Raw genomic sequence first — 108,894 nt, 5'->3', positions numbered from 1 at the left:
TGTAAAAGGAATCAACAGTCTGCAATGTTACAGTTTGTAAAAGGGATCTACAATCTGTTATATGACAGTTTGTAAAAGTTTGTAAAAACCTTCTTATAGACTATTCGCACTCAAGTTCCAATAGTCTTCATTTAGACTATTCGCACCCAAGTGCCAATAGCCACTTCGAAAATTTTTCTTCTAAAATTTTTCTGGCCTAATTCTTGCTTTTACAGAATGCGTCACCTACAGCGATATCAACTGGTTTGGACTTTAAAAAAATGTTCGTGCAAATGCTTTGAGTAAAAAAGAAAAGAAAATTTTGTGACCAATTCACTTGAACTCATCTTCTAAATTCTACGTTCTGCTCGCTTCGCTCTGGCCGTAAACTTCACACTCGTTAATTTTTGTTCTATTTATTCGGTTTTGTTTACAAAGCAAAGTCACATAACAAGAAAAATACTATTGAAATAGATACACAAATTCTGTAAGCAACATAATCTATCTTAGAACCTAACCTAAGGACTTGTGAGCCGTAGCTCTTGTCAAGGCTGTAAACTTGGGGAGGTCACGTAGATCGCCATTTTATTAGATACGAGGGAGCGCACCACTTCTGATGATTTTACATGTAAAAAAATCACAACATCATCAAGGCGACGAGAATCATCACACAGTAGGTGAATTTTTGTATAAAATCGGCCATTTTATCATCAACTGTGGTGTGTCACCCGCGTATCTGCGTAACCTCCCAAAAGTTTATAGCCTTGGCTCTTATAACTAAAGCCTCCAAATGTGACACTTGTCAATGCAGTGTTCATGCTGGAGCAGTGCTGTGATCTAAGCGAATATGTCTTTTCATAACCAACCATATTCTTCCAAAGTTTCGAAACCTTTTAAACTTTCACGAAAGGCACACACGACAACATGACCCGTAAACACCCGTAAGTTGTTATTTTTTCTAAATATATAATTCCCAAAGAATTTAAATAAGTGATAGAAGGAGGAAATCGAACAACGATTGCGAGATCAAAAAGACAGATTTTTGGCAGCGGGCGAGATAAATCGGTATACGTAGCAGGACTTATTTTTTATAAATTGAACGTAAAAATTTTCCTGAATTTAAATTCTCCAAAAAATTCCGAACAAATTCAGAATTCAAAATTAAGTTTTAGAATTTTATAGAAATTAAATTCCCAAATTCCCTGTTTTGGCTACCTAGGCTACCTAAGTTTTCACATATTTCTGCACTCTTGCAAATGCAGGCAATCTAGATAGTCAAAACCAGGGCAGAGTAAAATTAACCAGACAGGAGCGGTTCATTTTCGAAGTGTCAAATAAGGAACCTAATACACTGTATGAAAATGAACTCAAATGAACACTGACATAAATTGAAAAAGTTTATTCGCAAAAAATATAGGGCTACCAGATTATTCAGGTCCCTAGTCAAATCAGCGCTCCTGCCTGGTTAACTTTACTCTGTCGTGTCAAAACAGACTGCTCACACCGATTTATCTCAGTTATTTAAGTTCTTTGATAATTCGGCATAATTGACGTAAAAACAAATGATTAAGTATTCCCGTCGCCCTCACTAATTAAATTTTAATTTGCTGAATAAGACGAAAATATATTTACGTCTATTTGCAGGCAGTCTGTACTTATTTCCTTGTTGTTTGATATGCCTAATACAATTTTCCGTTTAAATATAGTACATTTATAATATAATATGTTGTCCCGAATGTTGTTTATGAAAACTCATAAAATGAATATTATATGAAGTTATGAGTATGACAAAAATGAAGTGAAACACTTAAAGCTTTCAAGAGAGAAAAGATTTTTATATTTCAATTGACGTGAGGAGATGGGTCAGTGAACGAATGAACCGAAAGACGCACGTGTGGGCACTCATGTAGTAGATTGTGAATTTCAGCGGCGCACACCTCTAGACAAGTGGGTTGGCCTGTAGAGGCGCCACGTATTTTCGTAGTACTTCATTCTCTGCGGCTTATTTTCATGTGAACCAACTTCACATTTGTCATAACAGAACAAATTTCACCATATATGAAGTTGGTTCACATGAAAATTAGCGCAGTGACAGCAGTAATTTTCTGACAGAATGTACTAAAATATGGGAAAACTTTATTACATTTCTTCTGAGTTTCTAAACATGTCATGCACGAGTGGCAGGAGGTGTCTGTTATTTAGGGCATTTTGAATCGAGGTCGCATTTGGCAAAGTATATAAACACTGAAGGTAATGCAAATCCACAGTTACACACGGATCCAAACTTTCAGGTGAATATTAGCTCTGTCATGTTGCACACGTATAAATTAAGATTGGCTCACCTAGTTTGTGTATATTACGTAGGTGGAAGCACGGGGTTTCAGGGGGTTTCGAACATTTAGTTTTTTCATGTTGCAGATATTGCAGTGTCAAATTCTGTCCAAGATGTGACATATTTGCAAGGTATTGGCCTTTTTCACAAAGTATAATCAGCGTAACCTTCGTAAAAAGAATCTTGAATCTGACAAGAGCACGTGTGCCAACGTGTAAAAAACAAATGTTCAAAACCCCCTGCTGAACCGTGGCGATCCTCTTGTCAAACGAACAGTACATAAACAAATTCCATCATTTATTGAATTCGTTTGCGTCAAGTTGCATCTAGTGGTAAATTTGGAACTATTTAGCGGCGTTATGTTGCACACATATAAAATTTGTTTGCGTCAAGTTGTATTTAGTGGTGAATTGGAAGGATTTTGACCCGTCATGTTGCACAAGTCTAAGTTAGACAACATACGAAAATGAATTCACCTGAAAGTTTGGATCCGCAATTTCTCTGATCCGCTGAGGGTCTGCATTACCTTCAGTGTTTATATACTTTGGCATTTGGTGACGTTGAAAATTTATATTTTTTTAAGACCGATCAGATCGCATCGTCTTGCTGTTATCATCCTTTGAAAATTGTGATTTTTAGACCCGTACGAAGTACTGGGGTCTTATAGGTTTACGCATACGTTTGTAACACGTCGAATTGGACTCCCTGAGTAAGGGGAAACCTATTGTGGTTGTCCAGAGATGCCAAATCAGCAAGAAAAAAAATGTCCGTCTGTCTGTCCGTCCGTCCGTCCGTCTGTCTGCACGATAACTTGAGTAAAACGCATCCGATTTTGAAAATTCTTTTTTTCCCCGTTTGGTAATGTCAAAAGACAGGCTAAGTTCGAAGATGAGTGATTTTGGATCGACCCCTCCTGAGCTGGGGCCCAATAAGTGCTTTACGGTTTTTCGAAGATATCTCCGGACATTTAAACGCTATACTCGTAAATGATACATCGAATGAAAGATATTTACAATACCGATCGACAAAAAAAAAGTTTATGGAAATCGGATGACCGACTTGTGAGTTAGACCCCTTGGTGTGAAACAGGCACAGGGCAGCAAGCAGTTTTTGCTTGTAGGTCGGCCAAATTTGAACATATTTCGTTCGTTTTAGCTTTATTAGATAGGTATTGACCGTACCAATCAGGGAAAAAATTGAAATTATGTTCTCCGGAGCGTGAGCTAGGTCTCTTGGAGTGAGCTCTTATCTGGCTACTCGGCCGTACAGTGAACGTGGAGTATTTTGTCAATATCTCGAGTAAATTTTGACCGAATTTCATGATTTTTTTTTTGTTTGAAAGGTATTAACGAATGTAAAGCGTCGGTACTATTTTCGGTTTCCTAACAAAATGGCTGCTGGCGGCCATATTGGATTTTAGTAAAATTGAAGTATCTTGGGGAAAATGGTACTAAGAGAGTTTCTGTTAACATGGAAATAATGTGTTAAGTGTGAGGGGTTTCAGGGATTCCATATATGGACATCTATATATACAGCTATATTGAGCTATATACAGGCATATAGAGCTATATAATAGCATATTCCTCTGTGAAATGTTTATTTACAGTGAAATATAGGTAAATATAGCGGTATATAGCTGTTTAAATAGGAATTTATGAAATTTGACTTCGTACGGGGCTGTCTATATTGCCTCCGGCAATTTAATTGTATATGATAACAAGGCAAAGAGTGGATAATGTAAGTGATTTAAAAGGAAGAATAGTTTTTCAGAAGAGAAGAAAATGAAGTAAGAGAAATGAAGAGTTTCACATTAAAGGCTTTTGATACGAATAGGTGTTTCGTACGGGTCGGCGTTAGCTATGTTTTAACTTTTGAACGATCTTGCAATTAGTCACTCTACTAATCACAATATAAAGGGACGCTCTAGGCGACTCGACGGACCATGAGTGGACATGAGGAGTCATTGCATCCCAGGGCCTATTTTAGGGAATTTAATTTCCAAAAATTTCACAAAAATTCTTAAAATTTCTAAATTTTGTTTTCAAATAATGCTCAAAGACATGAAAAACAACTGAAAAGGCAGTAAAAACAACAAAAACAAAATCTGTTGTGTTTTTAGATAAAATGACGAGAAGTTATGCAAAAATGTAAGAATTTTTGGAAATTTAATTTCCTTAAAATAGACCCTGTTGCATCCCGACCTCAAAAGTCTCCCAGCGGTTCGAGCTAATTTATAAATAAATGAATTACTTACTCACCGTGAGTGGAAAGAATTTCAGCGTTATAGTTCAATTTGCCAATATATCTTATGCAAAGTGAATATGTGAGTCTCGATGATCGAACTTCTTAAAGCGGTTAGAGCATCACACCGACTCCGACTGCACAATACCCAGCGAGCGATGTATTTCAATCACTATACTTCCTAGATTACGCTAGGCCAACCAGGTAAGTGGTAAAGGACAATCCCCTGAGAGATTCACCAATGCATTATAAGTTATCCGATCTCCGGAGAGATTCACCAACATCATAACAGTATTTTCGATTGCTGAATTTTAAATTGTTGGAATATGTTGGATTTCATGAGTTTTTACTCCCCGGGAGTACTCGACCTCAGCTTTCCAACGAACCCATACACGCTCGTGTCCTCGCAACCTTACGGAAATGAAATCCGGACCCCATTTTTCGACTTTTGGCCACTTACAACCAGCCACGTATGGAAGATCAAAAATATCTGAGACTGGTTTTTGGGCCTAGACACCAAGGCCTAACTAGGCATATATAAAAAAGTCTTGGAAAAAATAGCGCCGATTTCGGTCAGTCGAAATGCAAAAGGATCCTCACATCGACTTTAAAAATATTCCGAGAAATCAAAATTCTTTCGATCAATATTGAGAAACGCGTTCCTCTTAAATGATAAAAGGTTCAAAATATATGTGAGAACCCGATGTTGTGGGAATGTTAAATTAATCTTAAGGCCACAAATAAAGTTTTTTCTGCTTATTTTCTACTCTTGCGATAAATTCGCTTTCAATTCAAAGTTTTTAGTAGCCATTAAATATGGCAAGGCTTTCGACATTGAAAACATTTCTTATTTGTGGCCTTAAGATTAATTTAACATTCCCACAACATCGGGTTCTCAAATTTTAAATTTAGGTCAATTTAACATCGAACTATTCCATCTTAGTTCAATTTAAAGATTTTTTGCCAAAATCGGCATTGGTTTGCGATCAAAAATATTGAAAATAATTTCGAAACGTCTAGAATGAGTTTGCCTACACGGACGCGCTTTGTTCTGTTTCTACGGTACTTTTTTGCGAAGAGTGGTCGTACATGTTTGGATCTGTGTTCAGTCTTAAACAGTACGGCAGCTGATATGCACATGATTATCGATGATAAAGGTGCACTGATGAGTTGTATAACAACGAAATCAGCTGTATTGTTATTATTTAAAATGTTGAAGTGCGTGAAATAGAGCAAAGTGTAAATTGTGGGGCAAATTTATTCAATTTTTCGTGTTTTTTGATAAAGTTTTTTCTGCTTATTTTCTACTCTTGCGATAAATTCGCTTTCAGTTCAAAGTTTTTAGTAGCCATTAAATATGGCAAGGCTTTCGACATTGAAAACATTTCTTATTTGTGGCCTTAAGATTAATTTAACATTCCCACAACATCGGGTTCTCAAATTTTAAATTTAGGTCAATTTAACATCGAACTATTCCATCTTAGTTCAATTTAAAAAAAGTTCAAAATATAAATATGTTTTACTCACAGGGCTTATTATTGGGAATTTTTTAAGAATTTTTATGAACTTTTGAGAATTTTAGGAATTTTTAAGAATTTTTAGGAATTTTTCAGAATTTTTAGGAATTTTTCAGAATTTTTGAAGAATTTTTTGAGAATTTTTTTGTTTTTGCTGTAAACAAAATTCATGCAATTCGTTTGCTAATTACGGTTATAAAATCGAACAATTCAAAATTTAATTTTATCGGATGAAGTTGTGTCTGATACGACCATTAATTTATGTGAAGACTCTTAGGTGGGTAAGGTCGCTTAACACAAAATTAAAGACAGATGAAAAAGCGATACAAGAATGGTCTATTTGCTACATCATTAATTGTGTATCTCTTTTATTTCCACTGGCCGTTTAGAAAACTCAAAATTAATTTAATTTTCTGAAGAAACAAAGAGAGCTGTGAGTTGAAGGTTCAGAATGATATCAGAATGTATCACCTTACATGTGAACTTTATTAAATGAGTCCATAACCACCTTATTTGATATTGGATATTGGACTAGATAAACTTTATTTCCGTTAAAATTGGAAACAAAAAAACTGCCTCAAAAATCTTTCGACTTACTCACATATTTGACATCGTAAAGAATACAAGCCAGATAGCGAATAGGGCAAGTATGGTATTTTTGGAAAGGTGCGGTCTCAGACTACGAGATGTAGTAGCAACTGAAGCTTTTCCCATCAGTGGATGAGCTAGACATGACCAGAAAGCTTCCCGATGGTGAAAAAATTAGTGAAAGTTGTCCACATTCACAACTTTCCATACATTTCCATTAAAAAATCAGAGAAATGTGGGCACCCAGAAGAAAGTTTATAAGATTTTTTGAAAAAAATTGAAAAACCCACTCTCAGTTTTTTGATATGTTAAATGGGATGTGCTAGCCTTCATTTTAAGCCAATAAAATGAAAAATCGGTTGGGGTGCTCATTGACAAAACCATAAAATTGGACTTTGATGCCTCACACTTACTCACAGCTACAACCTTTCGACCCGACGATACTTTTATTAGATTCGTCTGTCAATTCTCTACAAACTACCAGATAAACCATCGGGGTAAAATTTTCTGAAATAGTCATGATTTTGAAATTTTGAAATTTCGAGCCGGAGAGGTTGTTTAAAAAAAACATCTTCAACGAAATGATCACTTTGAAATTCCCTATCGATAGCACCATAAACGTCCGGAAACAAAGATGGTGTGTCCGATTCCAAAAAATTTTCACCATATACGAACCTAACCTCATGATTTCATTCTCCATCGATTAAAACCAAAATTTTGAAAATCAGTAGGTAAAGAATTACTTGAGTTATCGCGGTAACAAGTGTACGGATGTTTTCTGTATTTAACGTTTTAAGCCAATGTAGAACATTTTCAAAATATCATATTGAACTTGTCGTTACGGACATTTAAGGTTATTTTGCATAAACCCTGACTTTCAGTCGAAACGAAACGAAAAATTTAATCATATTACAGTCGAAGAAATATAAGAAACTGGCAATACAATCCAATCAATGCTATTTATCCCACATTCATTACCAATGTTACGATATTTATGTATGTATATGTATTATAACTTGTAAATCGCATGTGGATTAAATAACATCGTTGAAAAAACCGAAATCTATTTTTCTTCGACTGTAAATGCAAAATATTTTTTAAGAATTTGTAAGAATTTTTTAAGAATTTTTTAAGAATTTTTAAGAATTTTAAGAATTTTGAGAAGTTTTAGAATTTTTAGAATTTTGAGAACTGAAATTCCCAATAATAAGCCCTGTTACTCACATTACACGGGAAGGCACAGAATTCGAAATTCATTTTTTTTTGTCAATAAAATTATTCATTTATCAATTTCCCTAACGTGGCGTCGCACCCAAGGCCGTATACTTTGGGGAGGTCACGCAGACAGCCATTTTATTAGATACGCGGGAACACACCACTTCGGAAGACTTTACATATACAAAAAATTCACCACATCATCAAGACGACGAGAATCATCAGAGTAGGTGAATTTTTGTATGAAATCGGCCATTTTATCATCAAATGTGGTGTGTAACCCGCGTATCTGTATCTGCGTGGCAATTTTAAGGAGAGTTTGCTTATAACTGATACACAATGATCGTACAAACGGTTTCTCATTGCCTTGAAAGGAGTTAGATCGGTATCGGGAAATCTGGCACACGGTGTCAAAAGATTTGCACTTTTAAACTACTTAAAAGGTGAACTCGCACACACAAGTCTATTGCTGCAAATGCTTTTTAGCCATGTCATCGACTTAATATGACTACTTTTACAAAATTTTGGTATCGAAAAATAGTGTGCGAGTTCACCTTTTACGTAGTTGTAAAATGCATTGTTTTAGCACAGTGTGCCAAATTACCCTACGCCCTCCGGTTTCAGCAGTTTCCAACAAAATCTCAGACTGACCTAAAGTTTGAACTTACGATTCTTGTGGGCGGGTGTGTAGGCTATTTTAAGAAGATTAAAATTGCAGCAAAAACAAATACATGAAAACAATATGTTTGCAGAATGAATAAATCATAGCAAGAAGGCAAAGAAACCATATCCATGCAAATCGAACAGTAAAATATAGACCTAAGGTTAAGGCAGGAAAAATAATGCCTTCAGCTAAATCTGAAACGAGATGAAACTGAATTGTTGTTGTGTAGACCAAAAAGTAAATAAAAAAAATCTGAAAAACTTTTATTTCTTATTTTGCTCATCATAAAAGGCCAAGTTAAATAACAAAAAGATATCTAACTAATGAGAACCATATAAATTCACTTTAATTTTATTTATTACGCGACCACTGGTAGAAAGAGGATATCTATCAGTTATTTAAGGTCTTTGCCTTAATGGTAATTTTGCAATGACATTGAGAAGAGAAAGGTATGGAAATATGCGCATACTTCGATTAAAGTACTACTTTATTTGTTTCTATTACCCTGCTAGGTGCTTTGTTAAGAGGCATCGATGCCTTGCCTACATTTGCCTGTCTTCTATTTCATTTTTGATGATATCTTTTCATCAGATTCTTTATTGAAAAAGTTACGACCGCAATAACGACCACGAATGTGTTATAAATTTGGTTGTAGCATGTAGCCACTTGACCAGCTGTGAGCAGTAGTTTAACGAAATATTCATAGACTGCTCAGAGCTAGTCAAACTGCACGGAAAATCCCAATATACGTGTGAGAGCTATAAGTGGACTTAGCACCCTCATTTTTTGGCATATAGCTGTGAAATGCATATTGCGAAGACTGTAGTTAAAATAGCTGTGTAATTTATATTATAGCTGTGAGACGCATTTCAAATCTATCGCGAGAAATAATTTTTTTTTTCATAAACTTTCATGAATTTTGCGGTCACCCATCCAAGTACTAACCGCGCCGAATGATGCTTAACCTGAGAATCCGACCGTCACCTATGCTGCCGATGTGCTAACTTTGCTTGTGCTTCAACACGTTTTTATTTCGAAGCATAAATTCTACAGCTATATAATGTGGCACACCAGCCTTATTCAAGTCTGTAGTTTTTATATTTTACTTTTGTGAGTTGTCACTACAAGGATTGTTTTAGGTTCTGAAAGAAAGTGAATTGTAACCACGCGAATCGCTAATTCGTTTTATTTTCTGTGAAATGACGAGTTTGATTTTTACGACTTTGCGAATTAATTAATTCGTTTCTAACGCAGTAAAATTTCTGATATTTTCATTCGTCTGTGTTTGTACGGATTACTATAACCTGATGATCAAGCTTCATTACAATCAGCCAAGATATTTTAGAACAGTTTTTGTTTATATATTAACATTGAGTCCGACCAAGAGTCAGTACGAATCATAACTTGAATTCATGGTCCCATACACAGAGAAAAAAGTCAGATTAAATGTTTAATCTTTGGAAAGATTACGAACATTTTAAATTTTTCTAAAGATTTCATTTCAATCTTTTTTCAAAGATTACAAAAATTAAATCTTTCGATAGATTACGTTTCGGATTAAAATGGCTAAAATTGATAGTAGCAGTGAGAAGTGAAGTTAAATATAGAAAATTTTGCAACGAATTTTTTTTTTTCAAAGAACGTTGTTACCTAGAGTTTATGATTAGAATCTAGTAGATGGTAGATGTGTAATCTTTTGTCCTATGTTAGTGATTCAAAGTAAAACTAAAAACCACAGCACAGAAATATTTTAGACTTTTTTGTTTGCTTTTCTTTAGGAATATTAATTTTTGAGTTGAAAATCGTTGCAAAATTAAATAAATTCTTCCATGCAAATTGGTCCGTTATATTTCTTAATCAATTGTACAATTAAATATGGGGCGCAAAATATCGTTTTATTATAATATTTTCCTACTTTTCAATACTTTTGCCAGGCTCAACTTCCTTATCGTTGATTATCCAGATTTCTGAAATATAATAATAGTTTATTGAATAATTTAAAAAAATGAAGAAAAAAAATGTTGCCTTCGATTAGGATTTGAACTCGTTGACTATGATGGTTACCTCAGTCGGTACAAAGGTTTCGTTCAGAAGATTATTTTTTAATCTTTGAAAGATTAAAATCTCCGTAACAACGGTTCGAAATTAAATCTTGCCAAGATTAAGAACCCAATAGCTCAGTGGTAAAGTACAGGACTGGAGATACGGAGGTACCGAGGTGAAAGAGTTCAAATCCTGATCAAAGTAAGTAAAAAACGAGCCATCAGAACAGTCGGAGCGTTTGCTGCGACTGAGCCCCGTACAAACCCGTATATCTATTGCGTACGTGACCCTAGTGCGTCTGTCACCCTACTTTGACCGCAAGCCTATGCGCCGGTTAAAGTAGTTAAAGTAAAATTATTATGTAATGTGTACATCTTAGAAATTGCGCATAGCGCAATTACGAAGCCCCGTACGACGTTCCTCTCAAATAAAACAAAAATTTCAAATAGCCCTAAAATTTTAATTTATTGAGTATAAATACACATAGGGCCTAGTATCGGTCTCAGTCCGAGGATCCAAATTTAATTTTTTTTTTCAACTACATTCTATTCGGCCTTTGATTACCTTCCAAATGAAACAAAAAATCCGGAAAACGGATGAAATTTGCTCGAGTTATATGTAAAATACACATAGGGCCCTAGTAGCGGCCTTAGTCCGAGGACCCAAATTTAATTATTTTTTTCAACAACATTCTATTCGGTGTTCGATTATCTTTCAAATGAAACAAAAATTACGAAAAACGGATGAAATTTACTCGAGTTATATGTAAAATACACATAGGGACCTAGTAGCGGCCTTAGTCCAAGGACCCAAATTTAATTATTTTTTTCAACAACATTCTATTCGGTGTTCGATTATCTTTCAAATGAAGCAAAAATTACGAAAAACGGATGAAATTTACTCGAGTTGTATGTAAAATACGCATAGGGCCCTAGTAGCGGCCTTAGTCCGAGGACCCAATTTTTTTTTTTTTTCAACATCATTCTATTCGGCTTTCGATTACCTTCCAAATGACACAAAAATTACGAAAAACGAATGAAATTTACTCGAGTTCTATGTAAAATACACATAGGGCCCTAGTAGCTTTTCACTTCTAAGGCCCTAACTCACGGTCCACTCACCCAATTTTAAAAAACTTTTTTTTCCTGGATTGGTATTGACAATACCTATCATTTGCCGTGTCATTTACATTTCCATCGTTTATTTTGCCATAAATATCACCAAAAGACCTTAAATCACTTAGGTGGCCCTAACTCACGAAGGGCCGACCGAATATGCCCATCTTCGAACTTAGCCTCACTATTTTGACTATCTTTCAGGGAAAAAAAAATTTTTGAAATCGGATTTGATTTACTCAAGATATCGACGTGACGGACAGACGGACAGACGGCCCAAATTTTTATTGCGGATTCGTCATCTATGAACATAGGCAAACACTTTGCCCTCACCGTCTGCTTCGAATTCCATCAATTACACACGGCATCGTAATCCTATAAGCCCCTTCGTACTTCGTACGGGGCTAAAAACATTTAATTTCAACTAAACAAATAAAATTCTCAATTTCAGAATAAATAAAACGAGTAAATCTGACTCAATATTCAAATATATGTTGGAAAAAAAAATTAATTTCAAAATAAAAAAAATTTAAATCTCTTGCAAGATTTCGATCTAATCCATCGAAAGATTATTTTCGAAAGATTAAATGCAAGTAATCTTTCGAAAAATTAGATTTCAATCCAAAAATAAATTTGGTCCTATATGTAATCCGAAAAAGATTCTAATCCAGGATTTCTCTCTGTGTACATTTTCTGATATGCAGCACACAGCTATATTTTTCATACGTCAAATGAACGTTACACATCTATGATATAGAGTACACAGCCACAATATGTAGATCCTAGCTATAAAATGTGTCCACGGTGCACAATGTAGCTCTGTAATCCATAATATAGTTGTGTAACTTATATTGCACGTAAATAACCAACATTAACAGAATATGCGTTTAGTAACTATAATTTTATAAGTCATGCAGCTATATTATAAAAACTACAGCTATATTATAAGTTACACAGCCTTTATCGAAATTCCCGGATTTTCCGTGTGTTACAACCAAATATAATTTTGGGTTGAAAGCTAACAAATTCCTAAGTATATTCTGAAGGTAATGCAGATGCTCAGCGGATCACAAATTTTACGGAACCACAACACTGCTACTAGCACGAACATAGAAAATATTCGAAGGCTAATGAAGGCACTGCGTTTCTGTTATACAGATAGATGACTTGTTTTCGTTGTCCGTATGAGTTAAAACATACAATACAATCCTCCAAAGCCTCCACATTTGACACTTATCAATTCAGTGTTCATGCTAGTAGCAGTGCTGTGACGGAACCCAAGTTTCGGGTGAATATGAGACTTGTTATATTGCTTCCGTGACGTTTGGCGTTGGTAGAAATGTGCTGTTCTGCATGCAATTTTTTGTGTTGAATGCATAGATGCAACCTAACAAACGCCAAAATATTTGCTTTTCAGAAAAGCATCGATGTCTTTTATGTACAGATTTTCGGGTCGATTTCTATCGTTGTGGCAAATTCATTTTGAACACACAGTCGGTATGTGTTCACGTCGTGCTGTGTGTCAGTTTCCAGAGCTTTATTACTCGAAATACACACTTGTTCGTTAAGCTCATATCACAAATGGAACCGTCATGTAATGAGTTACTTCCGCTTCATAAAATGTAATCTACTTTTATCTCCTGCAAGCTGATATTTCATACATTACGCGTTTCTGCAAATAAACACAAACACACACATAACCACAGCCTATACTATTGGATAATTCACACATAACCCACCTAGGGTAAATTTACTTTCCATCTACATATTTGAAAAAAAAAAATCGCCGAACGGCGGAAGCGAACGCGGGACCAGCAGCATATCAACCAAACATGCTGACCACTACGCCAACAAATCACATAACGAGACGCAATTGGTGTCGGTAGTGGTTCGTTAGTCACTTCTACATCGATCAAATAATCAGAGTAGTCGGAATGATGTGATTTGAACGAAATGTTGAGGTGGATAGTATATGTGTGTGAGTAAGTAAATAAAGGATTCTCTGTATGATGTTTTTTTTTGTTGTGAATGCGTTTTAAAACAACATGCTTAATTAATTAATTTTAAATCCAAATTTTTGTGGTTATTTCGCTAATGTATGAAATATCACCTTGCAGGAGATAAAACATTGTTCTACCTTGGTGTATATTTCTCGAATCACTTCTCATGTACAATTGTATATCCCGGCAAAAACTCTTTCAGAGCAAAGTTGGACGCAGTCTACAGTCTATATGTGTGATAACTTCTAAAACAAGTGATATCGCTAGAGGTGACGCTGTCAGCGTCGTTACGCAAAATTGAATTTCACAGCCAATTAATTGAAATTAGCTGATCTAGTTTTCCAAACCATTCGCCAATTTTTTTTTTCAGAAAAAATTTTAACCAACAGAATTTTGACTGAAAAATTTTCAAAAAAAAATTCTGCGTCGCATGTGGCAGATTAAATGTTCTCGTAGGTTTGTCCGTGAGCATCTGCCACTTTGCGACGCAGAATTTTTTGTTGAAAATTTTTCAGTCAAAATTCTGTTGGTTAAAATTTTTTCTGAAAAAAAAAATTGGCGAATGGTTTGGAAAACTAGATCAGCTAATTTCAATTAATTGGCTGTGAAATTCAATTTTGCGTAACGACGCTGACAGCGTCACCTCTAGCGATATCACTTGTTTTAGAAGTTATCACACATATAGACTGTAGACTGCGTCCAACTTTGCTCTGAAAGAGTTTTTGCCGGGATATCAGTCGTTTTAGAAGTTAAGTCGGAAGTTGACGAAAGTTAGAGGTGTTTGCCGGTTTTAAAATAGTCGGCGGCGGTGCGCCGACTGGTAAGGGATGAGTTGCATAAAGTTGTTTTAGTAACACGCTAATACGTACCAATGATGAAATGGTCCATAATTGTGAACAAAAATAGTGTTGATAATCAAGGCTCCACATTTTGTCTCTTTTTATACACTTTAGGATATGCAAAAATTTCAAAAGTCTTTTTGTTACGCTAATTTTGCACATCTTTGATTTGAAATGTTTCAAGTATGTGCATGTTGTCAAAATTCGCAATAGTAAAGTCTACCTCTACACAGTAATCTTTGCATAAAATGCGTAATGTGCAGTGCCGCATCTAGTATACTCATACTCAGTGCTCCGGACCATTCTAACCTAGCGCACTTACGATCTATATCCATAGGATACCAATATTAGTTGTAAGACGCCGCTCAATGAAACCATATTTTACTTTGAAGTAAAAAAGTTGGTGCAATATTACGTCTTCTTGTGAAGATGTGACACTGTTAATTTTTTAAGTTATGGACTATGTATGCAAATGATTTTATTCTGCCGCTATTTTGAGCATAAAAATGTTTATACTAATTATGCAAAAATAAAAGATATCAATAAATATCGTTTCATCTATAAATTTATTCATTATGAAACCTTGAAATATGTTTATGAACATTGTAAGAGTAACATTTGAAGTCGTATTCCAAATTTTTATTAAAATCGTTGTAAATGTTGCACACATTACAAATGCAAATAATATGAAAACCTAAATTCTATATAACTTAACGTGTAGAAACGCTTTCATAGAAGAGAACATATACATTTTTAGCCAAACGTGGCCAACGTTTTGTCGTTAAGTTTGTATCATTGAGAAGGTGCCATTGATTCCGAATTGTAATGTAAGCTGTGTAGTGACCGCTATGTTGACTATTCCCTGAAAATTTGACGAAATTCGAAAATTTGACGAAATTTGAAAATTTGACGAAATTTGACGAAATTCGAAAATTTGACGAAATTTGAAAATTTGACGAAATTTGAAAATGTGACGAAATTTGACGAAATTCGAAAATTTGACGAAATTCGAAAATTTGACGAAATTCGAAAATTTGACGAAATTTGACGAAATTCGAAAATTTGACAAAATTTGACGAAATTCGAAAATTTGACGAAAATCGAAAATTTGACGAAATTCGAAAATTTGACGAAATTTGAAAATTTGACGAAATTTGAAAATTTGACGAAATTTGAAAATTTGACGAAATTCGAAAATTTGACGAAATTCGAAAATTTGACGAAATTCGAAAATTTGACGAAAATCGAAAATTTGACGAAATTCGAAAATTTGACGAAATTTGACGAAATTCGAAAATTTGACGAAATTCGAAAATTTGACGAAATTCGAAAATTTGACGAAATTCGAAAATTTGACGAAATTTAAAAATTTAACGAAATTTGAAAATTTGACGAAATTCGAAAATTTGACGAAATTCGAAAATTTGACGAAATTTGAAAATTTGACGAAATTTGAAAATTTGACGAAATTTGAAAATTTGACGAAATTTGAAAATTTGACGAAATTTGAAAATTTGACGAAATTCGAAAATTTGACGAAAATCGAAAATTTGACGAAAATCGAAAATTTGACGAAAATTTGACGAAATTCGAAAATTTTACGAAGAAAGTAATTCTCTATCTGCCACCATTCAAGAAATATCTCCAAAACCCCAATTGACCCACACATTTCCAACTTTTGACATTTTTCGCAAATGCCCTTCTTTTCTACTCGTAAAACTCTGAGACTTTGCCGAAGAAAGTAACTCTCTATCTGCCACCATTCAAGAAATACCTCTAAAAACATAATTGACCCACCCATTTCCAACTTTCGACATTTTTCACATATGCCAATGTGTTCTACTCGTAAAACTCTGAGACTTTGCCGAAGAAAGTAAATCTCTATCTCTCATAAGCCAAAAAATATTAGTCCTTTCATCCTACGCTCGAGTAGCTCAAAATTTGGTCACTCTGACCACTCTAGCTCAACCAAATCTGCACCAATTTTTCTAATTATTTTTTTGTTCGATTCGTGTGGCGAATACCTTTCATTTGATGGGTCACACGCCCCTGCAGGTTTCAATACAGCTGAGCTACAGCTGAAAACGCGTTCCCGACCCTCGAAAACCACACTCAGAAACCACTTCGAGGCCAATAAAACAAAATTCTGGTTTTTCCTGGGGTAGTGGCGTATCACATTTTGATTTTTATGCCCACCCTGAGGTTCCTGCAAAATTTCATGGAGATTGGCTGACTAGTTTCCGAGATCGACCGTCGATAGATAGACAGATAGACAGATAGACAGATAGACAGATAGACAGATAGACAGATAGACAGATAGACAGATAGACAGATAGACAGATAGAAACATACAGAGTAAGTTGAAAGATTTTGATTGTTTGGAAAACGTTAATTTGGTGCATTTTCTATCAAAATGACCAACTTCAAAACGATGTATCTCCGGCAATTTTAAAGTTACATAGTCGAGTGATAGCTCGTTTTGCTCGTATTTGAAGCGCGAATAAGATAGAATAGGATTTGTGGTGATACAGGCCAAAGGAAAGAAACTTAAATTCTCGCCTATATATAGTTGCCGCGTCTCAAAAAATTTTCTTCGTTCTTTTTTTGGAAGTTAGACTGCGTCAAGTCCTCCGCTATCGCTCCGGACATGATACACTCGCTGGCGCTCGTTATATACAATTGTACATACGAAGTTATTCTCGAAATATACACCAAGGTAGAAAATGTACTATTATCTAACTAGGAAAAGAACAGTGAAAAGTAGCTAGGAATAATCTACCGTTAAAATGAAAATCTTTTGTTTAATTGACTAAATTAGCTTTTTATGTAATCACTGGGAGACCATCTTCAGTTGAACAACTTTGACACCTCTCTTCAAATCATGCCAAAGATAACTTTTTGTAGAACATAGACGATTTTGTAGCAACAACATTTTGTAATTAACAGACTAATGGCAAATTACGGAAAGTAAATTCAGTGAACCTATTGAAGGGAAGTTACAAAAGTTTATCGGACAACATTCCACATTTTAATGCTCGTATTGCTACGTTCCCGATACAACGTGTGATAAACACTGCAGGTACAGAAACACCGTTGAAGTAACAAAAACTGATTTGTATGATTGTTGTTCAAGACATGTGACATGTAATTGAACTTTTATGAGCCATTGTTTGTCGTAAAACTTTTCGATATTAATTACCAAACTTTTCCTTCCATGAAGAACAGTCTCCCGTTGGTTGGTTATAAGGTGTTCCTGGAATTATGCAATTATTCCGATTTTCAGCATTAAAATTTGATTTACAAAATATCAGTACAAATATAAGCAGAAAACTTTGCTGATATTCGTTCAAAAAACAACAAGTAAATTCCATTGCACAAACAAATATAATTTCATGATTGTGTTCGAAATGATTACAAGTACTTGAGTGTAAGTAAAATATGTGCAAAAAAAAATTGTGACCTATTCTGACACTGAAATCGAACGACGAAAGGAAGGCGTGTCAGTTTTGTATTTATTTACAATTTGTAAAAACTACCAAATCGACAATATTCCGAAAATGCTGTCACATTAATTAACCGCGAGCATTTTGCTTAATCGTCATTTTTGAATAATAACAGAGGCCACACCGTTTCATATTTTTATAAATTGTAATCACACTTATGGGTCAATTACCGATGTGCTTAGTTCAATTTTCGTTTAATATTTCTTTTACAGTTTTTCCAACTAATCGAAACAGAATTCGACGAATTCGTCTATTTGTCGCGAATCACTTTATCAGCTTTGTATAATAATGCGAATTGCGATTCTATAGGCTAGTCCACAGTTCCTGAAAATAGTTGAAAAATGACCGAAAAATAGCACACGATCCACGAGTTGCAGGGTAAAGACTTTACATCGCTCGTGAAGTAATAGTAGATTATTCACCTCTGTCCACATGCTTATTTAGACACTTGGGGAGTTATTACATGAGCCGAAGGCGAATGTTATAACCTTAAGTGTCTAAATAAACATTTGGACAGAGGTGAATACGCTATTTTATCTACCGACGGCGAAATAATAGCACTTTTTCACTACTATTAGAGAACTTTAGCAAATCACACAATAATGACAAAACCAATAATTTCCAACAATAACGAAAACGATATTGACACGGAAAAGTTGTATCATTGTGATTGAGGCGGGATGGGTAAATATGTTCACAAATCATGGTGTGTTATGTGGTGGTAGAATTCAGACTTTAACAAAAATTAAATTCAAAAAGAAAAAATATTTTTTCGGGTGTCTATATAAACTGTGGCAATGCGATAGCTAGTAATTTCGCGCCGCGCATTTTGTATCACAAATGCCGGTATCCCAACTGAGATACACGCATTTTCGTATCAGATATATACCGATTTCCCGACCTAGAAAATGCCGATTTTCCTTTGACTTATACCGGGATACCGGTATCCCAATTGAGATACACGAATTTTGTATCACAGATGCTGGTATCCCAACTAAGATACACGCATTTTGTATATCACAGATGCCGGTCTCCCAACTGAGATACACGCATTTTGTATCAGTGATACCGGTATCCCGAACTGGAAAGTGTCGATTTTCCTTTTATTTATACCGGGATACCGGTATCCCAATTGAGATACACACATTTTGTATCACGGATGCCGGTATCCCAACTGAGATACACGCATTTTCGTATCAGAGATACCGGTATCCCGACCTAGATATTCGTTATTCGTTATTGTTGGAAATTATTGGTTTTGTTGGTTTTGAAACGAGCGTTCTTGTTGTTGTAAACAAGGCTCTCGACTTCGTCTCCAATTTTCAGTTTTTCGGAAATAATTTTACATCGAGTTCGCCGGAGTTCGAACTTATTTCCAATTTCCATTTTCTCTGAAAACACTATAGATCGAATTCGCACGAGGGGAAAACAACAAGGGAAAATCCTGTCCCACCATTCGCATTTGTACATTGTTCGCTCATATTATCCATTCTTTCGCTCATATTTTACCTTCTTTCGTTCCAGTCATTCGCTTATAAATTTCCTTTCATTCGCTTCAATGGCGAATTCAGCCTGTCCCATCATTCGCTCTTGTTGTCCCATCGAGTTCGCACCCAGTTTTACGAGAAAAAATGAATTTAGGAATTAGTAATTTCGCGCTCCATAGGCAGCCATCGAGAAAATAGAAGTAACTCAATTCAACTTCTCATGTGGTGTGGTGACTGTATACAACGATAAGAAACTTTTTTCCTCGCACATTTTATACTGATATGATGGCGGCAATCTTATTGCGTGTATAGCTCATTATATTTCCAAAAATCACACGTTCTGTTCACTGGACTCTAAAAAATTCGGCAATACAATTTTTTTATTGCATCATTCTAACAGTCGTATTCGAGTTTTTAAGAGCGTGGGAGACTTTTTGCTATGTCTATAAATTACGTTTTTTTTTGTCAAGAATTTCGCATTTAATTTTTTTTTTTAATGATTTATTGCTGCGGTTATCTCTGCGTACACTTTGTTGTGGGTTATGGGTTTAAGTCTACTTAAAAGCAGCGGATTTGTTTATTTTTGGTTTAAAGTTTATAAAATTGAACCGGATTAAAAAAGGAAGAATTTGATTAAAATAAGCAGAGCAGTTTTATACTGTGACACTGTGAGCAAGAGATGTACTTGAAAAAAAAAAGAAACTCCGCAGCTTTCTAGAACTAAGCTAGAAGGACTCAAAACCACAAAAATAGTAAATCCCAACAAAAATCTCTTCGAGAAAAGTGTGACGCAGTCTTTGAAGTACAATTTCTAAAATGAATGATACAGTGAACGACATCTCAAATGTCTCACTGTCATTTTTTTCAGAGAATGTCATTGTGAATTTGCAATGACACAATACAATTATCAGAAAAATTTGACAGTGAGACATTTGAGATGTCGTTCACTAGACGCTTTCAGCTTCGTTACGCAAAAAATAAATTTTACAACCAATTAGTTCAAAGAAGCTGGCTTAGTTTTTCTCATCATCTGCCAAATAATTTTTACCAAAAAAAAAATTTGACTAGAAACAACCAAAATTTTACCAAAAAAGTCTGGTTCGCAAAGTGGCAGATGTTCAGGAACACACCAGCAAGAAAATTTATCTGCCACATGCGACCTCGCATGCGACGCAGATTTTTTGGTAAAAATTATTTGACAGATGATGAGAAAAACTAAGCCAGCTTGTTTGAACTAATTGGATGTAAAATATATTTTTTGCGTAACGAAGCTGAAAACGTCAACTCTAGCGATATCATTCATTTTAGAAATTGTACTTCAAAGACTGCGTCACACTTTTCTCGAAGACGAAATTTGACGAAGAAAGTAACTCTATATATCTCATAACCAAAAAAATACTAGTCCTTTCATCCTACGCTCGAGCAGCTCAAAATTTCTAATTATTTTTTTGTTCGAACCGTGTGACGAATACCTTTCATTTGATGGGTCGCCTCTGTTGGTTTCAATACAGCTAAGCTACAGCCAAAAACGCGTTCCCGTCCATCGAAAACCACATTCAGAAACCACTTCGAGGCCGATAAAACAAAGTTCTGATTTTTCCTTGTGTAATGGCGTATCACATTTTCATTTTTATGCCCACCCTAGTTGACTAGTTTCCGAGATCGGCCGTCGATAGATAGACAGATAGATAGAAACATTGTTTGGAAAAAGTCAATTTGGTGTATTTTGTATGAAAATGACAGATTTCAAAACGATGTATCTCCGGCAATTTTAATCCTAAATCGAGTGATAGCTCGTTTTGCTCGTATTTGAAGCGAGAATATGATAGAATAGGTTTTGTGGTGATATAGACCAAAGGGTAGAAACTCAAATTTTCGGCTATACAACTATGCCGCGTCTCAAAAAAATTTCTTCGTTCTTTTTTTGAGGGTTAGACTGCGTCAAGTCTTCCACTCCGGACATGATTTTGTAACGAGTGATGAAAAATTGAATTGTTACTGTTGCAATCAGAAGTCTATTACATCTGTCAAAGTGACGTTTTAAACGTCAAACGAAAATAGGGAAACCGAAACGCTTTTGGCAATACCGGTTTTCGGTAATACCAGACACTGTAATACCGGTTTTTCATTGAATTCCTTTTTCTCCATAAATCTCAAATATAGTCGAATTTAATGTGTAGGATCATTTCAGACTGGTTTTAATGCAGATCACTATTTTGAATACTTCGTTCAGTTTGAAAAATTATTTCCATTAGGATACCTTTATATACAGTCATGAAGTAGAAGCGCACCTTCATTCTGTTATATTTTCGTGTTGTTTCAATTCCTTGAACCTCTTCTGAAACTTTTCCAAAAGTCCATAATCGTCTACATTCCGCAGCTATGTATTCGGGACGATATTTATAGTGTGCTTTCATACTTGTGAAATTTTTGGATAGAAAGAAACTGTGTACTGGAAATAGTGGATCACTTTTATGTCAACGCCTCTGTAATCTAAACTGACGAAAAGTTTTAGTGAAAGCTAGAAATAGATCTACGTTTTGTAAATGACAGCACCATAGAAGTATATCTCTTCAGAAGAACTCTTCGTCATGATAATTGGAGATTAGAGATCACATCTTTTTAGTGTAGAATTTCTAGGAAGGAATAGTTGAAGTTTAAATTTACAATATCGCAATGCAAATTTTTAGACATCCTAAGATTTTGAGTGACTTCATTTGAAATTAGCACCGAAATATTGTTATCCAGGTACTTCTACCAAACTGTAAAGGCAAAATTACGTTGTTTTCGACAGCTTTTTCTATTCCTGTAAAAACCGGTATTCAAGCTAGTAAAACCGGTATTCGGGATCCCGGTATTACCGAAACCGTTTTTAAAGAAATCACTTCCCTAAATATGTGAATTAGTCACAAAATCGTTTACTTTTAAGAATTAAGAAAAGTAAACGAACTTGTGACTACATCGAATATTTATTTTCGTTTGACGTTTAAAACAGATGGAATAGACCGGCTTTTGAAAGCTTGGGTCCGCCTCGTTAGGACAAACTTACGACGTGTACTGAAAAATTCTACTTTCATCACGAGTTACAAACGACGTTGGAATATCTCGAGTCGGAACATTCCAACAGACATGCCTGCAGTGCCGGACTGGCTCAAAAAAGCCCTTCGGGCGTTGTATGGAGAAATTTTTCAAAAGGCCCTTCGTCGTCATTTATCCATACAAAAATCAAAAGGCTCTTCGGGAATCGCCCGAACGCCCATAGGACCAGTCCGGCCCTGCATGCCTGATTAATGATTCAAATTAATGGAAATCGCATTTTTATGCTGAGATTTATGGTTTGGTAGAAATCATAAAAAACGAGCCATTTCGTTCTCAACAATTTTGCCACCAATAAATTAATTGGGTTAATGAGGCTCTCCAACTTTCGCTGTATAGATCAACGTCATATTTCAGCAAAAAAAAGTAAAAATTTTTTGCCACAAAAATCAAAACTAAATTCAAAAAAAAATATCATTCTCCTTATCGACAATCCAATTCCAAACCCACCATTTCGTTGGTTCTGGTTTAAACCATTCATAGCCGGACAAATTTCTTTTCTTTATCGAAAGTAATGATGATTATAAAGTGGCCATTAAACATAAATGATTGCCTTATCATATCAGGGCGGGTTGGTTCAATAAAATGTAATAAAGAAATCGTACAGAAAATGTCATTTCTTTTCAAAAGATATATCAAAATCGTAACTTTTATTCTAAGCACGGTTTCAGTCTTAAAATAATTATAATGAATATACCGTTCATGGAAGGAAGGAAATATGGGAACTGTTTTGGCGCTGCCATAATCTAAAGAATGGGAAAATTAATCACTTTCCATAAAGTCTTTGAAAAGTGTTACGGATTCATAGCAATACGCATACGTTGTTCGTTTTGTACGATAAGTGGAGAAATGGAGAGACACTATTTCTACGCGATCAATATCGTCAGGAGCTACATTATCGTTTTTTAGACGATAACATCGTTTTCTGAACGAAAATATCGTTCAAAAGATGAAAATATCGTTCACAAGATGAAAATATCGTTCACATGGACGCAAGGAAGAGTCAATTTTATTTTTGATTACTATTGTAAAGGCGTGTCTGGATCTACGTTTTATTACTGTAATCATAGCACTGAACAAAGCACTAGAACAGAATTTTCAAGAGGGGCCTTCTCGACGCAGTAGTCCAAATTTCTCATATAAAAATAAATAAAATAATTGGAACGCAGTAGCATTTTTCAAAAATGAAGGGCCAAATGACCGTTAAAAAAATCTGTTCTAGTGCTTTGCTCAGTGATATGCTGTAATTCGTAGATCAGTTGTATAAAGTTGTAGTGACATTTGTGTTTGTTACATTTCATAATATAGATTCACAACTTTTTTGACTCTATTGATCATTATGCGCATGAAATACATAATGACACATGTATAAGGAATTTCTTTAACTGCAGTAGATTCGGTAATAGGGTGGGTCGTATTTAAATTCTAATTTTACTTTTAACCGACCGACCGACCAAGGTTGTAGACAGAATAGTTCTTCCTTGGTGGTAGAGTGACGCTGCATACAACGCGGAATGATTTCTCTGACATGTGGTGAGATGAAGCCATTACTATTGATTAGAGTTGTTAACCTAATAATGTGGCTGTCAAATTGCACTTAGGTATGACAAATGGTTGGAGATTGAATACTTCTTTCAACTGTCCCGACCAAAAATGGCAATGTTCGATAATCAGAACACAAACTGCCGTGAGAGGTATGCCTGAACGAACAGGTAATCTCATAGCGAATCCCGGATGGTCTGGTCACACTTTTTGATACCGCATTTGAAGTGACTGCTTTTTTCTAGACCTCACTACCTAACTCTACTACCACGAAAATCGATTTCTGCACCCTTGGAAAAACTATTTTTTGGATCATTCTATACCTTGGGCTAGACCAACGCTTTTCAAGCAGAAGTGGTTCGAGTGACAGCTGCCAAATATAGGACTATTTTGCATGACAATTTTTTCCGGACTTTTTTACAGTGCCAAAATGTGTTTGATACACTGTCCCGTTTCAGTACTATATTAAGAGTACCACTCATGCTGAATTTTTATTTTTTGATTTGAATTCCATTTACAACACTATTCTGAAATATTTTGTAAAATATAAAATATTTCATCCAACCCTTTATGATCTTCACCAAAAGTGCCCATAACTCTGGCAGCGTTCGTGCGTTGTATTGCCATACCTATTCGCTGTTTCAGGTACATTTTTGATCTGTTTTCACCAGTTCGTTCCTGGATCAAATTTCCTAATGTATCGATGAATTGTATTGCTTCGGCACACCATGGGCCTAACGTCTCGACTGCAAACGGTAGGATTATGTAATTTTGCTCCAGTAATTTTTTGTACTTGTTCAATTTAACGCCGGCAGCTTTTGTCGCAACTTTACCGGGTCCATTACATGAAAGATGAATGTAAGACGGCGCCATGGTATCAGAACATGTAGCATCCCATACTAAATTTTGTCCTTTGCTCCATGGTATAAGTGTTACGCCATCAACTCTTTTCCCATCATCTCTGAACATGCCTGGAGGCTCTCGCATTGCAGGAATATTTGATGATTTTAATGACAAGTGAATGATGTTGTTTAACTCCGAATGACATGGTATTCGTCCTGCACTTTTAGAGCAACTGAGTCCATGTAATCCATCCTTGAAAACCATTTCTACACAAACACATTTGTGACGCGAGCATATATCCAAACCGAAACGTAAAGCTATCGATATTCGAAATGTATTGTTGTCCAACAGAATGCCTAAATGTTTTGATGGTAGTGCAGCCAACCAGAAATTCGACTCAACCGTCGCTGACGCAAAATATCTTGCTTTGTCCTTGTCTGAATTGAAACGCAAATTGGCCACTTTCTCTGATATGCCTATGTTATCCCACGAACGTTGGCTCGACATGATGTCAGGAATAGAATTGAAACGTGTAAACCAATCTTCCATTGCCAGAGTGTAATCAGCAACCATTGTCTCATCTGATAATTGTGGATCAATCGATGTGACGAGATTAATTACTGAATGCACCGAGCTGATGAATGACGGCAAACATATTTCTGTAGACTTTCTGATGCCGAGGCCTCCACAACGTGCAGGCAATGAAATTAGTTCCCATTTGTCGCATTTGAACTTTGAGTTACATATCGTTTCGAGCGTTGTTTTAATGTCTTCGTCAATTGAATTTAACAGGTCTCTGTGTTTGAAGTAGCCAGTTGATCTCAACAAATACGTTAACTTGGGTATGGAGAAACAATTTTTCAACAGGAAGGACGCCATATGATGATTCAATGTGCCAATTCGTTCAAACATTATCTTTAATTTACTGTGCATTTTGACTAAAACCTTCTCCTCCGCCTCTTCTGTGATCGGTGCTCCTAGGAGTTCGAAATCGTTATTATCGACCACTTTAATGCCAGTCGAAATTGTGTTGAATTGATCAATTATCATTTGATCTTTATCACTCATGCTTGAAGTTTGTCGGTCATACGGTTCAAAATAAAATCAAAATTTCAATACGATCCACCCTAGTCGGCATGCTTCAGGTAGTACAAAAATTGTTCAATTATGTTTTGACGTCATTAGTGAGTGCATTCCGTTGAATGTCGTTAGAAAATAAGAATTTTTCGCTTAAAATTCGAACATGGTCACATAAACGTCATTTACCATCGAGTTCTTCAGGCACATACCAGCATTCAAAATCGACAAAAATGAAGTTTAAGTTACTTTGTCAGCTTCTTACCTTACAACTTTTCATCACAACTACAGTGCTGTCGAATTTGTTCCCACCGAATCGTAATAATTTTTTTTTATTTTTTGTTTTAATTGAAAATGATATTCTAATTTTACCGTTCTCAGAATCGGAATTGACTCACTACATTCCGTCACGTGTAACTATGACAAAAAGTGCATCCATATTAAATGCTATGGCAGTTTATAGGCGAAAATTAGAAAAACAAAAGAACCAAAACGTTTACACCATGAATTATAATACCAAAGTGAAATAGCATATGGACGCAATGTGCAGTAACGTGACCAAATAAGTTTTGAACGCCAACGAATACATTATTAATTGTTTAAAGTTATTTCTTTGTTTTTATTGGAGTTAAGCGGATATTTAATTAATAGGCCATGGGAAGACGTACTAGTTTACCATGAAAACTACAACAGCGCCATATTTAGCTACAGACAATTTGCTGATAAGTGGTGAAAACGTAACAAGATCCATGACCTATGCTAAACCTGAAGATTTCACACTCGACCCTAACTTTCACTTTCGACTTGGACCCGAACCTGGCCAGAACCCGAATTAACTCGATCTAAATACCGAAATCTTTCAAAAAACCACAAACAATCAAGAAATAGGAGTAGACAGGGGGCATTTCATATTTTACATTCACAATAATATGTTGATTGTTGTTTTTCTCAATTTTTCAATCCAATGTTTGTAAACAATAAAACACGAAAAACAATATAGTTACGAAACGTACAAACAAAAACTTTTTCGTGTTTTATTGTTTACAAACATTGGATCGAAAAATTGAAAAAAACAACAATCAACATATTGAGGGATTCTTTTGAAAAACAGCCTACCGAAATCGGACGCATTTTCTATTGGAATTTTTTATATGTGCCTAGAAAGGACTTCGACCCTAGTGGCCAAAACCACTTTCAAAAAAATTCTTCGAAGTTTGTGTGGCTGGTCAAAGGTGAGCAAAAACCGAAAAATTGCAATTTTCTTACAAAAATTGCTCCAGTTACACGAGCCGTACAGGGTCGTGTGGGGTGTCATTAGAAAGGTAATCACATGTACTATTGAGCCGAATGGGGTCTTATTGGGTTTAGAATTCATCCACACTGAAATATGTGCAGATAAAGTTTTTAACCGAAGACGTACACTGTTCTTACTGAAATTTCTCGAGGTACACAAAATGTACATGGTCGTGTGGGGTATCATTTGAAAGGTAATTTTATGTGCTTTTGAGCCAAATAGAGACTAATGTAGTTTGGATGCATTTATGATGAAATATGGAAACTTAAACATTTCAACTTCTTTTCATCGCATATGTATCCAAACCACATTAGTCTCTATTTGGCTCAAAAGCACATAAAATTACCTTTCAAATGATACCCCACACGTCCATGTACATTTTGTGTACCTCGAGAAATTTCAGTAAGAACAGTGTACGTCTTCGGTTAAAAACTTTATCTGCACATATTTCAGTGTGGATGAATTCTAAACCCAATTTGACCCTATTCGGCTCAATAGTACATGTGATTACCTTTCTAATGACACCCCACACGACCCTGTACGGCTCGTGTAACTGGAGCAATTTTTGTAAGAAAATTGCAACTTTGCAATTTCAAGGAATGACTGCGATTAACAAATATTTTTGCAACCTGCCTTCGTGAGTGTTTTAACGTGTTCTTTGAGAACCTTGCTGAAACTCTATGAGAGAAATCAATTAATTCTTCTAAAAAATTTGTCAGTCAAGTGACCTGATCAACCCGAAAGGTGGAGCCTAGTTAAGTTTAAATATTAATCCCAAATTGTTTTGGCTTCTTGCGTTCGGGTCGAATTTGAAATCTTAGTTCAGGTTTAAGACAAAGTCAGGTTCAGCTTCAACCTGAATTGAAACAGGTCAACCCGAATCCGATTCGAGCCTTGAATATTTCAATGTGTGTAATGTTCGGATGCTTGAAAACTGTGGAGTTCTCTTTAACGTTCAAACAAATGCCGTTCCACCTGATACAATTAATAAGTTTCATTTTCAATTTTATTCTTTTAAGATTATTATACACTCACACCTGAATGAAGTGTAGGCAGAGTGGAGGAAAGCAAACACTCCACAAACTCCTAAAGCACATAATTTTGGTAAACAATTTCTTGACTTGTTTAAAATTTCCTTTGGGCCATATGATGCACGGAAAATACTTTTGAACGAAAAATTAATTTTTTTTTGTCTGTCGTCTCCATTGAAATTAATAGATTTTTTTTTGGCTCGTTGAAACAAACATGAACGTATACGCAATGGTCTGATATGATGCCAGCGGAGTTTATTATCATAGATAACGATTAGGAATTAATTATTATAAATAAGTGTCTTTAAAGTGTATGCAGAGCGAAAAATATGCTTTTCATCAGAAACGATCCCCCAAACATGCAACTTCGTAATGCGTTTGACTTTTTCGCTCACTTCATATAAATTATCTGTAATTTGGGTGTCATCTGAAAGGTCATGGTGCAATCGAAAGCCCAACAAGTTACGAGTTTAAATTGCTACATTAATTTGTAGAAGTTTAATGCAAAAGATAATGTCCAATTTGTGGTCGGTAGAATTTAAATCGAGCTGTTGAAGTAAAAAAATCACATTTGGTGCATGCAATTTTTATGATTGGAGGATTGGAGAAAACATCGCCTGTTGCAGAGATAGACAATCAAATAAAATTAGAGAAAAGGGCAATATGACAGCAACGATAATAATGAACAATTAGCTCCCATTAGTTTCCTCATAGGTGTCGGGGAATCTCGCACACGCGATCATAGTATGCGTCCTTTTACGACATGTAACGAAAAGTCATGACTGTGCGAGATTCACCACTTAGAGGTGAATCTCGCACACCATGAATTTGTGTGGTGTGCGAGATTACCCTACCCCTCCACATATAGGGAAATGCAGGGTAAAATAAAGACGTACAAGATTCGGTTTCTAATACGAAAAGATTCTCTAAACGAAGGAAGTAACAGACGTAATCATTATTATGACATGACGGACTTGTGGTTCACAAATGATTAATGAGGCTTCTTCTAGGTCGGTCAAAATTAGGTCTTTTCGATTGGACACGAAATTTTACCAAATAAAATTGCAACGTCACAAATGGCAAGTTGGAGAGTTATGCTCAAAACAAACGAGGCAATGAAAACGTGTTTTGGTCTTAGTTTTCATTGACAGATGCAGCAATCGCGATTTTGAATAAGTTTGTTCCAAGGCCATATGAAATGACCAGATGAATTTCATCCATAGAACCATAACCTCAATTATATCTCTGTGTAAATCACGTATGCGACGTTGCTCGATTTGTATGAAATATCACGTAAGCGACGTCGCTGTGGATGAAATTGTCGTTGTTCGGGTTGTCAAAGTTCGTGTTTACAGTTACTCGGAACAAACCTATAGAAAAAGTTCTAACTTCATTTGACAGTTTCGAAAATTTCATCATGAAAAATAGGACCAAAACACGTTTTGAATGCCTCGTTTGTTTTGAGCATTACATATTGCGTGGGCTGTGTTTCGGGGTATTTTAAAATACGCCGATGTGTTAGAGCGTAAGTCTGTCTTCCGCCTAAACCGTTTCACTAACTCCCGATCCCAACCGATTCGATGCTTCTCCACACCAATACATTCTCATCGTATCTATACAATAAGTATAAACTGTAGAACCAATACTTAATCGATTCTGTTATGAACAAAAACGCCACCACAGTATGACTTAAATTAAATCAAATGACAAGTTGCATCTTATCTCTGAGATAGTATGAGTTGAACGTACGCACACGGTTTATAAACCGCACGAGATTCAGAACGGAAGTGCGATATTTTCGTAGGGCAAAGGGGAAGGTCGTCTCAAATTCCATTTTATATTTTCTCTACCACAAAAACTTTCCATTAGCTGTTGAACCGTTTTTTGTTTTTATTTCTTTCTTCATAACATCGCCGCTTGAATTGAGAGATTTTACATAAGCCTTCATGTTATTATCTTGTTTGGTCGAAGGATATGTATAGTAAAGTAATAAACACAAACAATAATTTCTTTCGGAGGCACAAGTGCAGTGTCCCTCTTCAGATGATTGCGTTTTGATTGATCTGTGAAAAGTAATAGGAAAAATTATTGTTCCGATTCCGAATCAATTATTTAATAATGTAAACACATGGTGGAAGTCATTGTGCTGGGCAGGAAAAGAATGATTTCGTACTACCTTTCGCATCTTAGACAGTTTCTGTCCTTAGGAAGGTTAATGTTAAAATTTTAAGTATTTTTTACATTTTATCCAAGGAACATCTGTTAGGGTGGTTCAAATTGGTATGCATTTTTTTTTGTAAATGGCCTGTTCAGGTGCCACTATTAATTATGGAAATTGAAAGGTCAGGGCGAGAAACTAAGACACCGGTATAAACAGTTTTGATTGTTTGTGTGGATCAGCTTAAAAAGCGATCATTACAATTCATGCTGAAATTTCACTGCCTCTAACTGTATGTCTTCAATAAAAATTAACATGGTGTGAAATACGGCCCTCGCTTCGCTCTGGCTGAAAACTTCACAACTCGTTAATTTTTTTTCTCTCGTTTTTTAGCACGTCAAAATTAATGCTATCGAAATAGATACAAAAATTCGTTTAGCAACTGCAGCTAGATCGTTAGACCAATATCTTGGAATATCTTGGAATTTAACCTCAGGAATTCCATTCTTCACCAAACAATTTTTTTTAATTGGATAAGGATTCAAGTGTTAACAAAGAGCAGAAAAGGCTTCCTTTGAGAACTACTCCTGAGATGGTTGAACCGATACCACCTATAACCATTTAATAACTAGACCTAAGGATTTCAATCCTTTAAACGTTGCCGGTTATTGCGACTCGTCAACTTTAGGCACGCCGGAAAGTGCTAATGGAGTCAAGGAATACCTCCAAATGAATTTCTAAAAATCAAAAATTTGACTTTTCATTTTTAGATATTTATTTGGAGGTACAATTGTTAAAAGTTTTATGTATGCAGAATCAGCACCAGCTGAATATCACCAGCTGGATCTACTAACACTCACTTATTGTATGATAAACAATCAAAACACATTCTTAACAATGTGTTTACTTCATTCATACGTGTTATGTGCGCGTAGATGACGTTAACGTAGAAATGCACTGTGTGTAGGTTGTCTTTGAATTGTATGCAATACAAAGTGTTTTTGTTTGTAGACCAGCTGGTGATATTCAGCTGGTGCTCATTCTGCATATAAGAGACTTTTAGCAATTGTATTCCTCGACTCTATTAGCACTTTCCGGCGTGCCTGAAGTGCCTGCCCGAACCATTATCCGCTACGTGTTAACGGAGTAAAAAAAAGTTTTTGAAAATCGGTTTAGATTTACTCATGTTATCGTGTTAACGAATAGCAGGGAGTTGCTGGAAAACAGGAAAAGTAGGAAAATATGTTTTACTTAACTAGTGAGGTAATGTGGCCAAAACGCCATACTTTACGCGTGAAATAATTTGATATCTCGTATCCAGATGAGTAAAAGTATCCGAGGGCTTCAGCCCGAATTTATCAAATTACTTCACTGGTATAGTAATGTACTATTGTCAATCCGGTGTTGACGCTAGAAAGTTAGGTGGGCACGCAAGACAGAGTCAAACAACATAACCCTAATTTTTTCCTAGTTTTCCTGTTTTCCCGCACCTCATTTTCATTTAACGTTTTCAATCACATTTCCATTTTTATCATAGTTGTAAATTTAACTGTAACGTTTTTAACAGTGCGAATTTAGTGTTCTCGTTCACTTTACCATTGAATTTAGAGTTAGTGGCCGTTCGCTAGACGTCTCTACTGGAGCGATCATATTTCGTACGGCATGTTTTCTGCTGTAAGATCCCCATGATTTACAGTCAACGGAATAATACGATATCACCTGAGGATAGTGCGGACCTTTTACTCTCAGGTAAATTCTCTTCAAAAGTATTTGTGGCACTATAGGCAAACAAACGAAGTAACAGATCTAATGATTATGCAACGATAAGCTTACCATCGGACAAATTTCATATTTAATCTCTAAAGCGACATATTAGAGCACATGGTCGGTCGAAATAGACTTTTTTTTATTTTTTTTTAACACTAAAATAGAATTCGTATTATCAAAAACGTTTAATTTTAAAGTATGACATGTCTGAAAGGATGCGTAGAATCAATGACCTTTTGAAAAGAAGAAGATCGCACGACCGTATGTCATTCGGAAAAGTTCACGAAAAAGAATTAAATTATATTCGTTGATAAAGAGGGAACGGCACAAAAAAGTGAATTTGTGATTATGAAAAGCAATTATACCAAAAAATTAAATTAAAAAAAAAATTGTTTTGAAATTGTAGATTGATATGCTTACAAACATCTATCATAAACATTTCCAGCGGGATAACTAATGCAAAGAGAATTTTTTGTTCTTACAATTATCATTCATAATCGCAAATGCTACATTTGTGTGTGTAAACAACCTAATCTCAATTAATTATAATTTAAAAAAAAAAGTCGTGTTGTATATAAACAGCACGAGATCGTACAGAATGTTAGTTAAATGTGAAATTGATTTCAGTTGGTTTGCAATTTAAATGTCCAGTAGCAATTCGATGTTCATATGACAAACAACATTTTCAAATCAAACAAAAATAAATTGTGCCGTTCATTAAAACGTTGTGGAAAGGAATCTAAAATTGTATCAGTGTGCCGTTGTATTGCCGGGTAATTTCATTTATAATGTCAAAATTTATTTGAAAAGCAACAGAACCCACGAATTTTCCTATTCTCCGTTTATGCATAAATTATACGGCCAGCATACCCAGTGTGTAAAGTAAAACTCAATGAAACTCTGTGAAAAACAACGGATTTGAATTTTCTCTGAAAAAGTGAGCCGTGTTGTCAAAAGCTCTCAATTTCTCTTTCGGGAAAAGACCTGTTGCTATATAAGGGAAATTACGACTGGATATTCTTTCACTCAACATTTTGAACTGTTCGTTGACCGGACTTGGATAGTTTGAATTTCGTTCTGGATATCGTGTGCTTTCTAAATATTGGATTTTATCTTGCGTTTTGTAAAAGTGATATCAAAATTTCGCTTCAGTAAAAGCGTCGCGAAGTGTTCGAAAGTGATTTTTGTTTTAGTTTTTCCACTTATTAGTAAGTGGATACCATATATACTCTGCACAACTTGGTAAATTTTTGTTTTTGTTTTATTTTAAATATTCGCAGCTCATTTAACGTGTTGTTGACAATGATTCGTATTGTTTCCAAGAATTCTAAATTATTATTTGACGACCCCTGATCTGTTATTGAAATCAACGCAATTGTCTTACTCAGAATCAGAATAAATGTAGGAAATTTTGCAGTTAACTCTAGTTACATTGAATGTGTGAAAATATGTTCGAACGGAATCAATACGGCCGATATATTGGTGTGCAAAATATACTGAAATCCGTCCAGTTTAATCACCACAAAATAATATAACTTTACTGACACCAAAAGATTTTAATAAAATTCATATGCATTGCGTTAGTGTATTTTTCATTATTTTCAACAGACGCTCTTGCCAGACATGATGGCTATATGTAAAGTGATTAAATTACAGTCGATTTATTGACAGTATATAGAAAATGCAGTGATTTAATTGCAATGAATTTCTTGTTAAGGAATTTAAGAAGAAAATAATTTTATTTACTGACTTGCACTAAGTTGGATTCTAGTGGCATAAAACAGTTAAAAAATTCTTTATCAGAAATACTCGAAGTTCAGTTCATGAAACTTTGAATTTTTCATTTCATTTATTTGTACAATCGTTGTGTAAAGGAATGAAAATTCATTTACCAACCGACGAACTAAAGGTGTCTCAATTGTCGCAACCAAAATCTTTTACTTCATTTTTTTCAACATACATAAGATAGTCGACCTCAGATGAATAGCCTTTTCTAAAAGTCTTATTTAATTTAATCGTTCTCGATTTTCGTTCCACCGAAAGTTTACTTTCGTTCCACAGAACTCCTCGAAATTAATGTAACTATTTGACCGAAACTATTATGGTCATTACACGGCACCAAGAGGACCACAGAGAAAACTCAAAAATGAACCATTTCCGTGGGTTTCTGCGAGAAAATATAATTTATTGCCTAATGCATACGTAACTCCGTCGGCAAAAAAAAAATCAAATTTACGACCAGGAAGTTAATTTATTTACAAAATGCAAAAGTAAGTGATTTGACATTGAATGTGAAAAGAAATCTCAATCTCAGATTCTCAAAGGCAAAATTAAAGAAATATTTCCCACCTTTCGGGTGGATCAGAGTCCCTTGACTGATTGATTTTCTCAATAGACTGAATTGATACAAAAATATCAATTGCTTTTTTGTTTGATCATTCCTTTTATTTTATTCAGAAGAAACAAAGGGCCTCACTTGGACTTCATGTGAAATTCACACTCGCTTGGAATTTTCTCTTTAACAAGACTTCTTAAGCTAGTAAATATCAGCTGGAAATGTGTCCATTTTCTCTATTTGTTCACGAATAAAGTGTGTGCAGGTCGTGTGAACTTCACTCGATGAAATTTTATTTATTTTTTATCCAAACAACTACCAAGAAATCAGGCGAAAAAATCTTTTTGGAATAAGGTCTAGGTTAGGTTATTACTCCGGTATTTTTCACTAACGAACTTACGGGTAATGAATCCATTGCAATGCAAAGTTTGCATATTTAGGCTAAAAATATTTGTTTTTTGATAATTTCTCTCAAAAATCTTTTTTTGCAAAAGTAAAACGATTAAAGCCTGCAAAAATGTGTTAGTTTTAAAGAAAAAAATGGTTTGTTGGTGATTATATAACTTTTTTTTATACCAACATTGAAAAATGATACTTTCGCCCCGCATATGAGGGGCGAAAGTAAAAAAATGCATCCCACGGGGAGAAAGTACTTAACGAAGAGCGAACGCAACTGAACGAACAGCGAAAGTGACTGACGTCACAGAAAATGAGAGAAATGAGTCGAGTTGTCAACAAAATCCGCTCATATTATGCAGAATACTTTGATCAAAATTGTAAAACACTGTGCGCCAGTGTTCTTATTGAAATTAGCATACAAAGTTGATACTTTTTGTTACTGAATGATTTGTTAGTTATATCTTAATTTTTGTGTGTGTTATTGTTGTGATGGCTAAATTATTAAATTTTTCATATACCAGGGGGCTGCCGCCCCCAGGACCCCCGCATTTTCTGGCTAAATGCCTTTTTATTTCAACATTTTGGTGCGATGTTTGCGATACGTATCAATTTTCAATGTTGGTATCAAAAAAAATAGTATGAACGACTCGGGGCAAAAGTAAAAAAATTCAACCTGTGCGATTAGAGCCCTTGCCTTCGGCGCGGGCTCCAACTCTCGCACACGGTTGAATTTTTTTACTTTCGCCTCTTGTCATTCAATGTACTATATCCCACTTGGAGAAACTTGTGCAGATTGTGTAAATTTACTTAATGCTTTATCCACGACGGAACACTTGAAAACGTCGGTGTGTAAACAAATAAACTGAATTGCTTTATTACATGCTCAGAGTCCATTATTGGTAAATTTGTTTACCGAAATTTACCGGAAATTGTTGAAGTTTTCACCGAATTCATTTTTCGGTAAATTCGGTAAATGAATTTACCAATACAATAATAGGCCACCATTATGTTCGATATTAACATAAAAACAGCTTGACTTGTTACAGACGGCAAGCAAATGACCAGTTTTATTATCGGGTCTATTACTTCCATTGATTTTTAATCGGTTGATTTGAAATCTTGTACTTCAATGTTTTTAACATCCGTTTATACCAAATAAACAACCATAACACCCAGAGCTTGTCATTATTTTTGTCGTCGTTATCGATAACAGATGAACAGCCTGTAATCTGTACCATTCAACGGTGCTGAACACCTAACGAAGGATTGAAATTTTTTTACCGTTCACACTGTTTACCCACTGTTACAATTTGTTAAATTAAATTTAATGATATGCAAATACAGCTGACGTCAACAGTATGCACAATGAAAGTGTTAATTTAAATTTAATGATGTCGAAGATCTTATCAACACCTCGGTAGCCTTTAGCGTCCCAGCAACTACACATTTCAAACACATCAACGATGTTGACTGTAATGTGACGGCAATGGTGTACCCACGTGAATTTTGAATAAAATACAGTTGACGAATAACTATTTCGTACTCTGATTCATGAAAACGATAACAGGGCTTCGACGGTTTGTGGCAGTGCACAATGTCCTTAATTTAAAAGAAATAATTGAAACCGAAAACTAATATTAACCGAAGGAAATACTCTCATATATGGTACGAGGGGACATTAAAATTCTGTATGATTTTCACAGCTCGACCACTCAATCCGTGCGGCGTGAATAATCTTATTTTCTCCTTTCAAATGCGGTGAGAAGATGGCGTTTTGTTGACACCTTCTCTGATGACAGTTATTTCAACCGTGAATAATCGTTCTTATCAACGAAACTGCAAATCAATTTGTTTCATCATTTTTCAAAAGAAACAAAGTGACAGTTGCAAAGAGAAAAGACAAGAGGTGAGAAAAAAACTATTTTCTCACCTGAACTGTCCTCAGACAGAGCGTCAACAAAACGCCATCTTCTCATCGCCATCTTAGTGAAAAAATAAGGTTATTCACACCACGCACGGATAAAATAGTTATTTGTTCAACTCGGGGCGAAATGAGAGATTCCAACTCGAATCAACTGGATTCCCTATGGCCGCTTTGTACTTCCCTTGGTAAACAAATAACCATTAACACTGCAGATGAAACATTGCTGTAGTTCAGCAGTTCATGGAACGTTGAAAAGAAAAAGCGTTTTACAATGTTTTACAAGTAAATATTGGGCCTCACATATTTTAACTTGTCATACCGCCAGTATAAAATACCTCCCTTTCTATTAAATGCCTGGCAAAAGTCACAGATTTAATGTTAATGAAGTGAGAGAATGTAAACATTTGAGTTGTACATCCCATTCAAATTTACGTTTTGTTTAGAAAATGGCCCATTTGAGCAGTTCATTCGAGTTTAGGTCAGATTATGGTCAGGCAAAAAATTATCTTTTATGAAAAGGTTCCAGAGCTTGAACGTAAAAAGTAAATAATTTCTTATGCAGAATAATCGACCATGCAAAGCTTACACGATGCAAATCTTACCACAGTGCCAATAACATTTGTCTAAAGTAGCATCACTTATCAAAACATCTTTTTTTTTAATTCCAGTTCTATCCAGCTAAAAAATGATCTCAAACCGTATCACCTTTCTGATGTTTGGCATCATATTTTTTGCTGGAACCGTTTCGGCCAGACATCCACCCGCCCTATTTCTAACTCGATTCGAAACTCCCGATGACTTTTACAATGACGAAATCCAATTCAATGAACGGGTAAGAATACACAAAATCAATTTGCATTTGGCACAGTGCTCACTGTCTGTGTTCTTTCATTACGGTCGTGCAGAAGTATCAGGAAGAACAGCGACCGTCGGCAGAGTCAAAATGGCCGTGGTCTAAGATGTTTGACAACGAGTTTGTCAAGGACCATCAACCAGCTAGAGGGAACGCGAAAAATGAAGGCGACGAGAGTAATGTTGTTAATGATTTTCCTGAGTATTCCACGGAACATCTACCGATGCCTCAAGGATTAATACAGAATTATATAAAAGGAAGGACTGCCAAGAAAAATTCCAACCAATGTAAGCACATCAGATACTTATACAATGAATATCTAAACATAGAAAATGAACATGTCCAATTATAGCGAAAAAATGAAATTTCATTGACTTACCGTCGTCAGCCTTTAGAAAATGAAATTTCATTTTTTATAATTCGCTATAATTGAACATGTACCTTTTCTACAATTAGATATTTTAATCATCCAAATACAAAATATTAGGATTGCCTCTTGGTCGCTTTTAACTGCTGCTGCATATTTTGTGCAGCCATTTTTTATTCGGATGATATTTTTCTTCGTTTTGTTTACTTTTTAATTTTAATTTTGTTTTTTCTTTATTTTTATTTTAGTTGCTATAGCGACATGTAAGTTTTTTTTATTTTCTCCACCCGATTCACACATAGTTTACCATGTACCATTTCTTTTCAGACATGTCGGTATGCCATTTCAAAATCTGTAACATGGGACGCAAACGAAACACCAGGCATTTGCATTTGTAAGTAAAGCGAAAGAAAATAGAATTTTTAAATAAAATTAGGCGGACAGATTTGTTGAATAAAAATTCTGAAGATTTTTAAATTTTATAATTTTCACGAATTTTAAGAAACTTGTTAGAAAATCTTGAAATTCTTAAAGTTCTTAAAATTCTGAAGAATACCCAAACAAAATTCGAAATAATAAGCCCTGGACTTTCGCAAGGTTCTGAAAGAACAGGTTAAGACACCCACGAAGGCGGATGACACTGAAATCGATAAGCGCACTCAGTACAGATTGTGTATGAAATCAACTTGAAGAAAATGTTTTTTAGGAAAATTCGGAATTTTGTGTTTGTTACGTTGCCTTTTTCATATAAACTTCGTAGCCGCTGAACAGAATTTGTATGTCACCGCCTTCGTGATCAACTCAGAGTTGTCTTAACCTGGTTCTTTCAGAACCTTGGACTTTCGTTTCTTTTTTTAAGTTTGATTTTTTTATAAAGCATCTAACGTATTTCAGGAATTAAATTCTAAAAAATTCTTAAAAAATTCAAAGTTTTATTTCAGGAATTTTTTAAGACTTTTATGAATGTCTTTCAGTTACATGCAGAGAAATTTCAGGATGAATTAGCTTTACCACTACTTTCATTGTATGTGTCGATCAGCTGAAGCAAATTCATGCTGAAATTTCACGGCCTCTGACTATAAGAATTCAATTACTTAAATATTCTAGATTCTAGAGGAATAGACACAGTTCTTGAAAAATAGTAATGTCTCGTTTCAGAATTCGATTTTTTCCATACTTCGCTTGAAAAAAAAAAACTCTCGCCGCTCTTTTGATATAAAATCTCTTACTTCAGTCGTTTTGCTATTTAATACCACTTTAACGGTGATCTTTGGCCAATTTTTGTCGCTGCATCACTATAGTTCCCCTCTCCTTGATTTCTGTTCAAGGACCATGGAACAGGTACATTTTTGGGACGTTATTGACGATTTTCCCTATGAAAATTGAAATATCGTTTTACGAAGGCTTTCTTGCGCCACATAACTATTTTATTGGTCCCGTTTCTCGATGAAACTATTTTTGTGACTGGTAAAGAAATTATGTCACATCCTGACGCTCCTACCACTTCCTTGTTCTAGTCACTTCTTGATAATTCTGCTGTTACCTTAACCATCGACAGAATTTCCGAATTTTTCATGATTAAAATTCCTAAATGTATTGAACGATAGTCATCACAAAAAAAAATCGTAAAATGTCTATACACGTCACAATGCACAGCACTGTTACTAGCACGAACATAGAAAATATTCGGATGCTGATGAAAGGTGTTGAGAAATTTCGCAAAGTGTGTCTTTTTGTCAATTATTGTGAACGACGCGGTGCCAAATTCCTCTAGAAGCCAATACAATCAATCCTAAGAGGTAGCTCGTATTACTAAAGCCTCCAAATTTGACACTTGTCAATTCAGTGTTCATGCTAGTAGCAGTGCTGTGCACAATGACATCCAAATCACGACATAAAGTGACAAACTGTGACTGATAGACAACTCAAACGACTCCATCATCAGCCTGCTGCAGGCTATTAGTTTAACTCGATGCCAATACTGATTGTTACAATTTACAATTTTCTTGCAGGAATAATCCAATGAATCCACTGCCGTGGAGATCTTAAATCAACCGTTCCAGTTTTGTCACCGAAATGAAACACACATTTAAAGTTTCTTGCCATTTCAGTATAAAACATTTTAATTGAATGAGAAATTGAAATTTGTGTACATATCAAGAGAAATAGAAGCTTACAGACTTATAAGTGATTCAAAATTTATAGCTTATTAGCCAGAAAAAAGAACAACAAAAACCAAGAAAATCCAAATAAAAATCTCTGTTAAAATTCGTTGTAATTTATTTTACTAATTTATTTAATTTATTGTTTTAAAACACCTTTACAACGCTTTTACAATAGTTAATTTAAATTAAACAAGAAAATAAAGACCAAGAAAGACTTAATAGATGTACCTAACGCAAGAAAGAAACAAAGAAAAAAAATGTTAAAAAAAACTCAAAAAAGAAAATTTAATCTTATTATTAGGAATGAAGAGAGTTACACACAAGAGTTACAAAACTATTAAATAATAAAAAAAATATTTAAAAAAAAGAAATCAAATTAAATTTTGATGTGTTGGATATCACTCATTGTCCCCAAAAATTAATAAAAATATTTAATGTTATGCGAATACGTCTATAATTTAGCAACAGAAAAAAATAGCGAATAAATTTTCAACTACAGTTACTTAATTCCATCAATAAATTTTCATTTACCTTAAATCGTACCAACAGTATCACATCATTTGATACTACTTACACAGCAAAACATTTAGCCGCATCGCAACACATTTCTTCAAAAGAATTCAAAATTTTCAAATAAGTTGACATTTTTAGCCCAAAGTTAATTTATTAAAGACTATTTTGGGCTAAAAATGTCAACTTATCTGAAAATTTTGAATTCTTTTGAAGAAATGTGTTGCAACACGCGGCTTAATTGAATTTAATCTTATGCGTTTTTATTGTCTTTTCCCGCATCTCGAAATGTATTTCACTATCCCGTCGTACATATGGCCTATTATTTGTTATTATTTTTTGCCAAATTTGCGAAGTCTTTGTGAAATTCTCGAAATTTACGAGTTTTGCGAAATGAAATTTTTGCCCTGAACTGTGAGGATATGAAGAAACTGTTTAACGTTCAATTTCCCTCTTGTTATAGGAACAAGCGACACACATGCCTGAATGTTTTATTATTTTGTCTTATTGTGTGTCGGATATGTGGATAAATCCATCGTGATCTGCGTTACATAAATAGTTGTGGACATTAGCTTTTACGGAATTTCGCAAGTTGTACAATGTTTCATGCAAAGGTACCAAACTACGAGAAACATTCTCTTATCTTGTGCCGTCCGTGGCATGAAAATTATTATCTTTCTACGAATAAGCATCTAAACGATAAGGAGCAATTATTAGAGCGATTTTTCACCAAACAATGGTAGTGAGAGAGTAAAAGGAAAGCTAAAGTGTTTACCCATACCCATGTACGGATTTGATTTAATTTTCAATTACTAGATTTTGTGGTTTTGTTGTTCACGATTTAAGATAAATGTAAAATTCAACACATATAGAGTCCATGTCGTAGACGATAAAGTTGTAGACGTATTTGTTAGTATCGAGAGTATAAGCCTTGATTTCCACTTACTCCGTCTACGCTCCCTTTGGTCTCCGTTTATTCTTTAAACAATTAAACAAAGGAGTGGTTCAGCTCAACAGAGGCAAAACGGTGTAAGTGGATATCCCAGGCAGTGACATAAGTCATTCTTATGTTACGATTATGCTCTCTCGACTAACCAATACATATCGAATTATGTAATTTCCTTTCTGCGACCCTCATTACGTAAACGACTATTGTACACACGAATGGTCCCATACATGTGATGGCAAAATAAAAAATAAAACTTTTCTTAATGTGTGGTTCGGTTAAGTCAATTTTCTTTTTTTCTAACCAACGCACTTCAAGCAAAAGTACTTCTAATGACAGCTGTCAAATAGATTGCTCACGCTTGAAGTGCGTTGCTATAACCGTCACCTTTACACCTTTAGCATGTCAAAGTGATACGTCGACGGAGCTTGAGTTCTTATAGCATTTTCACGGTGAGCTTGAATTTTTTTTTATTCGACCTCTCGTGGACATGAAATGTTTTTAGTGGTTTTTGTAGAGGACAGCACCACGAGTAAGAATAACATAACAAGAAAATATTTCGATGGGAAAATTTTTAATGAGATCGTTTTTTCATTTTTTTGGGACCTGCGGGAAGCTTCGAAGACTGTTCGGACTCCTCTGGTGACTCGTTTGATCACATAAATATAGTTGGTGTTTAGCCTGAGATCTAAGCTTTACAGCGTTACCAATCATGATATAAATGACTACCAACAAACTTCTTTTATGAAGTAAGTCATTAAACTAGGTCGCTGAGAATTTGAAAGGCCCTATCACATGTGGATGATTTCTATTTTGTCTCAAAAAGTATGTTTAGTTATTTTACATATTTTAATAAAGGTCGAAAGAAGATTTTTGACTCGAAATATGTTTTTTTATAAATCGCAGCGATGAGCAAATTGCACTATCTCAAGTCACAAATTAAAAAACCTTCTCCAATAGCCATTCTAAGCTAACTCTGCATCATTTTAGTTGTTTCCACTAAAAAATGAGACATTATACGAAGACAATTTAATGGCCGCTCAGGTCTAACAACAAAGATTATATCAGAATGAAATACAAATTTATTTTCCGACCTTAATTAACTTCCAAATTATGTAAAATAACTAAACATACTTTTTGAGACAAAATAGAAATCATCCACATGTGATAAGGCCTTTCAAATTTGCAGCGACCTAGTTGTATGACTTTGCTTCATAAACGATGTTTGTTGGTATCGCGCGATTGGTATCGCCGTAAAGCTTAGACCTCAGGCTAAACAGCAACTATATTTTTGTGATCAAACGAGTCACCAGTGGAGTCCGAACAGTCTTCAAAGCTTCCCGCAGGTTCCAAAAAAATGAAAAATCGATCTAATTAAAAATTTTCCCATCGAAATATTTTCTTGTAATGTTATTCTTATTCGTGGTGCCGCCCTCTACAAAAACCACTAGAAACTTTTCATGTCCACGAGAGGTCGAATTAATTTTTTTTTCAAGCACACCGTGTCTTCGGTCTCGAACTAACCTCACACACAGAAGCTTAACCGTTTAACTTCCCCTGGTTTGTTATATAGATAACAAACAATATTCTAGTTATACACAGAGTTTCTTTGCTACACTCAAGTATTTAACAACATTGGAAACGTAGATAAAGATGAACGTTTTTGAGTTGTGATCATCTGAGTAGTAATGAATGTCGATAGTTTTATAGGTCAACGACCTTTGGATGGAGATGAAAGAACAAAAAGAAAGTGGAGAATTTGAAAAGGTAAGTTTTTCTAAACACTGACGAACTTTCATTTTTCTCCCCTACTTGCCACCTGCCCTTAAATCTTCTGTCTTACATGTTTCGTAAGGCTAGCAATTTTAGAATGATTCAATATACATTCAAGAATCTTAACCTGTTACAGACGGCAAACATATGACCAGTAAGGGTCTATTACTTCCATCGGTTAATTTCAAATCTTGTACTTCATTTTGAAAAAAATGCATTTTACTATATAAAAGGCCGTATTACCCAGAGCTTGTCATTACTTTTGTCGTCGTTATCGATAACAGATGAATAGCCGTATATTACGGGCTCGGTGACGGGTTAAAGATGATTTACATAGTCTGTATGTTGCTTCAATAAGATTGAAAAAAAATTATCAGTACCGGAAAATGCCAACATGTTAACAGGGAAATTTGGTCAAATTTTAGTGGATACCGGGAAAAATGGGGAAATCGGATTAAAATACTGGTAAGAAAACATTATTTGCATACTCGACTTTCGCACTATTTTGTATTAAACATTCGTCCCTAGTGTGAATGATTCAAGGTGAAATGACTACTAAAGGTATACGAGCCATCAGAACAGTCGGAGCGTTTGCTTCGACTGAGCCCCGTACGAACCCGTATATCTATTAAGTACGTAATCCTAGTGCGTCTGTCGCCCTACTTTGACCGTTAGCCTATTGCGCCCGTAAACGTAGTTCAAGTAAAATTATGATGAAATGTTTACATCTTACAAATTGTGCATAGCGCAATTACGAAGCCCCATATGACGTTCCTTTCAAATGTAACATAAATTTCAAATTGACCTAAAATTTCCTCAGTCCTATATTAACCTATATTTCGTATGTTTTTTATTCAAAGCGAAAAAAAAGACTGCTCGCATACGGCGCAGTCAGTAAAAAAACGATCTTTTCAATCAAAAAATATTACAATAAATAAAAATCATCCGCTCTATTACTTCCTAAAGTTCCAAGAATACCTATATTTACCAATAAATAAACAATTTGCAGACTTAATTCAGTGGTTTTCGTCATATTTACGCAACAGAACTCAAATCTTCGCTATAGGTGGCTTCAAATCTGATGCGTTGGTGCCCACGTCAGGAGTACCTCAAGGATCTATTTTGGGTCCATTGCTGTTCATTATGTTTATAAACGACTTGTTATCTTCGCTGTCATCCTGCTCAGGTTTTGCAGATGACCTGAAGTTGTTTAGAGCGATAAGTACGTCTTACGATTGTCAACTGCTTCAAGATGACATTAAGACGGTGGTTAAATGGTGTAAGGAAAATAATATGGTTCTCAATGTTGGAAAGTGTGCAGTTATGTCAACTACTCACAGTCTAAACAAAATATCGTTTCCTTACACTATCGATGGAGTAGTGCTAGAAAGAGTATCATTGAAGAAAGACCTTGGAGTTATTATGGATGACAAATTGTCGTTTACTGATCATATTGATCACATGGTTCGTAAGTCCTACAAGACACTTGGCTTTATATTCCGCTGTGGAAAATACTTTACTAACCAATCCAGTCTACGTCTTTTATACTCATCTCTCATCAGAAGCCGGCTTGAATATTGTTCGTCGGTCTGGAGTCCGTTTTATCATGATGCGGTGCAACAGGTTAAGAGAGTTCAAAAGAAATTTACTCGTATGTTTTATTTCAAATTTGGTATTGGAAACCCGAGACCTCCTTACAATGAGCGTTTGAAACATCTGAAACTTCAATCGTTGGAGACACGTCGACTGAATGGTGATGAAATTATGCTCTACAAGCTAATACATAATCATGTGGACTCAGTGCTTTCTCAGCGTCTTTCTTTTCGGCATCCAGCTAGGACAACGAGACGATCAGATGTATTTTATCTTCCGAGGATGGTCACCAATTATCAATCAAATTCACCGCTATATAGGATTTAACGAAACCATGACACGTTCTTCAGTGGGTTGCTAGGAATCTCGCGCCGCGTCATTCACAATAATTCACATTTTGACACATTTTGTATAAGGAATATGTCACTTTGTGAGTTATTGTGAATGACGCGGCGCGAGATTCCCTAACACCCTTCAGTGACCTTGACATTTTCAACAGCTCATCAATGACATTTAATAGATCAGTGAAGGATCATTTTGTTTGGTAGTCTCATTATTCAATTATTTTTTATGTACGCATTTTGTTTTGTTTTTCTTTTAACTTTAATTTTTTCTAATCAATGATTGTAGATTTTTACTATTGTTTGTTTTTTGTAATAGACTGAATTGTTATTGGGCTCTGGCCTGTTATTTGGTCTTTAAACGAAAATAAATAAATAAATAAAATAAATAAATAAATAAATATCTATTTATATATAGATATCCATATTTTGTAAGTATCATTTTCACCTATTTATATTTTTTTTTACAAAAATCCAAAATGGCGGCTGACGGCCGTTTTGCTAGGGTTAGGAGGTGGAAAGATTCATTACTACCTTTCAACACAAAAAAAAAAATCATGAAATTCGGTCAAAGTTTACTCGAGATACCAAAATACTCCACCCTCACTGTACGGCCGAGTAGCAACATATAAGCTTACTCCAAAACATCTAGCTCACGCTCCGGTGAACCGAATTTCATAAACGTTTTTTTCCCTGATTGGTACGGTCAATACCTATCTAATAAACATCCATATAAATCCGTTCAAATTTGGCCAACCTACAAGCAAAAACGGCTTGCCGTCCTGTATCTAGTTCACACCAAGGGGTATAACTCACGAGTCGATCATCCGATTTCCATGCATTTTTTGTCGATCAGTATTGAGATTACCTTTGCTTTGTAATACAAGTGCAAGTGTAGCCTGGGGTTTGAATTTCAGAAAGAAATATTTTGACAGTACTTACCCCAAGGCAAACTGTAACCAGTCTTTGGTTTCTCGCTCTGATCATAATAGACATAATCTTTGACAGATCCCCCAAGGCAAGTCAAAAAACTGGTCTAAATTATATCTTCCTCTCTCTCATCATGACAGTCTATAACTCTATGTGTCAAATGATATATGAAAATGCATGTGTTGGTGTAGGGTGTAGCACGTGAATATTCGTATCGCGTCCCTATCTATTATCTAATTACTGTTTAAGTGTAATACTGTAGCTGTGTATTCAACAGAAGCCAAAGTCCGGTTTGTTTTTCCTTTCTTTTAACTTACTTCTAATAAACATTGAGCCACTCAAATTTGAATTTCAAAAATATGAGCAACCGTCGAGTAAAGTTACGCCATCTTCCGGCGAAACTGAGCTTGCGACATTCGACACATTTTTCATTAATCTGTCATAAGTCAAACGTCAGCTGTATTTCTTTTAGCAATGCAGTGAATGGAAAAATTTCGGACTTTTCATTGAAACATTCTTCAGACTTTGCTAATAAAACCAAATTATTGTGAAATTCTCAGGCACATCTGATGCCAAATAAGTCAAAGGATCCGTGTAAATTGAACGCGTGCAAAATTCAGTCTTGTTTGACGAGTAAGTGACACGACAAAGAATTTGATCAACTTACGTAACTAAGAATGTGAAATTGCCGGTGTTTTCATGGAAATTGATGCGTTCGATTTCTATGCATGAAAACTGCAAGGCGATAACGAGAATTGGAAATAAAATGTTTTTTTCTATGCGTTGATTCTATCCAATCCAGTGATTTTATAAGCAAGACATCCATGGGTTAAATCTCCTTTAAACACATGAAGCTAAAATTTTAGAGTAAATAATGTTGGAACGGTTTTCGAACGATGACAGTTGGAAGATTCAAACATAGTGAGAGACGTCCTTATTAATTCACTCAAAAATTGACACCGTTCCAAACTCTCAAAACTATCTGTTTCGAAAATCGTTCGAAAATTTCGGACCACCACCGAAGCAATACAAATTTTCAAATTGGTCCAAATGACATAGGTGGTCCCAATGATGTCAGTAGTGCTAATGACGTCAGTGGTCCAAATGATGTTAGTGGTCCAAATGATGTTAGTGGTCCAAATGACGTCAGTGGTACCAATGACGTCATTGGAGCCAACGTATGTCGGTTTCGCATAGAGACTTATAAGACGCACTACGCCACCGTTTGTGCACAACTGTCTTGCATGTTCTTGTATGACTGAGCCAGCTGAAGCGAACTCAGGCTGAAATTTGATAGCCCTTTCCTGTACGGAACAAAAAATGATAACAAAGTCAACGTTCCCCGACCAACTAACCGATTGTTTTGTTCTTAAAGAAAACAACTACCAGGAATCTGCTTGCTTGGATGTGCTGGAGGAAATGAGACAGTGCTGTCTCAAATACCACGACAAATCTCTCTGCTGTTCAGGAATCAAATTGGATAAACCATACATCGAAACATCAACCAGTAAGTACTTTATCAATTAGTTGAAATGACAAGAAACCCTTGACTAAAAACACGTCGTATTGAACAGACAATGGAAAATCATCATCGTCGCATGACATCAGTCAAACGTAATTGGATGCAACGAAACCCGCGACTATTTTCGTCCATTTTCATCACAACGTCTCTGCTCTTTTTCTTTTCGCGTCCCATCTACGACGCTTTCATTCGCGACGATCTACTTCCGTCCACAGGCAAAGCCAAACCGTTTTAACTCGTCACGTCACACCATAATGGAGTCCGTGCGTAAAGCCAACCAAAGACTAAAACAATATCCGATGCTGTTGGGCAAATGTTCCGATAGCGCTGCAGTGTATGCGGCTTGTGTAACTAGAGACTTAAATGTGAGCCATCGTGCATGCGAACAAGAATTTTTAGACTTTAAAAAGTGTTTACAAAAAGTGGCCCGGGACATGAAGACGAAACTGTGAAAAACTGATAAAGACTCTTCCATCTGGTGCATCTAGTTTAGTGTGACAAAATGAAACTGAAAGTGCTAGCGGACGCGTTAAAGACAATTTCATTTCAAAATCATTTGATCCTCAGCATTCTGATTCGATGCCTACTAATCGTATACGGAGAGATACAGGACGGTGTGTCCGAGGTGCCGTACACTGACATCGACTATAAAGTGGTGACTGACGGAGCCCGATATGTAACCAACGACCAGTCGCCATTCAATCGACACACATACAGATACACACCACTTCTGGCCTACCTACTGGTGCCCAACGTTCTGCTGCACAAATGCATCGGGAAAATTTTGTTCTCAATCGGAGACATTTTGGTGGCCGTTCTGATTTACAAAGTCATCATCGACGAGTACACAGCCATTTTCGAGCATAATTCGTCGGCAGTGATGAATCGGCTGAGGGGTCAGAAGAATTCATTCAAATTCCGTTTGCCTGACAGGTATGTGATAAACGCGAAAATTGGTGCGATGATTTGGCTGTACAATCCACTGACAATGGTAATAGCGACGCGAGGAAACGGTGACTCATTGACCAGTTTATTGGTGTTGGTGACATTGTGGCTGTTACTTAAACCGTCGGATAATCAGCTGCAGTACTTCGTAGCGGGATTAGTGCATGGGCTAGCGATTCATTTTCGATTGTATCCGTTGGTATTTAGTCTGTCCATGTTCCTGTATGCCGGACGGAACAATCAACGTATTTGGAAGATCAACGCAAAGCAAATTTGCCTCGTCATCGGAACGTTATTTAGCTTAGTCGCTTTAACGACCTTCTTCTACCGTCTATATGGCTCGCAGTTTATCTACGAAACGTACATCTACCACTTGGTTCGAAAGGATACGCGCCACAACTTCTCGCTGTACTTCTACATGCAGTATCTGAATGCCGACCAATCCGTCACCGTAATTGAGAAACTGCTAACGCTTGCACCGCAACTTTTTATACTTACCTTATCGAGCCTTCACTTCGGCCCGAATCGAAAGACGCTGCCGTTTTCCATTTTCATCCAGTCATTCACCATGGTCACCTTCAACTCAGTGCTTACCTCACAATATTTCGTGTGGTTCCTGTCGATATTGCCGTTGTGTTGGAAGAATTTTTCCAAACTGAAAATACGATCCATTTGTTCGTACGCTTTGCTGTGGTTTCTCACCCAGGCGGCATGGCTATTTCCGGCTTATTTATTGGAATTTAAAGGCTGGAACACGTTCAACATGTTGTGGATGCAAGGTATCATGTTTTTTGCGGCGAACATTTTCATCATGGAACGTTTGATCGCCAATTTTGGGGCAGTAGCCGATTTTCGATTGAAAGAATTTTGAATGAACATTTTTGTTAGAATTAGTGATAGATCCAGTCAGCGAAGTCAACGATTTTCAAAATTAAATTTTATTCGATTTCAAATTTTGGTGTCATTTTTAACAAAAAAAGAAGACCGATGCCATGAAGCGCCAGTTACTCTAGGTAGGAATGCTTAAGAGCGATGAACCCTTTGCAAATTTGTAGTCTACATTTTGGTGAAATTGTTCAAATTGATGTAATCTGCATAGGTTTCTCCAAGTGGGATAAGTTATCATCAACAAACCAATTTTTCCTTTAAAAGTAACACTTTTTTGAGCGCTTTAATTGTTTTACTTAAAAAAAAAAGATTTTGGTTCAGAGAAATCATCAAAAAAACGAGTATTTTTACGCCTAAATGTAGGCTACAAATTTGCAAAGCGTACATTGATCTTAATGCTCACGTCGCGTGTGCAAATAGCGTTTTCTTCCCGGTTTGCCATTTTGCTACATTACACAATACGAAATCATTTGTTCTACGACTTTTAGATTTGGGCCCTAATCGGGCCCTAACGAGGGTAGACCTAGTGTGTATCTCAGCCATCTCACATCGTAGAAAATCCGAATTGGGACCAAAATGAAGGTATTGGTGATAAATGACGAATGAAATTTTAAAATTTATTTTTTATTGAAAGGCCTGTCGTGCCAGAAAAGTTGAAATTTCGAAAATAATCTTTTAATAAAAATTTAATTTTAAAATTTCATTCGCCATTTATCACCAATACCTTCATTTTGGCACCAATTCGGATTTTCTACGATGTGAGATGGCCGAGATACACACTAGGTCTACCCTCGTTAGGGCCCTTCTAGAGCCAAATCTAAAAGTCGTAGAACAAATGTTTTTCGTATTGTGTACAGTAGCAAAATGGCATAGGTTTGAAGCCGTGGCCTTATGAGGAACTCAAAGTGTCGTCTGAAATGACGAGCGGAGCGAGCTAAAATTTTCGTTCCTACAAAAGATCACGATTCGCTTCCCGTTGTGTACTCACTTGTTATCTATCATTTTAATGCCTGATTACTGTTCGTTTCCACAGATTTCGCTATTTTTACGATTTCTCAGTCTTTCAATTAATTCTCGATCTCGATTGCAGGACACAGTACAGATTCTAATTTTTTTTTTTGATACCAACATTGAAAAATGATACTTTCGCCCCGCATATGAGGGGCGAAAGTAAAAAAATGCATCCCACGGGGAGAAAGTACTTAACGAAGAGCGAACGCAAATGAACGAACAGCGAAAGTGACTGACGTCACAGAAAATGAGAGAAATGAGTCGAGTTGTCAACAAAATCCGCTCATATTATGCAGAATACTTTGATCAAAATTGTAAGACACTGTGCGCCAGTGTTCTTATTGAAATTAGCATACAAAGTTGATACTTTTTGTTACTGAATGATTTGTTAGTTATATCTTAAATTTTTGTGTGTGTTATTGTTGTGATGGCTAAATTATTAAATTTTTCATATCCCCCCGCATTTTCTGGCTAAATGCCTTTTTATTTCAACATTTTGTTGCGATGTTTTTGATACGTATCAATTTTCAATGTTGGTATCAAAAAAAATAATATGAACGACTCGGGGCAAAAGTAAAAAAAATCAACCTGTGCGATTAGAGCCCTTGCCTTCGGCGCGGGCTCCAACTCTCGCACACGGTTGAATTTTTTTACTTTCGCCCCTTGTCATTCAATGTACTATTGGTATTTCCCGATTTCTCGATTTCAGTCCTAGTCATTTTCCAGCTTCGTTTCTACTTTTCGCATGGTGAAAAACATTTGGCTAGGCTTTGAATGCTACAAGAGCCTAACGAGGGCGAGCCAAGCTTAGGATTTAATTTTAATGACAGCATTACGTAATTTATGAATGAAAAAAAAAAGTTTATGAAAATCGGATCTCTGCATCATGAGTCACTGGATCATGCTAATCGGCCTAGGGAATGACATGTGATGGTTCTTGCATGTAATTGAAGAAAACACCGATTTTCATAAAACAAATTTCAGCGTCTTCAACCATCCTTCCAGCGCTAGAACTTTAGGAATTTGAAGGATTTCTGAGGATTTTTTGGGTTTTCTTCCGGACTTTCGGGATTATTAAGGTGGTAATGTGTTGGTTCCCAAAATTCCACAACACCACTTGCATCTTCCCACTTGCAGAATTCAAGGAATTTAAAAAAATTTCTGAGATTTTTTTTGGGTTCCCTTCTGGATCTGGACTTTTGCGATTATTGAGATGACAATGTGTTGGTTCCCAAAGTTTCAACAACAACCATATTCCCAGTTCTAGAATTCGGAGGGTTTTGCAAGGTTCTTGAAATCTTACAAGAGTTAAGGTGTCTACAGATCGGATCTTTCAGCATGAGTGAATGGCGTTCTAGTCGAGGGGTGACGCACTTCCATTTAATCTATTTAATCCATTAAATCCATTTAATCCATTTAATCCATTTAATCCATTTAATCCATTTAATCCAAAAAAAAAAATTTAGTTTTAAAAAATAATTAGGCTACCCACCTGAAAAATTTGTAAAGTAATTGCGAAAAATAGATTTGCACGATCCCCAGCTCGTTTAAGTACTCGTGAGGTTATAGGAAAAATTTTTTTGTTAAAAATGGTATTAAATTTATTTAATCCATTTAATCCATTTAATCCACTTTACATCAAAAACTACTAAAAGTGGATTTTTTCGCTTTTTAACATTGTAGTATGAGTTGTAGTAAGTGGTTCGATCAAAATCAACAATTTTTGAGACTTTTACAGTATTTGGTAAAATGAAGTTTTTTCCTATTTAATCCATTTAATCCATTTAATCCATTTAATCTAGAAGTGAGTTACCCCTCGGTTCTAGTCCTCACATCTCAAACTCGATATAGGTCAGGCCTCTCATTCTAAATTTGGACTCCTTATTAAGGAATTAACGATGTTTCGCACAAAAATAAGGAGAAATAGGGAAATTGTTAGTTGAAAATAAGGAAAAATTAGGAGAAATTTTTCGATAAAAATCGAAATTATTCTAAGATACAGCAATTAACATGGGAAATCCGCCTCAACTTTAAAATAAAACGCATTATTGTTTATTTTGACGTATCGTTAAGGCTTGAATTAGATTCTTAGCAAAGCTTAGCTTCACCAATTATAACTGCAATAAGTGCGCTTAAAAATTCGAAATAAAACGCATCACTGTTTATTTTGACGTACCTATCGTTTTTGTAGGATGGCAGTTTTCAATCAGTTTTCGATGCGACAAAATTTTTGAAATTTAAAGCGTACTTACGGAGTGAATTCTTACTTGACCCCACCCTCAAGTTTAAAAACTTGCTGGATTAGATTTTACTCTCGTTAACTGCTAAAGCTGTTGTTTGTTATCCCGTTCGAATTTCGAAAAAATAATAAATTGGTGAAAGTATAAAAGTATAAATTTGAAAGAAGTAAGTGTAAATAATGCTAAAACCTTGAATTGTTTGTAATAACGACGCGACGCATGTCTGAGACAATGTTAAGGGTGATTTACATGTTAAATCAAATAGAATAAACTATAATTTAATTTGTACTACTTTCCGCTAGGCGATGTCAAATATGTGAAGAAACACAGTTTTTGAGGTTAGGATGCCCATAACCCGAGAATGACCAAAAATCAAGCTTATCACCCAAACTATCAGTGACCTATTTGCCATAGATTCCAGCAATAACATTTTGTCGACCTACCCGTTCCCACGCCTTGTTCCATAGCGAGTGTACTATTAGAGTTCTTTGTGTTAACTAATTAAAATTGTTATTTTTGCAGCGCAGCGAATTTATTTTTTTCTTAATTTTGATTTCCGTCGATGAAATTTGCGAAAAATAAGGAAAATAAGGATTTTTAATAAAATAAGGAGGAATAAGGAGGTTTTTATAAAAATAAGGAAAAATAAGGAAATAAGGAGGTGTGAGAGGCCTGATATAGATGTTTCTTCCGGTACATTAAAACGAGCGTAATCTTTTGACACTTTTATTGTTGCTAAACATTTTCTTGCAAAAAAATCATAGTTTTCTCCTTGGAAGAAAAGTACATTTTCCGCTAAAACAAGTGGTGGTACTGGTAGTACAACAAAACAATTCAAAATAAATTAGGTCATCCTACGCTAAAAGTCTAAAAAAAATTATTTTCTTTTTTGGTAACAAATGTACAACACGAACGTTTTGTCCATAGAAAACTAACTCTTAGTTTAACGAACAGTTTTCGCTTCACGTTTTCACTTTACCTTTTTGAAGAGGCGGAGGTGTCGACGATAAATTTATGCCCCGTCGTTTTCGTAAGGATTCTGTGGGTCCTTGGGTAGGTCTTTCAAACGGAAAAAGAAATGAAAAGTTAGTCCAACAAAAATTTCTTTGATTCAGTCGTTTCAACTCACCTTAGCAATTGTCGGAAATTGAACGGTCCCAAATACGACAAATTTTCCGCGTTATTTGGTTTTCGGTGAATGATTTCATGTTCCATGGAGTCCAATGAATTGGAGTCACTAACTGTGCTGGAACTTAAATTAGACGAACTGTCGGATATCCGCTTTTGTAGTTTGTCGCCACTGTTGTAACATTTAGGTGTACTCTGCAACGGTACATGACAATCCGCGTCCAGACTGGAGAAGCCCGTATCATTTTGATTGTCGTATGCGGTCGGATTGATTTTCCGATTTCTCAATTCATTTTCTTCCTTCTGTCGGATGTTCCTCGAGTTATTGATCTGCTTCTTGTTTTTCAACATATTTGTGTCGCCGAATTTACGGAAGACGGGTATGGATATTTCCGAGTGTTCACTGCTATCGTCACTCCGACGATTCAGCCGATTTTCGTTGATAATGTTTTGGTTTTGATATTCTCGATTTTCGATGATTCGTTTTGATGGTACAAATGGGGCGGGATATTTAACCACTTTGCCTTCGTCGGCTTTTGTCTTTTTCGATTTCTCTTTCTTTTTGATCTTTTTGTCCTTGCCAACGGCATCCCGATTTTTGTGCAGAAAACCGAAGAATTTACTGCTCGATTCGGTTGGTTTCTGTTTATTTGCTACAGTTTTCGGAATCGGTACCGGTTCGCCAGCGAATTTGCGTTGTGGTTTCGTGTCGTCGGTATTGGGCTTACTCACTTTATGCGAATCGTTCGACGTAGAATTGAGTTGAGGATTAGTAGGGTTTAGGTAGCTGAACACTGGTATTTTGCTGGAACCGCTGGAGATTAAAAAAAAAGTTTGAATTGAAATCGGCGAATTTGTTGTTGTTCAATTCTAGCATCTGATTTTCTAACAAACAGACGTATTTTGAGACAAATTTTGAGACAAATTTTGAGACAAATTTTGAGAATTCACCTTACAGTAAGGAGATACACGATTACCTACGATACAACAGTACAACTGACTAGCGATATGGTTCTACACTAAGAGCTTACAATGTTTGCAAAAGACAGTATTACTACATCAACTGTTAGTAGTTAGATAATTGGGCAAACTAAAGTCATAAACCTTTTAGACACGCAAACTTATCACGATACATTCGTAAAATCTGTTACTTCATTTGAGTGAATTATCGCCAATTTTACAAGCAATTTGTATCGTTTGTTTTAACCAAGGCAGCTCCTTATTTTAACCCATTCTCTGCTATATAAGAAAGCAGCAGCCAAGGCTACTCACTGGTTTTAGTCGCCCGTCCAGGAGTGCAGGAGTTCCCGAGGTGCAAACCACTCAAAATAGTTGCATCGGAGCTGCACGCCCAAAATGAGTTGCATTCGAGAATTGAAAAAAGAGTCGCACGCCTAAGAAATGAATTCTAACGTTTTTCAAGCGATGACTTGAACTACAAATAGTGAACACTGTTAACCGAACAGTGAACCACTCCATTATAGCGTTATAAGAGCGGAAAAATAGAGAAAATTATTCAACTTTCCACTTTGAGTTAACGTCGTCTGCTTCAATGCTACGCTAGTTTCAAAGTATCTTTCTGTTTATGTCCCAACTTTACGTCAAAAGATGGTAAAATATTTTCATTGTAGACTTTCGAACGCAAGCTCATTTGAAAGCTTTAACAGTTGTTTTGGGAAGGGATCAGTGGAAACAACTGATGATGACTAGATCACGCTAGTATCAGACTGCCACTGAATCCAGAGGCTGTTTCTTCCTTCAGCAGCTCTTTAGCTAAACTTTAGGCATTTCAGGTGGGGGTATTTTCAGTGAATCCAAACGCCCTGTAAAAGGACGAAACACAGGATTTCTTCTAGTGAAATGAAGCGGACTGTGTTAATGTTATGTTAATGAAATGAAGAGCCGTGGATTTCGCATTAAACTTTCTCATGGTTCGATGACAAAAAATATTATTGATTTATTCGGTTGTCTTCTTTACAGATTTTTTTCTGTAGTACCAGGGATGGTCATTAGACCCGTACGAAGTACTGGGGTCTTATAGGTTTACGCATACGTTTGTAACACGTCGAATTGGACTCCCTGAGTAAGGGGAAACCTATTGTGGTTGTCTAGAGATGCCAAATCCGCGAAAAGAAAAATGTCCGTCTGTCCGTCTGTCTGTCTGCACGATAACTTGAGTAAAACGCATCCGATTTTGAAAATTCTTTTTCTGTATACGTGAGAGTGTATTGGTGAGCTATGATATGAATCGGTCGGTAGGGAAAGTAAACGGTCGAGAAGGAAAGTAGCGGTCGGGAAGGAAAGCACCAACACACTCTCACTATTACAGAAAAATATCTTTCAAAATACCCCAATACACACTCGATGTGTGTTTTCGCTTGGGCTTCGCCCGCGCGTGCACACACATCTTGTGTGTATTGGGGTATGTTGAAATATACTATTTTTTCCCGTTTGGTAATGTCAAAAGACAGGCTAAGTTCGAAGATGAGTGATTTTGGATCGACCCCTCCCGAGCTGTGGCCCAATAAATGCTTTACGGTTTTTCGAAGATATCTCCGGACATTTAAACGTTAAACTTGTAAGTGATACGTCAAATAAAAGGTATTTACAATACCGATCGACAAAAAAAAAGTTTATGGAAATCGGATGACCGACTCGTGAGTTAGACCCCTTGGTGTGGAACAGGCACAGGGCGGCAAGCAGTTTTTGCTTGTAGGTCGGCCACATTTGAACATATTTCGTCTGTTTTAGCTTTATTAGATAGGTATTGACCGTACCAATCAGGGAAATTTTTTTTTATGAAATTATGTTCTCCGGAGCGTGAGCTAGGTCTCTTGGAGTGAGCTCTTATCTGGCTACTCGGCCGTACAGTGAACGTGGAGTATTTTGTCAATATCTCGAGTAAATTTTGACCGAATTTCATGATTTTTTTTTTGTTTGAAAGGTATTAACGAATGTAAAGCGTCGGTACTATTTCCGGTCTCCTAACAAAATGGCTGCCGGCGGCCATATTGGATTTTAGTAAAATAGAAATATCTTGGGAAAAATGATACTTAGAGAGTTTCTGTTAACATGGAAATAATTTGTTATGTGTGTGGGGTTTCAGGGATTCCATATACGGACATCTAAATATACCTATATACAGCTATATTGAGCTATATACAGGCATATAGAGCTATATAATAGCATATATTTATCTGTGAAATGTTTATTTATAGTGAAATATAGTTAAATATAGCGGTATATAGCTGTTTAAATAGGAATTTTTGAAATTTGTCTTCGTACGGGGCTGTCTATATTGCCTCCGGCAATTTAGTTGTATATGATAACAAGGCAAAGAGTGGATAATGTAAGTGATTTTAAAGGGAGAATAGTTTTTCAGCAGAGAAGAAAATGAAGTAAGAGAAATGAAGAGTTTCACATTAAAGGCTTTTGATACGAATAGGTGTTTCGTACGGGTCGGCGTTAGCTATGTTTTTATATATTAGTTTATACAAAAATTGTGAGAGATTGACTGCTCCACATAGCGAATACAGCAAATGTAAAATCCATCTATCTTCACCAATAAAATAATCAATGAAGTATTAATTGCGCTTATTGATAAAAGAAATAGCAAATAAGACAATTACTTTTATCTGCACTCAACTCACAGTGGTGAATCAGATCTAAAATTTATGTACAAAAAATGTCTTTAGTCTTCACGTCATCGGGCTTTTCAATGCTGGTATTCGATCTCATTCATATGCAAATGATGATATACGAATGTAGGTGAGATTACAGCTACAATTAAGAAAAGAGTTCATATTTGAATGATGCAAAATCAGTTCATTTATAATGACTTAGGCAGTAGACTATCCGTGGAACATATTGTTGCTACAACAGGAAACGTATTTAAGATTCAAACTTAAATGTCCAATCAGGTCAGAGTAAGCCGGAAGTTAACCTGTTTAGAGATGTAAGATTACATATCAAGTTATGCCAACAAGGTGCAGCGGAAGTTATTCATTACATGAGTGTCTTTTGAGGGGTAACATTTGAAAAATGTTATTTTAACAAGTGTTCTGTTTGCATGTCCGAGCCGCAGGCGAGATATGCAACTTCACGTGTCAAAATAACAGTTTTCAAACTGAGTTGCTTAAAACCAAGTGAGTTGTTTTGTTGCCTGTCCAATACGGAAACCGGTTGAACTCACTCGATTTATTGCGTACGATTCTGCATGGCGTAAATTTTCCATGACCTGAATTTAAACAATTCCGAGCCTCGCTTTGAATTATAATCCTGCTAACGTTGGAGAATTAAACGATAATCAGATGAGACTACATATTGATTCACACCAAACTCCTGGATCCTCCACTGTCACTGCGATTAGATAAATATTTCTCTTATCAGAGTTTCAACTTATGATTGGGGATATTATTTTGTGTAATTTCCTGTCGGTTCATTTTAGTATTTTAGAATTTATAGTGCAAGATACATCGAAGACAAAGCCAGCAGTAATTGAAATGTCTCGTAAATTGACATACAAAAATCCAACCAAATTTTTATTCAACGATGAGAAAACGTGTGATGTGAAATTTAGTTTCCCCGGTGTAAATGGATTTGTGCACGCACATAGTAGCATTTTGTACATCGAGTGTCCGAAACTATATAAACTAGTACGTGGAACTGTTCACGGTGAATGTTTGATTCAAATAACGGACACGAGTGCAGAGGCGTTTCGTGAATTGTTGAGGTTTATTTACACAAACGTCTGTGGTCTCGAGTTCGACAGATTCATTGAGCTGTTGGAGCTGGCGAATAGATTCGAAATGCCGGATTTGCTTAAATATTTATCAGACGCTGTGAATAAGATTGGACTCGATAACGTATTGGATTTGTTTCGGTTTTGTCTGTACAACGATACGTACAAAGAGGTTGAAGAGAAAGTGGTCGATTATGTGTCAACCAATTATTCGCAAATTATCAAATCGGCTAAATTTGAACGAATTAGTCGAGAAGTTCTATACGCTGTACTAAAACTAGAATCTAAAGACCAGTCTTTTCGTAGTGAAATGGAGGTTTTCGATGCGGTCCAAAGACATCTTCTGGCTAAAAAAGCAGATGCTATTGTAATGCCAATGAAAGAACGTGAATATTTGGGTGAAATTGTCACATTAATTCGATTTCCCACAATGACTATGAAGGAATTCACAACGTGTTTATCGAAATGTGACACATTGCTATCATCTGAAGAAAGTCTTTCTATTGTTATGGAAATCAACGAAGGGATTTGTAACAAATTTGGATTTTCTAATCAAAAAAGATGTGGAAAGAACAACACCAGAAATGCGTTTGGACGGATTTTAAATGATAATTCACAATCGAAATCTATAGACACATTATTAGCGCCTACATTAGATCAGTATGACTATTCGGGGATAATATCATTACAGCCCAAGCAAACACTCGTTTTGGAGAAGCTAGAAATATATTCGTTCACCAAAGCTAATAAGAATCGTTTTTCGGTTTTTGAGGAGCTAGCAACGTTTACTGTTTTAATTGAAGATTCAACGAGCATGATCACGCCGGTATATTCGTTGGATGTGGATTACCCATCAGATAACTTATCTTCGACATTCCTAATAACACCAAATTTTATGTTGAATGCAAATGGAAACTATAAAATGACATTTAAATTAAAGTATGGAGGTAACCGATATGCAAATAACATCAACGGAATGGGAGCGGTTAACAGACCAGGTAAAAATTTTGTACTGCCGCATATCAACATAATTAGTAAAAATTCATGTCTAAGATCGATTACATTTAGCCCTAAATGATGTCAATAAAAACCACTGTAAACATTGGTGTAATTGTTTGAAAATTTGCTTATTGCTTGTTGTAAAAATACTTACTCAAAAACTCCATGTCCCGATAAAGGAAAACAGTCCTTTGATGTTTTCTTAGTGGTTCCGATGCAGAGAAACCGCTAGAAGTTCACCAAATAGTCAAATCATTCAAAAAACCCTGAAAGGGCAAGTTCTTTATCTCATTTAAAAAATAACTGATTTTGCTGAGGGTGACGCATTGTGCGCCGTAGTTTCCTCAACATCTGCCACTTGTGACGCAAATTTCTTGTTGTAAAATTTTCTTTCACAAATTTTTTGGGTCAATTTTTTGTTGATAAAACTTGCGTACGACGCACAATGCGTCACCCTCAGCGATATCAGTTATTTTGTAAGTAAGATAAGGGAATTGCGTCACAATTACCCTTTAAGGGTATTTTGACTGATATCACCAATTTTGTAAGTATGTCGTTTTGACAACATCAAAAAACCTTGTGGAAGTTCAAAAATTCTAGAGAAATGAGCCTGAATCTTAAAAACCAATCTTGGAATACCTCACTCATACCGGAAAAAACTCAAATCCATCAAAAAATCCGATGGAAGTTAGGAAGTGCCAGAGGAATCATCTGTCATCCCAAAATTTAGGAACCAACCTTGGAATACCTTACTCATATCGGAAATAACTCAAATCCATCAAAAAATCCGATGGAAGTTAGGTAGTGCCAGCGGAATCGTCTGTCATCGCAAAATTTAGTAACCAACCTTGGAACTCCTCACTCTGTCAAAAATACCCCAAATCCATCAAAAAATCCGATGGAAGTTAGGAAGTGCCAGAGGAATCATGTCATCCCAAAATTTAGGAACCAACCTTGGAACACCTCACGTATATCGAAAGTAACCCAGATCCATCGAAAAATCCGATGGAAGTTAGGAAGTGCCAGAGGAATCATGTCATCCCAAAATTTAGGAACCAACCTTGGAACACCTCACGTATATCGAAAATACCCCAAATCCATCAAAAAATCCGATGGAAGTTAGGAAGTGCCAGAGGAATCATGTCATCCCAAAATTTAGGAACCAACCTTGGAACACCTCGCTTATATCGAAAATAACCCAAATCCATCAAAAAATCCGATGTAAGTTAGGAAGTGCCCGAGGAATCATCTGTCATCCCAAAATTTAGTAACCAACCTAGTGGAAGTTTATACTTAATGATTCCAGGAATTTTCAGCAAGAAACACATCCCAAAACAACACATTCACCACATTACCATTTATTTCATGCACACATACATACAAATTGGCTTTTGTATGGCATTTGTATGGAGTCTTTGGAGAGCTCCAGCTCCCAAGATATGGGTTTTTTCCAACTTTTGAAAATTCCATTCTTATTTTGGGGTCATTATTAGCCTATAACCAAAATTTCAGGAAAATTTATAGAAACGTTTAGGAGTTGCTGGATCCACTTTTTCTGGGAACTAACTGACTAACGTAGGTGGTTTGCATTAGTTATCTGAAAATTCGAAATTTTGCTTATTTTCATAGAAGCATCAATATTTCTTCTTCTTCTTCTTCAATATTTCGAAGTTCAATATCTCGGCCAATTTTGAAGCTGCAGTAACGTGTGAGAGCTCGTTGAACTCGTATGGATTCCTAGATTCTAGATATCCTAGTTTAGGGCCATGGGAGTCAAGGGGGAAAAGTCAAAAATTTGCTGTAAATATGCTCCGCCGTAAAACATTTCTGGTAGTGGACTTGCGTCACGTCCGCTTACTAATGTGCGCGCATGGTCCTTTCCCATTTTCTTAACTGTTCATGTTTAAGTGTCGATGAATTTTAAACCTAATAATGCCCCGAAAGTATTAGTTAGGAGGTGCGGAAAAACAGGAAAATATGCAGTTTCGTTAGCTGCTTTCTCGCCTACAGAAATGAACACTCAAATGGAAGATGTCAATGGGAAATCAGAGTGCTATGCCCAAGCTGGTTCTAGAATGTCACGACGACTTGCTACTTCCTTCACATGAAATGAGACTGTTATGCGACACATAATATTCGGCACAATGTCAAGCAATGTTCAAGCAATGAACCATACTCCCATACCTACTATTTGCTCTTTTTCTTTCCGTGATTTCGCTTTCTAATTTACGTCAATCAATTGTATGGAAAAATTTAATTTTAGTCTTTATGAATAGCAACAAAAATGACTTACTGCGCAACGTCTTTGACCTTTTCGTTCGATTTCGGTAATGCTTCACGCCACACTGGCGACAAAAAATTATTGGAAAAGGCCGCACTTCGTATCAGATCGTCTCGACTGGCAGATACTTCGTTTGTAGAACTATGCCGTCTGTAAAGGGAACGGTAAGCGGATTCATTAAAACAGATAATGGAACGAGTGCCATGAATGTACGTGTGTGCTATGGACTCAGATTAAAAATTTGCGTTTATTGGACATTTCAAAAACCACCACCTTTGTTGCTCTTTCATATTCTGTTCCTTCTGATAGAATGGAGTGTCCCAGAATTCGACATCACTATCGGACGATTGGCTACTTTTCCGTGAATGTGAGCATGTACATTATGGTAACAGGTGACGGCAAACTTAAACCGAAATTGATCTGCTGGACTTACCTCATCATCTCTTCTTGAACGTGATCGAAATAGGAGCTCTTTCGCTGTGCTTGCTGCTTTGAGCTGTTTTTACCGACTCCCACCAAATTCGGTATCAGAGTGAATCCTGGCGGTCTCCTGTAATGTTCCGATAGTTTTTCGATGTCATCTAAACGAATGCCACCCTTGTTGCGACGCAAATTCTTGTGAACATCTTGATTCAACATGTGCACCTGAAAGCGTAAAATTTCAATGTTGAATCACTCATCAAATGCCTGAACCGGAGCCAAGAACGCTTACTTTCTGTGAGAATCCAATCATATCGACATGTTGATCCCGCGGTGTGAGTGGAGCTTTTCTCGGCGAATTGGACGCATCTTTCGATGTGGAATTTCGTCGACGCGGTGCTTTCATGAATCTGGCTATGATTCGTTCAATTTCGTCGGATTTGAAGCCTTCCTTTTGGAGCATTCGTTGGGCTTCCGTGCGGGATTTGGACTTGTTGACGATGGACTTGGCCATCGATTCTAATTCGGGGCTCCAACGATTCTTACGTATGGTGTAGGCTCGGAAATCTTGGGAGAAATGGGTTTTGCTAGAGGGAATCAACTAACATTGTCGACGTTACTGAACTTACGGTTTTGAATAATCGACGCCGCCTTTTCGACATTTACATTTTCCTTGTTCCTCCAAACGTTAACTTTATCTTCGAACTTTGGCTCCTCATGGGAAGTGGTCTTCTTTGGCAGTTTAGCCTTCGAGATAGCTTTTTTCACCTTTTCAGCAGCTACGAGAAGCGGAAGTTAATCCGGAGTTGCATCTTCACTAAGTGTCGTCCAACCTACCTAATTTTTCCATTCTTATTCGTTCCTCTTGTTCTCTCTTCATTCGTGCCTGTTCGATCAGTGCCTTTTGAATTTTCGCCTGCTCTCGTAGTGCGTGCACCTTTCGTCTGGTCAACCATCCTCTAATGTGTCGCTGTAACGTGACTGCACTTCGAGCCGCTTCAAATTTATTTCGTTTGTATTGTAATTTAGCCAGCCAACGTCGAACGCAAGCCTGTACCAACGTAATTTTCCGTACCTACAGTAAATTGTCCAGTTAGTCATCTGATCACATCGAACCGTTTAAACAGTGCTACCTGGTCTTCAAACAATTTTCCCAGGAATTCCACGTGATAGTATTTGAGGAACACTTTCGTCTTGCCCAATGCCCAACCGTCCATTTTCAAGCGACACAATAGCATGCGACAATTTTCTCGCGTAACCTGTATCTTCTCGTCGAATCCGAATGCCAAGAAACAGTATCGTTGCAGGAAATCGGCAAAAATGTATCGATGGCTGAAGCCATGCTGCCGTATGCGAATGGTTTCCAAAACGCCGGTGTACCGTAGCTGTTTGATGACTTTACTCGATTCGAATGTCTTCGATGCTTTGGTGTCGTTCGGTTTAATGCACCTAGAAGATGGGGATTTAACGTCAGATCAGTAAAAAGACAGAGCGGATCAAGGTCGCAGACTTATAATGCTCGGAACAGGTTGGTTGAGATATGGTGTGTACTTCAGGTGCAGGTCAAAACTGGTTCAGGTCGAAACCGATTAAAGTCGAAACCGATTCAAGTCGCAACCGATTCAAATCTAAACCGATTCAGTTCGAAAGCGATTCAAGGAGAAACCGATTCCGATTCAGGTCTAAACCGATTCAAGTCAAAACCGGTTCAGATAATATCATCAGGTTGACCTGACCTGTTTCGACTAAAAAAATAATTTTACCTAACAAACTGAGGTGATCCGGCTACCATTTTCTGCAGTAGATCCATCAACGAATATCTGAAGTAGGTGGCAACAGTCTGTTGAGCTCGTGATTGTGAAGCCAATCCTCTGGAGTTATACCGCTCCTATTAGCATACATTTAGTAAGCGGTTAGTATACAATGGATCAACATATAATACCAACAAAACGAATCACCAACCTTGGTATCAACTTTCAGCAAGTTTTGTCGTGATCCGGCTGTATCCGGTAGCGCTGAATACAAATTACCGGTTTTTGTGATCGGACATTGAAACATGAACCGTATCATATCGAACTGACTCTGACGCACCAGCTGGATCACTTCAGATGGTAGAAAATTTCGATTTTTTTCTAAGAAACCATCTGCGTGATAGACCACACGACCGGCAAAATGATGAATTGCAAAGCAAATGGCATCCGATTTCGGTCGAATGTAATACTTTGACTTGATGTTGTTGTGGCATTTTTCTGATTGAGAAAGAATTGTGTGAAGCTGAACGTTCATCAGCTGCTTTAGCAGCCAATTCTCTGCAGAAACTTACCAATAAAAGACTTATCCGTTGCACGGGGAAACCGACTTTCTTCGTCCAACAATGCCAATAGACCCAATGGTCTGCTTAGTAACATATCCAAAACCGGTCGATTATCCGCAAATTCAACCAAATCCACAGGAATACCTTCCGTTAAGTACTCCTAATGTCGAAAATAAAATGAGAGATCTGTGAATGTCCGACCCTAATATCGACCATATTTTCTCACTTTACCTGTTGTTCCCACGTAAAGATGTGCTGATTGAAATAGTATTGAATCTGTTCGTTCGCAATGTTAATGCAAATTTGTTCGAACGAATTGCGAGGAAAATTCTCAAATCCAAATATGTCCAAAAGTCCGACCGACAGTTGCTCGTTGCTTAAGTTAAGATCAATCGTTGAGTCAGTCAGAACTCAGAACACAGTCTAAGAAAGCAGAGAAATGATAACAGATGTCGTTGATTCCACCCAGCACAGCGCCATCTGTTATCATTTCTCCGTCAATAAGTCACTTACTTGTTAGGCCGATTAAAAACCAGCAACAAATTGATCTGGTTGACCATCCAATCGAATAAACGACCATACAATCCTTTTGCCATCGCATCACGGGCTGCTATAGCTTCAGTTTTCGTATTATTTCTCGTTATCGTTTCTCCTCTGGTCACAACCGAATTCGAAGTTAAAGCTTCCAAAAGTTCCATAGCTTCGACTCCCAATAAACGAGCGACTCGATGTAACGGTGCAACATCGACGACTCTTGCTTTGTTATCAGTGTTATCGTTCGAAATTACTTCGCCGAATTCAAGGTCACCCAGGTTGAGTATGGCGGCCAATACTCGAATAACCGTATTGATCTCCTCTTCCTTAAATCCCAACACTCTAAAACTCGTCTTCAGCTGCTTCCACTTCTCGTAATTCGATTCCGAATTCGAATCGGTTGCATTCGATAAATATCGGTGATTTACTCGGTAGGCCGGATCCAGATGAAACTGTCCCAGTCTACCTTCGACGTCCAGGCCATCGTAGAGGTAATAAAAGATATGAAAATTACCTTCACTCTCGGCTTGCTGTACGACACGGCTTTGTTCCAAAAGATAAACGGAAATTCGCGCACCTGAAATCAAGTGAGTGCTTCATCGCATTGCTGAGATTACATAAATTTACTGTGCACGTACCCGTCACTTTTCCTGATTTAGTCATCGTAAGATCCAGATATTTGCCGAATCTCGAACTATTCGAATTGATGCCGGTTCGTGCATTGCCGAATGCTTCCATTATCGGATTCACTTGGAGAATTCGATTTTCTAAGCTTTGATTCAGCGCCTTGCCAAGGTAAACTAACTGTTTGAGGAGCAGATTAGCGCTTTCAGTCTTTCCGCTGCCACTCTCTCCGGATATTACGATCGCCTGGTTCTGTTTCTGGTGCACGAGAGCTTGGTGTGCAGCATCCGCAACTGCAAAAATGTGTGGTGGATTTTCCGATCTCGATTTGCCGGCATAACGCAGCTGGTGCTGGCCATTATACAGTCCCAAATCGATGAATGGATTAACGGCCACAAGGATGTCACCGATGTACGTGTAAATTTGATTGGATTCGTATCGTTTCTGAAGCTGTTCCCCAATCGCTTCTTCCGTGAGTATTTCGAGTGACGCCAGATCGTCCATGTACATTCGTTGCGGCTTCGATTTTCGATCCGATTTCAATTTACCGTGCTTGGTCGTTGCCTCGGCCTGTCTGAAACACCTACCGTTCTTACGTTGCCGTTGAATTTCAACGCTCAATTCTGCGCGAATTCGTTCGATCTGACTGGTGACCAGTGTCAAGAACGGATGCTTTAACAAATCTTTTGAGAAGGGTCGCTGCTCGAAATCTTTGACCAGACATTCAGCTATAAAATTCGACAGTTCCGGCGAAAAAGCGTCCGGTCGTGAGAGATTTGGCGGAGGATTTCGTGGTATCTGGAATAGTGCTCTCATCGGATGAATGTCACTTAACGGTGGATCACCTTCAGCCAATTCAATAGCTGTAATGCCAATGGACCAGACATCGCACCGCGAATCGTATGATTGATCCAATTGCTGTTCACAAGCTATAACCTCTGGACTCATCCAATACGGTGTACCGACGCTAGTGTTTCTTCGTGCCATTGTTGCAGCCAGATGAGAACTCACACCGAAATCGACCAATTTTACATGGCCTTGTTCCGTTAATAAGATGTTATGACCTACAGACATCGTAAATCATTTTTTGTGATTGTTCATGTTGCAGAATTAATTAATTTAAGTGTAACGCCGCAGCATTGTTCTTTTTTCGCTGTTTTTACCTTTAATATCTCTGTGCATACAGTGATTTTCATGCAAATAAATTAATGCTTGAATCGTCTCGCGTAATATGTAGGAGATTTGCTTCTCACTCAGTTGAGCACCACGACTGCGTAAGCCTTGAACTAAGTCTGTAACTGAGCCACCAGTACACAGCTGAAATGTATTTAATTATGTTTCGTAATTAAAATGTTTTCTTGTTAGAATTTCATTGTCTACACAGGTTGTGAATGGATTCTTGCTGGTTGAACAATAGTTTTTGGGACAGAGTCATTTCATTGATATTGTTTTATAGACATTGTAGTGAAACATACAATGCAATAAATAAAATAAAAAATTTCGCATCAGATACTTGTCGTTACAAAGGAAGTAGTAGATTCGATGATTGACAATGGCAATTAGGGTGGATCGGATCTTACATTTATTTTATTTCGAAACGTCTGACCCCTGGCTTTGCATTCGGTATAGTCCAGAGAATCTTTTTACTACCTATCCTATGCGAATGGAGAACTTACATAGCAATTTCCTTCTTGCAAAAATGATCCATTAAATGTGGCCGATTTTTGGTTCATTTTTTTCATTTTCTTTTGTGGAAATCAACTTTCGCGTGGGATAGGTAGTTAACCAGAATACATTGGACGCTGCTATGTACTTCACATTTTCGGAAACAATTTAGTGATACTCGTAAAGTCACTCGTGTGTCTTTGAGCCACTTGTAGTTGACTACCAAACTGGTAGTTGACTACCAAACTGATAGAAAGTCGGAGAAATCGACTGAAGAAACATTCTTCCTGCTTGCCTATTTATAACTGACGTATTTGGTAGTTGGTTGCTACAGAATTGAAAAATTGAGAAAAAGAAAAAAGATCTCACTAGGCTTATAGCCGGTTTATTCTTGTTGTGTGTTCCCGCGTATCTAATACAATGCGATCAAAGTTTACAGCCTTGGATAAAATTGACAAATCATGAAATATAAATGCGTGTGTGGTATGCTGGAATAGGTAATCTCATAGAAAATTTACGACAGATACCTTTTTGGAAATTATTTTAAAAATGCGCGGGATATTGCTTGTTTCAAGGCTTCAATGCTAAGATTACCTATTATGGCACCACACTCTACTACACAGCTTTTAGAGACAGCATGGCAAAAACTTTTCTCTGGACCGCGCGGAATGCAACCAATGGCATTTTAAAATAAAATAAAAAGTTAAATTCGAACCATCCTAATGGTGATAAACGGTTGCCGTTTCTAAAAATGAGTTGATAAAAGTGTCGCTTCAAGTTCCAACCAATCAATTGAATCAAAAGTTAACAGTGATATTCACACCGTAAGTGCACTTCCACGACAGAATAAATCCAGACAGGAGTGGTTCATTTTTGAAACGTCAAATAAGGGACCTAACACACCGTATGAAAATGAACTCAAATGGACACTGACAAAATTGAATTAATTTTACTTCGCAAAATATAAGGCTACCAGTTGATGCAGGTCCCAAGTCAAGTATTTACTGTGTCTTCAGAATTTAAATTTTGGGTGAATTGGTGGATGAACAAATGAATTGAAAAATAAATTTCAACGCACTCTGATACGAGAATGTCGTGAGTTACCCATATACGGCGCTGCGTTCGATTTGGGTTTGACACTTTTAATTTTGAATTTTCAGCGGACTAACGGCGTCAATTGATATCGTTCACCAAAAAACTACTATTTCACTGTCTACGAATGTCCGTTAACCACGGAGTTCAAAACTGAAGTAATTTTTCTTTTGCACATTTTTTTCTTATTACTTTCCTATCGGGAAGCTTTAATTAGTATGGGCACCCATCACCAAACTCACTGTTCTCCGCAATCAACCATCAACTGCATACACGACACTTTTTTTTGAATATTTAATTGTGAACAGAAAGCCGGTAATTAGATTCACCGCTAAATTCTGCTTTGAATCATAGTTTTTTTTTGCTGCAAGTACTGAATGATGAAAAGTCCCACACTCCATAATAGCACTTAGTTATTCATTTATGCCAAGATTTTTTATTCGTCCATTCACATTATTAGTTTAATTGAAATTAATTTTTCTTCATACAAAGTAGCAGCACCGAAAAAAATCGATGCTTTTATACAAATTCGCAGTCTTTAAACGAAACATATCTTTGCTGTTTACCAGTTTAAATTCCCCAAACAAAAAAAGACCATTTAATCAGAGACTTAATAATGAAGTGAAATGTGTACACCATTATGCTATATGTTGTGAACGATCGTGAATGCAAAAAAATAAGTGAAATAAATGGAATTTAAATTAATAATTTTCTCACCTCCATTACAAACCACAATTGATCATCTTCAAAACAAGCGCCTTTCCGCAAAAATATTCCCACAAATGACGGTAGATTTGGATGTATGGATAGGTCGCGCAGCACCAAGTACTCCTCTTCAATTTCCTCGAGATTATCAGCTATGGTTTCTAATATTTTAATGGCCACTTTCTTTCCGGTCGTTTTGTCTTTTGCACTGTACACTTCGCCGTACGTTCCCTCGCCAATCAGATCTTGCAATTCGAACCGATCGCCGGGTGTTGGGAGTCGAGCGAAATCGATATGCTGCGATAGTCCAATGTACGTTGACATAGTGTCTGCGGAGGAATCTAGAAGTAAATTAGATATTTTAGGTTAATTATCCACATTTTGATTTAAATTTTATTGGAAGAAGTTGTCGTAAATAGACAAGGAAATAGACATAAATTTGTAGCAGCGTTGAGGAAAATGATATGAGAAAATGTAGACAGCCAACACGGTGGGGCTAAACGAATTTTAAATAAACATGTCAACTTCCAGCTCGGTTCTTTTCATAGCAAAGTTAGGGTAGGCATGTACTATCCAACGGCACATGTTTCAGGCGCAACCGCTGAACCGTTTCTGAGAACTAGGAATATCGTCGCGTGGAAGTTGTTGGAACAGTGGATGAAGCTGGAATCGGTAGGGGGACAAATTCTAGGATCAACCATGTAAAAATTATTTCTCTCGGTAACTTGGTCGCAGAGCAATAGAAGCTCCCCACCGTGCCAAGTCATTTGCATTTCGTATCAGCTGTTTTACAGCTGATATACTCATCCGAACTAAATTGTTTTTATGTCTTTAAACGGTTTTGCGTGTAACTATAAACTGTTATGATCATAGCTAGAGAACCGAAGACTAGTTAATTATAACTTGCCTTGGGGTACTTGTCAAAATATCGCTTTCTCTTTCATCAGTGCAAACACTTTTATTTGCATGAGTGTATCAGCGGAAAAACATATCATGCAAAATGCGTCACTTATTTGAGCGTCGCCGACTGTAGGAAATGTTTTTAGTGATAATTGTTATGCTCTGATTGTTGGTTTGTTGACGTCGGTGATCGGCAGTTATACTCTGATAATAATTAATCACGAAAACGTTCTAAAAATCAACGGTAAATTTTTGGATAGTCTCAGGCGATTTTAAGTCGACTCAGTTACTCGAAACTGGTCCGACTTCAAACTACAGTTGACAAAAGAATAGAGCTGGTTGTCAGTGTTTCAATTACCTTTTTAATGATACCAAACAGAAAATTCTGCTATCACTAGGTGTCATGAAAAGCCAAAAAACGAAATTTAGATTATTTTGCGGCCTATCTTGACCGTTTAAACTTGACGCACCTGCTTCTGAGTGACAATATCTAAACAAAAACTGCAGAAGTCGAAAATTGCGTGAATTTACGATAATATTGGTTTAAAATGGTCAACGTTATGAAGTCTTTCGTGGATCTAACCTCCAACAGTCAAACTATTTCGGCCTCTAATTAACTCCACGTCCACAGTAATTGAAACGCCCATAACCTGTTGTACTTTTTCGTCTACTGTTGTTTGAAGTTGGACCAGTTTAGAGTGGTTGGCTGGACCCAAAAATGTCACTTAGTCTGAGACTATTCAAACATGTACGTTGTAAAACACTTCATCCACTTTTAACTGGTCACATACTGGTCAGTGAGTTATACTGGTCAGTGAGTTATACTGGTCAGTGAGTTATACCGGTCAGTGACCAGTGGTCATAATATGGTTCTTATTTCTGTAAAAGTTTTTGAGAATAAAAATTTCAAAGAAATTTACCTCGTAATTCTGAAATGGTTTTCATTCAAGTAGTAGAATGCGAAAGAAGTTAAAAATACTAAGCCCCCCATTACCTGCAAAGCTACTTTAAAATAAAAAAAAAAATTTAAATCATTCGCTCGCAAAACAGGTGTTGTTATCAACGGTTGCAATCCGTAACACATTGTCAGCAATAATTAATTTTGTAATTTTGACCCAATGTTACCTTATCTGAGAGTTAATTTGTCCGTTGTTCGTCGTTTGAATTTATATTAGTAGCAGTCAGAAATACGTTAGTGAGGGTAAAAACCATTGATTAAATTCGGTATACAAGTCTTTAGCACAAATGAATCGATCATCATTGCTAGCACTATAGCAACCATCAAACACTAAACTTTATGCGCTGCACCAATTTTATCCGCGTTAATTGGGACCAGTTTATGTATTAGAGCATGAAAACCGATCCGAAACAATCGACAATCAAATCGACACTAAATACTGCACATTTTTTCGTCACTAGAAATTCGTTTCAACGTGCTATCTTACACTGTAGTACGTTCGTATATAATACACAGTCAAAGTGGAGTGCTCAATACTGACATCGAGCCTCACATATATGTACTTAATATAATCGGATTACTTGTTTGTGTTACACATTTCAATTTTATTTCAAATTAAGTACACATTGTACCAATTTTATTTTTTACGTACACTCGACATTCAAACTGACTTTATGTTCTATTTAAAGTGTTGCCGGAATTGTGTGCAGTAATCTATATCGACCAGAAGTATATAAATGATAAAGGTAGGGCATCCTGATGTTTACATTATTATCAACAAAAAAACGAAAAAAAATTGGCTTTGAAAACAGAAAAATAAAACTTAGCAAGGGGAGTACGATGGTACACACAATATTCATAAATTTTCAATGAATGAGAATCTTTTTCGCTTATGCGATACATTCAGGTGGCAGCTTGGCAGGTTACAATTGTACTGAAGAATGTCTTTCAGATCGAATTTTAAATATGAAATTTTGAAAGACGGCTACAGTCGGGGAAATTTATTTTTCGAGCGATTTGCTAACGTTTTGCTACTTTTTCGCTTTGTTTTAAATGATAATTACAGGTTTACACACAGGTTTAATGCACAATTAGACTTAATTAAATAATTAAGTAAAAAAGGAGTATGTTTGAGGTGTCTCAATGCAAGCTGCAACATCCTGAGGATTTTTACATTTAACAAGGAAAATTTACAAACTCCTCAAGGGGAAAATGGGCTCCAAAACCCAAAAAACCAAGAAAAAATTTTCATGGTTTTTCGAAAGTCTACTGTTACTGTAGGGTAATTCGGTACATAAAGGGGTCGCAAAGTGACGGACTGATGTCAAAAATAGATTTATGAATGTGGCAGTAACGTTTTGGAACACTGTGAACGCTACTGTTGACAAGACTAATACTAACTGGAACACCTTCAGTGAAGTCAAGGCATTTATTTTAAAACGCGAGCGGAGCGAGCGATATTTTTTTAATTCATTTAATGATTTTACTAAGAGAAATTGTGGCTTAGAGTCCTACTGAATGAGAAATTTTTCATATGTAAACTTTCGATAACATTTTGTTATAATGAACTATAGAAAACGTCGCTCGGTCTATGGACGCGCCATAATTTTTTTTCAATAGAAAATGGATTTTAGTTAGAAAATTTAAAAATCCGTTTAGATTGCACCAAAAATACTTTAATGACGACTATAGTTTCGACTGTATTGAACAAGTCATTATCAAGTCTTCAATCAAACTATTGTACGTAGTGTTAAATTTCAATACTTCATTCACTACGCTCTATTTTCTGGTGAAATGACTTTCTAATAAATATCCATGAAATGTCATCGCTGTGAAGTTGGTTAACAAATATATGGAGCTCTGATATTAGTTATTTTATGACGAAATGTACTCGCTTCGCTCGTGCACGTAAATGTTGCTCCTAATGTTTTCTACAAAAATCTATTAAATTCGAGCTTTAGTTTCCGATCCCAATCAATGTCTTAGAATGAACAGCAATCAACAAGTGGTTCAAATTGATATTTTGAATGGCCATTCCAACTGGAATTCTATAACTTTTTTCATATGCAATTAATCGAGGCATAATTAGCATTGTTCTCAACAACGCAATCAAATGGCAATAGATTTATGATGCTAACCAACTATTTCAAGTGTGAGCTTGCAGGTAATTAACGCGATCCCGCGATATATCTAGCCATTGTTTTCACAATGATAAATCGTTGTATAAACGCTTCAGCCGCATTTTAATTGCGTTGCGATTAACACAGTTGAATGGTCATTTAGCCAACTGTATCTCTCGTTCTTCCCTTATAGGCATTTGAAAATTAATTTTAATAACTTTTATAGATTCATCACTGTCTTGGGTCTGTTTTTACTTTTTTTTTGATTGATTGATTGGAGTGGAGTGTCTGATAAATTTATGTTTGTTTGCAAGTTTAATTAAAGCTCCTTGAAACACATGCTTTCTCGTGTAAAATGATTCATTCTCTTCATTCTGCGAATATAAATCAAGACATCGCAAAATGTTGGTTGCTATTTTGTTTCAACCAATTTTAGATTGGTTTCGTTTACAATCAGCACTTACATAAGATTTCAGTCATTGTTACCACACTGATTACAGTTTGTGTACATTGCAGTTTGATAATACTATTTTTAACGATGCGGATTTTCTTCGTCAAAATATGGTTAATTATCGGTTCACATGTTTGGAAATGATTAGAAACGACAAAACGAGATACCTTTCCTTTGTCAACATAGTCAACATTTCCAACGCAGCTTATTTTGTATGTTTCGCGATTATTTCTGGAAGTACTATTAGAGTATCATCATAACAAAAGAAAGTAAATAAATTCGATTTAAATTGCCATCATGATGATAAACAAAAATGCTTTTCCTTAATAAATAAGTCGTTAGTGCAGGCAGCTTGTTTGCTGATTTTTTTCTTCTTTTTTTTAAGAAAGTAAATTTAGTTTAAATTGTCGTTTCACATAAAGTAGATAGATGAATAGGTACTGTTTAGCGAAGAAATATTTTATGTTCGTGAGGTATAAATGAACCGTAAAAGCATTGCGTAATGGAGGTTAATTTTTATGCGATGATATTAGAGTAAGACACAGTCATAAAAGTTAGAAATTGTATTTTTTTTTAACAAAACTGCTAGTAGACGCCGATTGTTGTGTGTATTCAAGGCAAGGCTGTGCTCGCTAATGACTTTTTTTACAGAGAGATGCTAATAGACCTGGAGCCTGTGGTATTTTGAGTCCCTCATATAGTCCTGGAGTTCTCTAGGATGCTAAAAGTTGTCCATGAATACGAGCGACAAAAAATGTTTTACGATTTTCCTGGCAAATGCATATTGGAAAATATCCATTTTTGTCGTGTTAAGCCCTTGATTTGAATTTGGTGTCATTCGATGTCCACGGACCCGAATGAGCAGAAAAACCATCACCAGACAAAATTCAGTATGAACTGTCAGCCGCCAGACAAAATGATATGCCCTTGGCGTCAAACATATGACACACATCCCGATGAATGAGAAACACATCACCAGACAAAAAAAATGAAAACTGTGAGCCGCCAGACAAAATGATATGCCCTTGGCGTCAAACATATGACACACATCCCGATGAATGAGAAACACATCACCAGACAAAAAAAATGAAAACTGTGAGCCGCCAGACAAAAAGAAAACTCAAAATTGGTCGCTTTTTGAACCCACCACCTAAAATTGGTGTCATTCAACACCCACGAACCCAAATGAGCAAAAAAACACTCGCCAGACAAAATTCATTTAGAACTGTGAGCCTCTAGACCAAATGAAAACTCGAAAATGGTTACTTTTTGTCGCGTTAAGTCCTCGACCTAAAATTGGTGTCACTCGATGGGCACTGACTCCAACGAGCAGAAAAACAGCCCCCAGACAAAATTCACTAAGATGTCTGAGCCGCCAGACAAAAAAAAACTCGTAAAATCACCTTTTCTGTCGTGATGTGACACGACCTGAAATTAGCGTCATTCGATGCGGACAGACCCCAACGAATAGAAAAACACCCGACAGACAAAACTCAATGAGAACTACGAGCTGCCAGACAAAATACACTAAAAACTGTGAGCCATCAGACGAAAAGAAAACATTGTTTTTGTCTGGCAGCTCATAGTTCTCATTGAATAGCATCCAAGATAATTCCAAGACCATATGAGGGACTCAAAATACCAAAGGCTCTAGGTCTATAATATGAAACTCACAGCCGTCATAGTAGCATGTCTGTTTTTTTTAGCGACGCTAACGCAGATAACAATGTATCGAATCAGAACACTAAGTAATTAGAACAATAAGGAACATTACACAACTCTAACTAATGGTCTTATTATAAAGCTCCTGAAAAGTGGTTACTTTCACACTAATTTAATTTACCGGAAAGCGTTTCATTCATTTGTACGAGATTTTCATGAATTCATGTTTCATATTCATACTAACGATAAACATCATCCGTATGATGCGACGAATTACCTTTACATTCGAAGACGAAGAGTGTAAGAGTTCATAATTCCAAATTTCAATAGATCATCTTGAGTGACGTTTGAAATGCCATCCACGTTAAACAAAATCTCGTAGATCATCTTCAAGATACGGTGCTTTCAGACGTGACCTCACTTAAGTTTAGTTAAATGTTTCGTTAAATATTTCGTCCATTCATTCATTTGTATGAGATTTTCTTAACACATTCAAAATAATTGCGACTTGTCAACTTTGGGCACCCTGGACTTTACTTAAATAGTCGTGGGATACCTCCAAATAAATTTCTAAAAATCGAGAATTCAGTTTTGGATTTTTAGAAATTTATTAGGAGGCATTCCTCGACTATTTAAGTAAAGTCCAGGGTGCCGAAAGTTGGCAAGCCGCAATTAATTTCAATGTGTTAACGTGGATGGCATTTATTGACGTGGATGACATTTAAAACGGCCTTGAAGATGATCTTTAGACACAATCCCAATTGTCAGATATGCCGAATGAATTGAACGAGCGATTTGAACGCAGTTTACATCAATTGATTGAGGTTAATGACAACTTAACGAAAATTAAAGTGGGGTTACGTTGACAAGTATAATGAAAATGATGTTTACAAATGAATGAATGAGCGAAACATTTAACGAAACCAAGGGAGAAACCACTTTTACGTGAACCCTTGGATAAGGGAAGAGCCCAACGCTCTGTTTGTTGTTGAACGTTGCTCTATTTTCTGTGAAATCGGGCGCGGCAGACGGCAGGCGACGTTTCTCTTTTTGTCTGTTGATACAGACAAGAGGAAGGAAAAAAAGGGTTAACTTTACTCTGTCGTGACGAAACTTAAGTGAGGTTACGTCTGAAAGTACCGTAACTTGAAGATGATCCTTAGAGGATGAAGAAATGTCAGATTTAGTAATATTATATTAATTTAGATGAAGTTTTTCAAAGTTAAACTTTGGAGTGCCTTAAAGCCTAATTTTTAATTCAAATTATTTTCTTTGAGAAATTGTTAACCATTCCGGATGTAGCAGGTCTTACTAACCGAAGTCTGGGTCACAATTATTTTTTCTTCTCTATTTTTTTGTAGACAAAATAAGAAATTGAAACCAAAGCGCATAAGTAATGACCATAAAAATGGTTAAAATACTGATCTCAATATCTAACTACGTTTGCAAATTACGAAGAAAGTTTCCACCTAATTTTAGTTGAAGGTGATGCCAATCTTTTAAAGTATAGTACAAAGCATCGTACATCGTACATACACCTTGAATCGTAACTGTCTTTTATCGTCGGCGTACATTGTCTCTAGTTCATGTTATTAAAATGTTTTTTATCATCACACTGACGCAACAAACCTAGTAATTATATGTTTGATTGCTCTGACAAGAATAATTATCGTGCATACATACAACTTACGACGATAAAAACGGTGTGGAAAGACAGTTAATATTTGAATGGCTGACGTTTTGGTAAAAAGAAAAATGTAGAAAATCAAACCTTAAAAAAAGTATAATTATCATACAGCCATCGAGTGCGGTTGCAGTGTTCTTACATTTCGGAGAAAAGCGAACGTTGGCATTGAACTGAGTTGGTAATAACCCCATGAAATTATAAACTTTGAAACGCAATATTTTTATCTTATTATCAAGTTCATCACACTATCTCACAATTAAATGAGTAGCAGATCATCATTCTTGCTGTGTATGATTCAGTTGAAAGATTTGCATAGATTTGTGATCAATTAGTCGAGAAAGTATATTTGTTCATTTGTCTGCATTCTGAATGTAAAATAAAACAATTCTGCTTACGTCCTTGCTGGGAACTTTTAACATTGCAAGGTGTGTGTGGGTTACAGCCCGACAATAGTGAAGGTAACAATATATCATATCTTTCAGAAACGGTTAATCATCTGTTAACGACAGCAATGACGAGAAAAAGCTACAGTTGATCAGTTGATATTATGAGCTTATTCCTTCAACTGAAAGTTAGGGTCTTACACCCGATAATACCGAAAAATGTCTGTGGGTACTATATATTGTGGATTTTGTGGGATGTCAATATGTCGGTTTCACGGTTGACGATTTAATCAAGGCCGACGCTATTCGCAGATGGAAAGAGTAGCGTAACCGAAATGTTGTATGTTTTTGCGCCGCGCATCTGCGAATAGTGCTTCTTGGTCTCATAGATGGAGCAGCTTTGCACAACATGTTGACGTTAATTTTGCTAGCGTGAAAACACACACTCGAAATGGAACCAAATCAAAGAAAAATCACAGAAAACTCCATATAATTGGATAGTAGTGATTAGGGTTCCCACCATTTTTGAATTGTGAATTAGAGGACAATTTGGCATAAAAAAAGAAGACAGAAAGAGGAAGCCTCTACTATCGGACGAAAAATAGATTATCAATTATTATCATTCCTCTATAGTATCGTGTGGAACACTAATTATTGGTGGATAAATACTTACAAATCTACAAGTTGTTTATGAAAATCATTACGAAGAGGAACACTAACAAGTTCGACTTCTACCAACCTGTTGAACAAGCTGCTTTCAGATCTGGTTTCAGCACAAACGACCATTTGCAGGTGATGAGAACGCTTATTGAGAAGTGTCGTGAATACAACATCGACATAGTCTTGCTATTCATAGACTTCGAAAAAGCTTTCGATTCAGTGGAAACATGGTCGATATTGGACGCATTAGACGAATGTAGAGTAGACTCAAGGTACTCCAACACAATTCGATATGTGTACAAAAATGCTACTTCATGTATAAAACTTCATAAGAGCACGGAGAAATTCAGAATTGGCCGAGGTGTAAGGCAGGGTGACACCATTTCACCGAAATTATTCACGGCGATTCTGCAGAGTATTTTTAGGAAGTTAAACTGGAGTAAAATGGGAATAAAGAGAAATGGAGAGTACCTGAGCAATCTCCGCTTCGCTGATGACATTGTACCGATAGCAGCGAATCTAGGTCAGGCTCAGCTTATGCTACAACAGTTAAGTGAAGAGGCGAGCAAAGTTGGCCTCAAGATGAACTTATCGAAAACAAAAGTCATGACCAACATCGGGGACGATAGAGAAATCAAAATTGGTGACACTGTCATTGAACGAGTCGACAGCTATGTATATCTAGGACATAAACTGAAGTTAGGTCTGGACAACCAAACTGCAGAAATAAGACGTAGGATTGGTCTTGCATGGGCAGCGTTCGGAAAACTCAGACTAATTTTCAAAAGCAAAATGAATAATAGTCTGAAACGCAAAGTTTTCGACACTTGTGTCCTTCCAGTGCTCACTTATGGAGCGGAAACGTTAACTTTAACGAAAGCATCCGAAGATAAATTGAGAGTGACACAAAGAGCCATGGAACGGAGTATGCTCGGAATAACACTCAGAGACAGAATGACGAATCAATGGATTCGACAACAAACCAGGGTCGTTGATGTCATGGAAAGAATAGCATCTCTGAAATGGAGCTGGGCGGGACATATTGTAAGAAGGACAGACGAACGTTGGACCAAAAATATCATGAACTGTCGACCATATAAAAGACGAGCTATAGGTAGACCACCAGAGAGATGGACAAACGGAATTAAGAATATTGCAGGTACAAACTGGCAGCAAATGGCAATGGATCGTACGAAATGGAAAGAAGTTGGAGAGGCCTACATCCAGCAGTGGATAGAAACAGGCTGAAAAAGAAGAAGAAGAAGAAGAAGAAATACTTAGACTAAAATATAGACAAGACCACAAATATCTCTGTACAATTAGACCTTGAAGTCGGGAAGACGTTTTTTGTTAGTGATATCACTGAGTGTTTCTGGGTGTTTCTCAAAGCCGATTTTGTCTTGTATTAATAACTCCTTTCTATAGAAAATCTTACGGCCTTAAGGGCTAACTTAAGGGCTTGCTTAAGTCCGTAAGAAAGTTACTTGGTCATGTTGACACACAGCATATGTTTGTTATCGTTGGAAAGGTGAGACGCTAGGCTAACTCAGCAATACAAATTTAGAGCAAAATAAAATTGACTCAGGTCCAAAACAAAGGAAAATTCGTCTATCTCAAAATTTTGCCGTACACCCGATTTTAATATTATGTGATTCTTAATCACGGGGCTGCCCTCTACTAATATAAAAAACATCATCTGCACGACATATCAGGTAATTTACTTAGAAAAGAAGTTTGCTTTTTTAAAAAAGGTTTGCATTTTAAGCTGTCGCGACATGTCGTTGACTAACTCCTCAAATTATCTATCGCTTCGTTCTTTCTCAAACTGTTGAACACGTTGGCATCCTGAACAATCTCCTCGGAAGAAACTTTCTTTTCCCGTACCCCAGATCTCTTCATTAACCATTCAATTACTGTCACTGGTATGACGAGTTTTCATTTCGAGTGTGTGAGGGACAAAAATACAAATAGCTTTGTTTGTACCTCTTGTAACAAGATTTTTTAAGCTACGAAAATCATGAACATGAACTAACGAAAAAATTATTTTTTTAAAATTTTCTGTATTTTAAAAGAAAACATTACTGCGAATAGTCATCAAGAAGCACTATTCGCAGATTCTGCGATTAGTCCCCAAGAAGCACTATTCGCAGATTCTGCGATTAGTCCCCAAGAAGCACTATTCGCAGATTCTGCGATTAGTCCCCAAGAAACACTATTCGCAGAATCGAATATAATCATGATTTCTTATAAAACTCATAACTCATCAATCGATAGTTGAAATTCCAAATCTTCTAGTAACTTCGTCAGTTAAGGAACCTGGCCCACTCACGAGGTGAGACCTAAAACAGTAAAATGAACGTTAAACAGATCTTGTAATAGTTATTTGTTTACCGAGAGAAGAAAACAGATAATTCCAATAAGAGCAAAATTTTGGTCGAGTTGGAATTTTCTATTTCTCCCAGTGGTGTGCTCCACAAAACAAAGAAACATTAATTGTTTACATCATTTTTGAAAACGTAAACGATGTGACAGTTCAAGTGAGAAAAGTTAGCAGTTTCTACAAGGAATGAATGTTAGATGTTAACTATTTTGCAAAGATTCCCCTCCAGAGCGTCAAATCAATTGAACTAGGCCCCATCTTTTGGATGGGTCAGATCCCTTGACTGACTCACTAATTTTCTCAAGAAGATTCTTGTAATCCAAGCAAAAAAAATCACTCTAAAAGTTATATAAAAGTACAAGGGTATGCGTCCAGTAGCAAAGTTTAGCTTAGAGATTCTTATCCCTTTACTTAAATACCACAGATTCTCAATCCACATAAAAAACTTCGTTCATATCACGTACTTCAAAATGGCTCATACGTATTTTCAGTACTTAAGAGGCATCGATGCTTTGCTGAAAAGTATACATTTGGGTGATTTTTAAATACTGTCTTTTGATGATATCTTTCCACCAGAATCATTTTTCAAGTATGTACGACTGCAATAACGGCCACGAATTGTTAGCTTTCAACATAAAACAGATTAGGTTGTAGCAATACTCTCTCTAGCAACCAAACTCTCAATGCTCTGTGGGGTGTCAAATTCACCCCTTATTTCTTTGTATTTTACAAACACTATTCTACATTTTGACTAACTACGCTGTAATTTACATGTAAAGGCTACTTGATTCTTTTACCACCTTAATAAAAGTAGTTTGTTTGCTAGAGAGGGTATTGGTTGTAGCAGTTTGACCAACCATGAGAAAACTAAGCAGTTTATGAAAATGTCGTTACACTGCTCACTTTTTTTAGAGCTGGTAAAGTTTTTTTTTATAAAAACATGGAAGAATGAGACAATGTCTTGACACGTTTTATTGGTATGCTATAGTACAATGGTAACTTATATGTTAATTTATTACTATTGATGACAATTTTTCCAACTGTCTATCTGTGAGAGACACCCAGCCGAACGTGTGCGAGTTTTTCCATTATATTGATTAATATTACAATTTTAGCTAACCACCGATGCCTCTTAAGTTTTATTGTCTGCTAACAGACCCTGGAAAGGGGCGAATTTCTCGCTTACCTCTTAAATAAAAATGAAGCTCGTGTGATTACGGCCCTCGCTTCGCCCTGGCCGAAAAGTTCACACTCGTCCAAACTTTAATTTTTTTCTTATCATCGATACAAAGATATTACACAATTTTTTTTTTTTTGAATAAATCCTAGAATATTATTCCAATATATTCCATTAACGAACTTAACCCAAACATTTCATTTTTAGTATTTATAATTTTCTTTTGTGGAAAACCATTAAGAATTATTCAACTTAAACAGAATAATATCACGGGACGATACAAAAATTCTTTTGGGAATATCTCTCAGATCCCCCGACCGTTATGTTATAGCCCATCTTTGAACTTATCCTCGGGAATGGAATTCCCCGTCTAATAAAAAACGTTTTTGAAATCCGTTGAGGATTACTTGAAGTTATCGTGTTATCTAGGAACGAGACAAAAAATCTTTTGTGAATATCTCTAAGATCACCCGTCCGTTACGACCCATCTTCGAACTTAACCTCATCAATTTAATTCGCTGTCGATTTGGAAATCCATCGAACACTACTCGAGTTATCGTGGAATCAAGCGACAAAACAAAAATTCTTTTGGGAATATCTCTAAGATCACCCATCCGTTACGACCCATCTTCGAACTTAACCTGAGGAATTTAATTCCCCGTGAAATAAAAAAAAGTTTTTGGAAATCCGTTGAAAACTACTCGAGTTATCGTGTTATCAAGGGACGAGACAAGAATTCTTTTGGGAATATCTCTAAGATCACCCGACCGTCATAGCCCATCTTCGAACTTAACTTCAGGAATTCAATTCCCCGTCGATAATTTTTTTTTTTTTTTTGGAAATCCGTTGAGAATTAGTCAAGTTATCGTGTTATCAACGAATCATCAAAGTGTGACAAACATTTTGTATATTTAAGGTTTTTGGTCATACATTAATGCATTTTCAATCATAGTATAGTAATCATTGTGTGACAAACATTTTAGGGTGTTTATCATCCGTAAGACCCATGACTTTCAGTCAAGGGAATTAAATCGAAATTGAAATGAACCACCATCAAATTCACGTTCATGAACCTCATCGAATGTAAAATAAAATCAATTTAATATCGGAACCGCTTCATTTACATTTCTAACCGAAAGGCCAGAGGCAAAATGAATTTGAAAAGCGCATCTGGAAAATAAAATGCATGGCAAAACGGTCACTTATGTGTGTATACACAGCAATAATATCATTTGAAAACATTTTGATGTTGTCTAAGCATGCAAATCAAATCAAACAACAATAATTACGTTTATCGATTTTATCTCTGTGCAACGTACTGTTTGTGTATGCCATGCCATATGTGTTACAGTCAGGCACTCGTGCTTTATGTACTATGAAAATGTATTTAAAACATGCATTTTTTGTGATTTTTACTAAAAATCAGCGACTTTTATGTTAACCGAGCAATTGAATTTTCTTTTCAATTGTCTCTTTTAACATCATTTAATTTGCGATGAAACACAAGAGATTGGATGAATCGTGAGTTAATTGGTTGCTGCAAAAATGACATCGAAAGAGCATGTTATCCAAATGGATTACAAAGTACCCCGCCGCCATTCATCTCCGATTTAAGAAAAACAAAAGGTGCTATAATCAAAATCGGTTGAACGCGTTCCATATCCATGTCAAAATAATATGAAAGTGAGTGCGTTTGAATTCGTTTTCAAAAATCTTTATGTTCTCCGCGGTGACGTTAGACCATTTCTGGTAGTTTACTACCAGCTACCAACTTTCTGTAATTTACAGTGAATGTAAACTACGTGTTATGGTCTAATGACACTGCGGAGGACATACCTGTTTCAAAAATGGGCTCAAACGCACTCATTTTCATATTATTTTGACATACATATGGAATGCGTTCAAGATAAATCGATCGATTTTAAAGAGTCTGGAACAGTACATTCATTGGTAATTTATGCACTTTGACTACGCGCCGCCTACGAAATATGTTTTTGAAGAAATTGTCAATATCATCAATGTTTGCAATTCCAAAAAAAATCACAAAATAACTTTCAATTCATTCATAAGTGGAGCAGGATACTGCCTGATCATGGTTTTTGTGTTTACGAATGGTAAACAATGGTCATGTTGACTGTGGTCATGAATTTTTAATCTGGCTTTTAAGTGACTTGAATAATTTAACGTCGAAATTTATTGCTTTTTTTGCGATTTCGGAAAATTAAACATAAAAAACACAAAACAATTGGTTTCGTATTACAAACGAAAATAAAAATATTTCGCTTGGAAAGATGATATACTGCCAAAAGAAAGTCTAAATAAATCACCGATCAATTAATGGTGCAAAGCATCAATGCCAGAACAATGGAAATCAATCAGAAATTCGACTATAAAATCAATTTAAATCTCATTTTATTAACGTTACAAGAATTAAGAAAATTTTTGCTGTTCACATTGGAGTTTATCACGGCTGCTGAATTGTTTTCAAAAACATTTTATTTTGTTAAACGATCGATTTGAAAACAAAACCGATTACAATTTATAAACATATTTAATTTATAACTGTTTTGTTTATTAATGGAAGCGTATTGGGTGGCTGGCATTTCTCTAATCAGAGGTTATTTTTTTGTTTTTTTCTTTGTTTAACTCATTCAATGTTGAGTGGACTTTCATTAAAAGTTTGATAATTACTAGGCCCCACCTCTTGGGTGGGTCAGGTCCCTTGACTGGCTTTTTTTTCTATAATTCCAGCCTTAGTTTTCTAACCATTTTTAAATGAGGTGGTGTTTTTGAGATCACAAAATTAAAGTCACATGAAAAGGTGATGTCTCTTTTATTCAGAAAACAGCAGTCATCACATGCTTCATTTTACTCATATTTATTTAATTTCCTGAAGAAACAAAAAGAGCTATGAGTTGAAGGTCCAGCGAGCGATGTCTTACTCCTAAGTTGAGTCTCCTATATAGTCTACTAAAAGCGCTGAACAGGTGGCGCATTTCTTGCTTACCTCTTGAAAAAAAAACTCATGTGAATTACGGCTCTGGCAAAATTCACACTTGTGCAAACACTTTAGGAACGAAAAATTTCTTTTAAGAACGCGATTTCACGCAAAATTTGTCGTATATCGCAGATTACCAGTCCAATAAAGTCCAATGTTCGAATTTAACCACATGAATTACGATACTGGTCGAAAACACTTAATATTTTCAAATCTGCGATTTTCGAAGCCTCTGAGAATTACTCGAGTTATCGTGTTATCAAGCAAGCAAGATTGTTCTAGACTTCTAGATTGTTCGACCAGAAATCCAGATTCACTTACTCGTCGAATAATTTTTTTTTCTGGAAATCCGTTGCAAAAATGTCGCGGTAACAAGTTGTGTTTACAATTATACTCCAACCTCACTACTCCAATATTATCCATCTACGAACTTAAAATCGGGTAAAATTACTTAAGTTATCACGATAACAAGGAAAAGCGTCTGAGTATAATTTGGCGTATTTCCTGCCTACCTCTTGAAAAAATATAACTCGTGTCAATTACGGCCCTCGCTTCGCTCTGGCCACAAAGTTCACACTCGTTCAAACATTTTAGGAACGAAAAAAATTCTTTTAAGAATACGGATTTCCCGCAAAAATTGTCGTATATCCCAGATTACTAGTCCAATTAAATTCCAATGTTCGAGTTTAACCACATGAATTACGCTACTGGTCGAAATTGATTTTTGAAGCCTCTGAGAATTACTCGAGCTATCGGTTTCTCAAGCAAGCAAGCAAAAACTCTTTTGGGAAGTACTTCTTAATTGTTAGACCAGAAATCCAGAATTTCACTACTCGTCAAATAAGAAATTTTTCTGGAAATCCGTTGCAAAAATGTCGTGGTAAACAAGTTATGTTTACAATTACTCCAAACTCACTACTCCAATATCATTCTCTGTCAATTAAAACAAAAAAATTGAAAATCGGGTAAAAATTACTCAAGTTATCGCGCGGTAACAAGAGAAAGCGTCTGTGTAGAATTTCTCGCATCTCGTTGTTCGAACATTATCCATCTGCAAACTCAGCCTCAAGATTTTCAATCTTCGTCGATTAAGACAAAATCTTTGAAAATCGGATAAGAATTATGGAAGTTATCGCGGTAACAAGTAAAAAAATCTCTTGAGAATTACTCCCATCTCATTACTCCAATATTGCCCATCTACGAACTTAACCTCATGATTTTCATTCTCCGTCGATTAAAACCAAAATTTTGCAAATCGGTAAAGAATTACTCGAGCTATCGAGTCCACAAGGAAAAGCGTCTGTGTAGAATTTCTCCCATCTTGTTGTTCTAACATTATCCATCTGCAAACTCAACCTCAAGAATTTCAATCTTCGTCGAATAACACAAAAAATTTGAAAATCTGATAAGAATTAGGGAAGTTATCGCGGTAACAAGGAATAAAATTCTCTTGAGAATTACTCCCATTTCATTATCCCAATATTGCCCATCTACGAACTTAACCTCAAGATTTTCATTCTCCGTCGATTAAAACCAAAATTTTGTAAATCGGTAAAGAATTACTCGAGTTATCGAGTCCACAAGTGTACGGACGTTTTCTGTATTTAACGTTTTTTGCCAATGTAGAACATTTTCAAAATATCAAAGTGAACTTAGCGTTACGGACATTTAAGGGTATTTTCTTTCATAAGACCCTGACTTTCAGTCAAGGGAACTATCCCGAGGAGTGAAGTGGATAAAAAAACTTGTGAAAACACAAAAAAAACACATTGCAACACTGTACCTTGAAAACTCTCGATTTGAACGAATCCCCGTACTTTAAAATTGCTTACAGAAATATTGATAGCACTGTACGAAGTCATATTTTGTTTTATATAACGGAGCTCCACTAGTATTGACTATCCGGGCGCCGCGTCCGAATAGCCACTTACACTAGTATTGACTATTGAAATTTGTTCTTCGTTTGGATCACTTGCGATGAACTGTTTCGCTCGATGAGACAACATCATGCCCACACGTTAGTAAGCGGGCGTGACCCAAGTCCACTACCAAAAATGTTTTAACAAATTTTTTTTGAGGATGGCGGAACATATTTACAGCAACTTTTTGACTTCTCCTCCTTAACTCCAACGACCCCCAAACAAAGATATCTGGAATCTAGGAATCCATACGAGTTTTGGTTATAGGCTAATATTGGCCCAAAAATAAGAATGGAATTTTCAAAAGTTGGAAAAAACCCAACCCATTTTCGACATGAGTGAGGTGTTACAAGGTTGGTTCCTAAATTTTGAGATGACTCCTCTGGCACTTCCTAACTTCCATTGGATTTTTTGATGGATTTGGGTTATTTTCGATATAAGTGATGTGTTCCATGGTTGGTTCCTAAATTTTGGGATGACAGATGATTCCTCTTGCTTCTTGCACTACCTAACATCCACCGGTTTTTTTTATGGATTTGGGTTATTTTTGACATGAGTGAGGTGTTCCAAGGTTGGTTCCTGAATTTTGGGATGACAGATGATTCCTCTAGCACGTCCTTACTTCCATCGGATTTTTCGATGGATTTGGGTTATTTTCGATATAAGTGAGGTGTATCAAGATTGGTTTCTAGATTTTGGGATTGAGGCTGATTTCTCTAGAATTTTTTAATTTCCATAAGGTTTTTTGATGTTGTCGAAATGACATACTTACAAAAGTGGTGATATCAGTCAAAAAACCCTGAAAGGGTAAATGTGACGCAAGTCCTTTATCTTACTTACAAAATAACTGATATCGCTGAGGGTGACGCATTGTGCGTCGTACGCAAAAGTTTTATCAACAAAAATTTGACTCATAAAATTTGTGAAAAAATTTTGCAACAAGAAATTTGCGTCACAAGTTGCAGATGATTCGGTTTTCTTTCGTTTAAATTCTTTCAGTACATTTTTCAACCATTTTCCTAACAGTACTTTCCTCAACATTTGCCACTTGTGACGCAAATTTCTTGTTGCAAAATTTTCTTTCACAAATTTTTTGAGTCAATTCTTTTTGATAAAACTTTTGCGTTCGACGCACAATGCGTCACCCTCAGCGATATCAGTTATTTTGTAAGTAAAATAAAGGACTTGCTTCACATTTACCCTTTCAGGGTTTTTTGACTGATCAGGGTTCGTCTAAAAAATTAATTGTTCAATCAAGTAAATCCTAGCCGATTTCGATATGTTTTGTTGCATTTGAAAGGTATTTGAATACCGAATAGATTGTTGAGAATTTAAAATTTGAGGCCCTATACTAAGACCGCCACTGGGATCTAAGTGTGTTTTGCATGTAAGTGGAGTAATTTTTAGCCGATTAGCTAATTTTTGTTGTATTTGAAAGGTACTTGAAAACTTAGATTATCCAACAAAATCTGGGTGGAGAGGTGAGAGTAGTATGACGGGGAGGAAAGAGGATGTCAACGGATGTTAAAGTCGGACCTTGTACTTTGTATAGGTCTATCAATATTGCTGTGAATTTTAAAGCAATTTAATTTAGATTTTTAGAGCAAATTTCCTTATTTAAGTGAAACGGATGAGAAGAGATTAGATGAAGGAGATATCCGATGAAGAAAAGTGGAGTTTAATAAAAGACGATGTGAAAAAAGGAGAGGCTTATGAAAAGACCTCGTACGGGTCCGCGTGGCTTATGTTTTTTATAAAGATTTGCAATATTAGCCAGCCTCACACTAGTGGAGACTATTGTGTAGAATTCCAAATATTATTTAGAGAGATGAAGGCTTGTCGCGCTTTTTTAATCCGACTTTGAACGTCCATATCAGCTCCCCTGTCCTTTGCTGCTGTGTTTATGCGCATTAATTTCGTCTTCTTCACGTTTATCTTTAGTCCCACTCGCCCAGCATATTTAACACGTAGACGTAACGTTTCTTGCATGTCTCTTGCTGCCTGTGCCATGAGCGTCAAATCGTCAGCAAAAACAATATCTTCGAGACGCGTGCTGTTGTCAAATTCAAGTTTTTTATAGCGAGGTTAAGCATATTGCTTGGAGGAAAAGGACTTCACCTTGGACAGATTTAAGACCAAGAACAGTATTTGACACTACAATATCTGCAACATGAAAAAACTAAACTTCAAAACCTAATCTTAATCTATACCTGGTCTTTTATACACTGACCCTCATATGATCAGAGTCCCTGCAATCAGGTGAATTCATTTTACTAGCTGCAACTTGACGCAAAACACAATATGTGTGTAGTAATATGACAAAAATAAATTCGCATTTACATTATCTTCAGTGAGTATATATGCTCTGGTCTTTACATTAGTAACTTTTCTATCGCTACTGAATTTTCAGTATTGCACTTGTTTCGATAGCCTTGGCTCAAACAATTTCAGCAAAATAGCGAAGCTTCACCTAGTTTATGACATTTAACAAAGGAGAAATCTTTCTGCTAGCATAGGTGTGAAGGTCAATAAATCTTTGACACAACGTCAATGAGAAAACAAAAACGTGTTTTAAATTGGCTGGTCTTATTAAACACAGTTAGCACATTTCCGCTTCGAATAATTTAACAGAGAATCCTCTGAACCAAAATGGCCTAATAGACAGAGTTTACCAGATAAGATTCAACCGTAAATCTTCGAAACAACTTTTAAGATATCGTTAAATAAAGAATAACCCGAAAATGTTCCACTTTTTAAACATAATTCAAGATAAAGTACAACAAGTCAGTACAAGATGGAAAACAATTCTTACAACAGTTGTTGTTTGTAAACAAAAGAAACGTCTAACTGTTCTACAATACATATAATGTGTAATGGTCTAACACTTCATTTATTTGTCGGAGAATAACCCCGCGAATATTTTGGATACGATTTTTTTCGGTAATGATGGAAATTACGGTGCTCACTGATCTTTAAACATCTAAAGTCAACATCCATGGCCTTACGGCTTATTAGGTATTATAAATATTTTACTTTTAATTATATTAATTTACTTGCTTAACAAAGCGTAAATAGGTTCATATAATACCAAAAAATCCGCAACGAGTAAAAATGTCTTCAAATATTATACTTTGTGCGGTCAATAGAACCAATAATTCACCAGTAAATTCTTACGGTGCAGAGAGTTCACCTATAAGAAAAACATCTTTTGGCGTTTCGTTTTCCTCCAACAAATTAATTATTTTTTAATGAAGAGCGGAGATTTTATCTATTTTGACTATAGTCTCTAACGGTCACACATTTCTTTTTTGATAATATGGACTTTCTGGCTATTTAATCAAGATTTGAGCAGCACATTTAATGTTGATTAACGATTTATTGAAGTTGGAAGAGCATAGACCATATAGTACTTTACAGGAAAACCTAATATTTCCATTGGATGCTGCGAAAGTAATTCATTACGAGAGATAACAATTTTTGACAAACTCCTCGTTATGTTTTTGAACAACAAGCTTGGCTTGCATATCCGAGCCGAAGGTGAGATATAACTACACTTGTCGAAAAGACAGTTACCGAAGCTTGTTGCTCAAAAACACAACGAGTGACTTGGGGGACTCTTAACCTTTTGTCTGAAGTAATGAAGACGACCTAGACTTATTTGACCGAATGTTGACGTAGTTTAAAGAGAAGTTCACGAACATTGAAGGTTGTTGAGTTCGGTCCAAAAGTCAGTGAGAAAAGGGCAACTACAGTTCGCTGGGAAGACCAGTTGTAACGTATAGATCGGAAGCCAGAGACTTCGACATTAGATTTCTTCATGAGGGGCTCGTGGGGGGCAAAGAGCACAAAATGAAATAAAATATTAGAAAAATCTAGGAATTTAAAGAATTTTAACCCCGCTGCCACAGTAAACTCGGCGCCACTGTCGGAAGCTTGGAGTGAATGGAAGGCGAAGAATATTCAACTATGAACTGTATCAGCTGTACAAAGTGCCCGATATAGTCAAATTCATCAAAATCAATCGATTAAGATGGCTCGAAGCAAAAGATTTTTCATCAAACACTGGACGGTACTTTAACAAAAGAAGTAACAGATTTGCTGATTATTTTGCGGTGAGATTGTCATTTTCTAGTTTTTTGAGATGAATTATTTTGATGATAAACTACTTTTATTATAAATTTTATTGTAAAACGTAAGACGACGGGTAAATTTTGAAGCATAAGACTACATTCTCTTTGATATGAGAGAGCAAGACGAATTGGCAAATTAATTAGTTGGCTCAATGATGTAAAAGTTTGACTAAGGAAACAATGTAGACGAACTGTAAAGGCATCCAGCAGTTTTAACAAATTAGTTTTCACCATTTCAACACTGCATCTCGATATATTTTTATGACTCTATTGTGGCAGTAAAACCTATTACATGCAGACACCACACAGTCTATTTCTAACCATACCCTAACTATACTTGTTACGTCACTGTATCATCATCATTTTTACTCCTCTTGATGTGATTTCATCACACATTCGTACAATAATGATGTACTTATCGCAAAATGTATGTTGGAGTGATTAAAGTCTGTTATTTACATAAAAATACGATCAAATTGCACAATAAAATGCAAAACAGATTCACCGAAACACAATAGACAATAATAATCTAACAGAAATGACGCAATCGACAATCCATATCATCTCTGTCGGTGAACGAGAGCTAAATTAAAAAAAAAAGAAATTGTTGACACAAAAGAATTGAAAAATATTCGTTACGTTACTGGATCGCATACATAATACGTAATAAAGTGACCAATTAAAAAAAATCCACATTAAACCGAGTCCGTTCATGTAACAAAATACACCAAAATTGTACCAAAATTTTCGTTTTTTTTATTGTAGTCATATCTAACGACAGCTCAACTCTCATTTCTAATTATCTCTTTAATGAAGCGTAAAGCTTATTCACCCGTTTATTTGTCATTTGAGTATAGCATAGACGTCGGCATCTGATAATTCAGCTCGTGTTAACTCATAAACGTGAACATGAAGCGATTGTTCATAGGAATAGAATATCATCACGAGCCCAGAACACATATGTCCACTGGGTGTTTGAAATCAATCATCCTTGTTAAAAGATTAGCGTTCGTTCCATGTCTCTTTGCAAATTGATTTTGCAAAAAAGTTTTGTTTTCAGAACAATGAAATTTACGTAATTTTGTACAAAACAAAAAAAAATCTCCCAAACAGCAAAAAATATCATTTCCGTCAGTTCCGATCGAATGTCTAGTCAGCCGTATCTTATATGCTGCGTAAAATTCCGTTTTTTATTAATTTTATTCATGCAAAATTAGCATATACGCGGTGAAATTCTGTAGGCTTTTTGGGTGGGTCGGGTCCCTTGACTGAGTGATTTTCTCAATAGATTTTTGTAATAGATCATTGTCAACGTCTTTTGCTAAATCAAATTAGTTGTCAATTTCATCCAGTTAACCTCAATGCTTGAACATTTTTTTTGAAATTTCTTTTTTTAGGTTAGGTTGACAACTGATTCAAGTGATTTTGAGAAGTAACCGGAATAATCAAAGTAAACTTATTCCTACATTTAAAAACAAAAGATACTTAAGCCTCATTGTCAGATAAAACAGAAACAGGCTGGAAAGGGGGCTTATTTCTTCCTTAACATTTAAGAAAAATAAACTCCTGTGAATTAAGGTACTCGCTTCGCTCTGGCCGCAACGTTCATCCTTGAAATTTTCTACATCAAAAGACTATTTGAAGCTAGCAAATAAATCTGCTGAAAATTTATACCATTTGCTCATGAATAAGGCAACTCGTGTGACGTAATTCACCTCGCTTCGCTCTAGTTAAAACTTTCATCGACATCAAGATATCACGCAAAAAATGGTTATCGGAATTAATCATCGATTATTATTCCAGTATTTTCCATCAACGGACTTACCCAAAGTATTTTAGTGATGTTCCAACGCACCTCAAAAAAGTGCTATTAATGACAGCTGCCAAATAGAGTACTACTTTGTATGAAAAAAATTGTCCGAATTTTTTTACAGTGCCAAAATTTGTTCTATACACTGTCCACTGTCCAGTTTCAGTACTATATTTAGAGTACCACTTATGCTTGAAGTGCGTTGGATCTTCGAATTAAAAAGATTTTTGTAAATCAATTGAAATGTGCCAAACAATTCCATTTTGTGACAAAAATTTTCGAGTGTCTATTATCCGTAAGACCCATGGCTTTCAGTCCATGGAATAAATATAGCCACTGGTGTCTCGGCCAAATCATAATAATTTCTTAGAATTTATGAGTGACAAATTAGTATCTACCTAGTCAAATCTGTTCGAATGTCATTTAAAACTCTAAGCTTATACGTTGTGTATCCGATTGATACATCAAAAATTTCATCAGTTGAATTCTTTCCAATGAATAACAGAGAGATCAGAAGGCGTCACTAAAAAATTTTCCATTTTGCTGTGTGTTTTTTTGCCTTTTCGTTTGAATAGACAATCAAACACAAAAAGTGAAATTTTTGATTATATTTTGATGGAAAATGTTGTATGTAAAATTATAATACGCTCAACTCACATATAAAAGTCTAATTAAATAATATGAATAACGAATCTTTTGATGCATAACTAAATCGGAGGTTGTTGGTCGTATATCACACACAGTTATATCGTGTACAGAAATTAGATATTTTTACCTAGTTTTTCGCTGAAGAAACGCTTAGCAACCATTTAACCCATCATCGATGCGAACAGCAACAATGTTGAACTGGAGCTCAAATGCAACGATGTGCAGTACTGATTTTATGAAAATTATAGAAGACAGTTGAAGACAGCGAAATTGCTCGAACGAACCAACGTCTTCTTTTCATTCACCAACTTTATTGAAAAAGACGAATTGTCTGCCTAGCAGTACGAAGCTGGGTGATGAGGTTGTAAGTGAAAGGTCTTCAGTGTTCAATTTTTTTGCCATTAAGACTGTTCGTGAAGGTACCAGCAGCAAGTTTTTCTAAGGAGATAACTGCATCTCAAGTGGAAAAGGTTTTAAAGACTTTCAATGGCGAGCCTGTGCTGTTCTTTGTTTGACGTTGCCGCTCAGTATGTCGTTGAGTATTATGGGGGTGTGGTAAATCGTACAGTGTACGATGTCATAGAAAATTTTATTCAAAGTTTTAGAGGATAATACCAACCTCGGGAGTGCCGAAAAGACATTTGACAGTTTTTTTTCCCATAGTCAATTAATTGCTTCCCAGTGTATGATATTTTAGCACAAAATGTGAATATGCCTCATCGAATTCAAATTTTACTCCAAAATATCATAGATTGGGAAGCATTTAAGATTGACATCGACAAAACTTGAACCAATTTGAAAACAATGGTTCGGCGATCCGGGCAAGCTATAGCTCGTTTGAATCGTCTTTCAATTCTGAGAAATGGAAAATCGAGATTTTTCACAAAAATATTTTCTGTCTTTTTTTAGTCAAGGTCGTAGACCATATTTTTAATACAAATATTTTTGTGATAAAACTCGATTTTCCATACTTTTTTCATAGTTGGCAACGGTTGTGACCTCTTGGGAAGTACAAAGTATATTTTGAGTGACCATTTATTGACTCTAAATGAGCGGTACGCTTCTCTGCTTTAAAATAAGCCCACATTCAGTGCAAGCAATAGAGTTTCCGTTCTTTTTATGAAGTCAAATAAATGAGGTTTTCCACCTACTACGAAGTAGGAGTAAAGCAACATTTTCAAGGCCAATGATGGGACGGTTCAGGACAATTTTGTACTGATCATGCAATTTTGACTTACTTTATTTCATTTGCATCGTTCCATCCTGTTTGAAGACCAAAAACAAGTTGAAAACACTGAAAAATATGAGTCTACTGGGCATAGATTTTACTTCAACTGACTGTATGGCTTGCAACACAATTTTTCTGGGGTTTATTATACATGGAACTAAAGAGGATGAGTCCAGCTACAAAACCCTATGGTGAGTTCCTTGGAAACGTTCTGTTGCAAGCCAGCAGGACTGTCTAAACATTGACCATATTTTGAGTCATAAGTCCAGAACGGGTGGCGGCTCTTACCGATGATTATACTTTTTATGAAAGTCTGTCAAAGGCCTTTATTCCTACAAAATTTCAACTTTTAGAAACATGTCTATCTCGAGCTATCAGAAAAAACTGTTTTCACCACCTTTTGACATGCAATCACTTTTCACATTTGCACTCCGAAAATGGGAAACTAACAGAAAAAGTAAAAGATACCTATTTCTCTGAATTAACAGACGATTCAAACGAACTATAGCTCGCCCGGATGGCCGTACCATTGTATTTATTTCGACCAAAATTGGTTCAAGTTTTGGCGATATAACTCTTAATTGCCTATGGGAACATCGACGACTTTAACACTCCAATAAAATCTAAAATAGTGTTTTCTGAAGGTGAACACACTGTAAGAACATATTTCATTTTTAGGACAATCCTCATATGGAGAACAGTCCATTTTCATATACTGATATCACAAAAATAGCTATTTTGCTGACTAGTTAGTAAATTGGGTTGTTTTGTCAATTTTTTGACATTACAGTAGATAAATGGTATTCTGCGCATAACACATAACTCAAAAGTGTAGATAAATCTCATGGACCATAAATAACTTTGAAACCATTTCCATAAAATTATGTTGTGGCCATGCAGGCAGACGTTTCACTACCAGTGTCAAAAGTCGTTAAATCGAATACCAAATGAGGTTGAACTCATCATTTCCACATTTACACAAATATGGATACATTAAATGTTAAAACTACCAACCGTTCAAAACGTTTCTCAGCTTTTGCATTGTAACACTTTTCATTGCAACACACTTTTCGTATCGCTCACATATGTATATGAACAATGTCGAACTTTTGAACTTGTACGTTTCACACCACAAGTGATTTGCTTTCCGATTTAATTTTGAAATACAATTAATAAAAATAGGAAAAATTTTCATTAATATCGATTATCGGTTCATTTACAATGCCAAAGCATATCCGTTTCGAATGAAATGTATCGCACAATAAACTCTATTTAGCGAAAAAATAAAATCCAAACCAATTATCTTCACTCACGTCGCAAATGTTTTGTTTGGAATATATTTCGTAGCTAAAGAGAATCTAATTAGAAACTTAATATTTTCTTATTGAAATTAGACTTTACAAAAACCATTCTTCCATTTAAGTAAATGCACTCACAGCTTACAGTTCTTTGTTGAAGTTCATTCAGTTTACATTTAAATGGTTATTATGAAATGAATAATTACCTAGCCAGATGAAAGATATGTATGAACTGATGCTTTTTACAACTTAAGTGATATGGATATAACTTACATTTAAATGTGTTTTCTTCAATAATATTTTAATGAGCTTAAATGTAGCAGCCAGCGTTTGCAAAAAAAATCGATATGAACTTGAACTCGATAAAAAGCGAAATGTGTAGCATGTGTTCGTTGTTAGCACATTCAAATTAATTAGAATTAATTTTCCTAACAATTTGTTGTGTTGGCATTATGATAAGTTATATCAATGTAAAGGAATGTTCATCTCCTTTCAGCAGATTGTGATGAGCACAGTTATTTCATAGTTCACTTAAAGGAATTTTTTACATTTCGACGATTCGTTCAAATAAAACTTGAGGTTTGGATGGAACAATCATTTCTCTCTCCACACTTCGTGACAGCTTAAGATCATATTATAATAAATTTGCATCATGTACACAGTGCAAAAAATTGTGGAACGAGGTATTGCAGTACCTCAAACTTTGCAAGGTCACACGAACACTGATGAGCGAGGGACAAAGCGAATTTGAAGGTAATGCAGTATTTTCATCTTTCGTTATGACCCAAGTTTTTTTTTAATGATAAATTATTCTCTAGGGATCTTTTTCCCTGTTTACCAACATTAGGCTTGATTTCCACTTACAAAAAAATCACATAGTTTTGCATCCGTTTAGCTAAACCACGCACCTTTTCTATTTTTAAAGAGTAAACGTAGAGAAAACGGAGTGCTTTTTTCGTAAGGCTTGATTTCCACTTACCGAAAACGTACTCCGAGTGAGAGATATAATATAATTTCTTCAATTTTTACTCTGTTTACTTGACAATTCGCTTCGCTCTATCACGGCTCTCTCACGTAGTACTTTTTGTTGAGTAGAAAACATACTAAAGTGGAAATCAAGACTAATTGTCATTTGACAAATATTTTAAACGAGCAACCCAAAACTAAAAACGTTCGTTCAATACCATCCATTAAAAAAAAACGACAGAATATGTCAACTAATCCGAGTATTCCATTCAAAATTTGTGATGATTTCTTGAAAATACCTAAACAGACGAATAGATGAATGTCAAAGAGAACTACAATATAAAATTTTAAATAGTAGTCTGTTGATGGAGAAGCCCTCACAATCACTAAATAGATTAAAATATTTAGGAAAACATATGGATCTGTTTTCTCACATTTTCATTTTTGGCAAATTGACTCTTAAATGACTTAAAGAGTCAATTTGCCAAAACTTCGACCAAGTTGTATAAAAGAGGAAAACAAGCCATCGGCGATTTTTAAAAGCTATGCGTTAAATGATTCAGTGGTCCTTCCTGAGTTATTTGCAACAAAAAAAATCTTAGAAGAAATTATGTTTTCACACCAGAGGAAGAGGTGTAAGAGGCTAGCGGAAACAACTGAAGATAGTCAGTCCACTCTGGCTTTTGGACCGGCGCTAGTTCTCGAGGTCGAAACAGCCTTCTTTTTCTCAATTCATTCACTTAATGTGAGTCCAGGGTAAGGAAAGAGTGTTAAAACTGTGTTTGTTCTTAATTTATTTTGTTTTTAGCTTAACTATAAACTATAATAATAGACTTGGTTGATATGGGTGTCGTTGGGTAGGTAGTGACCTCTACTATCCATGACACCATACACCTACCGCGGCACGACTTTCGTTGAGCTTCAATTTTGATTGAAGCGTACTAACACAAAAATTCTGTAGAATTCGACTTTTCTTCGCGTCAATTTTAATTTTTCTGACATATTAGACAATTTTAAGTCAGGGTTGGAGAATGAAAAGAATAAACTAATTCAATTTTGTCATATAAAAATTCGTAAGAAAAATTTCGAAATGTTTTAAAGGCCAGCATATACCAATGACCATAATTTCAGAGAAATGCGTTACGTATTGTCGGTGATATGCAACAAAAACTATTTTGGTCGTCCAAGTGCAAATGACTCAGGAGGGTCCCCTCCAAAAATCGCCGATGACTTGTTTTTAACTTGTTCGAAGTTTTGGCAAATTAACTCTTAAATTTGTTTAATTCATTTTCTACAGGAAGAAAAAAAGTTTAACTTTTAAAGTCTTGCAGTCCGATAGCTTAAATAAGTCGCATTGCTTCTGCATTTTAATAAGCAGGTGTTTTAGTGTTCCACCCGTTGAAAGCAGATTATAGCGCGTTGTCCACTCATGAGCGATTTTTTGGTGAACGACCCGATATATTCGAAGGTTCTGTCTGAAACAATGCGCCTTCAAAAGTTGTAGAACACTTCCCGAACCACCCTTTCCAATCGACAGCATTATTAGTTTTCTTACAGTCGGTGACTATGAAATAAGTGACGCATTTCGTTTCAGCTGTTTATCAGCTGATTCAAAAGTGTTCAACTTTAGTTTGAATGAGCGGATAAGCTTATACAAATTGGGTCTCTTATTTAAAAATGCTTAAGTTTGAACATATTATAGCACTAAGGCCACTAAGGCTCAATCAAGGCAAAAAATGAATCAAGACATTTGTTATAGATTTGTTCTTTTCCCAGACTGTAATACCCATAATTAAAGTTATCGCTAGTTATTAGAAAAATGGTTACGCCTCCCGTCATACAGGTGTCATACAAAATCTTTTACTTAGTTTTCTTTATTATACATTTGGCAATACACAAAAGAACATCAACTGGTCAGAGCTCTTGTGTTTGTTGTCGATAACAGATGAATAGCTATGTCTAAAAAGTCAGATGACATTGTAGAGAATCTGAACGAAATATTAGTCACCTACAAAATGAATGATCGTTGTGGCAACTCGTTCATTGTGGAGAAATGATTTGCCATCAATTGGCATCACAAAAGAAAAACCTTCTTTCGAACGTTTTTTTATATTATTTTCCACGGTAAAACATTATTCAGATGTAAATAACTCGTAAAAAAAACCAACAATAACACATAAACTCTGTGATGCATCAGTAATAAACACTCTGTTTTGTTATTTAAATTTCAAAGATAGATTGTAGATACGAACGTTCTGTGCGTAGAGAGAAATGCAATTATTTCGACCTACATTTTATGCTTAAATGCTACGCTCACAAACAAAAAATGAGCAAATAAAACCAATGAGGAATCGTCCGTACAATTGAATTTTCATTTGATTTTTTTGTGATCTGATTGTGGTTGCATTTTGTGGTGAATTTTTATAGCGACAATCACAAATAACCTCATTTGGGGAATCGATCCATTTTAAATGTTTCGAACATCGAAGTTCAATCACAAAATAAAATCATTTAAATTTTCATGAACATAAAATGCAAAACTGCGAATAAATATCCACATCGACGAGTAGTATATATAGGTAAAACAGTTAATGGAGAAAAAATAAATAATTGTAGTTAGGTAGGTAGGTACACTCACCATGAACCGAGAAAGAAAGAAATATATAAAATGACGATGCGCTTTAATAACAGTTTTTCAATTTCAGTTGTAATTTAATCCAAATATGAAGGTCAATATCAGCGATGTTATTGCAAAAAAACATGTTTCACATTGCATGCAAGCAATTCATTCATATAATCTGTACAGTGTATACACCAGGTACATAAACACTTTATCGATTTGTTTTAAGAAAATTCTACATTTTCGCAACACGTTTGTCCACATTCATAATTTGAGTTCACACATTTTTTTAACCCACAATTAGCCACCAGTTCCACCAGTGTTCGTTAATTAGAATAATGTCAAAAAGTCTCACAAAAGAAATATGAATTTCCATTCAATTAATATTTCTAACAAATTCGAAAATGGATGTATCCAATTGACTCAGACTCAAAAGCACGACGATACTTTGTTTTTTTTCTTTCTTTCCATTTAATTTAATTTTTTTTCAAACAATCAGCATTTTACCTACTTTAAATTTACGAAAACCATTTTTTTTTTACTTTGTTCATAACAATAAAAATTCGAAACTTAGCCTCGTTTCATCTTCTAAGATCTTTTTACATTGTTTTTATTATTTGATTTTCTACGTCGTCGTCGGTGAATTTGAAAACCATCATTCAGTTAGCTTAAAACACATCGCTAATAAAACTTGTACACACGCGCGCAAAACAACCTTTCGACGCAACGTATTTAACGAAACTGAACTGAAAACACTCGAAACCATATGGACTCAACCATCTCCATTAATTTCACGATATTTTCCGCTATAATACCTGCAAGTAGAATTAACTATCTCACCGCATGTATTGGATACATGTTGTTCTACACCTGGGTTTTGTACACAGGTAATTTAAGTGTTAGTTTCAGACCGAATGATGATTTCTGTGAAGAGAAATACGAAATCGCATAGAGCGAATAGTAGTTGGTAAGATGATTGGACTTGCATTTGAAAAAAAAGAATCAATGCCGAGTGTCAGGGCCCTCTGTGCGATTAGATTGAGGAGATTTATTGGTGTAAAGAACAGAGAAACAGAGATTATATTTTCGTGCTGCTTTAGAGATGATGTCACATCTTCGAAATTACGTAGATCATCGTCAAGTTACGGTTCTTTCAGACGTAACCTCACTTAAGTTTCGTTAAATGTTTCGTTCATTTTATTCAATCATTTGCATGGCATTTCCTAATGTGGATGGCATTTCCTAACGTGGATGGTATTTCAAGTGTCCTTGAAGATGATCTATATAGATAAGTCATAAAGTTTTAACTCTATGGGACAAGATTACAAACAATTTTCTTGCTAAGATTACAAACCATTCATTCGCTTCGCTCGTATAGGCAAACTCACATCTAGTGCGCAAAACAACCACATTTACTAACTTGTTAGCAAAATAGCTATTTCATTTCAAATACGAATCAATCACAAGTAAAGGAAGGACTTATCTGCTCCCTTAAATATGTAGTAGTCATCAACGCAAAGCGTGACTTTGTTTCGTCGATTGTCCATTTTTTACGTTAATTCACCTATAAACCACCCAACAAACCCTAAATTCAGAAGAAATCCCAAAAAACATCGCAAATCCTTTAAAACCTTCCGAGTTCTAGAACTGGGGAGATGTTAGATCATAGGGGTGATGGAATTTTGGGAATAAACACATTCAATAATGTCAAAAGTTTAAAAGACATTTCGGAAACACTTGAAATTGCATGTATTCTAGATCTAGGAAGATTGTGGACTATGTGGGGTAGTAGAATTACTACCAACCTAATAATACCCAAAAATGAGAAGGGGTAACCCAAAAAAACCTCAGAAATCCTTCAAAATCCGAGGGGTGACGCACTTCCATTTAATCCATTTAATCCATTAAATCCATTAAATCCATTAAATCCATTTAATCGATTTAATCCATTTAATCCAAAAAAAATTTTTTAGTTTTACCGAAATAATTAGGCTACCGACCTAAAAAATTTGTAAAGTAATTGCGAAAAATGGTATTAAATTTATTTAATCCATTTAATCCATTTAATCCACTTTACACCAAAAACTCCTAAAAGTGGATTTTTTCGCTTTTTAACATTGTAGTATGAGTTGTAGTACGTGGTTCGATCAAAATCAACAATTTTTAAGACTTTTACAGTATTTGGTAAAATGAACTTTTTTCCTATTTAATCCATTTAATCCAATTTTTATTCCATTTAATCCATTAAATCCATTTAATCCATTTAATCCATTTAATCCATTTAATCTAGAAGTGAGTTACCCCTCGTCAAAATCATAAAGTTCTAAAAGTGGGAAGATGGTGGATCATGTGGGTTGGTGCAGCTTTGGGAACCAACATACCACATCAATAACTCCAAAAGCTGGAAAAAATTGTGAAAATCGGGTTTTTCTTCAGTTATTCAGTATAAACTATACGCAAATGCCTTGCCCCTACCGTCTAGTTCGAATTCCACATGTTACAAACGACATAGCGGTTCTGTAAGCCCCCAGTACTTTGTCAGGGGCTAAAAAGTAAATTCCCCTCTCACATCATCACATAGATATTTTGGGATTTAACCAGCTATAATAACGAACATCAATATCAATGCATATCCCTCGATGTTACATTGCAACATTATACGGAACGACTGTTAGTGCGAGTGATAATATTCTATCAACATGGAACACATCCAATGGCGATATAAATTTGGACTCAACAAATTTAGGTAATTTATTGCCCCCATCCCAATGTGTATATATTTGACCAGCTGATGACGGACAAATATTAAAAAAAACGAGAAGCCGAAGCTGATGTGTAATGGAAGAAAGCACAAAAGCATCACACACCAGTCTGTGTGATATTTCATTTTTATTAGTCAATAACCGAACATTTTGTGGCTTTAGTTTTATGATGAATTTTGTCGGTCCAGGCATTTACTTTCTGTATGGTGATGTTGCGGAATAAAGTTTTCATTATTCGACTGTTTTTATGTATTTGGTGCATAAATGTATAAATAAATGGTTCAGATGTTGATATTATAAGCTTATTTGCCATCCAGTCGTAACATCGTTGACAAACCAGTATTTGCACACATGTGTTCCAGTTGACAAAATGTTGAATATTATTTTTGACTTCGGTTTCCAATTCGACTGCATTAGTTTGCATATAATTATTAGTCAACTGAATTTCTTGATTGTTATTTCGAAGCGATATAACGAAATATCTGAATTTGTAAATTGAGCAAATAATTTAAAGACTCTTGACGGCGTTACGGGGTTCTGGCAAAATTATCCGCTCCTCTTCAGGCGATTTAGCATGTAAAATATAGACGGAGAACTAGGACGGAAAAGTTGAAAAGTGAAGCCTTCGTTCCGTCCTAGTTACTTATGCTAAATGGATTTTTTAGCGTAATTGATTCCAGAACACGCCTCAGCGGACTTGAGATCATAGCGATATTGGCTTGTTAGTAGAGGTGTGCGCCGATCAACTTTTGTTCGGCGGCGGCTGTAAACATTTTTCAGAAAATTGGCGGCGGCGTGAATACACTGAAGTTTTTTTTTCGGCGTAAAAATCGGCGCTATATGGCGAATTGTTATTACTTTTCAAAAAAAAATCCCTTTACTCTAAATTTAAAATATTTCATTTGAAGACCAGTGCTGAATATTCAATTGATTGTTGTGACAAAAAGCGGTCCAAGACATTCTCAATGAAACTAATATCTTAGGAACTCCGGTTTTGAGTCATTTTTTCAAATAGCTGTTCCTTTAAAAGTTGGATTTTCAAACGGAAAAATAAGTAATTTACTTTTTATTAAACTTTTTGTAAAAAGACCACCAATTTTCACTAATTTCAAGTTTTCAATATCCAAACCGTACATAAAGTATCCGGGAAAGTCGAGATTTTCCAATCAGCTACATACCAGCCGAAACTCCTACTTATTTTGGAGTTTCGAGTTTCAAACTTTTCCATGGTCAATAAAGGAGACAGTTGAAAAATCTGATAGTAAAAAGCGAAGCATATAAAATCACTTACTGATGTTATTGATTGGTGATATAGAATTACCAAAATATTATTCTCTTTTTATCAACATCAACGTATACGAGCGTAGCGAAGGAGTTTACTTTTCACACGAGCCCATTTTTCACAAGATACCATCACTTATACAGATTTTTTCGAATCATTAGTCAAGTATTAGTTGTCTACCATTCCTTCTCATTTTGGACACATGCAATATGTTGGTTTTCCTCACTCAATTCTATTGTGTTTTTTGATAAAAATTTATTTTTACTCGTACTTGTTACTCAATTACCTCTACTTTGCGCCTAGAAAGGTATATTTAGATTGACCGAATATTCGGATGAAACACTGTGGCTCCGGCTTGTGATGGAAACAACTCATTGCCTAAAAAAGCCTTTAAAATGCGATGGGAAAACTATTAATACAATTAGCTCGGTTTATATTCGAACGAAGTGTACTGCAGAATCTCCAGTGGAGATGAACGTGAAGTTAATTCACAACGTGTTTCATACAACATTTTCTGCACCAAATCAAAAAAGTTAACTTTTCGCAGCTCACTTACAGAAAGGTAATTAGTTCAGGTTTGAACATTTTCTATTAAAAAGTAGCTTATTCCCGCAAACCCCTGGAAAATTTTAATAGTAGATTATGATACCGGCGAATTTTTTCAGCGTTATACACTCGTGTATATTACACAAAATACGTATTCAACGAGTATTTGTGTAATATACAAGAGAGTATTACGCGTGAAATATTCTCCGGTATCATATTTTCTTTTATTGTATTGCGGAAACGACCAACTTATCGACATATTAATGTAGGATATAATGTTTGGTACAATACTCTGAAAAACAGTGTTTAATGTCGATATATAGACCGCAATGCAATAAAGTAAATTAAATAACTGTTTCATCACGTTTTTGTTCAATAATGTTACACATTGATACTGAGTAATATTGCAGAATGTTCGAAAAGATGATAGTATTGAAAAATTCTCAATTTACCAGAATATTTCAAACCGAAACGTGGTCCTAGTAAATGTTGTCGTTAGGTTTATTGGATTGTAATAAGTATGGATTATGCTTGTTACAACCACTCCACAAACTATTTCTTCGTTAAAAGTTTTTCCTCATAATTTTCCAGATAATTTAATCTGGAATTCAATCTTTATAACTTTAACAGCTCAATTAAAGTTTATTTGTAGAACTTTGCATACTGCTTACAAAAGGTAAAAAGTGTGGATTTTGAGTAAAACTTAATTTGAAGAAAAGTTTTTTCCAATGAGTTAAATCAATCTAAAATACTTTTATATCTTCTGTATCTTGTAAAATGAGAGGATGGATGAAAAATTGTTAAAATTTAGTTTTACATGCTAAATGTTTGGAAAACCGTACCGTTCACAATTTAAGAACTTTTTGCGATACCTTCAACATGTAATATAATTTACATAAGTCGAGATAAAAATGGATGGTCAAATTTTTGACTTTATTTACCTCGGAATCGCCTCGGATCGACGTACTTTTGTCATCGCTGTCGGTAAATTACCATATTTTTGGGCGCCTAATTAAAGTTACATTTTGTACTTCAATCGTTCAAATCAGGGAGTTTTACCGATAATCGGTATATGTTATCGATAGAAAGCTTATGTATGTTTGTAGCTTCGGTACACTTTACTCGACCGTGAAATGTAAAATTAAGACCGACAAGACCGATAAATCGAGGAAAATTTAAAACTTATCGGTACTCAGGATTCCTGAGTCAGGAATATCGATACATTATTATTTCTTTATCTGCAAAGCTTAACTTTTTCCCAAAATTTGTAAAAAAAATTTATTATTTTTTTACAGTTAGAGGCAGTGAAATTTCAACATGAATTTGCTTCAGCTGTTTTTCATCTGATCCACACAAAAAATTAGACCTGTCACGTGCGTGAGTGTAGCAGCTTCATTCATTAAACAGTTTTGATTGCATGTGTGGATCTGGTGAAAAATAGCTGAAGGAAATTCATGTTGAAATTGCCTCTAAAACTGTAAAAAAATAATTGTACAAATTTTTCACTGCAACCGACTGTACATTTTTTTGAAGAAAAAAAAACGAGTTACATACGAAAAGAGAAGACTTGCAAATGAATTGCAAAAGAGTTCCACACTAAAAAGGGCTCCACATTTTAAAAAAAACGAGTAATTTGCAACTCGTCATACGGTTTCCATTTGTGGAATAATTAAGAAATGATTAAAGGGAACAACACTAAAATGCAGGAAACAAGAATGTTGAAATAAACCTATAGCTTCAATCATACCATAAGAAGCTGCGTGAGGTAATTACGGTTTGTATAAAACAAATTTAATTACGATTGAAAAAAAATCGATTAAACTGTTAAACAACAACTGTGTATTGTAAATGTAAAATCAGTTCTTGAAAATGGTTAGAAGTTTTTTTTTCTTCTGTAATATTGAATTAACTGATCAATTTTTATTGGCAGGCAGATGCAATAATGTTGGAAATTAGCAGAAAAATGATTTTTTTTTCTTTTGATTTACAATAATGCAACTTCTAGTCGATTGTTGATAGAGGAATTTTAATTTATTAGTTAATTGAACTTAGAGAACCGCGTTCTACACAATTCATGCATTTTTTGTGCCTCTACAAAATTAGAATATATCATGTTGATCTCTTATTCATCGCACTGGCTAGTTCAGCAAACCAAATATTCAGCCATATATTTAGAAATGTTAAAAACATTGAAGATTTTGTGAATGGAAATTCTATAAACAAGCGAACAAACAAGGTATCAGAAGAGTCGGAGCGTTTGCTGCAACTGAGCCCCGTACAATCCCGTAAACCTATTGCGTCCGTAACCATAATACGTCCGTAGCCCTAATACGCCTGTAACCCTAATACGTCTTCAACCCTCTTATGCGTCTGTTACCAAAATGCTTCCGTAACCCGCTTGCGTCCTTGACATTATTGCCCACCTAGCCGAAGTTGGGCATAGACAAATTTACTGAAAGTGTTCCTTTTTAAAATTGCGCATAGCGCAATTACGAAAGCCCGTACGAAGTACCTCTGAAATAAAACCAACAGTTTACAACATTATTTTAAGAACCCAAAATTTTTTGCCAACTTCCTATTCGGTATTCAATTACCTCTCAAATAAAACAAAAACTAGCAAAATCAGATGAGATTTATTCGACTTATGTGCAAGAACCACTTAGGATCGATTAGCGGCCTCAGTCCAAGGACCTAATTCTAGAAATTTTTCTACAACACGCTATTTAGTGTGCAAGTACATCTCAAATTTTACAAAAATTGGCGAAAACGGATGAATTTCACTTAATTTTCACCGATTTATATCGTTTTTAATAAAATCCAATATGGCCGCCGGTAGTCATTTTGTTAGGAGACCCAAAGTCGTTCTGACGATCTACATTCGTTAATACCTTTCAAACAAAAAAAAATCATGAAATTCGGTCAACGTTTACTGAAGATATCGGCAAAAAAACACCACGTTCACTGTACGGCCGAGTAGCCGGATATGAGCTCACTCCAAGGGACCTAGCTCACGCTCCGGTCAACCAAATTTCATAAACTTTTTTCCCTGATTGGCACGTTCAATACCTTTCTAATAAAGCAAAAGTAGTTGAAATCCGTTCAAATTTAGCCGACCTACAAGCAAAAACTTCTTCCCGCCCTGTACCTGGTTCACATCATGGGCTCTAACTTACGAGTCGGTCAACCAATTTTCATGCATTTTTTTTTGTCGATCGGCATTGTTATTATCTTTCATTTTACGCATCATTAACAACTTTAGCGTTTAAATCGCTTATGGGGCCCCAGCTCGGGAGGGGTCGACCGAAAATCGTCCATCTTCGAACTTAGCCTTTCTTTTGACATTACCACGCGGGAAAAAAAAGAATTTTCAAAAAAGGTTGTGATTTACTCAAGTTATAGGGGTCACAGACGGACGGACGGACGGACATTTTTTTCGCGGATTCGTTATCTATGAACATAGACAAATGCTTTGCCGTAACCGTCTGCTATTATTTTATTTATAAATAATGTAAAATACTGTTAAATAAATCGTACCTGTTACAGACGACATGGTCAGTATTATTATCGGGTCTGCTACTTCCATCGATGAAAGTATTTTTAATCGGTTGATTTCAAATCTTGTACTTCAATTTTTTAACATGCATTTTACTATATAAATGACCATATTACAAAGCTTGTCATTGTTTTTGTCATGGTTATCGATAACAGATGAATAGCCGTATGTAACAGGTTAACGTTCCACAAAACGGTAATATTAATTTTGCTCAGGAGCGCAGAACGCAAGAAGCGAAATTCTTCGGAAAATTAAGCTTTTCGTCCGAACTTGAGTTGTTCTCCTCTTAATAATGGTTCCGAAAATTAGCATTCATCATGGGATGCGTCACTCCTAAATCTAAATCTAAATATCAATGTTTCATTGTCGACGTAGAGAGGTCGATGACTATTTATGTTTCTGTCAAAGTATGAAATGGCTGAAACTGTTACCGATGGAATAACACAAATCTTTCATCCCCGAGCAAATCCCAAAATAAAGTCCAAAAAATCTTATTCAGTTTGAATAGGTCAAATAAATCTTGAAGAGTGCGGAACCCCTCGATTGACATTCTTAATTACTTAGGAATTCACAAAATTTAATCAACATTTAAATTTTCTCATATACTTGTTCTTCTCTACCTATCGGCAGAGGAACGGTACTTTTTGTGTCTAATGCTATATTTCTGGATAAGAAATTATAAATATTCAATAATAGTTATTTATCTACCAAGGTAGGTATGAAGGTATGAGGTCGACAAGACGTCGTGTGCGAAAAAATACCGGCATACCTACCGTGGCAGATACAACGTTTTTCGCAATTTCGGGCCATAATCACCTTTCCAATGCAAAATATTACCAAAATTTCTACCAAACATTCACATGCAAACATGAATTCATTTGAACGATCAAGCAACCTGTTCTATATACACATTGCAATGAGATGTATAGAGACGCGCTAAATAAAATCAAGTAGTCTATGCTTAGTATGTACGCTTCAACAATACGTTCTGTATAATTGTGTGACTCTGTAGCCGAATGGCTATGGTCGTTGCTTGGTGTTTGGAAGAATTTTGGTGTTGGATGTTTAAATCCTGGTCTGTGCAAAGTTTTTATTTATAAGATTTAGTCTTTCTTAAAGGTACTGAGCTATGTAGCGTGCGAAAAAAATGTGAAAAAGCCCAAGTGCGAAAAAATAATCA

At 35.8% G+C, this 108,894-nt stretch overlaps 5 protein-coding genes and 1 long non-coding RNA gene across 19 annotated transcripts; 4 read left to right on the top strand and 2 right to left on the bottom strand.

Moving 5' to 3' along the window:
- Positions 1-13,842: 13,842 nt before the first annotated feature.
- LOC119071609 lies at positions 13,843-19,627 on the bottom strand. Its single transcript, XR_005086692.1, has 3 exons — positions 19,456-19,627; positions 19,014-19,018; positions 13,843-13,854 (listed from the first exon to the last, which is right to left on the bottom strand). It is a non-coding gene; the product is annotated as an uncharacterized LOC119071609 (long non-coding RNA).
- A 13,321-nt stretch (positions 19,628-32,948) lies between these two features.
- On the top strand, positions 32,949-40,727 carry LOC119071592. 6 transcript variants are annotated; one of them, XM_037176542.1, is made up of 6 exons: positions 32,949-33,104; positions 37,658-37,821; positions 37,895-38,129; positions 38,458-38,472; positions 38,537-38,603; positions 40,222-40,727. In XM_037176542.1, exons 2-6 carry the CDS (start codon positions 37,675-37,677, stop codon positions 40,256-40,258), a joined length of 501 nt encoding a protein of 166 aa, XP_037032437.1. In that variant the 5' UTR covers positions 32,949-33,104; positions 37,658-37,674; the 3' UTR covers positions 40,259-40,727. The 6 variants fall into 6 exon arrangements, with proteins under 6 accessions (XP_037032437.1, XP_037032434.1, XP_037032440.1 ...); XM_037176539.1 differs by having other exon boundaries at positions 37,652-37,821; XM_037176540.1 differs by lacking the exon at positions 32,949-33,104 and adding an exon at positions 33,148-33,572 and having other exon boundaries at positions 37,652-37,821.
- Positions 40,728-46,961: 6,234 nt separating this feature from the next.
- Positions 46,962-48,662, top strand: LOC119071596 (cx9C motif-containing protein 4). Its single transcript, XM_037176551.1, has 3 exons — positions 46,962-47,100; positions 47,843-47,974; positions 48,042-48,662. The coding sequence occupies exons 1-3, from the start codon at positions 47,037-47,039 to the stop codon at positions 48,083-48,085; spliced, it is 240 nt and encodes a 79-aa protein (XP_037032446.1). The 5' UTR covers positions 46,962-47,036; the 3' UTR covers positions 48,086-48,662.
- LOC119071563 (GPI mannosyltransferase 1) lies at positions 48,048-60,493 on the top strand. 2 transcript variants are annotated; one of them, XM_037176493.1, is made up of 3 exons: positions 48,048-49,817; positions 58,352-58,358; positions 60,491-60,493. In XM_037176493.1, the coding sequence occupies exon 1, from the start codon at positions 48,492-48,494 to the stop codon at positions 49,803-49,805; it is 1,314 nt and encodes a 437-aa protein (XP_037032388.1). In that variant the 5' UTR covers positions 48,048-48,491; the 3' UTR covers positions 49,806-49,817; positions 58,352-58,358; positions 60,491-60,493. The 2 variants fall into 2 exon arrangements, with proteins under 2 accessions (XP_037032388.1, XP_037032389.1); XM_037176494.1 differs by lacking the exons at positions 58,352-58,358; positions 60,491-60,493 and adding exons at positions 51,100-51,101; positions 53,666-53,681.
- On the top strand, positions 48,221-48,662 carry LOC119071597. The gene has a single exon (XM_037176552.1). It carries the CDS (start codon positions 48,244-48,246, stop codon positions 48,439-48,441), a length of 198 nt encoding a protein of 65 aa, XP_037032447.1. The 5' UTR covers positions 48,221-48,243; the 3' UTR covers positions 48,442-48,662.
- On the bottom strand, positions 53,786-100,308 carry LOC119071541 (myosin-IIIb-like). 8 transcript variants are annotated; one of them, XM_037176429.1, is made up of 19 exons: positions 99,590-100,308; positions 69,589-69,917; positions 67,278-67,431; positions 66,129-67,178; positions 65,470-66,067; positions 65,188-65,332; positions 64,966-65,116; positions 64,605-64,891; positions 64,406-64,530; positions 63,776-64,091; positions 63,480-63,717; positions 63,272-63,421; positions 62,935-63,209; positions 62,656-62,867; positions 62,496-62,573; positions 62,235-62,372; positions 62,126-62,173; positions 54,203-55,015; positions 53,786-54,132 (listed from the first exon to the last, which is right to left on the bottom strand). In XM_037176429.1, the coding sequence occupies exons 2-19, from the start codon at positions 69,898-69,900 to the stop codon at positions 54,036-54,038; spliced, it is 5,187 nt and encodes a 1,728-aa protein (XP_037032324.1). In that variant the 5' UTR covers positions 69,901-69,917; positions 99,590-100,308; the 3' UTR covers positions 53,786-54,035. The 8 variants fall into 8 exon arrangements, with proteins under 8 accessions (XP_037032324.1, XP_037032323.1, XP_037032326.1 ...); XM_037176428.1 differs by lacking the exon at positions 99,590-100,308 and adding an exon at positions 71,602-71,887; XM_037176431.1 differs by lacking the exon at positions 99,590-100,308 and adding an exon at positions 71,602-71,887 and having other exon boundaries at positions 62,130-62,162.
- Positions 100,309-108,894: the final 8,586 nt, after the last annotated feature.

The sequence above is a fragment of the Bradysia coprophila genome, assembly GCF_014529535.1.
Source record: "Bradysia coprophila strain Holo2 chromosome IV unlocalized genomic scaffold, BU_Bcop_v1 contig_5, whole genome shotgun sequence".
Taxonomy (NCBI): Eukaryota; Metazoa; Arthropoda; class Insecta; order Diptera; family Sciaridae; genus Bradysia; species Bradysia coprophila.
This window is presented reverse-complemented; position numbering and strand designations above follow the sequence as displayed.

What these genes read in the sequence shown, in the direction of transcription:
- LOC119071592 (XM_037176542.1), top strand. Translation starts at nt 37,675, where the DNA reads ATGATCTCAAACCGTATCACCTTTCTGATGTTTGGCATCATATTTTTT. An exon ending in AAATCCAATTCAATGAACGG is followed by an intron (nt 37,822 to 37,894) that starts GTAAGAATACAC and finishes ACGGTCGTGCAG; the next exon opens with AAGTATCAGGAAGAACAGCG. An exon ending in AACACCAGGCATTTGCATTT is followed by an intron (nt 38,604 to 40,221) that starts GTAAGTAAAGCG and finishes ATTTTCTTGCAG; the next exon opens with GAATAATCCAATGAATCCAC.
- LOC119071596 (XM_037176551.1), top strand. Translation starts at nt 47,037, where the DNA reads ATGCCAAATAAGTCAAAGGATCCGTGTAAATTGAACGCGTGCAAAATT. An exon ending in AATTCAGTCTTGTTTGACGA is followed by an intron (nt 47,101 to 47,842) that starts GTAAGTGACACG and finishes TTGTTCTTAAAG; the next exon opens with AAAACAACTACCAGGAATCT. An exon ending in ATACATCGAAACATCAACCA is followed by an intron (nt 47,975 to 48,041) that starts GTAAGTACTTTA and finishes CGTATTGAACAG; the next exon opens with ACAATGGAAAATCATCATCG.
- LOC119071597 (XM_037176552.1), top strand. Translation starts at nt 48,244, where the DNA reads ATGGAGTCCGTGCGTAAAGCCAACCAAAGACTAAAACAATATCCGATG.
- LOC119071563 (XM_037176493.1), top strand. Translation starts at nt 48,492, where the DNA reads ATGAAACTGAAAGTGCTAGCGGACGCGTTAAAGACAATTTCATTTCAA.
- LOC119071541 (XM_037176429.1), bottom strand. Translation starts at nt 69,900, where the DNA reads ATGTCAACGTACATTGGACTATCGCAGCATATCGATTTCGCTCGACTC. An exon ending in AATAAGAATGGAAAAATTAG is followed by an intron (nt 63,422 to 63,479) that starts GTAGGTTGGACG and finishes CGCTTCTCGTAG; the next exon opens with CTGCTGAAAAGGTGAAAAAA. An exon ending in TGATTGGATTCTCACAGAAA is followed by an intron (nt 62,868 to 62,934) that starts GTAAGCGTTCTT and finishes TTACGCTTTCAG; the next exon opens with GTGCACATGTTGAATCAAGA.